A 144,179-nucleotide genomic window follows, 5' to 3' on the forward strand; every position below is an offset into this window, starting at 1 on the left:
AATGACCACGAAAAGGGGCCTTATAGGGGTCAAAACTTGTTGGGAAATATAAGCACGCGTAACAAGCAAATCCCTGGTCAAAATTCAAAATTTTGAGAGTCACGGATTTGGGCGGCACATTCTGTGTCGCCCAAGGCTGGGCAGCACGAATTGTGTTGCCTGGGCGATACGCTTCGTGTTGCACACACCAATTTTTGTCGAAATTGAGATTTTCACTTCTGGTATGTTCCTCAGCTTCTTGTGAAACTCTCAGAGAAATTTTGGGTCAAACGGATTTTTTTACTATTTTTAATGATTTTTTTAGTAAAACAGGGCATTTACAAAAATCTGGGTCAAAACAGGGTTCTGAGCAGGCAAACTTGTTCTGGGTCACAAGGTAGGTTGTGTGAACTACAGATTAGGGTTTACTAGGTTAAGTGTGGTCTTAAGAGTTCAAGAAACTATAGAATTTGCTAGATTTAAAATGGGGTATCTACAATACTACTGCTCAAGTCTAGTTGTAGGCACATCTTAGGTCTAGCAAAATTCTTACGACAAAAGGAAATTAGTTCATTTTCAATGAGAATATTATCAATTAAGCCTTTCCTTAAGAAATGCAGCCTGTCTAGGATCAATCTGACTACCTAGAACCTCTCTCAGTCGTTTTGATATGATCGTGCTTCTTATCTTAAAAAGAACATTACATGATCCAATCCGTCTAAAATCTTTCATGATACTAGGGGGGTTAACCTTAAGATCAAGTAAATGAAAGTAGAGTTAATTTGTTTAAGGAATTTACGTTTTTTTGTAAGAAATCATTCATAACCATAAATAGATCATCCTTAATTACCTCTCAACTGAACTTATAAAGCCCTACAGTAAAACCATCTAGACCCAGTGCACTTTAATCTTCATATCCCAGATACAAGCCTTAATCTCCTCAAGGGTGACATCTTATGTAAGTTGTCTCTGCGAGTTAAATAATGATCGAGGTAAAAATTCGTGAGCCAAATAGTGATCAATAGAACTCCAGTGTGTTAGAAGGTCTTAAGTACGCAACCATATGTTCTTCCATTCCCTTCTCAGTCACAATAATATCCCATTTGAGAACAGTGATTTGCTCATTTCTTCGACTAATAATAGTGGATGGATAGAAGGACTTTGTATTAGAATCGCTATCTCAAAGCCATGTTTGGCATGATTTCTGCCTCCACATACTCTCTTCATATATTAACTGCTGCAAATTAGTGGAGCATTCCTTCCTCGCTATCATGAGATTTTCATTGTATGGATCAAGGCTTAAACTGTCATATAATGTGGATGATTGCCTTCAGATAGAAGAGATCTATTCCCCCATGTGACCAAAAGAGTTTTTGGTCCAGTCTCAAAGATGCCTTAGTCTTTTCAACTTTGATACAAAATGGTACATGGGGGTGCCACCCACCCATCCACTCCGACTCAGATATGACGTCCAAGAAAACCAGAACTTTCTGCCAAGTTGAAAATACTTCAAAAGATTTAGGGCAAACTGGAGCCAAGTCTAATAGTGAGATCATTAAAAGATAAATGATCAGAATTACCCTTTGACACTCTACCTTTGATTTTGTGAGAGTAAACCCAATTCTATATTTGCAAGAGCTCAATCTAGCATTTCCCTTGTGCATATTTTCCTCAGATGACTATTAGACCTGAGAACAATCAACCACCCCCCCCCCCCCCCCCCCTCCCGCACGTTACTGAAAACTCTCCAGAATGGGAATCTGTAGACCCCAGTTATTGTTAACATACTGCCATTACATAGACGGGAAGCCAGAATCATGAGCATCTAATCGTTAATATCCACCACATTTACTGAATAAATGGATGGATTCCATACAAGCATGACACGTCATTTACCATCCACTTCATTAGCCACAAAATTATTACGAAAACCCTGACCCATTTAGAAATTAGCTCGCAACTTAATTTCTTACAAGAAAAGTATTCCAACATTATGATGATGGACGACACATAATATCCACAACTCTCCTAGCACTCCAAAGGCCACGAACGTTCCAAGATACAATTGACATGGCAAATTATGAAGAAGTAGGAGTTACCAGCTTTGTTAGCGTCAGTTGGCAAGGCATCTTTCATTAAATGCTGCACCTTCATCATCGTCTTAGTGCAACTAGTTGGGGCCAAGTGTAGATATGATTGGAGTAGCACAAATTTTTCTTTTGAAGTTGCTGAATTCTGATTACCACGCATAAGAGTTGCACCAGATTCCTTGCCACGTAAAAGGGATGATTCAAGCATTTTGGCCATTACATAATGTAATGGTCAATATATATCCAGACAGATAAACGATGTCTCAATATTGATGTGTTTTTGTAAATAATGAAAGTACATAATGTCTAGTCTTTAATTTTTTTTGGAAACTCAAAAAACATTATTTTTATGTATTTTTGTTTGAATATTTTTTAGGCCGAAACCAGTCGATTCGGTCAATTCTCTAATCTATAAAACCATCTAACGCAAATTAAGGGTGGCCGATCTGGGTCACCCATCTACTTTTTTAAACCTTGGTTGACGCCATCTATAATTTGTTGATTTTGGTTCAAATGAATTTGGAAATCTTAAATTGGACGGTAAATATCCCAAGCCAAAACTAGAACTTAAGGGCCCGTTTGGTTCTTTCAATTCAGATTTCTAGGAGTCACTTTCCCTAAAAAAGTCGGGCCAATCATGTTTTGTTCTTTTAAAACTGCCATTTCGATTGGATATGAGATTTCCATGAGACTCTTGAATGCTCATTTGAAGCTTAGTTTTGGAAATCTCAATTCTATTTCATGAAAACGATCCAATTTACTACAGAAGAACGAAAAGATATTAAAATTTAGAGAGGGAAACTATGTCAATTTTTAGAGAGAGAAAACATATTAAAATTTTAGAGAATAAAACTATATCAAATTTTAGAGAGAGAAAGTATATGAAATTTTGTAGAGAGAAAATGCACAAATTTTTTAGAGAGAGAAACTATCTCAAATTTGTTGAGAGAGAAACTATCTCATTATTAAGTTTGAAAAGAGTATCTTAAACTTTTAGAGAGAGACACTATCTCAAATCTTAAGTTTTAGAGGGAGAAAGTATCTTAAAATTTTAGAGAGAGAAACTACATTAAATTTTAGAGAGAGAAACTACTTTAAAAAATTTAAACAAAATATTTCATAACTTTTAGAGAGAGAAACTATTTCAAATTTAAGTTTTAGAGAGAGGGTATAATAAAATTTTAGGGATTAGAAACTATATCAAATTTTAAAAAGATGAACTACTTGAAAATTTTTACAGAGAGAAAATATTATAAAAATTTATAGAGAAATTTATATCAAAATTTTAGATAGAGAAAATACATAAAATTTTTTGAGAGAGAAACTATCACAAAAATTTTATATAGAGAAACTATATCAAATTTTAAGTTTTAGAGAGAGATAGAGTATATTAAAATTTTAGATGAAGAAATGTAACAATCCTAAAATTTCAAAAAAAAAAAAAAAAAAAAGGAGAAAATATGCTTATAAATAGGTGATGTTCTGTTTGAGTATGATGGTCCTTGGGGACCATCACTGTTTTCAAAAACTTTTGCTTTGAATTAACTTTTGCTTTGCCTTTACTTTTTTCCTTTGCCCACTTTTGCCTCCTGCTGCTTGCAGCTGGCAGCGTCCTTTAGCGGACGTAGTTTTCGTACGATAAAAGTCTGCTTTTAACGCGACACCTCAGGTATGAGGTAGAGCGTAAGAAAACAATATAATAATACGTTATAAGAATTTAAATAGGGGATGTGAGCACTCCCACCCTAAAACAAAATTTTGAGATCTCTCTCTCTGGTCGAAACACAGTGAACTTCTCTCTCGAACCGAAATTTTTTATCGGAAGCTCCCTCTCAAATAATTGTGGGTAAGTGACATCGTCTTCCTGAAAAATAGTCTATTTTTAATAAATAGTGATATTTCCGTCTAGGATCTTTATTTTATCAGTTTTATGTGTAAGTGACCTTATTGTCTCGAAAAATAATCCATTCTTTTTAAAAATAAAATGAAATAATTATTTCTGCTTATTATCATGAATTTTAGGCGCGATAAATTTTATGCGCACGTGACCTCATTATATTGAAAAATAATCTTTTTAATAAAAATTGTGATATTTTATCTATGTTAGAAATTTTGAATGCTGTAAATTAGAAAATTAAATTTATTTATTTTTCTTGTCTATTGTTAGAAATAAATGTGATAATTCTGCTTTTAGTAAAATTGTGATATTTCTTTCTACTGTTTTGAATATTTAGACATTGTAAAATTCATGTGCAAATGACTACTGTATTATTTAAAAATTAACATTTTTGCAATTGATTATAGTATTGTTGTAAAATGTTTATTTGTGAATTGATATTCCATAAATTGTGATAATTCCGTATTCTTTAATTTTTATAAGAGTTTTTCTATACATATTAAATTGGCAATTATGCTAGAATGCCTTTACAAACTGCTACCTTTCTAAATTTGAGCCCAAAATATTTGATTGGTTATTTTTGAAATGTTATAGAGAGTGATTGTTATTAATGGTTTAAGTGAAATTCATATTAATGGTTTCAGTGATATGTTGAGTACATGATATTGCTGCTTTCGAATGTTTAAAAAGATTTAGAAATAATTTAAGTATGCAAGTGGACTCATCCGGTTCGCCGGTGAGGTATAAGTGGACCTATCTGGGACGCCGGTAGGATTTAAGTGGACTCATCTGGTACGCCGGTGAGGTATAAGTGGACCTGCAGAGATTAAGTGGACCTATCTGGGACGCCGATAGAGATTAAGTGGACCCATCAGGACGCTGATGGGGAATATAGGTGACCTACTTGGGACGCCAATAGGGTATTTTGTGAAATCCTTTGAATTATGTACTGCCGTTAAAAGTGTTATAAGCATTTCAATTACTCGGATTATACTTAATTATGCATTTATTGAAAGTAAAACTGTTGATGCATTTCTGTTAATAGATCTCATTTTAGAAAATATTGATATCTTTCAATCATGATTATTTTTAGGATTATGATGATCACTTACTGAGTAGCCAAACTCATCAAACTATGGTAAACATTTTTTCAGGATAACTGCGGATTCATTTTGAGTGATAGTCAAGATCAACCTTGGAAGATACTGTTGTTGTATTAGCTTTTTTTATTTACTTTGTAAGACCTCGCCACTGTAAATTTGTCCTATCAATAGATGTATATATGTTTTGTCTATCACATCTCAAGAATAACAGTACTGTAAATTCTTGGGGTGTGACAATTATGGTATCAGAGCAATAGGTTTAAGATCCTTAGGAAATTTAAAAAGAATATACTTAAAAATCACATTTATTGTGTGTACAAACCAGGATAAAATCAAGATCCAGAATAGCTGAAGCCAATATGGAAGGAATTCACAAAGCCTTGGAAAATATGGTTGCTTTAATGCAACATCAAATGGAAAACAACAATCCACTCAAGCAGTCAGTTACAGGAAATGGTGGGAGCAATATCGAACAATTTAAGAAATTAAACCCACCTTCTTTTAAGGGTGCTGTAAACCCACTGGAAGCCGATGGATAGATTATGCAATTGGAAAAAATATTCGAGGTTATGGAATGTCCTGATGATAGGAAGGTGGCCTTGGCAGATTTTATGTTAGAAGGTGAGGCACAACACTGGTGGCGAATGGCAAAAGGAGTATTGGGACCTTGACTTGGGAAGTATTTCTAGAGGCATTTAATGAAAAGTATTTCCCAAATTTTATTCGAGACCAAAAAGAATTAATCCAAGGAAATAAGACAGTAGCACAGTATGAGGCCAAGTTTACTGAATTGGCCAGGTTTGCACCGCATATGATTAATAATGAGGCAAGAAAGGTGAAGAAATTTGAAAGGGGTCTCAGGCCAGCTATTAGAAGCCGAATATCAGTCTTGAAATTAAGAACTTATGCTGAAATAGTGGATCGTGCCCAAATTGTCGAAAAAGATTTTGAAGATTACCAAAAGACAAAAAATCAGAACAGTCATGTTAGACCTACATCATCTAATCGACAACAGTTTGAAAGGCCAAACAAGAAGCCAAGGCCCTCGCCATTTCAAAACCCAATAGAACCATGTAGAAAATGTGGAAAAAATCATGGATCAAGCCCTTGTTATTGGAATACCGGAGCCTGTTTTAAATGTGGAAAATTGGGACACCAGATTAAACAATGTCCTAGCTTACAGACACAACAGCTTCCAAAGCAGGGAGAGATAGCTCCGAAGCCTCAGATGAAGGGAAGAGTATTTGCGATTACCGAGCAAGACGCTCAGGCCTCAAAATCAGTGATCCAAGGTACTCTTACTATCTTCCAAAAAGTAGCTCATGTTTTGATTGATCCTGGATCTACTCATTCATTTGTGTCACAACACTTCGCATGTCACTTAGAGGTAGAACCAGAACAATTAGAATACATTCTAGAGGTAGCCACACCGATGGGAGATGCAATTAACACCAATATAATGTACAAATCATGTGTAATAAAGATAGAAGAAAAGGAACTGTTGGTTGATTTAATACTCCTGAAAATTCAAGATTTTGATGTAATCTTAGGCATGGATTGGCTCTCTGCATACCATGCAAGTATTGATTGTTATAAGAAAATTGTTACTTTTAGTATTCCGAATCAACCAGTATTTTACTTCAATGGTGTCAAAGAAGACTCCCCATCATATTTAATCTCTTGTATTCGAGCTAATCGCCTCCTTCGAAAAGGGTGTCAGGGCTTTCTTGCCTATATCAAAGAAGATAGGAAGGAAGAAATAAATTTGGATACCACTCCGGTTATCCGAGAATTTCCCGACGTTTTTCCTGAAGAATTGCCAGGATTACCGCCTGACAGGGAAATTGAATTCTCCATTGAATTATTGCCAGGGGTAGCACCAATTTCTAAGGCACCTTACAGAATGGCTCCTGCAGAACTTAAAGAACTGAAACAACAATTGGAAGAATTATTAGATAAAGGTTTTATCAGGCCCAGTGTGTCACCTTGGGGTGCTCCAGTACTGTTTGTCAAAAAGAGAGATGGGACTATGAGATTGTGTATTGATTATAGACAGTTGAACCAAGTGACAGTGAAAAATAAGTATCCATTACCTAGGATTGATGATTTATTTGATCAATTACAAGGATCACAAGTGTTTTCAAAAATTGATCTTAGATCTGGATACCATTAGCTTAAGATTAAAGGTGAAGATATACTCAAGACAGCTTTCAGAACAAGGTATGGCCATTATGAATTTTTAGTTATGCCTTTTGGATTAACTAATGCACCGGCTGCATTTATGGATTTGATGAATCGAATCTTTAGGCCCTTTTTGGATAAATTTATTGTGGTATTCATCGATGATATTTTAATTTATTCCAAGAATCAGAAGGAACATGAGCAGCATGTAAGAATGGTATTGCAAATATTAAGAGAAAATAAATGATATGCCAAACTTAGTAAATGTGAATTTTGGCTTGAACAAGTGACATTTTTAGGACATGTCATATCAAAAGAAGGTCTATCAGTTGATCCTTCAAAGGTTGAAGCCGTTGTTAATTGGAAACAACCAAGTAATGTGACTGAAGTTCGAAGCTTTTTGGGATTGGCAGGATATTACAGAAAATTTGTAGAAGGATTTTCTCGAATCGCAATCCCATTGACTCGATTGACACAAAAAAATGTCAAATTTGAGTGGACTAGTGAATGTGAGGAGAGTTTTCAAGAACTAAAAGTTTGATTAACTTCAGCACCTATTTTAACTATTCCTGAGGGGAGTGGGGGATTTGTGATTTATAGTGATGCTTCACATAAAGGTTTGGGCTGTGTATTAATGCAATATGGGAAAGTAGTGGCATATGCATCCAGACAGTTAAAAGAATATGAGAAAAAATATCCAATTCATGATTTAGAGCTAGCTGCAATAGTATTCGCTTTGAAAATATGGAGGCATTATCTATATGGTGAGCAATTCGTAATATACACGGATCATAAGAGTTTGAAATATCTTTTCTCTCAGAAGGATTTAAATATGCGGCAGATAAGATGGATGGATTTCTTAAAAGATTATGATTGTACAATCCATTATCATTCAGGAAAAGCTAACGTTGTGGCCGACGCTTTAAGTAGAAAATCTACGGGAGTCTTAGCTCATCTAATGATCCAAGAAATGCGATTGTTAGAGGAAATAGTGGATTGGCATCCAACTCCGTCCATTAATGGTGTGGTAAGTATGATTGCCAACATTAAGGCGGAACCCCAATTAATCCAACAGATTCGATTGGCACAAAAGAAAGACCCTCAGCTTATAACAATTATAGAAGAGGTGAAGCAAGGAAAGAGAGATGAATTCTCTATATGTAGTGAGGATTTGCTAAGATTCAAAGGTCGGGTTTGTGTCCCGAATGATGAGAGTGTAAAGAAAGCTATCTTAGAAGAAGCACATCATTCTCGTTATACGATACATCCCGGAAGTATTAAAATGTATCAAGACCTGAAGAAAACCTTTTGGTGGAATAATATGAAAAAATAGGTAGCACTATTTGTGTCTAAATGCCTAACATGCCAGCAAGTAAAAGGTGAACATCAAAGGCCCGCTGGGTTGTTGCAGCCTTTACCGGTGCCAGAATGGAAATGAGAGCACATCTCTATGGATTTTGTCTCTGGCTTGCCTAGAACAAATTCAGGACATGATAGCATTTGGGTCATTGTGGACCGGTTAACCAAAGCTGCCCACTTTCTACCGATTCGCACGACGTACACTTTGGATCGACTGGCTCAGCTGTACATTAAGGAAATAGTGTTGTTGCATGGAGTTCCTGTCAGTATTGTATCGGACAGGGATACCCGGTTTACTTCTAAATTTTGGGCTAGACTACAGTCAGCCATGGGGACGAGACTCACCTTTAGTACTGCCTTTCACCCCCAAACTGATGGACAATCGGAGAGGACCATCCAAACCTTGGAAGATATGCTGAGGGCCTGTGTTATTGACCTTACAGGAAGCTGGGATGACCATTTACCCCTAATTGAGTTTGCTTATAATAATAGCTTCCAAGCCAGTATTCAGATGGCACCATATGAAGCCCTGTATGGAAGGAAATGCAGGTCACCCATATGTTGGGATGAGGTTGGTGAAAGAAAGCTTTTGGGGCCCGAAATTGTCCAGGTAACCACAGATAAAATAACATTAATTCGTGAAAGGCTCAAGACAGCTAAGTGTCGGCAAAAGAGTTATGCCGATAACCGAAAGAGAGATCTTGAATTTGAAGAAGGTGATCGAGTTTTCTTAAAAATCTCACCAATAAAGGGTATTATGAGATTCGGCAAGAAAGGAAAGTTGAGCCCACGTTACATCGGACCATTTGAAATCCTGGAAAGAATCGGAGGTGTCGCTTATAGACTTGCCTTACCACCCGAATTGGCAAATGTCCATAATGTCTTTCATGTATCTTCACTACGAAAATATCAGCCCGACCCGTCCCATATCTTAAAATATGAACCTTTACCGATCAGGAAGGACCTATCCTTCATTGAGCAGCCAATTTTGATACTGGATAGAAGGGTGCAAGTGTTGCGTAACAAGGAGATTCCTTTAGTCCGTGTATTATGGCAGTACCATTCAAGAGAAGAGTCGACTTGGGAACAAGAAAACGAAATCAGAGAAAAATACCCCTATCTTTTTCAATAATCAGGTACACAAATTTAGAGAACTAAATTTATTTAAGGAGGGAAGAATGTAACAATCCTAAAATTTCAAAAAAAAAAAAAAAAGAAGGAGAAAATATGCTTATAAATAGGTGATGTTCTGTTTGAGTATGATGGTCCTTGGGGACCATCACTGTTTTCAAAAACTTTTGCTTTGAATTAACTTTTGCTTTGCCTTTACTTTTTTCCTTTGCCCGCTTTTGCCTCCTGCTGCTTGCAGCTGGCAGCGTCCTTTAGCGGACGTGGTTTTCGTACGATAAAAGTCTGCTTTTAACGCGACACCTCAGGTATGAGGTAGAGCGTAAGAAAACAATATAATAATACGTTATAAGAATTTAAATAGGGGATGTGAGCACTCCCACCCTAAAACAAAATTTTGAGATCTCTCTCTCTGGTCGAAACACAGTGAACTTCTCTCTCGAACCGAAATTTTTTATCGGAAGCTCCCTCTCAAATAATTGTGGGTAAGTGACATCGTCTTCCTAAAAAATAGTCTATTTTTAATAAATAGTGATATTTCCGTCTAGGATCTTTATTTTATCAGTTTTATGTGTAAGTGACCTTATTGTCTCGAAAAATAATCCATTCTTTTTAAAAATAAAATGAAATAATTATTTCTGCTTATTATCATGAATTTTAGGCGCGATAAATTTTATGCGCACGTGACCTCATTATCTTGAAAAATAATCTTTTTAATAAAAATTGTGATATTTTATCTATGTCAGAAATTTTGAATGCTGTAAATTAGAAAAATAAATTTATTTATTTTTCTTGTCTATTGTTAGAAATAAATGTGATAATTCTGCTTTTAGTAAAATTGTGATATTTCTTTCTACTGTTTTGAATATTTAGACATTGTAAAATTCATGTGCAAATGACTGCCGTATTATTTAAAAATTGACATTTTTGCAATTGATTATAGTATTGTTGTAAAATGTTTATTTGTGAATTGATATTCCATAAATTGTGATAATTCCGTATTCTTGAATTTTTATAAGAGTTTTTCTATACATATTAAATTGGCAATTATGCTAGAATGCCTTTACAAACAGCTACCTTTCTAAATTTGAGCCCAAAATATTTGATTGGTTATTTTTGAAATGTTATAGAGAGTGATTGTTATTAATGGTTTAAGTGAAATTCATATTAATGGTTTCAGTGATATGTTGAGTACATGATATTGCTGCTTTCGAATGTTTAAAAAGATTTAGAAATAATTTAAGTATGCAAGTGGACTCATCCGGTTCGCCGGTGAGGTATAAGTGGACCTATCTGGGACGCCGGTAGGATTTAAGTGGACTCATCTGGAGGTATAAGTGGACCTATCTGGGACGCCGATAGGGATTAAGTGGACCCATCAGGACACTGATGGGATATATAGGTGACCTACTTGGGACGCCAATAGGGTATTTTGTGAAATCCTTTGAATTATGTACTGCCGTTAAAAGTGTTATAAGCATTTCAATTACTCGGATTATACTTAATTATGCATTTATTGAAAGTAAAACTGTTGATGCATTTCTGTTAATAGATCTCATTTTGGAAAATATTGATATCTTTCAATCATGATTATTTTTAGGATTATGATGATCACTTACTGAGTAGCCAAACTCATCAAACTATGGTAAACATTTTTTCAGGATAACTGCGGATTCATTTTGAGTGATAATCAAGATCAACCTTGGAAGATATTGTTGTTGTACTAGCTTTCTTTATTTACTTTGTAAGACCTCGCCACTGTAAATTTGTCCTATCAATAGATGTATATATGTTTTGTCTGTCACATCTCAGGAATAACAGTACTGTAAATTCTTGGGGTGTGACAAGAAACTACCTGAAAATTTTAGATAGAGAAACTAACTCAAAATTTAGGTTTTAGATCGAGAAAGCATCTTAAATTTTTAGAGAGAGTAACTATATCAAATTCTAGAGTGAGAAAGTACCTAACATTTCTTAGAGAGAAATTATCTCAAAATTTTTAGATAGAATCTATCTCAAATTTTAAGTTTTAGATAGAGAAAGTACCTTAAGATTTTAGAGAGAGAAAATATATTATATTTTAGAGAGAATAACTGAAACTTTTTAGAGAGAGATTATCTCAATTTTTTTATAGAGAGATTATCTCAAATTTTTTATAAAGAGAAACAATCTCAAACTATAAGTTTTAGAGAGAGAAAGTATCTCAAAATTTTAGAGAAAAAAACTATATCAAATTTTAGAGAGAGAAAGTATCTAAATTATTTAGAGAGAGAAACTATTTCAAAACTTTTAGAAAGATAAACTACTTCAAATTTTAAGTTTTTGAAAGGGAAATTGTATTAAAGTTTTAAAGAGAAATTATATCAAATTTTAAAGAGATAAAGTATCTAAAATTTTAATAGAGAAACTATCTCAAAAAATTTAGAGAGAGAAATAATTTTAAATTTTAAGTTTTTGAAAGAGAGTGTATTAAAATTTTAGAGAAAAAATCGTATCAAATTTTAAAGAAAGAAACTACCTCAAAATTTCAGAGAGAGCGATTATCCCAATTTTGAGTTTAGAGAAATAAAGTATATTAAATTTTGTTACATTTGTTGGGGTTATTTTAGTGAGAGAGAAACGTGCAGGTGGCTTGGTGTTCAAATGGGAGGAAGACCTATTTCTTGACATTACATGGGGAAACGATAGAGAGAGAGGGGGGAGTGGATTTGCATTTCTAAGAAAAAGGATAGGGAAAATATCTATGTACCTCTTATTTTTTGTTTTCATATCTCAATAGACCCAATGATTTAAAATGTATCTCCTGACCCCTGATTAATTTTACTCATTTTTAACTAACTTTTTAGCTCTAACAAATATAAAAAAGACATGCTCATTTGAAACCCTTGATCTCTTTTTTAGCCCTAACAAATATAAAAAACATTCTAAACCCTTGATCTCTAATCGTGATATATTCCCTCAAAAATTTTCTCTCTCTCTCTTCCATGAGATTCTTGCAAACCCTTATCGCTCTGTATTTCCCCTACTTTTTCTCTCTAAGTCTCTCACTCTCTCTCTCTACCCCGTGTTTCCCGAAACCCTCTCACACATTTTGGGTTCTAAAAACAGGCACAATCTACATTAAATTAATCATCCACGCGAATAATATCCAACCAATCAATAGAAAAAATCCACATAAATTAAGCAAATATATGAAGAAAAATAAACCATGGAGAGAGAGTGGGAAAATAGAGAGAGAGGTTTTGGAAAAAGCTATGGAGAGAGAGATTTAGGGGAAAATCATCTGAAGAGAGAGAAATGAGTGTTTAGAAAGAATATGTTTTTATTATAGTTATTTAGAGTAAAAAAATAGGTTAAAATGAGATAAAATTAGCTTAGGGGGTTAGAATATAGAAGACTTAGAATTTCTATAATCAAGGTATATTTTAAAACCTTGAGTCTATTGAGATATAAAACTTAAAAATTTGGAGTATGGAGATATTTTTCCAAAATGATGTTACGGGCAAACCAAACAATAAATTTGCATTTTCTCGATGTCTACAAGATGCAATCTACATAGCATACACCATATTCTAGGAAATACCAATTCCATAAAATACCAATTTCAGGATACACTTTTCCACATGATTGAGAATTCTAGGGAACCAAACGGCTCCTAAAGGTTAATACAGCCTAACTAAAGAAAGATGGACTTATTTGAGAGCCCTAAATTTTGGTAAATACCTAGTGTCGACAAAGAGCAATGGTATTATTGAAAAACTGAACCTTTTTATTTCTAGTCTTAACCATATGAAACCAAAGTCTCAATCCTTGTAGTGGGAAGCCAAAGTCTCGATCCTTCAGTTGGGGCAAAGACAAGAAGTCTCAATCCTTGTAGTGGGAAGCCAAAGTCTTGATCCTTCAGTTGGGGCAAAGACGAGAAGTCTCAATTCTTGTAGTGGGAAGCCAAAGTCTTGATCCTTCAGTTAGGGCAAAGACAAGAAGTCTCGATCCTTGTAGTGGGAAGCCAAATTCTCGATCCTTCAGTTGGGGCAAAGACGAGAAAGAAAAACAGCATGCACACTCCTCACTTCTTTCTCTATAAATTCAGAGGGCAGGACCTCATGCTTAATGCACATTATTCATGGCCACCTACTTTAGCGTGATTAGAGCTTTTGTTGCTCTCTTGTTGCCTCTTCTACCATTATTCTCTATCCTTGCACATTCCTCTTTTTCTGATGCTGCATTTTGTCATGAAAATGAAAGGGTTGCCCTTTCGGAATTCAGAACTTCACTGATCCACCCAAATGAAACATCACAGGGGATCAAATTTTTAGAATCATGGAAAGGGCTCAATTGCTGTAAGTGGGAGGGAATAGAGTGCCACAAGACCACATCTCATGTGAGGAGTATAGAATTGGTCTATGTTAGATGGCCTGCTGAACTGGGGATAGGATATCTGAACGCCACTTCCTTGACTCTACTACCTCAGCTCCAGTACTGGCATTTAACATTCAACAACTTGGGTGATGTTTTGCCATTCAAAGGTCGCCTCTATCATGCTTTTGGTTTATGTACATGAAAGTTCGTTGTTTGAAGCAGTGTTCCAAAAGTCGGCCGGGTCTTTTTTACTCGGCCGAGGAGCTCGGGCTCGGGCCTTTTCCGAGCCCGAGTTATCCCGAATTGGAGGTCCAACTTCTTAAAAAGAAATTTAAAACAATTATGAAAAATTCTAAAAAAATAAGATATATATTTGTAACATGTTCATTTATATTTTCAATCATTTTGGCAAGAGTGGAAAGTATTTTGACCATGAATATTTATTTTTACGTTTTTCCCATCTTTTTTAGAAACTCTTGAAAATACCACCGGTCACAAACTCATTTTTTAAAACTCTATTTTTTTTTTCACTTTTTTAACTGCAATAAGTTGTGATTTGTTGAATTTTACTTTTAATATATTTTTCTTATTTTTTGGGATTTTTTTGTATTTTTATTTTTTTAATAATTTCACTACAGTACTCAGTCCCACTCGGCCCAGAGTTACTTAGACTCGGGTGAGTACTCGGCTGGGGCATAGGCCAAGTAGTCAGCCTGAGCCAACTTTTCGAACACTGGTTTGAAGTACCCATTTATCTCCAACAACAAATTGCTTACTTTGAGTGTTCTTCTTGTTGTGGTTACAGAGCTATCAAAGCTGAGGAATTTGAAGGAGCTAGATTTGTCTAACAATAAATTTGAGGGGAAGATTCCTGAAGAGGTAAGTATGCTTTCTTCCCTTCATGTCCTCGAACTCGGGTACAATTGGCTCCAAGGAAGTATCCCTACAACAATGGGCAAATTGTCCCGTCTCAAGGTACTTAATTTGGTTGGAAACACACTTAATGGGAGTATTCCTCCATCTTTGGGCAATTTATCATTTTTGGAGACTCTTGATCTCTATGGGAATAAACTTGAACGGGCCATACCTTCATCTTTGGGCAAACTTACTCGCCTTCGGATGTTGTATCTGGGGAGCAATCAACTTGTAGGCAGCATACCTCCAACATTGGGGAACCTCTCAGCTCTTCAAGAGCTTTACCTTTGCAACAATCTCCTACGAGGTTTCATCTCTCCTGAACTAGGTAATCTGCGCTCATTAGTAACCCTGTCGCTCTTTCAGAATGACTTATCCGGTGATTTTTCCTTCATCATTCTTGCAAACCTATCCAACCTAAAAGCTGTGGACATTTCCAATAACATTAAGTTGGTCATTTTACCATCAGATGAAGCTCCCTTGTTTCAGCTTTCCACACTAATTTTGTCTTCATGCGACATGAGCAAGTTCGACATTAGCATTCCAACCTTCCTTTCTTCTGAAACCCAATTAGAATTTGTTGATTTTTCAAACAGCAACATTGTTGGGCGTAGCCCCACTTGGTTACTTCAATCCACGAAGATATTGATACTGCATCAGAACCATATTATGGGACCCCTTTTTTTGCCCAAAATCCCCTCTAGACTCGAGTATTTGGACATCTCTAACAATCACATAAGTGGGGAACTACCAATAAACTTTTCAAGTTATTTTCCAAATCTCACAGTATGCCTAATTTCTCAAAATTTCCTACGTGGTAACGTTGCTAATTACATCAACAACCTAAAGCAATTGGTCATGTTAGATTTGTCCACAAATAACATTTCAGGTAGTTTGCCTTCCTCAACCTATAATTTTAAAATCTTGGACTTATCAAACAACAAACTCATTGGAATGCTACCTTCTAATCTAACTGGTGGATATCAACTAAAATATTTGAGTTTGTCCAATAACTACTTGGAGGGACCCTTGGCTTCCAAATACCTCAACCTCTCTAGCTTGGAATCATTGCATCCTAGTGGCAACAGATTTAGTGGAACGATACCAGAAAATCTATTATTGAGCAGTCAATCATTAAAAGTTCTAGACATTGCAGATAATAACATGTTGGGTGCCATTCCTACTGAAATAAATAGGCTCGTAAATTTGCAAGTGTTAAATTTAAGAGGTAATCACTTTAAGAGTGATATTCCATTCAGTTTGTGTCAGTTACAAGTACTGGTTGTCTTGGACCTATCTCAGAATAACCTCCGAGGTCCTATACCTCCTTGTTTTTATAATATCTCTTCGTTGTCCAGTGTGGTCCCTACCCTTGGTGTTAACTCAGTTATTGATGTTGATCTTAGTGATTTAAATGGTCCTGCTTCATTTGCTCAAGAAGAAGAGGTCACTTTTGCCAAAGGCCGGGTGTATAGTTTCACTAGAGATGTTCTCTCACACGACAGGGCTAGATTTGTCTGGAAACGATTTGAGTGGTCCAATTCCATCCGAAATGGGGCGGTTGAACCATGTTAAATCTGTCCAATAACCATGTAACAGGACCAATCCCCGAGTCTTTGGGAGAGTTGTCAAGTCTCACAACTCTAGATCTTTCTCATAATGTGCTTTCTGGTCAAATACCTCCTCAACTTTGAAAACTTAGCTTTTTGTCCATCTTTTCTGTTGCAAATAATAATCTATCAGGTTGGATACCAGAGGGGACCCAATTTTGTACTTTTAATGAGAGTTCTTTCAGTGACAACCCTGGGTTACATTCTCTTCAAGGAGCAGGATGCTCCAGAAATATATCAAAAGAGGCACCAAATGCATCAACAAATGAAGAGGGAGAAGATGGGGACGAAGAAGAGGAAGAATGGCTGGAGAGAACTCCAGCGTTTTATGCTTGTGTTGCATTGGGCTATGCAATCAGCTTGTGGGGAGCTCTTATATTTCTATTTCTCAACAAGAGCGGTTTCATTTGTGTGAGAGCCATGGATAGGACACTTATTCGTATAATTCCTTCATGTTATAAATTAGTATGATATAATTTTTTCTATCTTGGATTATTGAAAACCGGTAGGGGCCTTCTCCCCCACTGATTTACCCGAAAAAAAAATAGTGTGCACTTCATTTGCGGCATGCTTACAAAATTGACGTGTGAGTGCTATGTTCTATGTCCCCCATAAATGTGTAAAATATCTATATTTTATGATGTTGAGATTATCAATAAATCATCAACGCCAATCTCTTGTCAAAATGGTTATTAGCCCTTAAGAATCATGAACATGTTTTTGTTTTATCTTATTACCTTTGTGTTGTTTGTTTTCCTCGAGCACCAGTATTTATGAAAGGCATTTGTAAATTCCAAAAATTTTCTTAAGTGGAAGTATACCATGCATCTACTCCATTGAGCAAAACTTATATTACGAATGTATTTTAGATCCTAAATTTTGTGGATGTGATATCTAGAATCCAGCAACCAAACTCAAAGAAAAATATATTTAACTCTCATAATGTACGCCTAACAAAATGGCATCCCAAGATTGATTGGAACCATCCAACTTTTGGAGGAAATGATCTAAATATTCAAGAACTCAAAATTAAAATTTTATATTAACAAATAATCATGTAGTTATAGTCAGACGGATCCTGAAATTTCAAATCAAATGCAATCTCCCAAATTAGTCGGAGGGACTTACTGTATTGTATTCTCCCGAGGGAGCATAGTATATATGTTATTTGTACCATTTACTTTTGGTACATACAATTGATTTTTTTATTAAGCTCAAAATCCAAAAGAAATTTTTTTGAATTTGTAACATACCCAAGCTATCAGATTTTACATTGAATGGTTATAAATAATTGAAATATATCCAACATTTTTTGTATTAATATATCCAACATTTTTTTATATTCCAAAAATTGAGTGTAGGAATAAAGAAAGGAAAAAGTTTATAAAGGATGTTGGCATATAATGTAGAACTACGGATGCCCCTCAAAAATCTGTCAAAAAAGGTAGCTCTAATGTTGAAAAATCCTTTGATTGATCATCTCAACATCAAGATATATGACTATGAAAAATAAAATGATTTTAAGTCTTAAAAATAATGCATTTTACAACATTATCTACATCATTCATTTTCAAGATTTTTATATATTTATAGATCTACTTGATTTTAATCATTTTTTAAACTTAAAATTTTATAATTAGATATAAAAATAAATTTTAAAATTATCCTAATAACATTTTACATGAAAATTATATACCGTGATAAAATTTGAAGCGCCCCGTACCTCTACACCTATGAAGGCGTCCGTATGCCAACTGCACCATAAAGAAATATGGCAATACCTTTACCGCCATGAGGCCATGAAAGAGAGAGAATGGTCTAAATATAAACAACGCCATTAACATGAATTTCATTAAATTACATTCAATTTTTTGTTCCAATCCCTATTTGTGGTCATTAAATTACATTCAATTTTTTTGTTCCAATCCCTTTTCCACAAGGCATGTCAGCATATCCTGTGTTATGATATGCATCCAAGCATGATAACCGTTTTCCATTGTTCGTAAAATCGCTCGATCTAACAGCTAATCGCTCGGTTAGATCAGTCGGTTTCGGTTTTGGGCGGTTAGAGTGATCAACCGGTATTTTTAAAAAAAATCAAAAAAATGTATATAAATTTTGAAAAATAATAAATTTGATTTATAATGACTTTTTAAAAAAAATTTACAATATGGTAAAGATTAAAAATTGTTTTGGTCATTAGTACTCACTTTTATATCTTCCCATCTTTTTTTAGAAACTTTTAAAAATGGCCATTGAAAAATATAAAATGGGTTAAAATTTATTTTTTCATTAATTTTCAACTTTATTTTAATGTGTTTTGTTTTGATCCTTCATTATATGCTTTTCATATTTTATTTATTGTATTTTTTTATGTTTTTTAACACTTTTTTACCTCCCGAGACTTGTCCGGTTAGAGCGGTTGAATAGGCCGGTTAAACCGCTTTCAGGCCCATATCCGGTTAACCATTCCGCTTCGATTTTGTGAACACTGCCTCTCTCAATGCATGCACGTCCCACTCTCTATCTATCTCTCTCTCATTAGTTAGGGTTTTGATATTATAGAAGTTAGAAAACCCTAAAGGGACCTTTCATTTAGTATTGTGTGCTTAATTGTGGAAAGAGAAAGAAATATTGGTCCTATTTTTCCACATTTAAAGTTTGCTATTGCAATAATTTTCAGGTTCAACAAAACTTAACATAGTTCGCATTAAAGTTAAGTCATAGTAATTCCTTTTATTTTAGTTTTTTTATTATCTTTATTTGTATTCTTTAGGTATTTATATTGAAGGTAAGTCATAATAATTCTTTTTATTTATCTATTGCATTACCTCTGTTTGTAATTTTTTTAGGTGTTCTTTGTATTTTTTAGGTGTTTATACGGAAGGTAAGTTATAATAATTATTTTTATTTATTTTTTGCAGTATCTTTGTTTGTATTTTTTTTAGGTGTTCTTCCCATTTTATGAAGATTGGGAAACACATTAATCTTTAAACGTAAGAAAAACATTGCTCTTCCCAAGGTCTGCAATTATTTTTTAAAAAAAAATGCATAAGTACTTGTTTTGAATTAATTTGTACATGGTATTATTTTATGGATGTTCTATTTGAAGTATATAATAATAAACAAAAATTACAAACAATGAAAATGGCTACAAATTTTTACTCTATTTCGCAACATTAGTGAGTTTCCCCACATAAATATTTTTTTTTTATGGTTGCAGTGGTAAAAAAACAATTATTTTTTATGTTTTTCTATCAAAAAAAATTGTGTTTCCATTAGATAGTCAATGTTTTTCAATCTCAATAGTGACACATAATAGTCTCTGTGGAATATTATTTAATGTAAAATTTCTTATTTTAATCTCTATGAAAATTTGTTTTGACTAACTTTATTCGGCTGTGATTCTGTTACAACATAAGCATGGTGTTTTCTTCCATGGATTGATTCGTAGAACATGTATGGATGGGTTTAGTTTGCATAGTTTCATTATATCTTTTTTAGTTTTTTTAATTTGTACTTACATTATATAGTTTTATCATGCTTTTACTTGATTTTGGATTTCTTTGAGATAATGGTTCCCTGTCATGCTTCATGGTTTTAGTTATATTGGTTCAGTTTCATTAAATTTTGTGCTTTTATTAGATAGTTTTGTCATGCTTTTACTTAATTTTGGATTTCCAATACGCAAAGTCCTTAGATAGAAGTGCTTCTCGAAGTGTTTTGTGTTTGTTTTTTTTTTTTTTTGTTTTAGATAAACTTTATGGTTGGAGAGAGAGGTAGAGAGAGAGAGTACTTAAGAAAACTTTTATATTCCAGAACCCATAGAGAGAGCACATAGGGAAACTTTCATATTCCATAACCCATATTCCATTCATGGCGTTGGGTTTTTTTTTAGAGATATTTTATGGGTTGCAGAGAAAGAGAATACTTGAGGAAACACTCATATTTCAGAACCCATATTTTATTCATCGCAACAACATGTCAACAACATCAAAAAACACACACAAAGATAAAATTTGAGAACAAAAAAAAATTTAAAAACAACGATACCAAATACTAAAAATAAAAAATAAAATATAATAGATTAATTGTTTACCCTACCGCTGCTAAAAAATTGTCTTCTACCACTGTTGTTGTTGCTTCCAAGAAATTGTCTTCTACCACTGTTGTTGTTGCTTTCAAGTATGCAATGGGCTTCTTTTGAGAGAGAGAGAGAGATTGGCAACTTGAAGATTCCTTGAGGGGCTCAGTGGTTATGCAAGGCGCATCTTGCAATCACGGGTCAAACTTGATCCATGATCAGTAATTGTCATCTATCACTATTGTTGTTGCTTTCAATTATGCAAAGAGTTTCTTTTGAGAGAGAGAGAGATTGACAACTCGAAGATTCCTTGAGGGGCTCAATGGTTATGTAAAGTCGAGATGCATCTTGGCAATCACAGGTCAAACTTGATCCATGATCAGTCAATTGTTTCTCTTTGTGTTCATTGTTAAAATTATCAGAGAGAGCTCATAGGGATTTTATTAAAAATTTTGTATGTCTTTTTCCATGCTTTTAATGAACTATGAAAGGATTGGTTGTTAGGTTCACTATCAAGGGATTGTATTTTCTAAAATTGTATGAGGTGCCCACCTTATACTATGAAGGGATTGCTTCCGGATTATGTCATTTTGGTTTGAATATCTTCCTAATTGAAGGAAATCAAGAAGCCCAACATATTCTCTCCAAAGCCCTCGCTCCATAGCTTCTCCATCACAAGAACCAAAAATGGTCATTTCTTTGCTCTCTAAAAGTATGAGCCAGTAATAATACTAATAAAAAAAAAAATTTATATTTTTTCATTGTTTGTCATAATATTCAATAAAACAGTTGATAAAACTACTAACCAATTACTTAATCTATATTTTAAAGTGATATTACATAATAAGAAATAGATCATAACTCTAAAAACCACTTCTGTCTTATTTGTTGTGTGAATTGCTGAATTAGTGTTCAATATATATTCAAAATTTGTAATGACAATGTAATAACAAGAAATGGATCGTATCCCTAGAAACAACTCAATTTGTAAGAGTTCGTTGAACAAAAAGATGAATGTAGAGATTCACGTTCACATGCTCATCTGAGAGTGATGGAAAAGGCTTATCATATGCAATATAAACAGTCTCAAAATTCAGAAACTAATATTTCATAAGGTATTTCTACACCAATGACAAATATTATTCCTTCATCATCAAACCAATTCTCTAATGACCAAAATTTTTTCTACTCTGAGAGAAGAGATCTTCATGTAATATTGACAATGACAATGGTACGTACTCAAAATTATTGTCGTTCTACACAAATTTTCTTCACATATTTTTTAGAGAAAATAATTGTAACAAATTATAAATTTTTGTTACTTTTTCCTTTTAAATTATAACTACTACTCCATATTTTTATAACTAAAAATTTCAATTAAAAATTTCTTATTATCTAAGGGGTGACTCATGATAAATCAATTTTTTGATTAATAGAACTCTTTGATCATTGAATATTTAGTTAATTTGTTACAAGTAATTGCATACGTGTAATTCAACTAATATTAACTAAAGCAGTGAATCATAGGGAGATGTGAAATTTAGGCGAGCTTTCACAATAAATAATGCCAGAACAACTTAGCATAAATAATGCTAGAACAACTTAGCAATGACGCGTGGTGTTAGAAATCCATTGCATAGAAATAATCTCAATTAATTAATTAGGAGCAAAAGTTTGAAAAGGGTTATCTCTAGTTATTGACCTCAGGTCAGATTCTGATTTTCACATTAATGAAGACAAAATTCACACTATAAAGGGTTGGCTCACACCAATTACATATGGAAAAAGTTTATATAAGGTTGACACTTTAAAATGTAGAATCGTGGTGCACATCTAAAATCTTTTGAAAAATATTATTTTGATGCTGGAAAAAATATCTAATTGATCATCTTGACTTCAAGTTGTATGGATATGGAGAAAAAAAAAGATTTCAAGTACTAAAAATTATACATCGTGCAACAAATTATTTGGAGCATCCATTTTCAAGATTTTTATGTGTTTATAGATATATTTGATTTAAACTATATTTCAAATTTCAAATGTTATAATTACGGATAAAAATAGATTCTTGCACCATCTTAAAAAATTTCAATACCAAAATTGCTTGTCATGTGAAGAGGTGCATCTTTGTTTCGTCATCGAAGTTGCAACCTTATGCAAACCACACCCATACATACATACAGGTGATGGTTGGGATAGTGAGATGGTTTAATGTGAGTGGATTGGAGAGGAATTTGAAGAGAGATACATGTAGAAAAAGTCCAAGAAACGTTGAGAGAGTTGTGCGGAAGAAAGGTTGCTAATTAGCTGGAGAGAGAGACAGATTGATGCGGAATATTACGGATTGACGAGTCCCAATAAAAAAGCCACTGTGGCTAAGTTTGTTAGATGCAATTTTTATCAAGTCTTCGTTAATTTGGACATCAAAAGTCTTCATGTTAGCTCTAATATCAATTTCCAACACTGACTATTAAATTTGAAGCTAAAAAAAATGGTACAAGTCTTGTGGATTCGTGAACACTTATTTTTATGGCCAAATCTAGATAACGTTTTACAATATATACTATTTTTAAGACTTGAAAGCCTTTTTTTTTTCACAATCATAATGGTATGATGGATTTGAAGGTTTTCTAACACTAAAACCACAATTTTCGGTGAGTTTTAACATGAGGGTCTACTTATTTTGATAGAGCTCCAGCCTTATCAAAACATTTTCCTTTCCTTTAAAGATACAATGTTTTTGCATATGTTCCTAACCAGGAGAATGTTAGGACAAGGGTCAAGAAAGTTAATTGAAGATATAAGAGCAAAATCTAAAAAAAAAAAAAAAAAAGGAGCATATGAAAGAGAAAAGCAAAGTAGAAATAGGACAAGTGCATAAATAACTCTCCATAAGGCAAAGAGCCAAGAAAGTTAATTGAAGATATAGGAAGAAAATGTTAAGAAAAAGAGAAAGCATAGGGAAGAGAAAAAGCAAAATAGAAGTAGGACAAGTTCATAAATAACTCGCCATAAACTGTATACCAGAAAATGAAAAAACGGGACGCCTTTATTACAACATGGAGCACCTATAAGAGACTTTCAAAGAGATCTACACCCCTCAAAATATGCATAAGAAAAGAAATCAAAAGAATGAGCCTCTCCCTCAGTAATGAAGGACCACCACATTGTACTCAACCACAGCATCTCCAGTGCTCGGATCAAAAGCATGGGTCTTGGCCAATGCATAGCCACGAGCCAGCCTAAATGCGCCACTTCCTCCCACCACGGCCAACTCTCTCACACCACTCATTGCCGCGTTGCGCCCTAGAATGCTAAGGGTGCTCCCGTTGTATTTACCCTCCACAAACATATAATTTAGAGACATTAAAAGGCCAAGTTCTTCTTGCGCAGCTGAAGCGTAGATCCCTTGAGCCCTCCCTATGAGCTTCGAAGTCAGTTCAGGTCCCTTTGTGAGGGGATCGTCGATCATCATGATTAGGCCGAAGCCAGTGTCTGATGTGTTGGTGGAGTGTGCACGTGCTACTTCGATGGCAGTCGGGTTCGGGCCGCTTACAATGTCATGGAAATAGAAGTGGAGGTGGCTCACTTTCTCTTTCCCAAAACCGATCATGGGGTGTTGGTTTTTGGGGAGATGCCCGGGTCTTTTTGCGAAAACGGAAGCGACGAGGAGAGAGAAGATGAGGAGAGAGAGGGCAGAGTGAGAAGAGGTCTTAGAGAGATGTGAGACCATATTGCCAATGCAGAAGAAGAGTGAGGGTGGGAAAGGGTGAAAGTGTTTGAGAATGAGGCGAGGGGCGTATATATATTATATATAGTGAGGGTTAAACCTTGAAAAGTTTATAGGGAGACTCAAAATGAACCGTGTTAGTGATGTTGCTCTTAATTTTCCTTTGTTGACCCACTTAATGTCTTCCATGACTTGTGGGGAGGACTTCATGTGTTTTTTTTAGACTTTTCCAGGATTTCGGATGCTTGTCGAATCGACATAAGAGCTCCTAAACTTTACACTCTTATTGATGAATAATGAAGCCATAAAATTAAAGTTTAAAAAATGGTGATTCGGATCACAGCCGGCAATCAGATCCAGAACCAGTCAGGTCGTCCCTGATCTCTCAAAATATTGGGAACCATCTGCTATCCTTAGTGAATCGGCTGGTTCTGACCAGTTCTATAGAGAATTTGTCTGAACCTGTTTCATTTTTTATTATTTAATTTTTTTAAAAAAATTTATTGGTAGTTCACTCTGCCAAAACGTCGATCTACAAAACCAAACACATTTTTCAAATGAGCAATCCTAATCACCGATCCGTCTTTTTTTAAATCCTGAAAAAAAACATTTTTCTTTTTTTTTTTTTTGAAAAGTTTGAAGCCATAAAACCTTTGCAAAGAGTATTATTTTCATCTAATCAGAACAACCTATACGAGTTGGTCAGGCAAAGCGTGTTTAATTTTCTTGTATATGGACGCATGATAATGGCGCAGTAAGAACGGAGGACACATGTCGAGAAGGGAATGGTTACTTCTGTAGCCCTATTGAATTTGGAAAGTTTGTATGGCCCTTTTGAAAAGTATCATGTCAAAGTGTGGGGTATGGATGTGGAAAAAAACGCAGCGGTTTATACACGCAAGAAACGAGATTCGGAGCTTCCAATAGCACCCATGGTGTCATGTTGGATACAAAAAGAGAGAGAGTTTTGGAAGTATGCAAATAATTTCTTTAATTCAAAATACAGAGAGACATGGAGGGTGTAAAAACAAATAGAGAGAGAAAGAGGGAAAGAGAAGGTTAACTTGTCATAAACATAAAATAAATAAATAAATAAATAAAGAGAGAAAGAAAATGTGCTTGCTAGTTTGTCAAAGTTTTTACTAATTGAGAACCAATGTACCATATTGGATAACATTATTGATGCAACTCTTAGGTGGCCATCTTGTTTCAACTTATAAGACACGGTAGGTATCTGAATGTAGCATAAATGATAACAAAAACAAGGATAGGACGGAGATTACGTACCTTTCATGGATCTAATCCCTCTTTTTCAAATTGAATGACAAATATTATGGGTTTTTATTAATAATATGCTTCAAGAGCATGATATTACAATGGAGTTAGAACATTATAAAAAGAGAGGTAAGACAAACTCCATGTTTGCCTAATCCATCAGCTATATCATTTACTTCACCAAGAGTGTGGCCAAAAGAAATCCTCATATCCGGTAATGCACAAAGGTCTAAAATTTTAATCCAAAGAGGGAAAAGGGACCATGGGACCCTTTACTCTCTCATGCACCATTTGATAACATTAAGTGAATCCCTTTCCACAATAATATCTCCAGTAAAACACTTCTTAGTAACAATTAACAAACCTTGATGGAGAGCAGTCAGTTCAGCTTGATTGGTTGTCATAAGGCCACATGGACCAAAGAAAGAGAATAGGATCCCACATGTACTATCACGCAGTAGACCCCCACTAGCACGCAGTAGACCCCCAACACCTGCAGAACTTTAGTTTCCAAAAGAATTGCCATCAAAGTTAAGCTTGAGGCATGTTTTTGGTGGAGCAATCCAAGTCCTAGTAGGACTTGTAGAAGTAGTAAGGAATTTGCTAGATATTTTAGATTGACATAAATGTCAGTCCGAAGAACTCCCCATCCTACAGACGTTGCTGAAAACTAGTTCCAAAACGACTGTAAAATTGAGTCCTTGAGACGTTCAGCACTTTGAGAAATCTCGACAAACGTTCCTCTGTTACGTTCTAGCCTAATGTGCCATAGGATAGCAATTCTGAAAATTTTCCATAGCAATACACCCTTCTTTGGAAGACCATATGCAGCAAGATGATTATTGATGCCAACGATGTTCCATGGGAGCATAAGGAAGCGACCCATAAACTAGAAGGCCCAAAACCATAAGCTTGAAGCAAAAGGGCAATAGAGGAATAGATGAAAAGATGTGTACAAGATTCTTTATCACTTTTACACATCAAACAAATATTAGGTAGAATTTTACCCTTCTTTTACAAATTGTCTATGATTAGACATTTTCCTTGACAGGCGATCCATAAAAAAGCATGAATTTTAATAGGGATAGGTCACTTCCAGATAAAACCAAGAGAGAGATTTGTGTCATGAATCCCAGATAGAACCAAGAGAGAGATCTATGTTACAAACCTTATCCATAAAAAGAAGCTTGTATGTTGCTTTAACAGAGAAAATGCCATTAGATTCTGATTCCCAAATAATTCCGTCCTCAAAGTTATGAGAAATATAAACAAAATCTAACTGAAGAATGAGGCTTTGAAGCCACGAGATAACCATATCTGGCAACCTATTATAAAGGCAATTGATGTTCCAAACTACACGGTTTGATGACGTGAAAGAAATCAAGTCCAAAATTTTAGCCTCCAGTGTAGCTACTTTAGCAAACAGATATGGAGAAGTACAAGAAAGAGATGCATCTCCCAGCCATTTATTGAATCAGAAATAAGTATTAACTCCATTTCCAACAATCCATCGGATATTACTGAAAACCACATTTTTGTAACTATAGATATCCTTCTAGATCTGAGAAGTGAAGTTACCACATCTTTCTTTCTTAATCAAGTGGGTCAAAGGATCAAAGCCACACTGAGCAATTAGCACATCTTTTGAAAGATGATTTGAGTCTTGAAAAATTCTCTACGATAAGAGTGCTCAATTCATAAGTTTAAGAGTTCTAATACCCAGTCTTTTTAATTTTGAGGGCATACAAATCTAGTCCCAATTTACAATATGAAATTTTCATGAAGTGAGGCTTTACTTATTTTAATAAGACTGCAGCCATATCAAACCATTTTCCAATTATGTTATATCTCTCCTCGTCCAAGGTGGGTGTTCGTGCCAAATCAAGCCATGGAAATCAAAATTGGACACAATTGTTATGAGTCCTAGGACTACATCCTCTCTTCATAACCTATTTTTGAAATGGATCTTTAACAGAACGTATTAGGTATTTAGGTATATATAATCAGTAACGTGGAGAACATGAACGTGTAAAAAGAAACAAATTTTTAAAATTAAAATGATAATTTTTAAAGGAAAATTGTAAACTGTTGATTTTTTTTGAGGGAGAGAGCACAATTCTTTAAGATGGATGTTCCCCCAACACATATTCCAATTTACCATCAGAATTTTCATGGTTTTCAATATTGTATATTTTATCACCTCAACACATGTACGCTTTTTCTTTTACTCTGTTTTTAAGTTATCTTCGAACTTATCATGCACGTTTCACTGAATAATTTTCTAGAACTCATTTCCTCCCTCATTCACTCTTTTTATTCCGTTTCTTAGGACGAAAATTGAATTCTTAATACTGTGCCATACATTTACTATTGTGTATAAAGATGGATGCAATTTCTATAAGGCCCACGCTTTATGAAAACAAAAGAAAAGCCTCATCTCAATCTTTGTTCGGAAAGTAATTTGGGCATAAAAAATTTCCATGTTGGCTCTAAAATCAATTTTCAACAATGATTATGAAATTTGAAATTAAAAAAATGGTACAAATTTTGTAGATCCGTGAACACTTATTTTTAAGGCGAAATAGATAGTCAAGATAACGTTTTACAATATATACTATTTGAAGGGCTTGAAATCTTATTTTTTCACAACCATAATGGTCAAGGCCATGATGATCTATTTGAAGGTTTTCTAACTATTGAAAATTATAGAAACCATATATTGAGTTTCCTATTTTTTATATTACAATATACTAAGTTTTTTACATTAAGTTTCCTACTTTGTGGGATTACTACTATAGTGAGATTTATTTTCTAAAAGACAAGAATTGTAACTCTATAAATATCTGACAAACAAAAGTATTCCCTATGAATGTGATACCGGTTTATCCTCCGTGGATGTAGGTACTATAGTCGAAGCACGTACATGTTGTGTTGATTTATTTTTCTTTTCAATTTTTGTTATTGCAATTTCTACATGGTATCAGAGACCAATTTATCAGTAGCGATCTATTGCTCACCGGTGGTTGCTTCGTCTCTCTTGATCTTGCTTCGTCTCTCTTGATCGTAGTCCATGTCTTGTGGGTTTGTTGAAAATCGTGGAGCGAGTTGAAGCCCTCATTTTTTCTTGCACCTCTTGCGATTTTTATTTTTATTTTCTCCTTGCACCTCTTTCGTGTTTTTTTTTTTTTTTTTTTCTTTGCTCCTCTCTTGTTGAAGCCGGTCCCTTTTTTCATACATGTTTTTGGCTTGCACCTCTTGCAAAACGATGGGCCCATCTCTCGGTTTTTTTTTTTTTACTTTCTCTTATTGCAAAACATTGGTGCACCTATGGTTCTATCTCCAGGCTGCGAGATAGAGAGAAAGAGAGAGAGTCGCTGAATTAAAAAAAAGCCGTCTGTTGAACCTAAAACCTTGCTCTGGTGCCGGCATAAAAAGTAAGAGGCTAGAGAGAGGATAAAGCAGGACGGTTTTTTTTTTTTTAATGAGGTGAAACAAGACGTCTCCTATGTATGTGGTTTCGGACCTTGTTGAAATTTTGTCAACAACTCAGAGAGAGCCCAACTAATCAATTTAGTTTTCTGGCTTTATCTTTCTTCTTGTAATGACAGATCTAGAACCTAACTCTAGCATAAAACTTACTATTGTTCCAAGTTAATTATCTTATTTGGTTGAGAGTTGTTTGTAGTACTTTCTTTAGAAAACCTAAACTTGGACACAGACTAGGAAAAAAAATCATGAATAGCTCCCCATACGACAAGAATCAAGAAAGTTAATTGAAAATATAGGGAGAAAATCTGAATAAAAAAAAGGGAAAGAGAAAAGCAAAGTAGAAATAGGACTAGTGCATAAATAACTCCGCGTAAATTGCCTACCAAAAAAATGAACAAAAAAAAGGGACTCCTTTATTATACACATCAAAAAAAAGAAAAGAAATCAAACGAATGAGCCTCTCCCTCAGTAATGAAGGACCACCACATTGTACTCGACCACAGCATCTCCAGTGCTCGGATCAAAAGCATGGGTCTTGGCCAATGCATAGCCACGAGCCAGCCTAAATGCGCCACTTCCTCCCACCACGGCCAACTCTCTCACACCACTCATCACTGCATTGCGCCCTAGAATGCTAAGGGTGCTCCCATTGTATTTGCCCTCCATAAACATATAATTGAGAGACATTAGGAGGCCAACTTCTTCTTGAGCAGCTGAAGCATAGATCCCTTGAGCCCTCCCTAGGAGCTTCGAGGTCAGCTCGGGCCCCTCTGTGAGGGGATCGTCAATCATCATGATTGCACCGAAGCCGGTCATTGATGAGTTGGTGGAGTGTGCACATGCTACTTCGATGGCAGTCGGGTTCGGCCCACTTAAAATGTCATGGAAATAGAAGTGGAGGTGACTCACTTTCTCTTTCCCAAAACCGATCATCGAGCGTTCGTTTTTTGGTGGATGGCCGGGATTTCTGGCGAAAACAGAAGTGCGGAGGAGAGAGAAGAAGAGGAGAGAGAGGACAGAGGGGGAAGAGGTTTTAGAGAGATATGAGGCCATGTTGCCAATGCAGGAGAGGAGTGAAGGTGGGAAAGGTTGGAAGTGTGTGAGAATGAGGTGAGGGGCTTGCACCAACTTAGTGACTTGTGGGGAGGACTTCATGTGTTTTTGGCTATTTTTGCAGGATTTCGCATGCTTCTAGAATCGGCATGAGTACTCCTAAACGTCACACTCCTATTGATCAATAATGAATCCATAAAACTAAGGTTAAAAAATTGGTGGTCCCAATCGGAACCGGTAATTCTGATCGGGAACCAGTCCGGTCATCCCTGATTTGAGAACCAGTCACTTTCCTCTATGAACCGGTTGGTTCTGGCCCGAACTAATATGACTTGCCTCATTTTTTATTATTAATTTTTTTTTTTTTTTTTCACTTTGCCGAATCGCCGATCCACATAACCGAGCACATTTTCCAAATGAGCAATCTTGGTCACCGATATGTTATTTCTAAATCCTAAAAAAAAAACAAAAAAAACCTTTTCCCTTTTTTTTAAGTTTGAAGCCATAAAACTTGGGGTAGTTTCATCTAATCACAACAAACTATACGAGTTGGTGACGCAAAGCGTGTTTACTTTTCGTGTAAAAAGGACACATGTCAAAGAGGGAATGGTATTGAATTTGGAAACGTTTGGATTTGGCGTCGGCGGAAGATGACCTGACTGAAGAATATGTGCTTTGGGTAGGAAGCATGGTGGAAATTGCAAGTGCCCCACTTTTTCCATTTCTTGGTCCCTTTTGAAAAGTATCAAATCAAAGTGTGGGGTGTTGTATGAGAGTGAGGGAAAGAGGAAGTTAACTAGTAAAAACAAATAGAGAGGGAAAGAGAGTGTTGTAAAAACTAATAAAGAGGGAAAGAGGGCAAGAGAAGGGATCATAAAAAAAACTTGAGAGAGAAAGATAACGTGCTTGCCAGTTCGTCAAAGTTTTTACTATTTGAGAACCAATGTACCATGTTGGACAACATGATTCATACAACTCTTGGGTGGTCATCTTTTTCACCTTGTAATACAACGTAGGTGTCCCAGTGCAGGAGAAATGATAGCAAAAACACCAACACATGAGGATCGGACGCTGCCACTTAAATCTCCCTTTTTGGAGTATTAGAACCCCGGATAATAGATCACAATGCAAATCACAAGCTTCGATCGATGGCCGTAGAGTTCTCATTTTTGCCTGTAAGGGGATCTGATGCAAGGGTTTCTTACAAAGGGAGGACATGTGTATGTTCTCATTTTTCAAAGAGCGAGGTGGAAAGTCCTGGGAGGAATTACATGGAACCAACTGATACACCTCTCTACAACCCTCTTTTTAAAGGGGGTCTCCACTCCCATGATTCTCTCCACAAGTAATTACCCAAATCTAGTTATATATAAAGTTATTTGAATCTTTTGGATAAAGGAAAAGTTTATATAGAGCCTACACTCTAAACAATCAAATTAGAGCCTACCTCAAAAATTTCACTAGAAGAGGTTGCTTTGATGTCCAAATATCCTCAAATTGATCATCTTGACATCAAGATGCATGCACTTGCAAAAAAATGGATTTCAAAATTTGAAAATAGTGCATCTCTTAACGCATTTTTTTTACCGTCAGTTATTAAATTATTCAAGTTTTCATAGATTTGCTCGATCTATACTATTTTTGAAACTTTAAATTTTATAATTAAATATGAAAGTATATTTTAAGGCTAGTCAAAGATTTCCATTATTGAAACCTCATTTCTCGACACTACTTGAAGGTGGACTCTAATTTGATTGTTTAGATCCACGGCTCTATACAAACCTCACCCTTTAGATAATGGTAACCTTGATCCGAAAGAATTACTCATTCTTCCACCCTAAACAATCAAAATATTTTTACGGAGGTCCACCCAACCACAAAGGACAGACTGCCTAAGTCCAACACCTCCTACTCGCTCCTCAGTGGGATATAATAGAATGCAAAAACACAGTCTTACACTATCAAAGAACTGTATCATGAGAAGAAATGTATCATGAGACATTATGGAGCATTGCATCTCTGTAGAGAGAACCACATTAAATTTCCATCAATTCATCTCTCGACACACATAGCCACACTGGATTGAGCATCTTGACCAATCCCACGCGAGCAATTTAATACTTAGGAGGCTACCCAGCCCCTTCATACACACACACATAGGTCATCCAAGAAAAAAAAGGTCTCATACATACCAAGAATTCATTTGCCAAAAATATCATGTCTTATGTTATTTTTTTTACAAAATATTTTGCAAAAGAACACCCTAGATAAAAAAATGATATCAATGAAGAACCAAGACAAGAAACAATCACCTAAAAGGAAAAGGAAGCCAACTACGATAGCATATTCATCAACAACAATCCCAAAGGCGTTTATAACGCGCTGACTCGTTGACGCAAGTAATAATCTCATTGGGCCTCACCGCCTGACATAGGAATACAAAAGTTGATCATCAATACTGAAAAGGATGGTACTCACTTCGTTGACAGGTTTGCCAACCTCGACGCTTTCTAATTGGTCAAGATAACTGCTAACCACATGACCTCGGAATGTGGGAACTGAATCGAATGATTTTACCATTATTAAAAAAAAATATTGGCGTCAACATCATTAGCCTACATGGTAGTCTCTGATTGACCGGAACAACCACCTAAAACCGAATTCCCTAATGGATAGTTGGAGATGTGATGGTTTTATTGAATATCCCAGCATCGTTGGCACTATTGCAAACCTTGTTCAAGCCCTAGTTGGCCCCTTAGCAAAGACCTTAGTGTCGATAACGAAGTCTCCATCTCCATTGCGTCTTCAACCTAGCACCGCCCAAAATCATGTGGGTCGTAACATCAAGGGTAGCGTGTTTCGCAACCTGTAATGATTACAAGTGAATGAGATTGACAGCTTTGTTGACAATGATGACATCAATGATGGCGATCAATAGCCTAGATTCGACTTCAGATTTCAATGGCGATTTGATGTGGCACTTTTCTATAAATTGAAGCCTGCCTCCCCAGAATTTTGGTGCCAAGGTTATGCCACTTTGAGATCATTGAGATTTCCAATTATTACGCCCAAGTTTTGTCCACTTGAATCCCGAATCCAGACCCCGACCCAAATCTAACCTCGCCTAACCCCCTTACCCCCTTTCGAAACTTTAATTCAACTTTTCCACATTCACCTCGATTGAAAACTCTCTAAAGTACCGGCGAAAAGTTGTACTTGTATTGATCTTGAATTGGCTTTGTCTCCAGGTGTCGAGCCTAGGGGCCTAGCCTCAGGGACACCTTCTTTTTGTTTATTCACTTGTCCATTCCAATTTTCGGCTCTACCTTGAACTTCTTTCAAAATCTCTCCCTATTTTAAGCTCGACTTCTAAAATTTATGTCCAGGTTCCAGACTTAGTGATATTAGGAGCCGGCTTGGCCAGTAGTTTGAGTGAAGGAGGGTATGTTGGCCTAACCTTCACCCCTATTGTAATTTGATGGGATCCATCCTTTACCTTTCCCGTAGTTGACGAGTTTGGGCCTGCAAATCAAGAGGGGACAGCAGTCCTAGCCAAAAGAATTTAGTATAAATACTTAGCCAAGATCTTATTCTTCATCTAAGCTCTTTGTAAGAGTACACCATTAAAAGAAGGTTCCCAAATGATAGTGTCCAACCCATGAGATCAATAATAAACTTGGGCTAGTCACTCATAGGCGTCTTCCACTTGGCTTAAAACCACATCAAGCGCTCGATTATTTCTGCACACAATAGACCATAGAGTGTGATATCTTGAACCCTAGACCATCTCCTCAACCTTGGTATATTTGTTTAGAGCGTTCTGAAATAAATTAGGATATTATAATTATATTTTTGCTACCAGAAAATGAAAGAGTCCCCTTTCATAATCTACCATCTAATGTGTACCCTTCCAAAGAAGTGAGGTCCTCAAAATAGAAGAACTCATGGCTATTAACACTAGTTCCTATCTAATGCATACTTTCTGATCAACACATCTTTCTAAAGTTGATCCCCTTAGTATAGTACTTCTCCACCACCATTTAGCATTAGAACCACATTCATATATCAACTTCATGAAACCTAAACCTCAATTTCTTTTAAGAGTGCAAACCTTATCCTATGTAATAGGATGGAATTTGTTCTTAACTTCATTTTCGTCTCAAATAAACCTTCTCATCATAGCCTTTACCATTTTTACAATATCGTTAGGCATGCAAAATAAGGACATGAAGTATGCCTAGAAAATTAGAAAGGGTAGATTTGATTAAAGTAGTTATTACCAAAGATCAAGTTTAACATTTGAATGGCCTTAGGAATTCTCGATTCTGCAAGAGGCAGCCCCAAGTATCTAAGAGGCAATTTATCTACTTCACATTCCAAAATTCTAGCCAACTTTCTTATTTCCTCGTCCCCATTGACAATGGCAACCACCTTAGTCTTTCTTAAATTTACTTTTAGCCTTGAAACTAACTTAAAACATTTATGCAACCCACCTAAAATTTTATATTTTTATTTCAAGAGCGTCGCTAAAATAAGGTTATCATCTGCATATTGTAGGAGTGCGATCTTTAATCCGCCTTGATCTATGATAGTAAATCCAAAGTAATCCCTCATTTCAATACATCTCGATATTACAGTAAGAGCTTTTGATAATGGTAAATAAAAAAAGAATAAAGGATTTCCCTGGTGAACTCCTCAATTAGATTTAAAGAAACCTTTAGAGTTCCCTTTTGATAAAGATAAAAATGTGATGTAGAAAGACAACCAATACCAAATTTCTCCATCTATTGCCAAAACACATAACAACCATCACCTGTTGCAGCAGCTTCTGATCCACTCCATCATACGCATTTTCTATATTTAGTTTATAAATGATCCTCAAGTTTTCCTTTCTAATCCTTTAATAGATGTATTCTTGGTCCATTAGGACACAAATCTAGGATTTGGCTTCGTTAAATTGATGCAAAGAGAAGGAAGAGAAAGAAAATAAAAAAAACAAAAAAATAAAAGATAAAAATAAATGGTGAGAAAGTATACATTTATCAAGGTTTACAAGAGAGTTCATCCCCAAAGACCTTTTCACAAGACTCAAATAAACTCTTACTCTCTTATACTTTTTTTTTTCTTGTCCAAGACTTATATAATTATAAAAGAAACTCCTAAATGTGACTTTCTCCCTAATAAACCATTATCAATATAAAATTCTGACCTTTTATCTTTTAAAAATTAAACTTCCTATTTTACCCCTCAATTCTATATAAAAAAGAACATAAATACCCTAAAAGAACACTTGAAACTCAAATAACCCCAAACCTAAATTTGAATATAAAAAAAATGAATAAATAAAAAAGACAAAAAATCCTAATTGCATCATTTTTTATGGATTGGCAGAAGCTCGACCTCGAGCTTGCTGTGTTTATCATATCCTTCAAAGGTCATTTGGCTAGTTCGTGACGAACGTCCACCATTTTGTATAGGTACTTGGTTTTATTCAATGAACCACTTAATTGAATACTTTAAAGGAAACTTGTAGTGGAATTTTGAGATGTCGAATATTATTTCAATTTCTTTTTTAAGCTCCTCATAAAGCTTAGAAGATTGACCTTGATATGGATATCATGTGGACGTTCTTCAAGTCACATGGCTCTCGCCTTAAAATTTACTCATTGCATATAGGATGCACATCTGGAGTCAACATTGGAGTTTGGTCCATCCCTATGGTGAGATTTGGTACCGGATGTACGGGATTGCAAGTACTCTCTACTTAGCAATTAATAATTTCGAATTGCAACAACCACTGATTAATTTCACCAATCTTACCTCGAAGTTCGTGGATCTCAACTTGAATACCTTCCATGACTTTATTTACATTCTCTTTAATTTTTTGCATCATACCCTGATGCTTTGTGCCAATATATCTTCAACTGTAAGAGTAAGTTTTGGCATTATTGTAATGAATAAATTTTATGAGCTCTAATACTAGTTAATGTAGAAAAATAGGAAAAAATAAATAAATAAACCAAGAAAAATAAAAGTTGAAAATATAGGGTGAGTGAATATATCATCTCTCAAGGTGAGGGAATCCATCCCACAACGATCTTTTTTACAAAACCTTAAGTATAATCTTATTCCCTTCCTTTCTCTTTTTTTGTTTTTTTTTTTTTTTTTTTTTTTTTAAAAAAAAAAAAAATCTAAGACTTACATATTAATATAAAAACCTTAAACCTAAGTTGCTCTTTAAAAAACTATAACCAATATTAAATCCTAGCCTGTCATTTTTTTCAAAAGTAAAATGTCTAATTGTACCTCTCAATTCTCTAGAAAAAAAACATAAATACCCTAAAAGAAGATTAGAAACTAGCATAAATTCAAACATAAATTTCAATATATCAATACTAATAAAAAATGCGAATTGCATCATAAAGGTATATTGGGCTCTAGAAATGACCATAAGAAAAGCCTCTTTAAGTCTCCTCAATTTAACAATAGTCTTGTAAAGGTTAGTAAGGAAACCAATAAGCCTTACATCAGTAGCATCTGTCAAGGAGGCTAGTGGGGATGTTTATACTAATATTGTTTGATCCATTCTTTGCAGGTGTAGGAGAAGTACATACAGATTCATTAAGGAGTATTAAACATTGTTGGAATTATTGAATGATACATATTTGACTCCAAATATGGATGATAGCTTTATTTGGAATCTTACCCATTTGGGAGATTTTTCGGTTAAGTCAACTTACGATCTATTATTTTCTAATCATTGGAGAGAGTTGGATGCTAGTTTATTCAAGATTAAAAAATTGCATGTGTCTCTTAAAGTGCAACTATTCTTATTGATTTTTTCTAATCATTAGAGAGAGTTGGATGCTGGTATATTCAAGATGAAGAAATTAGATGTGCCTCTTAAAGTGCAACTATTATTATTAATCATGTGCCAAGATAAATTAGCAATTGTTGACAACTTGATAAAGAGAGAGTTTATTATCACTAATGTATATATCTTATGTGAAGATAGTGATGAAACTTCGCTACATCTTTTCCTCTCATGCCCTTTTGTTACATATTTTTGGGATTGGGCTCGGTAGTGACATTACGAATGTCACAGCTCTTCTTAACCAATAGATCACACTCGATATTTCAAAGATGAGAACTATTCTTTGGAGATCTATTTGGGTTAGCCTTAATTAAAGTGTGTCGAAGGAAATAAATAGAAGAGTCTTTGATAGTATAAGTACATGTCTATCTACATTAAAATCGAATATTGTAGCAGTTGCAGCTGATTGATTACTTGCACATAAGGATAGTGGCTTTATTCTTAAAAGCCTTATCATTAGCAATCCCTTGGCAGTGGCGACTATGGGTGTTGCCACCAACATTCATAGTGAAGTTGTTTAGATACCACTACTAGTGAATTCTTTTAAACTTAATTTTGATGGAAGTTCACTTGGTAATCCAAACCCAGTTGGCTATGGTGGTTTCATTAGAAATAATTTTGGTCACATTATATTTTCTTATTCGGATCCTTATGGTATCACAACAGCAAATGAAGCAGAACCACAAGGTATTAGAAGGTTGGAAATTGCTATGCACTTAAGAAGAGGCAGGATTATCGAACGAGGCTCGGCGAATGTCATTGCTTGGAGTAAGAGAAATGCCCATATTACTTGGAGATTAAGGACTATTTTTCATCAAATTTGGGATATTTTGTCAACCTCTATGGCAACGATCTAACATTGTTATAGATTGGCGAATGAAGATGTCGATATTCTTGTCAAGGAGGAGTTCATATTCCCTCTCTGTTGGTTACTTTATTTATGTAATCTTGTATCTTTGCTTGAACATCTTCTATTTTACATTTGAATTAATGATAATTCATATGTTACCGTTCAAAAAAAGAGTAAGCCATTTGATGGTCCCTTTTTGGAACTAAAGCAATATAAGTTTCAAAGAAAGCCGTATTAATTTTGTCTCATAATAGAACTCATCAACTATAAGGGAAATATCACGTTTCAATTCATTCCAAAACTGTTTAAATAAAGGGAAAATTTCGCATAGAATCCTAATTCTTCATATTATTTCATGGTAGACCCTCTTTCCGTTTTTCTTTCAAGAGGCATAAGGAAATCCCTAAGGATTTTAAAGTACCCCATCATCTCTTATTGACTTTTGACCATAAAAATTAGCCCCAAAAATGTGTTTAACCCTCTTTTTCCCTTTTCATCCATTAAAAAATTTTTTGGGTTGAAATGATATACAAAGATTTGTTGGGGCTAATTTTTATGATCAAAAGTCAATAAAAGAGAGAGATAAGAGAAGAAAAGGTATGGTGAAATCTTTGGAGGTTTTCTTATGCCACTTAAAAGAAAAACGGAAGGATGATCTACCATAAAATAATAAAAGGAATTAGGGTTCTATACTAAATTTTCCTTTTAAAAAAAAGACAAGTGAAACCCTATCTGGACTGAGGGATCTATCCCCAAAGAAACTCCATTTTCCTATTTAATTTCACTTAGAAAGGTTTCTTTAGTTTGAAAGTTATATTATTTTTTGAATGAAAAGTATTTGTTAAAAACCAGTAGTTATGTCATCAGCACCCTCATGAATTAAGGAAAGGGTTTATGTAAGGTTGGAACCTTAAGAATATTCTATGCATGAAATGTATTTCTTAGAAACTAATAATCATGTCATCAACACCCTCATGAATTAAGGAAAAGGTGTATGTAAAGTTGCTACCTTACTTGTAGATGTAAGGTTGAGGCAATCTACACGATTTATTTTTTTTGAATAATGTAGCTTTATCATTGCTTTAAAAGATATGTAAGTCTTTGACATTGTTTAAAAAGATCCGTCAAACTACCTAGACGATATAGAACGTCGTGACCTTAATTCTACAAGTAAGGTTGAACCTTATATATATCATACCTATTAAATAAATGAAGAAGTTTATATAAGGTGTCAACTTTGCATTGTTGAAGTAAGATACACCTCAAAATAAAAAAGTTTTATGATGTCAGAAAACCATCAGATTTGATCATCTTGACCTCAAGATGCATAGATATGAAAAAACAAATTTAAAGTTTTAAAAATAGTACATTTTATAACAAATTATCTCGATCATCAATTTATAATATTTTCAAGTGTTTATAGATCTACTGGTATGTATTGTTTTTAACTTTAAATCTTATAAATAAAAATCAAATAAATTCTCAAGTCATCATAAAATTTCGAAGATCGAAACTATATCTCGAGACAAAATTTAGGGGCGCATCTCACCACTACAGGTTAAATTGGGGACCTTGAGCACAGCGGGCTCATTGAGGGACCCTAGCCATAAATTGGCACATGTAATGGTAGATTAGCAGGGGCAGCTGAACATGTGCATCGTACATTATGATCCAATTATGACATGCCCGTCCTTTCAAACGGTATGGTAATAAAACGTATACTGTGGTCATATGGATCATAATAGACTTCCTTATTTCACTCGGATTTTTATTATTATTTCTCATTTTCGCGGCTTTTGCTTGCTATCGGAGAAATGGTGGCGGGAGCTGCACAAACCCTAAGTTTCAAAATAGCAATAAGCGGCAATGGATCTTCAAGCAATGGGAAACCCTATTTTTCGTTGAACAACTCATTCACCTCTGCTTTTCCTCTGGTTTTAAACCCTAACTCCCTCCATTTATACTGCTCATATAGACCTTATTCCTTTATCTCCTTCAAACGTATATATAGAGTGGTTGGAAGACCTTCTCAGGTACTTTCTCTGTCTTCATATGTAAGAAATCTCATTTTTTGTTTAAGTTTATGCGTTTGGGCTTCCTGATTACTATGTTTTCTGGAATTTCATGTGTTTTAAGAGTGAGAAATCAAGTAACCACTCAAAGGTTAAAGGAAAGAGTGGGAAATCAAGTATTTATTGACTGATAAATGGTATCAAGAGGCCCTTTGAAGCACTGATTGGTCGACGTGTACTCTCAATGTTGGAGCTTCGCTGCATTTATCCACTAATTTTGTTACTGAGGAGTACGATGTGGGAAACCATTAGGGAGTCAATAATTTGCCTTTTTTCTTCTTTATTAGGTATTATGATAGTTCAATTGTAGTTACATGACTTTCATCTGGGTTATTTTTGTCGATTTGTACTATGAATTTGGTAAAATTCGGACCTAATTGAATTTTAATTGAATATTTTTTTGATGGTTAAAATCAGACTTTTGATGTCCAACTCATTTCTGAGCATGCAAGTGGCTTTCTAAAGTTTCCATTAATTGCTTGTCAATCGTTCATTAAAAGACTTAGAAAGAATTACAAAGTGATAATATTAATTTCTCAGAATGGACGATCTGGAGGAGTTTTTACTTCATGATTGCAACTTATTTTACTTCATGATTGCTACTTATTCAAAATTTTGATCATGATTCTTGTCATTTGCCACTGCGTTGTGTATATACTTTGTGAAATATGTAAAAAATAACAAGTTGCAATTCATTTTAGATAAACATTCTCCTTTGTTCTTATAAATAAAGAGGCAGTTGTGGTGGTGGTCTTGTCATTTTTAAAATAAGACGTGCCTGTTGAATGACAATCAACATTTTATACTTTGTACGCTGTGAAGCACAGGCAGGAGATGGTGACATACCCCATTTATCAAATTCTAAATTGGAAACAATTCTAAGTTGGGGGCGACCAGTTTTGGAGTTTATTACAAGGAATTTCCTACCATTAGGTAATTCCTGTTGTGATTCTTTCACATTATTGATTGAACTCTTACATGCAGCATTGAGGTATTTTCTTTAATTCGTGCTCCTATTGATTATGTTACTTATTAGTTATGATATTGGGAATATAATGGAACTTTATTTCTTGGCTGATGATATGAGAGTTGTGTTAAAATTGTTAAATTTACAGTTTTACACAGTTGTACATAATATATAATATATAGTTATACATAATATATAATATATAGTTGTACATAATATGTAATAACTACTATCATCATTATCATCATAGCTTTTTCCAAATTAATTGATGTTGGCTACATGAATCCTAGCGTGCCATTCTGCTCTATTAAGGACTATACCCTTAGTGAGGTCATAAGTCCCCATATATTTTCGGACTACTTCCAACCACGTCCTTTGGGCCTACTTTTTTCCCTTTTCGAGCCTTCCACTTGAATTAACTCACACCTCCTAACAGGTGTTGTACTGGGTCTGCACCACACATAGCCAGCCCACCTAAGTCTACTATCTCTTATCTTATCGCTTATTGGTGCTACACCTAAATTTTCTCGAATGGATTCATTTCGAATTCTACCCCATCTTGTCTTACCACTCATCCATTTCAACATCCTCATTTATGCTACACTCATTCTATGGGTATATTATTTTTTGTCTGCCCAACATTCCGCCCCATAAGGCAAAGCTGGTCTCATAGCTATCTTATAGAACTTACCCTTCATCTTCATTGGTATGCAGTGATCACTTAAAATTCTAGTTGCACATCTCCACTTTACCCACCAATTGCTAATCCTATGTGCGACATCTTCTTCAATCTCTCTATTTTCTGGATTATCATAAACTTGAATTCTATATACTCTGTTTTAGTTCGGCTAATTTTAAAACCTTTAAGTTCTAAAGCATTCCTCTAAAGTTCTAACTTTATGTTGACGCTGTTTCGGGTCTCATTGATCAAAACTATGTCTTTTGTGAATAACATGCACGACGGTACATCATCCTGTACGTGCCTAGTTAAGTTGTCCACAACTAAGACAAAGAGATATGGGCTCAATTTTGACACCCCTAATGCAGACCTATTGTCACTAAAAACTCAATCGTCTCTCCACTAGTTATTCGTATGCTAATTGGCGCTCCATTGTACATATCTCTCACCAAGTCTATCATAAGCTTTCTCTAGATCAATAAAGATCATGTGGAGATCTTTTCCGTTTGCCCTAAACTCTCAATCAGTTGCCGAAGTAGGAAAATAGCCTTGGTTTTCTATAATAACTACTGTCTACAACAAAAAATAAGTTGCTCGTTTTTCCAATCTTACTACATCCCTCTAATCTCATTATTTAATATTATGTCTCTCTGTTTCATTCTCTTCTATCCTGACCAGTAAACCCCTTTGAACTCTTATTATTGCTCGTGCATGCTCCTTTTGATCATCATCTTTTGCAAAATGATCTAAAATATTGTCCCTTCCTGCTCCTCTCATATCCCAACTACCCTGAATCATGACATCAACCAAATTTGAGACTATTAATTCTGGAAATTGTGATTCTATTCATGTCTCTGTATGTGGTAAGGCCTTGGAGAGATTGTTTCTTGGGCAAGTATCTGCTGCTAATGGAGAAAGTTGGTAGTCATTCTCTTTTACATTAGAAACCGTTAGACAGTTTCTTTTAGTTTATTGATATGTTGACTGAGTTTTTTTCTCTCACTTATAAATCCCAAATTTCCCCCTTTTTTCATTTAATATGTTGACTTCACCCCCCATATATCTTCTGAAATTTTCTCATGGCTCACTTTTGGCATTATTTTCCTTTGAGAGGATGCAATCTTAGCAATCTTCTGTTGTTTCTATTGCAGCTCTTCTTAGTGGAATAAGCTTAGGTCTTGCAAATCCTAGTCTTGGCTGTCTTGCACATAAGTATTCTGTGACAAAATGGAGCACTTTTGGCATTTTTCTTATCTCGGGTAAGATTCTTTGAACTATTATAGTGCCTTTCTTTGTTTCTGTTTGATAAATAATATCTATAGCTGAAACAAGTAGAACGTCATTGTTCTTTGTTTCTTCATCTTTATATCCATGGTGTTTATACTAATGTGGTCCTCTTTCATCATCAGGACTGACATTGCGAACTAGGGATATAACTGCAGCCGTAAAAGCATGGCCTGAAGGAGCCTTTGGGCTAGTATGATCTCAAGTCTCTTAAGATTTTTTTGTTTGGGTTGGGGGTTTCTTTTGTTGGGAGGGGGGGGGGGGGGGGATGTTTGGGGGTTGGGTTGATTCTTTTGTGAATCCTTCTACTTCTTATTTGTATGAGGTGCATGGGCTTCTATACCGGATTTCCACCTAACTGTGGCAAATTGTTATCTAGGCCAGTTCCCACTTCCTTTTTGGATTTGAGGAAGGAGTACTTTTTTTTCCTTTTGCATATGATCACTCTGGGGACGCTATTATTTCATCTAATTACCATAATTTCGAGTGGTATTTTGACACTGGCTATATAACTAGAACTTTGATGCATGAGTTATTAAGGATTTACGTGTTACATGGCTGACTACTAATTTTCACTGCTCTTACCTTCTTGGAAGGAAGAAACTCAAAGGCTTGTAACATGCTTCTTTCTATCAATAATTGTTCTTTTGGCCATTCAATGGTAACCAGCAAGTAGTTGAGTCCTCTTGTTGTAAATGTATAACTGCATACACGAGATTGATGGAGCTGATTTGCTCTAATATGAAGCATTCTGTTATGTAGTTTTTAATGAGTTTGCGATATCTCTTTCTGTTGTTCCCCATGGAACAACAGAAAATATTACATTTCTTGGGAAAGTTTTTATTGCTTTTATGCATTGTTTTTCTAGACTAACTTAAATCCAATTTTGTATTGCTAATCAGTATATGATAAACCTTGGTATTTGGGATGCATTTTATATTCATGGTAAGTCATACTTGCTTCTATTGTCACTATGGAATCTATTTGGTTGCTAATATCCTCTCACTCCTGCAGTGTTCAATTCTGTTTTTCACTCCTTTTTTCTCAAAACTCATTCTGCAACTTGAGTTGATACCTCAAGAGTTTATAAGAGGTTATTTTCTTGAGCATCAACACTATACCTTGCTTTCCTGTAACTTTTGCAATGCTGAACCATTTTTCTTGTCATGGTATTTGCTAGTTGATTAATTTACTAGGCTTCTACTGCATTAGCTTCTGACATTATGCCCTATGTAATAGGCTTGGCTATCTTCTGCTGCATGCCAACAACATTGTCAAGTGGAGTGGCTCTGACCCAGGTATGGTATAACATACTCATCTACACAAGTCAGATAGATCAAATTGGATATATCATGACATTTTGACTGCGTCTTGTTCTTCATTCTATCAGCTTGTTGGGGGCAACTCGGCTCTTGCTCTTGCAGTGACAGTGTCGTCCAATCTTTTAGGCACCTTAACTGTAAGTGAAAAGTTCTTATATTAGCAACTTATTGTCTGAGAAGTTTGTTTAATAGAAATGCTTAAACTGAAAAGTTTAACTTGCAAGCTAGTACAGTTTTCCCTTTTTTCCCTTGGCATTAAGATTCTAACTTTGGATATAAACTTCTGATTGTTAACGCATTAACCAAGGCCCTATTTGGACATCTTAACAATTCTATTAAAGGTATAGAATTATTCATTAGAAAACCAGTTTTTAATTTTTTTTTAGCTTTTAGCAATATGGGTTTTGGGTGGTATTTCTTTAACAGGGTATTCAAGTTCAGTTTTGTTCCTTCTCTAATCTGCAGCACATATAGATCTGAAAGGGAATTTGCTTGATTCTTTCGTCCATAAATATCTTCATATACATCATAGTGAGTTATAGAAATGGGTTTTATTTGTTCAAGTCTTCATATTTGCTTTCCATTATCTTAGAACACGTAAATTGAGCATTGTTGGAAATACTTTATCGTTCATGGTCTTCAAACAGTAAAGGATAACTACCACATTCTATTTATGAATCGTTTATTTATCTTCTGAGATATATTGAACAATTAATAACTGTTTTTGGGTGGAAAACCTAGTTTTCCATTTTTTTTGCTGTAATATAAATCTAAAAACTTGTTTGTTGTCAAATCTCTACATTAGAAAAGATATTGTGGGAGACATGGAAAAATTTATGGAGGTCTGAGAATTTCTTTATTAGAAAGGGCTCTGCCTCTTATTCCTTTTTTCAGTGTTTTCTATCCATGTGAAAGTGAAATGATTTTTATATGTGTTTGCTGTTCAGATATTATCCTATTGTGTTTAGAGGTTTTGTGCTAGATGTTGGTTCTCGTGTGCCATATTTCCCCTGTACTTGGTTTATCTTGGCAGGCAAAGTATGTTTCTTGCATAAATTGATACTAGTGATATGCATGTGCGTTGCACGTGAAATTAATTGTTAATTATAGAAATAAATTTTTTTTCTTGAAATGATATTTTAAAAGAACATTCGATTATGAAGAGAAAGAGAGAGCTTCTGATAGATCCATTTTCACATAATTATATAGAGAGAAGATGACCCTACTTTTCAGGTCTTGTTTGCTAGAAATAATTGAGAAACAATACACAAAAATCTCAATATTTCTTCCATTCCAATTTAATACATTTTGGTCATTTATGGGTCTGAACCAAAGCCCAAGAACTTCCTTATTGTGATTATGTGTTCTTTTCTTTTTCATTTTAATTATATCCTTCACTAAATTAGTCTTACTTATATTAAAATATTATTTACTTATAAATGAGTATTACTTTGAACAATTAAAAAAAGCTAAAGATGCAAAAAAGAAAAACAATGAAAGTATTATCTTTTTCTTTTTTATATTTAGCAATATAGGTATTGACTTTTTACTTCTTTCTTTTCAGTAATATATTATTAGCATTTTTGTTAATTAATTTTCTTTTTATTAATTATATTATTTTTAAAATAATTAAAATTATTTTTAACTACATAAGTACATAATATATATATATATATATATGTATATATATGTATATGTATGTATATGTATGTATATATATATGTATATATATGTATATGTATGTATATGTATGTATATATATGTATATATATACATACATATACATACATATACATACATATACATATATATATATATATATATATATATGTATATGTATATGTATATGTATGTATGTATAGATGTGTATATGTATATACACATGTATATATGTATTGAGTCATATATGTGTATATGCATACATGTATAGTGTATATACATATATGTATACATGTATGCATATATGTACATATATATACGTATGTATATATATATGGACATATGTACATATATATATGTATACATGTATATATGTATACATATGTATATGTATACATCATGCATGTATACATATATACATGTATACATATATATATGTTCATATGTCCATATATATATACATACGTATATATATGTACATATATGCATACATGTATACATATATGTATATATACATATGTATACATGTATATATGTATACATATATATAATTACATATGTACATATATATATACATACGTATATATATGTACATATATGCATACATGTTTACATATATGTATATATACATATGTATATATACACATATATGTATATGTGTATGTCTATATAAATATATATTTATAAATATATATAAATATATATTTATATATATAAATATATATATATATATATATTTATTTATATAAACTAAAATCATAATAATTAGGCATCTATTGCAATCAAAACTAATCATAATGTTATTATTATTTATTTTTCTTCTTTTGTTGGTAGTAACATTTATCCTTTTTTTCTTTTTTGTCAATTTTGTTTTGGATTTTGAAAATTCTAAAAAAGTATAGACAGAAAATGAAAGGAATAGGAAAAAGAAGAAATGAGTAAATTTTCGACCTTTTGTAGTATGGAAAGTTTGATATGGACTTTCGTCCATATTGAGATTGAATTATGGGATTTTGATATTTTTCTCGGTTAAGATGCATCTCAACCATTCAAAGAATTTTACATTCTATTTGTTTTTTACTATAAATTTCATAAATCATATATGCAGAGCATCAAGTAGTTCTTGAGGAAATTCTGCTAGATACCAGTCTCGAATCCTTTTATTTTCATCTGACAGGAAGTCCTGTTGTATCCATTCTTTATCTATTTTAAATCTTTCTTCAGCCTGGAGGGTAATGATATTAAAATCTAAGTCTGACGGTGTTGGTTCTCTATTTGGGGAACTGGGTTCTTAAATTCTATAAACTGGTTGCTGGACTTGACTATTTGTTCTAGTTAGGCTTTCTACTACTGGTCTTCTATTAGTTCGTTCATGCTCAGATTGAGGAGCAGAGGAAGTAGAGCATCTAGCAGGGACTTTCGAAGGATCATCAGCAGTATTGATCCTAGTTCGTCGTGAAGAGCTAAATTGTATTTCAATTTCCCCGTCAGGATATTCTATTATTTGCTCTGGTTCTCTGTTTATAGAAGTTATAGATTGTTGATTTTCACAGTGTAGAGACCATTTCTCAGGGAGTCTAATTTGGGACCAAGATACCGTCTTGGGTATTACAGTATTAGATTTTTCTATGTTAGTTTGAAAGAATACTGTCTGTCCCTTGATATTCATTTGCAATGCATTAGGACATAAAGTATTCATGACTTTATAACATATCCTATAGACTTAGGCAATATTCTGAGATCCTAAATCCATATCAAATCCTTGAGTTTTTAAGTTTAGAGTAAGAACTTTCAAGAGATTAGGATCAGTTAAGGCTACTGAGAAATTGGGAAAACAGTTAAAATATATTGGTCCATTACAAAGACTTGATTCTATTATTCCTAACAGTGTCGTTCATCTGTTAAACGGAGTAGAATTGAGTTATTCAGGCCTATTCTAGTAAGTGGTTTTACAGCGATTTGTACAAGTCCTATATGCAGGTATTTAAAGTTTTTATCTTTATGATCTTGTATCATACGACTAGAAAGTAGTTGAAAGCTATTTTGCTCATTTGTAATAGAAATGCTTTGCTCTACAGTTTTTATAGTAAAACCTGTTTTGAACTCAAACGTCCCTTTTCTGTAGAGATCGGAAGCTGGGACTTTGGGGATATTCCAGTTTTTGATTTGTTTTTCTATATTATTTATGATTACTTCTTCTCTATTCCTTATATGTAGTGTACTAGAAGAAGAAGCTGCCCTACTGGATAGTGTCCTAAGGAAGTTTTTCAGTTTAGGTAATATTTTGATCACTGAGTCAGTCGGAAACAATCCCTGTACCTTTCACGGCTCTCTCTGGCCTATTGGTAGTTCGGGTCACAACGACTTTTAGTGTCAAACTACTATCTTTGTGAAAAACTTACTTAGTCTTACTGGGCTTTAGGACAGATCCGGCTTACAGTTCACCACTGTTCTCGATTGGTTCTGATACCAAATGGGTTGTCATCAACAAGAAAGTAATCACCAAAATACAAATTCAAAGAAAGTTTAGTAATATTGCGGAAACAATTAATATTAGACAACAGATAAATAAACGAGTAGATATATTAACAATAACTGAGTTTATATCAACAGCATGCCAAATTTTCATGCATATTACAATTTAAAATGCATAAAGAATGAACTTACATATAGTACTTGCAGAAACTGGAAAAGAGCTTCCACTCTTCTGGATAGTAGCTGGGTAGAAGATCCCAGTGACAATCACACATATAGCTTTTGAACACTATCAGGCTTATTACAAACACCTAAGCAAACACCCAGGCTTATTACAAACACTTAAGCAAACACTCAAATAAACACTCAAATTCTTAGTCCTCTCCCCTTTCTTCCGATGCCCTTGGATGCTGTCGGGGGGAAAAGACCTAAAGTAGTCTTCACGTGTGAAAAAGGTGTCGGTGTCAAATGCTGTCGGGGGAAAAGACATAAAGCAGTCTTCAATAGTATCTTGAGCTGACAAAAAGTATAAATAGTATTTTGATCTGACAAAAGGTATGAATAGCAGGTTACTATTTTGTCGGTATTTTGTTTTATTCTGAGGACACGTGTGCTATGTAGATTGCAGTCGATCCGTCCTCTCTGTTCTCTTATTGCGAGATTCCATAATCCATGTCTTCATTTTTTTGTTCATAGGTTTCTTCGTTCTGAGTTGATGTTGACATGACTTCTTCATCCTCATCAAATATTTGTAGCACCTTTTTCTCGAGTTCTTCTTTGGTTTCATTTGGATATTGCTGACGAATTTTATTTAGGTAGTCAGTCATATGCATTTTTGTATTGGGGGGTGGAGATGGTACGTTTTTCATTTTTATTTTATCGGGATTTAAAGAGTCATTTTTCATTTTTATTTTATCAGGATTTGTTTTCCTATCTCTGGAAGGTATTCCCAATTATTTGTATAATTATCAGACAGATGATATGACCATTTCATAATCCAAGGGATCTGGTATAAGGCCATAAAGTACATATGGAGATCTATCTTTGAATTATTATTATTATATTCCATAAATTTTTTTTAAGAAGCTTGTATATTGGGTGGTAATATATCCATCCCGGATCCCCATATCTGAAACCAATTTTTGAGCCAGTTTGGAATTCTTCTATTACTTGTATTTTTATTTGTATAAACCATATATGAGAATTCATATCATTTTGAAAGGCGAATACCTCGTGCCATGCTTTAATGTATTCAAAGTATTGGTAATATTTATTAAAAAACCCTTCAGCTTGTATTCTTCTGGGTTTTAGAGGGTCAGAACCCCACTTCTTGTATGAAATTATTTTCGTTTTTGGAATGTAGAATATGCAATTGTATTAGTATTTTTTTTATAAAAATGGACCAGAGTTCTTGATCCTGTTTCAATAAGAATGGTTTCATACTACTCTCTATTCTTCTCTCCATTATTGGGATGTAGATGATTCTTCAGATATATTGAAGTTATTTCAATAGGATCTTTATCCTTATGGTCATCTTCTATTAATACGCCTGGTGAAAAAAGTAAATTTATAGAAACCTCATTTATAACTATTATCATAATAGAAGATGACCATAAGGATAATGATCCTATTGAATAACTTCAATATATCTGAAGAATCATCTACATCCCAATAATGGAGAGAAGAATAAACAGTGGTATGAAACCATTCTTATTGAAACAGGATCAATAACTCTGGTCCATTTTTATAAAAAGAATACTAATACAATTGCATATTCTAAATTCTAAATTCCAAATACAGAAAATAATTTCATACAAGGAGTGGGGTTCTGACCCTCTAAAACCCAGAAGAATACAAGCTAAAGGGTTTAATAATAAATATTACCAATACTTTGAATACATTAAGGCATGGCATGAGGTATTCGCCTTTCAAAAATGATATAAGTTCTCATACATGGTTTATACAAATGAAAATACCAGTAATAGGAGAATTCCCAAATTGGTTCAAAAATTGGTTTCAGTTATGGGGATCTAGGACGGATATTTTACCACCCAATATACAGGCTTCTCAAAGAAAGTTTATGGAATATAATAATAATAATTCAAAGATAGATCTCCATATGTACTTTATGGCCTTATACCAGATCCCTTGGATTATGAAATGGTCATATCATCTGTCTGATAATTATACAAATAATTGGGAATACCTTCCTGAGTTAGGAAAACAAATATATATAAAATGGTGGGATGTTTATGAAAATGACTCTTTAAATCCCGATAAAATAAAAATGAAAAGAGTACCATCTCCACCCCCTAATACAGAAATGAATATGACTGACTACCTAAATAAAATTCGTCAGCAATATCCAAAGGCAACCAAAGAACTCAAGAAAAAGCTGCTACAAATATTTGATGAGGATGAAGAAGCCATGTCAACATCAACTCAGACTGAAGAAACCTATGAACAAGAAAATGAAGACATGGATTATGGAATCTCGCAATAAGATAACAGAGAGGACGGATCGACTGCAGTTTACATAGCACACGTGTCCTCAGAATAAAACAAAATACCGACAAAATATTAACTTACTATTCATACCTTTTGTTAGCTCAACATACTATTTATACTTTTTGTCAGCTCAAGATACTATTGAAGACTGCTTTATGTCTTTTCCCCCGACAGTATCTGACACCGACACCTTTTTCACACGTGTAGATTACTTTAGGTCTTTTCCACCTGACAGCATCCAGCACCGACACCTTTTCAACACGTCAAGACCTGCTTTACGGACTTGAAATATTGTTTTGAGTCTGCCAAGTGCTATAAGAAGGGGTTTAGCTACTCAGTAAGGGGGCATCGGAAGAAAGGGGAGAGGACTAAGAATTTGAGTGTTTGCTTAAGTGTTTGTAATAAGCCTGAGTGTTTGCTTAGGTGTTTGTAATAAGCCTGATAGTGTTCAAAAGCTATATGTGTGATTGTCATTGGGATCTTCTACCCAGCTACTGTCCAGAAGAGTGGAAGCTCTTTTCCAGTTTCTGCAAGTGTTGTATATAAGTTCTTTCCTTATGCAGTTTAAAATTGTTATATGTATGAAAATTTGGCATGTTGTTTATATAAACTGAGTTATTGTTAATATAGCTACTCGTTTATTTATCTGTTGTCTAATATTAATTGTTTCCGCAATATTACTAAACTTTCTTTGAATCTGTATTTTGGTGATTACTTTGTTGATTACTTTCATGTTGATGATAATAGTTTGACACTAAAAGCCGTCGTGACCCGAACTACCAATAGGCCGGAGAGAGCCGTGAAAGGTACATGGACTGTTTCCGACTGACTCAGTGATCAAAATATTACCTAAAATGGAAAACTTCCTTAGGACGCTATCCAGTAGGGCAGCTTCTTCTTTTAGTACACTACGTATCAGGAATAGAGAAGAAGTAATCATAAATAATATAGAAAAACAAATCCAAACCTGGAATATCCCCAAAGTCCCAGCTTCCGATGTCTACAGAAAAGGGATGTTTGAGTTCAAAACAGGTTTTTCTATAAAAACTGTAGAGCAAAGCATTTCTATTACAAATAAGCAAAATAGCTTTCAACTACTTTCTAATCGTATGATACAAGATCATAAAGATAAAAACTATAAATACCTGCATATAGGACTTGTACAAATCGCTATAAAACCATTTACTAGAATAGGCCTGAATAACTCTATTCTACTCTGTTTAAGAGATGAATCACATAATAAATTCTCGGACTCTCTGTTAGGAATAATAGAATCAAGTCTTTGTAATGGACCAATATATTTTAACTGTTTTCCCAATTTCTCAGTAGCCTTAACTGATCCTAATCTCTTGAAAGTTCTTACTCTAAACTTAAATACTCAAGGATTTGATATGGATTTAGGATCTGAGAATATTGCCTTAGTCTATAGGATATGCTATAAAGTCATGAAGAGTTTGTTTTAATGCATTGCAAATGTATACCAAGGGACAGACAATATTCTTTCAAACTAACAGAAAAATCTAATACTGTAATACCCAAGACGGTATCTTGGTCCCAAATTAGACTCCTTGAGAAATGGTCTCTGCACTGTGAAAATTCAACATTCTAGAACTTCTACAAATAGAGAACCAGAGCAAATAATAGAATATCCTGACGGGGAAATTGAAGTACAATTTAACTCTTCAAGATGAACTAGGATCAATACTGCTGATGGTCCTTCAAGAGTCCCTTTTAGATGCTCTACTTCCTCTGCTCCTCAATCTGAGCATGAACGAACTAATAGAAGACCAGTAGTAGAAAGCCTAACTAGAACAAATAGTCAAGTCCAGCAACCAGTTTATAGAATTTATGAACCCAGTTTCCCAGATAGAGAACCAACACCGTCAGACTTAGATTTTAATATCCTTACCCTTCAGGCTGAAGAAAAATTTAAAATAGATAAAGAATGGATACAACAGGACTTCCTGTCTGATGAAAATAAAAGGATTCGAGACTGGTATCTGACATAATTTCCTCAAGAATTACTTGATGCTTTGCATGTAAGATTTAATAAATTTATAGTAAAAAAACAAAAGGAATGTAAAATTCTTTGAATGGTTGAGATGCATCTTAACCGAGAAAAATATCAAAATCCTAGAATTCAGTCTCAATATGGTCGAAAGTCCATATCAAACTTTCCATACTACAAAAGGAGAAGAACTGGAATCCATTCATCCCTCTGAAACTAACATTCAGATAAAAGGAAAGTCTGAAGATAAACCAGAAGCTAAGGCTTCACCTTATAAGATTACCCCAAAAGAAACTGATCACCATACCCATAAAATAGATGCTATCCCACATATAATCGAACAAAATAATTACACCAATCTATTGTTTACAAACGATTGGAAAACAGACAACCAGAATTGAAAACCTAGTTAATAAGTCCCAAGAAAAGGTAGTGGATCATAAAACCCCTACAGAATATAAAGGGAAGCAAGCTTTGCTATTCAAACCCCCTCCAAGTGTTAGTAAAGAACAATTTACTCTGCAAGGTATAAAAAAGAAAGATAATAATAAGGAACTAGTAAATGAACTAGTTAGATAAATTGGCAAGCCTAAATATAAATGAGAAGGTGACAAGTTCTAATAAGAATAGCTCCCATCAAGGGGCAATGGTTCTTCAAGAAGAACCTTTCTATAATAATAATGATCTAGAAAAAATGGAGCAAGCTTTCAAAACAGAAAGTCTTGAAATAAACAGAATAGATTATGGAAAAAAACTTAGGCCTGTTTCTCAAACAAGAATGTATTAGTCAAGGCCTACCCTTGGAGATCTTCAGTTTGAAGAGGATTTAATTACGAGTTCTGTAACTTATTCTGGAAGATCTATAGTAAATTGGAATATTGATGGAATGTCAGAAAATTAATTCTTGACCTAATGAAGCATATGACTATGTATGCAACTGTTTGTAAAATAAGTGGAAACCAAGACCAAGAAATAGCTAAAGCCATCATCTGTGGATTTACTGGATGGTTAAGAGGATGGTGGGACTTCCACATGGAAGAAAATACAAAAAATGAAATATTAAGTGCTACTAAGCAATGGGTAGTCAAAAATGAATTTGGTCAAGACATTATAAATAATGAAAGTGATGCTGTTAATACTCTCATATATACTATTGCTCTCCATTTTGTGGGAAGTACAACCTTGCTTGATGCTAGGTCTGAGGATTTGCTCTCTAATTTAGGATGCCCAACATTATCTCATTATAAGTGGTACAAAGATGTGTTTTTCTCTAGACTCCTTTCTAGAGAAGATAGTAAGTCTGACCATTGAAAATAAAAGTTTATTGCAGGACTACCCCATCTTTTGCCGAAAAGGTCAAGACACGGCTAAAAAATAAACATAATGGAATTATCGCATACTCTTTATGCACATTAGGAGAATTATCTGCAGAAATATGTACAGAAGGTCTTGCTCTCTGTATAGACCTGAAACTAAAAAGACAGTTAGAAAAACAAAGGATGACTAGGAGAAAAGAGTTAGGAGTTTTTTGTGAACAATTCGGATACGATACCCTACCTTCTTCCAAAAATCTTAATAAGAAAAGATATAAAAATAAAAAATATAGAACAGGTCCTAACAAACCTTCTACCAAAGATAAGTTTTCTAAAAAATTCTCCCAAAAAAATATTTCTTTTAGAAATAAAGGAACGGGAAGAATTCCAGTTTGTTATAACTGTGGCAAGGTAGGACATTATAAAAATAAATGTAGAATTAAGAAAAAGATAAATTCCCTACAGCTAGATAATAATATTAAAGAACAATTGCGTGAAATATTACAAATTGATGAAGAGTCTTCTGAAAATTCTTCTGATTCTGAGATGGATATACTGACAGGAGAAATTAAAGATGATGAATTTCAGCAGTTTCGACTCTGATCATAACAGTGATAAACTTGATGATTCATTCTTTTGTTCTACCCTTACTAAAGAAGAGAATCTAATTATAGATTTAATTGATAAAATATCTGATCCTGAGACTAAGCGAGAGGATTTAGTCCAATACATAAATGTAACCAAAACAAATAAAACTTCTACTCCTCTTGTACGTACGAGGGAAGATTATAGTTTCATTGATATCCTTAGAAGAGTAGAAAATAAAAAGGATCATAATAAAGAACCTTCTCTTTCTGAATTAAGACATGAAATAAATGAAGTTTGTAACGAACTAATAAGCCTTAAAAATAGGGTCCAGATTGTGGAAATGGTTTTTGATCCTTTAATTGATAACCCTATAAATGAACCTATTAATGATGAAATAGAATTCAATAATAATATACAAGATTATAAAATCTTCTGCCCCCCGAGGCCGAAACTACTCTTCCAAAAGTAGTAAATGAGCCAGAATCCTCTGATATGAATACAATACAAGATTGTAATTATGTTAGCCTTCTTGATAAAGTAATTACTCAAAAATGGTTTACCGTAATAAAAATAGTTGTCCAAAAGAATACAGTTTCCAAACCACTGCTCTAATAGACTCAGGGGCAGATTTATACTGTATACTGCTCTAATAGACTCAGGCCAAATCTTTATAGAAGTCAAAAATATAATTTAAGTTTTATGTTTTAATTATATGTTTTGATTATATGTTCCGTTTTATGTTATGTTCCTGTTCGATTTATGGTATCAGAGCCAAGTTTACATTTGCAGTAGTTTAACTGTATTTCTAGTAGAAAACTTAACTCTTAAGTAAAATTCTGAAAAATCTGCAGTATTAGCTCAGTCGCTAAGACCCAAAGATCACTAAGGCCAGGAAGAGCCAGAAAAGTGTAGGGACTGTTTCCAGTTGACTCGAACAAAAATGGCAAAGTTTATTAAACATTATCTAGTAGGTCAGCTATTACTAGTAATACACTACGTGTTAATAATAGAGAAGAAGTAATAATTGATAACATAGAAAAGCAGATCCAAAATTGGAATATACCTAAAGTACCTACAACAGATGTTTATAGTAAGGGAACTTTTGATTTCAAAAGTAGTTTTTCTATCAAAACCATTGAAAAAAGTATTTATGTTATGGAAACTCAAGATAAATTTCAATTACTTTCACCAAGGATGATTGACGATTATAAAACGAACGATTACAAGTATTTGCATATTGGTTTGGTACAAATAGCTGTCAAACCATTGAAATGGACGGGATTAAGTAATTCTGTTCTACTCTGTTTAAGAGACAGCAGACACAAGAGATTCACTGATTCCTTGTTAGGAATAGTTGAATCCAGTGTTTAAAAAAACGCCGAGTCGAACCGAAATCGGCGAGTCCCGTAGGATTTTTTTTTTTTTTTTTTTGTAATGTATGATAGATTTTTTTGTAATACTTGATCAATTTTTTTGTAATCCATGATCGAATTGTTTTTTTTTTTTTTTGTATTCCATGATCGAATTTTTTGTAATCTATGATCGAAATGTTTGTTCTTTTTTCTTGTAATCCATGATCGAATTTTTTGTTTTTTTTTTTTTTTTTGTAACCCATGATAGAATTTTTTGTAATCCATGATCAAATGTTTTGTAATTCATGATCGAAATGTTTGTTTTTTTTTTGTAATCCATGATCGAAATGTTTTTTTTTATTTTGTAATCCATGATCAAATTTTTTGTTTTTTGTTTTTTTTGTAACCCATGATAGAGTTTTTCTTAATCCATGATTGAATTTTTTGTAATCCATGATCAAATTGTTTTTTTCTTTTTTTGTAATCCACGATCGAATTTTTTTGTTTTTTTTTGTTTGTTTTTTTTTGTAATCCATGATCGAATTTTATGTAATCCATGATCGAATTTTTTTGTAATACATGATAGAATTTTTTGTAATCCATGATGGAATTTTTTGTAATCCATGATCAAAATGTTTGTTTTTTTTCTTGTAATCCATGATCGAATTTTTTGTTTTTGTTTTTTTTTTTGTAACCCATGATAGAATTTTTTGTAATCCATGATTGAATTTTTTGTAATCCATGATGGAATTGTTTGTTTCTTTTTTTGTAATTCACGATGGAATTTTTTGTTTTTTTATGTTTTTTTTTTTTTTTGTAATCCTATCGAATTTTATGTAATCCATGATCGAATTTTATGTAATCCATGATCGAATTTTTTGTAATCCATGATCGAATTTTTTGTAATCCATGATTGAAGTTTTTGAAAATTTGTGATGTTTTTTTTTTAATCCATGATCAAATTTTTTTTTGTAATCCATGATAGAATTTTTAAAATTTGTGATTTTTTTTTGTAATCCATGATCAAATTTTTTTTTGTAATCCATGAGAGAATTTTTTGAAAATTTGTGATTTTTTTTTTTTGATCCATGATCGCTTTTTTTGAAAATTTGTTAAATTTTTTTTTAATCCATATTATTCAATGAGAAAATGAGAGAGATGATGATTCTGAGGCCACCCTATCTCAGTCATATTATTCACATATCGAGTCCCAACAGCAACAGTGTAGGGATGAGCACGACAGTGCAGGTGAGCATGAAGGATGGACAAGCTTCGGGGATTTTAGATTGGGAATACAACAAAACACTAACACTCAGGGATTTGGGAATAGTCAGACACTTGCTAATATCGATGATTCGTTTTTAGATCGAATCGATGAATTGTTAAACGAATTCAGTCAATGGCACCAGCGTGACCAAGAAGAACAATAACGTCGTCTTATCATTTTATTTTTAGATCATATGTTACTAATTTTATGCTTCATTGTAGTCCATGTATGTTGATATACTTATTCCATGATAATTCTATGTTTATCCTTTTGTGTGATGTAAATTAAATGCTGAATGGAGGTTCATGCAGGGAAAGAACATATCAATATTCGCATATTCATTAAAAAACATGAAAATTCTTAATGGAGTACCCTCATTTCTTATTGAATTCTTGAAAAACAATATTTATAATGAATTTTAATAATTTTTTCGGATTTTTTTGAAGCTTTATTCTGACCGATTCACCCGATTCTCGATCCGGGTCGTCGATTCGTTGATCCGGATCGGTTTTTGGGGTGCCCGATCCGGGTCACCGATCCGTTTTTTAAACCATTGGTTGAATCCAGTCTCTGTAATGGCCCCATCTATTTTAACTGTTTTTCAAACTTCTCGGTGGCCTTAACAGATCCAAATTTATTAAAAGTCTTGACCCTAAACCTTAAAACTCAAGGTTTTGATATGGACCTAGGTTCTCAAAACTTGGCGTTCGTTTACAGAATATGTTACAAAGTAATGAATACTTTGTGTCCAAATGCTAGACAAATGGATCTAAAAGGACAAACCATATTTTTCCAGATAAACATGGAAAAATCAAATCTAGTTGTACCAAAGTCAGTAGCATGGTCTCAGGTAAAACTACCGGAGTGATGGTCTTTACAATCTGAATCCCAGGTTAAAAACCCTGAAAATAGAGATCCTGAACAAATCATAGAATACTCTGATGGAGAAATAGAAATCAGTTTTCCATCTTTCAGAAGAACTACATTAAGGATTGGAGAATCAAGCATTAGGGATCCCCCTAGAAGCTCGACCTCTTCTGTCCCGCAGTCCGAATATGAAAGAATACCCACTCATAGGAGAACTATCATTGAAAGGCTTAACAGGACTCCAAATCAGGTTCAACAACCAGTCTATAGAGTGGACACTCCAGGTTCTTCTGAAATAGAAGAACAAGAACCAACACCCTCAGATCTTGACTTTGAAGTATGTGTTATTCAAAAAGAAGAATTCAAGATTGATAAAGAATGGATCAGAAATGATTTTTACTCTGAAGAAAATAGATTAATAAGAGAATGGTTCTTCAAAGAGTTTAAAGAACCTCTTTGAGATGCCTTTCATTTAAAATTTAATAGGTTTATGATGAAACACAAGGCAACTGTCAAATTTTTTAAATGGTTAAAATATATAGCAAAAGATCATGGAATAAAACTTCCAAAATTTGAGGTAAATATGGTTGAAAAATCTTTTCAAACCTTTCAAACCACTATAGGAGAAACAATTGAGTCCATGCATCCCCCTGAGACTAGTTTACAACCTAAGGGAGAAACGTTTGGGGAGAAAATTGAAATTAAAGCCTCACCTTTCAAAATAGGACCTAAAGAAAGTGACCATAATATGGTTAAGTTTGAAGGAATACCTCACATTATTGAACAAAATAATTATACAAATATTTTTCTCCAAATAATAGGAAAACAAACTACAAGAATAAAAAATGCAGTAAATAAGTTAAATCCAGCTGCAGAAACCAAAATGGTTGGTAAGCAAAAAGAAGCTGTCCTGTTCAAACCTCCTCCAACTATTGAGATAGGAAAATTTAGCTTACAAGGAATAAAGAAAAAAGAGGAAAATAGTGAATTAATAAATGAATTGGTTGAAAGATTAAAGATGTTGAATATCAATGAAAAGGGCCAGCCTTCCAAAACCAAGGAGGAAATGTTCAGGTCCTGCAAAGGGCACATGACAAAGAAATTTCGGATATGGAGAAAGCTTTTAAAACTGAAAGCTTAGAGATTATGGAAGAAAAGTGAGATCAGTGTCTCAAACTCGAATGTACTATCTTAGACTTACCCCAGTAGATCTACAGATAGAAGAAGATCTTATTCAGGAAAATCTATAGTAAATTGGAACATAGATGGCATGGTTGAGAATCAAATATTAGATTTCATGAAACACATGACCATGTATGCCACTGCCTGCAAGGCAAGTGGGAATCAAGACAATGAGATAGCCAAAGCCATAATATGTGGATTTACAAGATGGCTAATAGGCTGGTGGGATTTTCATATGAATGAGGAATCAAAAATCAAATATTAAATGCCTCAAAACAATGGATAGTCAAATGAAAATGGCCAAGATAATATAATAGGAGGAGGAGATGCATGTAATACGCTAATATATACAATCACCCTCCATTTTGTAGGAAGTACTACCTTGTTGGCAGCATGATCAGAAGATTTATTATCAAATCTAAGATGTCCAACGCTCTCATTATAAATGGTACAAAGATGTATTTTTCTCAAGATTATTATCAAGAGAAGATAATAAGTCAGACCATTGAAAAGAAAAATTTATAGCTGGTCTACCACACCTTTTTACAGAAAAGGTGAAAACAAGGCTTAAACATAAGCATGGTGGAATTATTCCTTATTCTCTGTATACCTTAGGTGAATTATCCTTCGAAATCTGTGCTGAAGGCTTGGCTGTATGTATAGATTTAAAACTTCGGAGACGGTTAGAGAAACAGAGAATCACGAGGAGAAAGGAATTAGGGGACTTCTGCGAATAGTTTTGATATAATACCCTACCCCCTTCAAAGCTTTTTCATAAAGAAAAACCTGAAACATTTAGAAAGAGAAAATTTAAACATTCTTCAAAAACAAAAGAAAAGTTTTTCAAAAAATTCTTACAAGATAAACCATCTTTTAAAAATAGGGGAAAAAGGAAAAACCCTGTCTGTTACAATTGTGGCAAAATAGGCCATTATAAAAATAAATGTGGAGTTAAAAGAAAAATTAACTCTTTGGAGATAGATGATAATATTAAAACTCAATTATTTGAAATACTCCAAATAAAAAATGAAACCTCTGATTCTTCTGATTCAGAAGATGAAATATTAATTGGGGAAATAAATGATGAGAATATCATTATCAGCAGTTCTGATTCAGACTCTGGTGATGAAGATAACCCAAAAAAGAAAACTGTCAATATGATTTTTACAAAGCAGTAATCGATATGAATGGGTTAAGTATCAATACCCTTACAAAAGAAGAAGATCTGATCGTAGACCTTATTGATAAAATATCAGATTCAGAGGCTAAAAGAGAAGCCTTAGTCCAATACATCAACATGTCTAAAACCCCATCAGGAAAAACCAAGTCTTCTCTTGTCCCAACAAAAGAAGATTATAGTTTCCATGACATTTTGAAAAGGGTACAAAATAAAACACAAATAGAAAAGGAACCTTCAATATCTGAGCTAAAATATGAAATCAATGAGGTTAGAAATGAGTTGATAGCTCTGACAGCAGGGGTTTAAATCCTAGAATTAACCCAACACCTTATCAATGAAGAATTTGAAGAGGAAAACATAGAAAGTGAATTTGATAATCTGGTAACTGAATATAATATTCCTTGACCACCCGAGATTGAAGATACCCTTCCTAAATCTGAAACCTCCAAAGCTGGTATGAATGTGATAGAAAAGGTTCAGGATTGTAAATACATAACCTAGTGGACGAAATAATAACCCAGAAATGGTTCACTAATATCAAAATTGTAGTTCAAAAGGAATATAGTTTCCAAACTACTGCCCTGATAGATTCAGGAGCTGATCTAAAGTGCATTAATGAACGATTAGTGCCAACTAAATATTTCAGCAAGACTACCCAAGTACTTAATACTGTCGATGGTAGCAAAATGCTTATTAATTATAAATTACCAGATGCTGCAGTATGCAATAATGGTGCTTGTTTCAAGTTCCCCTTCATAATGGTCAAAAGTTTAAGTCAACCAGTTATTCTCGAGACTCCCTTCTTAAACATGCTCTACCCAATTAAAATTAATGATACAGGGATAGAAGCCATTATTGAAGGGCATAAGGTTAAATTCACCTTTATTGATAAGCCTAGAATTCATGAAATCAATAACATTAAAAATAAGATTTCTTTTAAAGAAAAATTTCTTTATTATCTGAAAGAAGAAATAAAATACAAAAATGTGGAAGAAAAACTCTCTTCCTGAGATTCAAAATAAAGTCAAATCTCTGAAAATAGATATGGAAAGAAATATATGTGCTGATATCCCCAATGCTTTTTGGGACAGAAAGCAACATATAGTTGAACTTCCCTATAAACCAGATTTTCAAGAGGGAAAAATTCCTACTAAAGCAAGACCTATTCAAATGAATAATAGGTTACTCAAAATTTGTAAAAAGGAAGTAAAAGGATTATTGGACAAAAGACTTATCAGAAAAGCTCATCACCTTGGAGCTGTTCAGCCTTTTATGTGGAAAAGGCATCAAAAATAGAAAGAGGGGCTCCAAGATTAGTTATAAATTATAAACCACTCAACAAAGTTTTAAGACGGATCAGATACCCGATCTCAAACAAAAGAGACCTCTTAGATAGGCTGGCAAACACTTGTATATTTTCGAAATTTGATCTTAAATCAGGCTACTGGCAAATCCAGATTGTCGAAAAAGATAAATATAAAACTGCTTTTAATGTTCTATTTGGACAATTTGAATGGAACGTTATGCCTTTCGGATTAAAGAATGCACCATCCGAATTTCAAAATATCATGAATGAAATTTTTAATCTTTATACCAAATTCATGATTGTTTATATTGATGATGTACTTGTTTTCTCAGAATCAATTGATCAACATTAGAAACATTTAAGTACATTTGTAAAAGCAATAAAAAAATGCTGGCTTAGTGGTTTCTGCAAGAAATTATATATATATATATATATGCTTTGATACCAAAAGTAGCGGAAGGGAATACAAAGATGGTAGACAATAATAAAAGAGAGTAATAGACAAAAAACAGGGTGGTATGGGCTCCCTTTTATAGAAGAGGGAGGGCGAACTTCAAACGGTTTTAAATCCGCACCGACAAAGTAACGATAAGATTCGCACCGACAAAGTAGAAGTAAAAGTAAAAGCTGCGCTTTACATCAAGAAAAGTAAAAGATTCTTCTACAGTGTTTTGTCTGCAATAATGGTTTTTACTGTAGGGCTTTTTTGGGGACATGTGTCCTGAATAGTCTGGAGTCGTACCGCCCCTGATCTTTTCTTCAATTTATTGGGGAAAATATTCCCGTACAGTCGTCTCTGTTTGGAGGGTCACAGTTTTCTAAATCATTTTTTGATAAAGTGGGTGTTTGAACTTCATCTTCTTCAAGGGCAAAGAGTAGCCTTTTTCTAATCTCAGCTTTTGAAAGAGTTGGATTCTTTTGTTGCATTAGTGAAATGTATTCAGAGAATCCTATGTTAGATTGTGGCCAAAAATTTGGAATGGCTATCATTTAAATTTTCTCTGGCTCTAGAGAATCATTTTTGTAGGCATCCCACCATTTAATTGAAATCTGCCATTGTAGTTTTGGAATATAATCCCGCCGATCCAAATTATCTTCAGAAATTTTTAGGACCGTGTTAAAATCCATGGGACCTGATGTAAGGCCATAAAATATATGTTGTAGTCTCTTTTTAGACTATTCTTATTATAATTAGAGAATTTTCTTTGTGATACTTGCAAATTTTTAGGTAGTATCTGGCTTACTAATCCCCATAATAGGAACCAACTTTTAAAGCAATTTGGAAATTCTGCTGTTTCAGTTCTTTTAAACTGTACGTACCAGCTGTGTATGTTTAGTATTCTGGTAGGCAAATACTTCATCTCATGCCTTAATATATTCGAAATAATGATAGGATTTGATTTTAAATCCTTTGGTATTCAATGCCCTTGGTTTTAAAGGGTCGAGACCCCAGTCTATATAAGAAATGATTTTATGTATCTAAAATTTTTAATATGCTATTTTCAAGTCATTGTTTCTATAATGATGTACTTTTGACACCGACACGGTTTCCATTAATATTGTTTCATACCATTCTCTACATCTATCTCCCATATTTGGATGTAAATGGTGGCGTAAGTATAGAGTTGCTATTTCAATAGGGTCTGTTTCCCTGTGCTCATTTTCTATTATGATCAGCTGTATATATGCTGTTTCGTGAAATGGAGTTCTATTTTTGTTTGGATTATCGGTGCTCAAAGGGGATTGTTGGGGAGATATTTTAATCTCCTGAGCTTGCTTTCTTATTAAAGCATTTGGAGTATATGAGAAAGCCAGGGTTTTTCCTGAGTTGGAACAATTTGGAGTCGGGCATATTCTTGAGCTGAAACCTTTTGAAGCCAGGCATTTTCCTGAGCTTGGGACTATTTGAGGCCAGGATTTTTCCTGGGCTAGGGACTATGTCCATTGGGGAATGTTGGCTTCTCCTTCCCTCCCTGTAAATATTCTCGAGTCAAGAAGTCAAGAAGATAGTTATATTTTCTTTGAATATGTTCAACATCGGAATCAAAAGAAGAAAGAATTCCTGCCATCTGGCAAAAACTTGTTTTGCAACTAGAATTTTTACATCTTTTTCTGAAATGTCTTTGGCGGATTTGCAATCAGTTCGGATAAGAAATTTTTGTTAAGCAAATCACTTTGAAATTTTGTTACACAATGGATTATGCTAAAACTTCTTTTTTGATAGTATAATATTTCTGTTGAGCTGGGTTCCAAGCTTTAGATGTAAAGCGTATAAGTTGGTCATCATCTTGGATTTTTTGTTTAAGAATTCCTCCTAACCCAAGTTCAGAGGCATCTGTCTCAATTATTTTGAAAGCGGTAGGATCAGAAAGGGCTAAACAGGGTAATTCTTTGGCTTTAAGTTTTAATTTTTTAACTGCCATGGTGTGTTCATGAGTCCAATCAGGAAGGTTCCTTTTTAACCTTTGGAATAATGGTTTAGCATCCGAAGCCAAATCTTTATAAAAATTTGAGATGTAATTCAGACATCCTAGAAATTTTGTAATTCTTTTTTATCTTTAATGCTATCAGGAAATTTAGAAGCAAATTCGGTTGCCTTGTCAATAGGGATTATTCTTCCTTGAAAGATATTGTGTCCAAGAAACTTTATTTTAGTTTGAAAAAGGTTTATTCTCTTGGCTGAAACAACTAAACCTGCACTTTTTATGACTTTATAAAAGGTATTCGGATGTTTCCAATGCTGGTCAATATTTTCAGAATAAACAAGAAAATCGTCAATGTAAACAATAATAAATTTGGTATAAGGATTGAAAATTTCGTTCATAATATTATGAAATTCTGAAGGGGCATTTTTTATCCTGAAAGGCATCACATTCCATTCATAATGTCCGAAAGGGACATTAAATGCTGTTTTATACCTATCTTTTTCTATTATTTGGATTTGCCAGTATCCTGATTTCAAATCAAACTTTGAGAAAATACAGGCATTGACAAGTCTGTCTAAAAGATCCTTTTTATTTGGAATAGGATAATGGATCCACCTTAGTGTTTTATTTAAAGGCTTATAATTTATGACAAGTCGAGGTACTCCTCTTTCAATTTCTGAAGCTTTTTCCACATAGAAAGCTACACAGCTCCAAGGTGAAGAACTTTTCCTAATAAGGTTCTTATCAAGAAGTTCTTGTATAGGTCTGGCTTTAGTAGGATTTTTTTGATCATTAAAGCCAAGTTCATTAGGAAGTTCTATGATATGTTGCTTTCTATATCAAAAGGCATTAGGAATGTCAACACAAACTTCTCTTTCTAACATTTTTTTCGAAATTATTGATTTTACTTTGTATTTGAGGTAAAGTTAATTTTTCATTAATAATCTTATGTTTTACTTCTTTTAGATAGAATAGGAATTTCTCTTTAGTAGAGATTTTATTTTTAATGTTATTTATTTCATGGACTTTAGGTTTGTCAATGAAGTCAAATTTACTTCATGTCCTTTAATAACAACTTTTATCCCAGTGTTATCAATTTTGATGGGGTAAAGCATGTTTAGGAAATGAGTTCCAAGAATAACAGGTTGGCTTAAACCTTTGACCATTATCAAAGGAAATTTAAAACATGCACCATTGTTGCATACTGCTACATTAGACAGTTTGTAATTTATTATCATTTTACTACGATCAGCAGTATTTAATACCTGTGTTGTTTTGTTAAAATATTTGGTTGAAACTAAACCTTCATTTATGCAATTTAAATCTGCTCCTGAATCTATAAGAGCAGTGGTTTGAAAAGTGTATTATTTGTGCACCACTATTTTAACAATGGTAAACCATCTTTGGGTTATTACTTTATCAAGGAGGTTTACATATTTATAATCATGTAACTTTCTCAGCAAATTACAGTTATTTGAAGTTTGCGAATCATCTATCACTTTTGGGAGTGTATCTTCAATTTCGGGTGGTAAAAGATTGTGATTATAATCATGTATTAGATCATTAAATTCTTCTTCAGTATTCTCATTACCACTTACTTCTTTAGTGGCTATCATTTCTAGAATTTGTACTCTGCTTTTTAGAGTTATAAGTTCATTTCAAACTTCATTTATTTCATTTTTTAGATCAAGAATTGTAGGTTCTTTGTGGACTTGAATTTTAATTGAACTCTTTTTAGGATATCTGTAAAACTATAATCTTCTCTAGTAGGGACAAGAGAAGGTTTAGAAGAACTGGAGGGTTCTTTTGTCATATTGATATAATGCATTAAGGCTTTTCCTTTAGGCTCGGGATCACTTATTTTATCAATTAAATCAATGATAAGATTTTCTTCTTTTGTGAGTGTATTTAAGAAATCACAATGACACTCTCTATTAGTCTTTTCTTCAGAATTTGTTTTAGAGTCTGAGCTTGAAAAAATTAGATCTTCATCGTTTATTTCTCCGATAAGTAAATCTTCATTAGAGTCAGAAGATTCATCAGACTCATCCCCTTTAATTAATAAAATATCGAACAACTGCTTTTTGATCTCGAGGTCTATTTCATGAGCATTTATTTTCTTTTTTATTCTACATTTATTTTATAATGTCCTACTTTCCCACAGTTGTAATAAACTGGTATCTTTCTTTTCCCCTTTTGTTTAGAAGAGTGATCATGTAGGAATTTTTGGGAAAAATATTTTTCTTTTCTCTCTTATAATTAGTCTTAGATTTTCTAGAGTCTCTATATTTTTGTTTGTGAGTAGGCTTGGAAGTTGGTAAAGTATTAAACCCAAATTGCTCACAAAAGTCTCCTAATTCCTTTCTCCCAGTCATTCTTTGCTTTTCTAATTGTCTCTTCAATTTCATGTCTGTGCATAATGCAAGACCTTCAGCACAGATTTCTTCTGAGAGTTCTCCAAGGGTATATAAGGAATGGGGAATAATTCCTCCATGCTTATTTTTTAATCTTATTTTAACCTTTTTAGCAAATAGATTAGGAAGTCCAGCAATGAATTTTTCTTTCCAATGATCAGCTTTATTGTCTTCTCTGGATAGTAGTCTGGAGTAAAATACACCCTTAGTTACTAAATTTTCCAGGACCTGTCTTGGTCCGACCTCAGTTTTTATATTATATTGTTTAACAACATTTAGAATTGGATCTGTGGCTTCCTCATCCATGTGGAAATCCCACCATCCTCTAAGCCATACGGTAAATCCACATATAATGGCTTTAGAAATTCGTGGTCTTTATTCCCACTTGCTTTACATGCGGTGGCATACATGGTCATATGTTTCATTAGATCAAGAATCTGATTTTTAGACATCTCATCTATATTTCAATTTACTTTGGATCTTCCTGAATAAGAAACTGAACGGGCAATTAGATCTTCCTTTATCTGAAGATCTATAGGAGTTGGTCTAGGATAATACATTCTGGTTGGTGCAACCGATCTAGTTTTCTCCCATAATCAAGTCTATTAATCTTTAAGCTTTCTGGTTTAAAAGCTTTTTCTATTGCAGATATCTCCCGAGTTGAAAAACTTATGTCTTCTTGAAGGACTTGCACATCACTTGTCTTCCCTTTTATATCTAATTTTTAAAGTCGTTTTACCAATTCATTTACTAATTCATTATTATCCTCTATCTTTTTGATTCCTTGCAGGTTGAATTTTCCCGTCGCAATATTAGGCAGTGGTTTGAATAAAACTGCCCCATTTTCTTTTTCTTCTTTCTTCTCATGCTGTTGAGGTTTTATTGTGTTTAAGACATTTTCTATCCTATTAGTTTGTTTTCCTATGGTCTGTAGGAAGAGATTTGTATAATTATTTTGCTCTATTATGTGGAGTATGGTTTCAATTTTAGCCATCTGGTTCTCATAATTTTTTGGTCCAATTTTGAAAGGTGAAGCTTTTATTTCTTGTTTTTCTCCTTTCAACTGTAAGCTAGCTTTTTGGACAAGACCAATATGGAGATAGTTAAAGCCCCTTTTAATATGATATTTAATCATTCTTGTAGATAAGAGTTGGAAGCTATCTTGGTTTTCCATAACAGAAAGAGTTTCTTCAATGGTTTTTATTGAAAAACTACTCTTAAATTCAAAAGTTCCTTCTTTATATATATACTAAAATACATCCTATTTTAGATTGGATTAGCCCTATGAGCCCAACGTCCCAGATTGTCCGTTAGTGTTTGAATTTTAGTTTTTTTTTTTACAAATCCAAATCATTTGAAATTTTAGACGTGTGTTCATAAAAAATAGGTGAATCTTAGAAAAATATCAAAAAAATATTTTATATGAAATAAATTGACCAAAATAGCCCCAAAAAGGGGGGTATTTTGGTAATTTTTTTCACAATTAATTTTTTTTATATTTTTATTAAGTGTGCCTTGATGAGAAGAACACGCACCTAAAATTTTAAGTGATTCGGATTTGTAGAAAAAAAAAAAAATTCAAGCACTACTGGACATTCGTGATTGTCAGATCGGCTCAGATTTAATCTGGGTCGTTGGGCTCATATATTCATATGAGCTAGTGGGCTAATGCCATCTTTTCTCTCTCTCTCTCTCTCTCTCTATATATATATATATATATATATATATATATATATATAGTAATGATCCTATGAGACCCTCCCACACCCATTTGTGTAGGACCCCAAAGGATCACCATCAAATTTGGCACATATCTCTAGAAATGTCAAGTCACGCACCCATGTGATAACTTTTATAGTTATCTGTGCCAAATTTAATGGTGATCCTTTGGGGTCCTACACACATAGGTGTCGGAGGGTCTCATAGGATCATTACTCTCTCTCTCTCTCTCTATATATATATATATATGAAGATGCTAGGGTGAGTCCACTAGCTGATGGAATAGTATAACCGCAATGACCTTGATTGAATCTAGGCTGATCTGACGGTCATGATTGTATATCGGTAATATAATTTTAATATTTTTTATATAAGTCTAAATAGCATGAAATTTGGAGCATAAACTCTTCTCATCAAGGCGTACCTAATAAAAAAATTCAGATAACATAAATTGACCAAAATACCTCAGAACTTTTCAGGCGTATTTTGGTCAATTTAATTTATGCGACTTATTTTTTTGATATTTTTATTAGATTCGATTATTCTTATAGAATAGACTCTCCAAATTTCAAGTAATTTAGATTTGTAGAAAAAAAAGTAAAATTCAATTACGAAATACAATTGTGATCATTGGATCGGTCCAGATTCAATCTGAGCTGTTGGGCTTACACTGTTCCATGAGCCCATGAGCTGACATGTACTTTTTCCATATATATATATATATATGTATATATATATATTTGTGTTTACTAATTATAGTGATACTACAATTTTTGTTTTCTATTACTGATGTGACTTGCATTTTGAGGTAGTTATTTCCACAAAAATAGTATCAATTATGTTATTAGGTCTATAATTTGTATTTATGGGTAATTATTATTCTGTTTTTCCTATTTTTTGTATTTACAATTATATCATCCACTAATATGAATACAATTATATCATTCACTAATATCAATTAAATTTTTTTACATAAAATATAATAATTTTTTTTAAAAATAAAAAACATAGAACATTAATGATTTCCAATATATGAAAGAATTTACATAAGATGGAAAGCTACATTTTTTATGTTACATTCAACCGCTCACTAAATAGGAAAAAGTTTTAATTGAATTATGAAAGAAACTTTATAGTATAATATATGTAAATGGTAATAGGGAAAAAAAAAAAAACTCATGTGGACCTCAAGATAAATCTACGTAATGAAATCTCAAAAATTGAAAAAACAATTAAAAAAACATGAACCAAAAAATTCTCTAGATAGCTTGAATATTACGCTAAATTTTAATTTTAAAATAAGATATATTAAAATAAAATAAAATATTAATACGTGCTACCGTTGAAACTATAAGCGTAGTTCTTAACCGATAACTTTGTATTTTATTGAATTACATAACTAAGCACCAAAATACTACCTAAACATAAAAATCAACAAAATAATTAAAAAAGAAAAAAAATCATTTCAATACTAATAAATAGATCAAGAATAATGGAAGTTCAGTACTAAAAGTAAAACGCTAACATATGAACATATGCCTTGTATGAGTGTTACTTCTTATGAAAAAAGCATAGACATGACAAGCACTTGAAAATAGATGAAATTATTGACTAAAAATAGTTACTCATTAGAGTTCTAGAGGGCCTCAAAGCCAAGGGAATTGATGGATTCAATATTTGTTCACTGTTAGCTTGCATAAACCACCGTGAGAGAGAGAAAGAGAGAGAGAGAGAGAGAGAGAGAGATGAGGGAATAAAAAGATATAGAGAGATATTCAAGGAAACAAAAAGCCGTAAATAGGATTATCTAGTGAGAGTATGGGGAAGAAGAGAGAAGAGAAAATTGTGGGGGGAGTTATTAGGAACGTTTTGAAAAACCGTAGAGAGGAGAGAAATTTAAATGTTTAGAAACGTGCGGGAGTTATTAGAAATGTTTAGAAACGTGCGAGAGATTTATTAGGAAAGAGTAGAGAGGGTAGGGGGTGTAGGAAAGGGAGAGAAATTTATTACGAAAAAGAGTTGGTGATAGTATGGGGGAGGAGAGAGAAGAGAAAATCATGGGTGAAGGGGAGTTATTAGGAAATAGAAGCTATGAAAGAGAGGGAGAGGAAACACGTGGCACAATAATGGGGGGGAAGTTATTTGGAAAGAGAAGTTATGAAAGGGAAAGAAAGGAGCTACATGAGAGTATGGGGAAGATTTTAGGAAAGAGGGTGAGAGAGTTGGAGAAACCGTAGAGAGGGAGAGAGTTTTGAAATTTAAAGTGTTGAGGGGGAGAGATTTTAGGAAAGCGGGAGAGAGAAATAGAGAAACGGTAGGAGGGAGAGAGATTTGGAATATTGATAGATATGAGGGAGAGATTTTTAGAAAGAGGGAGTGAGAGTAACAAAAACTGTAAAGAGGGATAAAGTTTTAAAATTTAAAGTGTTAATAAATATGATGAGAGAGATTTGATAAAAGATATAATATAAGAAATTTTAAATGAGGGAGATATTTTAGGAAAGAGGGAGAGATAGAAATAGAGAAACCATGTAGAGGGAGAGAGTGGGAGAGAGATTTTAGGAATGAGGAAGGGAGAAAAATAGAGAAATCGTAGCAGGGAGAGAGATTATAGGAAAGAAGTAAAACCTATAGAGAGAGGACACGTGTCGAAAAAAATAAAAGGGGTTTGGTAGAAAGATTTGAGGAAAAATATAATATAAGAGATTCTAAACGAGGGAGAGAGATTTTAGGAAAGATTGGGGTGAGAAATAGAGAAACTCTAGAGAGGGAGAGAGTGGGAGAGAGATATTAAGCGAGAGAGTGAACCCATTAATTGTGGGTAGACGTTCCCAAATATATCGAATTTGGATTCCGGCGAGGATTAAATCTTGATTAAAAAATAAATAAATTCAAGGCATAAAAAAAAAAAAAAAACAATTCCAAGTACATAATATCCATTGTCTATGATGGTTGTGCACTTTCTAAAGGAAATTGGAGTAGAAATCTTCCTTCGAATGGTTCTAATAGTTGTAGGTTTTCATTATTTTTATAATTGGTAAATACAATACATACGATTAAAAGTAAAACTATGGCGTAGGCATAATCCTATTTTGTCTTTATAATAATGAAGTCAAAATCACAATTTAGAAATACTTATCTTTTGTATATAATGACCATGAGTTCAATAGTCAACACAATCACTTCGAAATTTGGGAAACTTTCTAATAAGAGACATCCAATATAGGTTCTGAAGTTGATAAGGCTCAAGATGTGCTTGGGGCTTCCTTCTCCATAAAAATGAAATCTCAATTCCTGATAGGGGTTGTCAAACGCATTCTACAGTCCTTATTATTGTAAGTCTCAATCATAAACCGGCATGGATCTCTGATCCATATACTTTAGAAACTTGATTCCAAATATGTTTGAATAACGATTCAAAACAACAACATATCTTTGTTTTACATATGTCAAAAACTCGATTCCATGGATGTCGGAAACTCGATTCTGCATAATAAAGAATCTTTACACCTGGAGTGTCAATTCCAGGGAGATGGGAATCTTGATTCCAAGGAGGATAGAATCTCGATTCTATATGTAGATGAAACTTGAATCTACTTTGGTCGAAACATGATTCTCAAAAGCTAGGAATCTTGTTCCTCGTGATTCTTATTATACGGTCAATGATTCCTAAGACAAGAATCTTCTACCCGGAGGCGATTCTGCGATTTTGGTTCCTAAAACGATTCGGGTTCCCAGGCGTTTCCAACAACTATGATCTTTCCTCTCTCTCCCTGAACTCCTTTATTTTTTTCGCCATGTGTCCTCTCTACAGTTTTTACTTCATTCCTATAATCTCTCTCCTTAATATGATTTCTCTATTTCTCTCTCCCTCTTTTCTAAAAGGAAAAAGTTTATATAGAGCCGAGGCTCTAAACAATCAAATTTGAACCTATCTCAAAAATTTCACTAGAAAAGGTTGTTTTGATGTTCAAATACCTTCAAATTGATCATCTCGACATCAATAAGCATGCACATGAGAAAAAAATGGATTCAAGTTTTGGAAATAGTGTATTTTGTAATGCAATTTTGGACCGTCAATTTTCAAGTTTTTATAGATTTGTCCATCTGCACTATTTTTGAAGCTTTAAGCTTTATAAATAAATATAAAAAGATATTTTAAGGCTATTACAAAGATTCCAATATTGAAACCACATTTTTTGATACTATTTGAAGGTAGGCTCTAATTTGATTGTTTAGAGCCTAGGCTCTATACAAATTGCACCCTTTATAAAATCTCTCTCCCACTCTCCCCTCTCTTAAGTTTCTCTATTTCTCTCTCCCCCTCTTTCCTAAAACCTCTTTCCCTATCTACGGTTTCTCATTTCCTTCGAAAAAAGACTTGTTTTTCAAATATTTAATTGGTTTTCAAAAGTTTTCCGGCTCTCCCTGGTGGCACTAGTTTAAGCTGCCAACCAAAATCTCAATTCAGAAGAACGTGAAACTCATGCGACGTAAAAGAGTCGGGACTGGAAAATGTCAAACCCGTTCGACGGAAAAGAGTCGGGGTAGGTAGAAAACCGTCAATCGTTGCATGACGTTAACTGCTTAGAGGGCTTTATGGTTGCAGGAGCTAAAACGACTAATTAAAAATTTATTTTCAAAATGCCTCTCTTTTCAAATTTTCACTATATGTCTTGTGTTTTAAAAAACGTTAATTTCTTTTTTAAAATCGTAACCTGTCCAAGCTCCAGGTTCTATTTCAAACCCGTCCCTATTTTCAAAATTTCTAAAAATAATTTCTAAGACAAAGGAGTTTCGATACCCGTGCATGATGTAACTGCGTTGCTGCCTCATCTCTCTCTTCAGAATTGACTGAGTGACCATTTCCCAATAGGACAAGCCTTTTGAAAACCTTAGAATGTTTAAAAGAAATCAAGGAAAATGCCAAATTTAAAGATTTAAAATTGAAAACCCTTAAAGTGAAGTGTCATGGCCAGAAAATCCATCTCGAGCTTCAAGCTTGTGTTACTCATTGATATCTCACGTTGAAAACTCTAGGATGAAAATGCCTTTAGTGGGTGAGCGAGGAGCACAATGTCTTGGAGTGTGTGCCATTTGACCACGAAACGTTAGGATAAATTTAAAATGTTTTCAGTATCTTTGCCACTCACCTGTCCCTTGAAGGGCAAGGAGCGTCAAAGAGTGTCTACTTCTTTGCCGCTCACCGGTCCCTCGAAGAACAGGTGGTGCCAAAGAGGGGCAACTGTAGACACCCCATTTTAAAACTGGCAAATTCTGTAGTATTCTTGAACCCTTAGGATCCCACTATTCCATAGAATCGTTAAACCATAGACTGCCATAGTCCATTGGTCCCTGTCCCATAGTCCTAGATCTTGCAGACCACTATTTTTAGTAGAAAATCAATCAAAAATAGCAAAACAACTTATTTTGACTTGATTTTTGGCAAGCAGTATCACATAAGCCCATAGATCACCCGAAAGTGGAATCTGCCAATTCTAAGCAGATTTGGTCTGCCGCACAGCCCCGACTGCCCCAAAAATGGCAGTTTTCGCAGCCAGCTGTTGAACGTCTTCGTGATGTCAACCTGACCTGTTCCAAGTGCTTCAACCATCGACTAGCGGTTAGTCTACCGGACAATTTTTTAATGAATTCATTGAACTTGGACATAATTTTTCTTTGGCCACTAAAACGACAGTTCGGGCTGGCAAATCCATTTGAAATTGGTAGTTATCCATTCCAGCCGATTCTCAACCTTTAAAAGATCATTTCTGGATCATTCCTAGGGTTAGACTTTGAAAACCTTAAGCGTCCTGACAATTTTTATGCCTCAAACTCTTTAGACTTGAGTAATCAGAGAGACATCTTAAGCTCAGGGAGACCTGTCGACACCTTGAGCCTTTGAAATATCAGAGAGAAAACCCTGTGCGCAAACCCTAGATGTAGGCAAGGCTTAGCAAACTTAGTCCATTAAATCTGTAACCTTCAAAGTTTGTATCCAAGATAACCATTGAACCAAGCCAAGGCTTGGTCAACATTGAAGAGAGACACAGAGGATCCACAACAGAAATTACAGCCGCGTTCTTGATACGGGCGAGGTCTCGAAGCCTCGGCTTTACCGGGTCAACTGGCTTGGCCAGGTATTCTTTTATTCTATTTTCCTCTACTTTCAATTATTTTTTGTCAGATCTAGGATTTCATTTGCATTTTGGTTAATATTTTTTTTTTTTGGATTAAAGTTGGATTTGCCACTGATCTAAGAGACGATCTGTTCGTCTTTGAACAGATCTGACCTTAGATTAGCATTCGATTGACCCCCATTCTCTATCACTCTTAAATATCGAGTTTGTGGTTCATATTTGAGAGATCTTCAGTCGAAGATCGCTCTGATTTGCATCGTGAACAGTTTGCAAAGTTTGATGAAGATCTCCATACCACTCATATTAGGTCATAGCCTAGTCTAGTCTCGGTTAAGGTTCTTCAGAATAGGTTCTAGCCTAGTCTAGCTTAAAGTTCTTTTGAATGGTAGTCCTAGTCCTAGCCTAGCCTAGTCTAGTCTAGGTTAACCTTAAGTTTGACTAGGTTAGGTTTGCATTGAGATCTTCAGTTGAAGATCTCTCTTATTTGCCCCACGGTAGGCGCCAAACTGTTCACGATGCAAATCAGAGCGACCTTCGACTGAAGATCTCTTGGATCTGAACCACAGATTCGTTATTTAAGCGTGATAGAGAGTGGGGGTCAATGTAATTCTAATCTGTCAGATCTGTTCAAAGGAGAACGTATATTCTTTTAGATTAGTGGAAGAGCCAGCTTTTTGATCTAAAAGAACGAAATACTAACTGAAATGCGAATAAAATCGTAGATCTAACAAAAATAACTGAAAGTAAAGGAAAAGAGGATAAAATAATACTTGGTCGGACCAGCTGGCCCAGGTCTCGAGTCTTCGATGCCTTGCCCGTATATCCGTGGCTGTAATTTCTACTGTAGATCCTCCGTGTCTCTCTTCAATATTGACCTAGCGTTGGCTTGGTTGAATGGTTATCTTGGATCTAAAGTTTGAAGGTTTTAGGTTTAATGAACTAGATTTGCTAAGGCTTGCTTAGACCTAGGGTTTGCTCACAGGGTTTTCTCTCTGGTCTCTCAAAGGCTTAGGGTTTCTACAGGTCTCTCTTAGCTTAAAATGGTCTATCTGATTTCTCAAGTCTAAAGAGTTTGAGGTATATAGAGTCTCAGGAAGCTTAAGGTTTTCAAAGTCGAACCCTAGGAATGATCCTGAAGTGATCTTTTAAAGACTGAGAATCGGTTGGAATGGGTAACTACCAATTTCAAATGTATTTGCCAACCTAAACTGCCGTTTTAGTGGCCAAAGGATGGTGCTGCCCAGACAAATTATGTCCAGGTTTAGTGAGTTCATTAAAAAATGGTCCACGATGGGTTGGCATGTGGAAACTGCCATTTTTGGGCAATCGGGGCCCAAACCAAATTTGCTCAGAATTGGCGGATACCACTTTCAGGGTGATCTATGGGCTTATGTGATATTGCCTGCCAAAAATCGGGTCAAAATAAGTTTTGCTATTTTCGGTTGATTTTCTACTAAAAATAGAGGTTCTGCGGGATCCTGGACTATGGGACAGGGACCTATGGACTATGGTGGTCTATGGTTCAGGGGTTCTACAGAATAGTGTTATCTTAAGGGTTCAAGAATACCACAGAATTTACCAGTTTTAAAATGGAGTGTCTATAATTTTATGTAAAAAAAATAATTGATATTAGTGGATGATATAATTGTATTTATATTAGTCCGTGATATAATTGTAGTTACAAAAAATAGGAAAAACAGAATAATAATTAACTATAATTGAATGTTCTTTTAAAATATCATTTCAAGATAAAAATTTATTTCCATAATTAACAATTAATTTCACATGCAACACACATGCATATCACTAGTATAATTGATATACGACTTTTTCAAAAAGACAACCTTTTGAGTTTGACACCTAAATTTTGACCAGTTTCTGGTATAGGTTTCTTGAAAAGAGTAATTTGAACTATTGAATGTTACGGGACCAGTTGAATGTTTTGGTCAGTGTCTCTGATTATTTGTACATATGAAAATGTTTGTTGTTCCATGAAAATAATATTTAGCAAATTCCCTCTTACTTAATTGTGTGGGGCAAAATTCAAATGACATACTTGTAGCCATTGAGACAATTTTCTTCAACTATGCAGTAGAGACATTGGATTTATCATCGATCAATTCTAAAAATCATGGATAGTGATGCTTGTTTTATTAAAGCATGTCATTATATAGTACAACATCTAATGTGTTGAAAATTTTGTTTAGCCGATGCCTTTTGAAATATAAATCCTATATATAATTTAAAAAGTGGTAATGCTTTGATAATATAAAAGAATCAAATCCAACCTCTCTAAATTTCATTTGATGGTTTCCTCACTTGTGCATCAAAAACTTTGTAGGATTGGAAAAAATCATTCCATATATACAAATTTTATTTTGATATTCTTTGTTTTGATGGATTTCTTCTCTTTTCCCTGAGAAGAATTTTCATTTTTGGAAACTATACTAAAACTATGTTATACATTTTAGGTTCCTTTATTTCTCTCAAGATTGGTTGCTAAAGGAGTTGGAATTTCGGTTCCTATTAAAGAACTGCTGATGAGCCTTGTTGTTACTCTTTTGGGTCCTTTAATTTTGGGGCAGGTATAATAATCTACTTCATTTGTCATAGAAGTATCTATTGTTTCTTTGACACATTTATGATTTTTTCTTAGATACGGCATGATAAAGATTCCATAATTATGTATTTTTTTATTTTTTCTTATTCTAACATAGAACTTAAATCTAACTAATTATAAAAATAATGTTCAAGGAGTAAATGGATTTTATTATTAAAAGTTTCTTTATTGGGAGGTGGAATGGTCAAAAAATTAGTTTTGTTTTGGTTGAGTCACATAATATTATCATAGAGCAATATGTCACATATTGCATAAGTGGACAGGCATTCATCTGTAACACATCTATGCCTGATCCTGCACAGGCAGATCATGCATTATATCTATTTGTACTGTATTTTCATAATCATATAATTTTTTTTTGACAATATAATTTTGGAGGAAATTCATCAAAATATTTGAAATTTGTTTTTTCTCAACAATGTTTTTCCTTGTAATACAATTTATGTGGACATCGATGCAGAGAGTTTGTTTGACAAAGTCGAATTGGAGACCTAAAAATCATTTTACCTCTGCTTTTTTATCTATTTAAAATATGTAGTTTGTAGTTATTTCTTTCTTGACTCATACATATTTTTTCTTTTTGGCAGGGTTTGCGATTTGCGTTCCGTAGTGAGTGCATATTACTTGATTATATTATGTTCTAATTGTTCTTCTGGATGCGTGATTCCTAGCTTTTGATTCTTATTTAAAAAGTAAGGTGTGATGCAATCTTTGTTAAAAAAAAATACTATGGTGTATCTTTGTTTTTATTTATCATTCAATTAAGAGGTGTGAATTCAGGAGTTACAAATGCGCTTATCAAGCAGAGTATGTGTTTAATGTTATGTCCCTTATGATCTTTTTCTTCTAGGTGCTTCTGGCCATTTTTCCAGAGCTAATATTTAGTTGTTTTAGTTATCTGCTTCAAGATTGTTGTCAGTTACATGAGGCCGTTTTGGCAGAGTGACTATCATCCAAATTTATATCATACTATAACTGATGTTAACACTAAGGCCTGTCACACGTAACACCTTTTTTTAATCCAAACTTGCTTGGTATCATTGTTAGAATTATGATAATGTTTTTGACCTGTGGTATTATGACGCTTAAGGAATTCGACAAATTCTGGGGGCCATGAATAGTTTGATCACATATACTGATTATTCTTAGAAGAATCAAGGATGGTAAACGAAGAGGCATGACCTACTTTTTTCGGGATGCTTGTTACAGATTGCAGCTCTCGCATCTGCAGTTTTACCCCGACTAAACTTTAGTCCATACTTATGGGCTTGTGACTTCAGATTATAGTCAATTAAAGACTTTATAACATTCGAGAGTATATTGATGCATCAAAATGTTGAATGCAGGGCCTAATGATGTTTGAGAGTATATTGATGCATCAAAAATTTGAATGCAGGACCTATTGGATCATTAGGTTTTTAACACGTGTTTGTGAAAAGGTTATTGGGATAATTTTTTGAACATGAGAAGGGATATCTCTATCAAGGACAGTTACGTCTTGCTTTGGCTTAGTTGCTTCTCGGGTTATACTCTTGCTTGCATATGCAACTTCATGTGGAGATAAATGACATTCTGTTTCTGAGTGAATATCATATCTTGATGTCTTAGAACTTCTTCACTATTGCTTTTAATCACTAAATATCTTCAACACCTTTTTTATAGCATAATCAAAAGGGTTTACATGTATTGTTTCCAAAAGATAGTGAGAGTAAACCTTTTTATATATCATTGTAGAAAAGCTCAATTCATACCCTATGTTTTAAAGATTTTAAGAATGGTTTTTGAAACTTATCTCTATCTAATAGGGGATTGTTTGTGAGGTTCTTCCATTTATGTGAATCTAAAATGTGGGACTACCATACACTTGCTTGTAATTGAGGGTTTTGTACTTTCAGGTGCATTATTTATTGGTAAGTGATAACATTCATTTTGTGTTTTATGACATTACATATTTTTTGTGATATCGTAGTATGATTATTTCATTTAAAATAGTTGGCACTTGCACTTTTCACTTATGGTGGTGCTATATTCATTGTTAATTGAAAGCAAGAAACCTTTTTGGTTTAGGAATCTTTTTCTTCTGATTATAATACAAAGCTAGTTTTAGGCTAATTCTCAATGAGTTTGGTTATGCTAGTACTGTAATTGAGATTTGCTATTTCCGGTTCTTATTGATGTTGGTTTTCTTGTTGGATCTGTTCTCTTATAGTGGATATTTAAGATGGCTATAAGAAACCATCAGCAAACCATTTACCCATTAAAAATTTGCATTCATTTGTGTTTCTTTAAGCTCAAATAAAAAACACACAAATGGTTTTTATATCATTAAAAGAGGATGCATTTGTTGATCCTGATGCATTAGTTCTGACACACTTGGTGTTGCTTGTCTGTCTATGGAAGTTGTGGTCTTGTACTGCTATATTGGAAAGCAATATTATGTTTGTGCAAAAGAATGTTTGTCATCTGTTTGATGTCTATGGGCTTGAAGTTTTTAATGCTTTTTATCTAGAAAGTGATGTCTATTTCTTGCTATTCCTTCGATCCATTGGGCATATAATTCATATATATATGAGTGATGCTGGCCTTCCAGGTGTTGCAGAGTACGTGGATAATAATCGTCGATTTTTCTCCATGATGAATTCTGTCATCCTTAGCCTGGTGTGTTTTGCACGACTTTCACTTTTAACTTTGGTTCCTAAACGGTTGAACTAAAGTAATGCATTGACTGCATTGTGTTTCTCCAGTGCCTACTTTGGCTTTACATGCATATCATTTCTACATCACTGCATCGACTTTATCAAGCTTTAGCATGATAGGTATTGCAGAGAGCTTTGATGTACTGTTTTTTGATCAATGTATTCAAACTTTTTTCAAACTTTCGACTTTTGATGATATAGAGTTTACGCATTTTTTCAAACTTTCAACTTCTCTTTCTAGGTTTTTCTTTTTTGCCCTTTTCAAGTCGTCATTTTTGTAGTGGAGTTCAGGTACCCTGGATTCAAGTAAGCAGATCAAGGTCGCTGCTGTTGCTGGTTAGACCTGCAGTTTTCCTTATAGCCATAGGGCTGGCAACGTGAGTATTATAACCTTTACTGAGAGCCTCTCCAATTTGATGACTTAGTCTTTTTGGGGAAATATCAAAACAGTGTCTGATTAAATTATTGAACTATCTTCATATGTTACAGGTTTCTTCATGTCGCCTTTTTGACCTGGAATAGCGTTGCAATACAGTGCCTAAAGGTTGTCTCTGGGGGCAGAGCATCAGTTTTTGAGAAGAAAGAGAATGCTCGTGCTGTCACACTTGTTGCCAGTCAGGTAAATTGGTAACTAATTTTGTACAAGACTGAAACATTGAATAACTTGTTTGGAAACGTCTTATTGTGTACTGATTGAATGGTCATTTTGGCGGATGCCTATCCCCAATTTGAGCATGATGAGAAGGTTCTGTGGCTTGGCATATTACTGTATTCTTGTTGTTTGCATAAAACATTAGAGATTGACTGCTTGACTTCAATGTTTTTCTTACATGGCTAAAATGAACCCTAGAATAATTATGAACTGGACACGTAATAATTGCCTAGATATGTGCGAAGATTTGCCTCTTAAGAACAACTACTTTCTATATTTAGGACATGACTGGTGTCTATTTCTCATCACCCCAGATTTCTGAGTTTCTACTTTGGTTTTTCAGAATTTAATAGAAATGGATTTCATGTTCTGGATAGAAAACTCTGAAAACCCTGCAATCTTAGAAAATACAAGCTTGGGCTTGGCTATCTACTGTGTAGATCATTTTGATCGACACGTATTCAGGCTTGGACACACTAGGCTCCTGAGTGCAAGTCAGCTGTTCGACACTTCTACTTGGACAAGTCTCTGTGGAAAAATACACTAGGACCGGCGAGACTTACCCAACTCTCATGGTTTCTTATCTGAACCCTACCACGCCAGAGTGACTCAGGCGAACCTGAGTCAGACAAGGTTTTTTACTGTCTAAAGCTATGAATGTCTTTTGGCATATCTCAAAAGACTGCAGGATCACTTATAATCTTGCTAGAATATTTTTGTTGATAATAATTCCATATTTGGATAACGAAATCTACGGCTGAAGAGCAGCCCCAGCGTGAGAAAGGGAAAGATCAACACAAGCTCGGCTCATGACCAAATGGCTCCAACCCTGGTGAAGGTCCAGCCCAAATTTGGCCAACCAATCTCGGCCATGGAAGATAAGAATGACAGAACGATTTACAAATTCCAAATGAATTGGGTAATAAAGATTTTGAAATTGAATTTCATGCCAACTTAGAAGGAAATATAGAAGGGATAATATAAATATCAAATCAAATTGAATATCTAACTATAAATAAATAAAGAAGAGATTAGATGATTAGAATCTTATATAGAAGATAAAAATGTCAGAAAGAAAGAGTGATAACCTCTAAATGAATTAGGTAACAAATGAGAGAGAGAGAGAGAGAGAGAGAGAGAGAGAGTGAGAGTAATCTGCTGGGTCAGAGTTTGGCCCGTTAGGTTATATAAAGGCTCCTTGGGTGTTGAGACTTGGGTCTGACCTGCTACATCTGCGGGCCCTAGACATCATGCTCAGCCTGGACTGGTCCAAGCACCCAGACCCAGCTGGTGTCTGGCCAGGCTTGCTAAGCCTGTGCACTAGTCCAGCACAGTTGCATCCTTAAGGAAATCCAATTTGTAATTCTACTGTTCAATCAGTTTACAAATGCGTAATTTTGAACTGCATTATGACTAAATGAACCATGTGCACTAAGATATGGATGACCAATGAATTATGATGAAATAGAGTTCATATACGAATTACTTGTATGTACATATTTTACACAAATATGCCAAAAGAAATCTGATATGAAGCATATGTTTAATATATGAGAGCTGACAGAAATACGGTTCTGTAGAAAACTCTCCCAGTTATGGTAGCAGTTGTGGAGCAACTCGGAGGAGCGCTTGGTGAACCAGGATTGCTGGTTTTGCCTTGTGTTGCTGCACATATTAACCAGGTAGCACAACCCTGTGTGTGTGTGTGTGTACTGTGTGTATGTGCATCTGCCTGTGGAAAGCCCTTTAATTAGTGTATTTCTCTTGTATGTTTTGAGAATATACAACATTGGCGCAGATAATTTTTGACTCCTTTCTGGTAAACTACTGGCTTCAAAAGGATGAAAACATCAAGACAGCCTAGGGGAACATGCTCTACTAAGTCCTTTGTAATAGGTTTTACGTTATGTAGGTAGTCTTGGTAAGTCCTTCCCCTCATTTACTGTCTTAATATTCATGTCCTTTATGTTAATGTCATATAGCTTCCTGTACAAATTTACACCCTAAATGTACATCGAAGGGTAATTTTACCATATGCTACCAATGAATAGTACATCAGCAAAGCATAGGGACATCAACCATCTGTTCCTGTTGACGAAAAATGGAGATCAACCATAGTTCTTGATGATGGAGAGTCTCCCGGCTATTGGTCAATGTTCACTGTTCATTACCTGTGATACAATGCATTGTTGTTGCATTGTTCACCATTCATGAATTCATACAATGTGTAATGGAAATGTTAGTGTTTCATAGGGGGTTCATGGGCACCTGGTTCGCACGAGGAAAGAAGGAAAAAGAAACAAAAGAGAAAGAAAACAATAAAGGTTGTGCAAGATGTTTATAATTAGTTTGCTTATAAGATGTGGGTTTTATTGTGTTCAATGAATGCTTTCTTGATGTATGACATTATTGGAATTGTTTTCTCTGACAAGTTTTGTTTGCTTTCTTTCTTTGAATCTTTCAGCAAGATGCTTGCAAATGAACAAGGACTCTCTCTCTCTCTCGTGTGTGTGTGCACGTGCTTGCAGTGTCACATCGTATAAAGAGCACCACCAGTATTTGTGATTTGTGTTTTGTGTGGATATAGATACTAAGAAGTATTCAGGTCTCCAAATATGATGTGTATCATATATGGGTACAAAAACAGAATCCGTTTACAAGAAAAACAAGTTTAAGACAGTATTCTCGAACTTTGTAATATACCTAAGCTATCAGATTTCACATTAGATGGTTATAAGTAATTATAACTATCTCATGTCAAAGGTAAATGGTCTCATTGTATACAATCCTTAAAAGAAAAAAAAAAAGGTTAGAAAAAGATGCTCTTGAAACTGCCATTAATCAATGCAAGAACTTCCATTTTGATGAAACCGGTTTCGACCCCTAGCAAAAATGTCATGCCCATAAATCTCCGGAAATAATGCAGTGGGTTTATGCCCTTGATTGTTGACATTCTACGAGCCCCTTGATTGTTGACATCATGGTTTATTCCCCTTTCTGGTTTCTACGCCTAAAATAAATGCCTGGCTTTTCATTATAAAATCAATGAGAAGTCCACCTCAAAATCAAGCAAAACTGGGGTCAATTTTTTGCGTGGTGCCATGAAAGGAGCAGTTTGTTTCAAGATTATAACCAAGTAAAGTACATCTGATATATTTTTTTATTTTTTATTTTTAATTTTTATCTAAGACCCCGTTGGTTTGAAATTTATAACCAACTGAATTGCAACGTTCATTTTATGAAGAAGTGTTTTTTGAGTCAGCTAGCCCGCACAATCACAAACGTCCAGCTTTAAGATCAACATCCACAACTAAAGACTCCTATCCAATGGATAGGTAAATATTCTAATAAAAATATTTTAAAACTTTATTTTATTATATTTTATATTTTTACATTCATGATCATCATAGTGTAGGTCATGGATCACTACAAATTTGGATCTAATATCGATACAAATAATGAGTGTTCAAGGGAGCCCACATGAAAATAGTATGAGTCGGGGGACTCATAAAAACCAGGTCATTATTTTATTATTTTTATTTTTTATTACTATTTTTTAGAAGGAAAATTGTTTCATGCGGCTTGGATTGCATTTCTACATATGTGGTCTAGGAGTGTAAAGCATCTATTTTAAAGATGGATGCAAGTAGATGGTCCATCTAAAAACAAAGGAAAATAACAATTCAAATGTTTTCTTAATGGAATTATTATTTTTAGTTTTTAAAATTTATTTATTTATTCATATTCATGATCTCCATGTTAGAGATTATGTCTTTAAAAATTAAGTCCAAAAATCCATCTAAAAAATAGATTATTAAGAAACGCTGCATTTCTACATGTGCGGGCTTGGCCCCCTTGCTAACCGCGTCCTTTTTAGAAAAAGGACACCCTTCCATGAAATGGTTCAAGATTTAGGTTTGTGAAACGTACGTAAATATCCTCTCTATTATTTGAATGGGGAAATATCTCCATATCTCATATTTTTAGACTTCATTTCTTGATAAACCCATAATTTTAAAAGATATATTCTAATCCCTTGGCTACTTTAAACCTATTTTTTAACCTAAACAAATATGAGAAAGACGTACTTTTTTTAAATCCAATCATTTCTCTTTCTTCACTTATATACCCCAAACTTCTCTCTTTCTCTCTCTTCTTGTGTCTTTCACTCTCTCTCTCCTCCTGTCAAACTTAAAAAATGTAACTTTTTTTAGACCCCCCTCTCTCTTCCCATTCTCTCTCTCCCCATCTCCCCAAACCCCCTCTCTCTCTCTCTCTCCGTATTCCCTTATTTTTTCTCTCCCGGTTATTTCTTTCTTTCTGTATTCCACTATTTTTTCTCTCCCAGTCCGCTCTCTTTTCGTATTCCCCATTTTTTTTCTCTCCCCTTGTCTCTCACTCTCTCTTCTCGTGCTAGCTTCCCAATTTGTCTCTCACTCTCCCTCTTCCCAATCTCTCTCCCAAACCCCCTCCTGCTCTTATACTTCCCCTTATTTTTTCTCTCCATGTCCTCTCTCTCTTTATGTGTTTCCAATTCCTTTTCTCTCCCCCTATCTCCCACTCCCTCCTCACACCTAACTCTTTCTCTGCAACATAAACATTTAAAATTAGGAAAAATTACAAAAACCCCCCTCAAATGAACTATTTATGTAACTTACCCCCAGCCCAAACTTTTCTCACACTTTTTTTCCCTAGACAACCTTTCCTCACAAAAACCCCCCCGAGGTAAAAAGTTAACAATTTTTTGACAGAAATGCCTTTCTCGTACAAGCCAATTCAGTATGCGGATCCCAAGTAAAGCAGTGCCGAAGTGCAGTACAATACTGTCGTAGTGAAATGTCAAGAATCACTGCCGGAGCACGGTGGTATATTACCGGAGCGCTGCGGCTCCAGAGACTCCGTTGTCTGAGCAGACTGCTGGAGCGTGTAGTCCCACTATCAGAGCGTTGTTCTACTTATGCCAGAGCGCACAGGGTCATAACCTATTGCCAGAGCACACATATTAAATGTCGGAGCGAGCATCCTTAGCGCCGGAGTGCAGTCTTCCATCATCTGAGTGCCATGGCTCTAGGAGCTTCATTGCCGGAGTGTTGTCATTAATCACCGGAGCGCTGCGGCTCCAGAAGCTACATTGCCAAAGCGTGGTCCTACATCGTTGGAGCGCTGTGGTTCCAGAAGCTTCATTGCCGGAGCGTGGTCCTACATCGCCGGAGCGTTGTGGCTCCAGAATCTTCATTGCCGGAGCTTGGTCCTACATTGTCGAAGCGCTGTGGCTCCAGAAGCTTTATTGCCGGAGCACGGTCCTACATCGCCGGAGTGTGTTGTCAGAGCGCTTAGTCAGACTGTCGGAGCGCCTAGTGAGATTGCCAGAGTACCATGGTATAACAACACATTGCCGGAGCATGTGGTGACGCTGCTGGAGCGCGTTGTGACAATGCCGAAGCGGGTGGTGACGCTGCCGGAGCGTGTTGTACTCCACCAGATTTATGTACAGCTGCCTTAACAACATTACGTTTTGGTGTTTTCCAATCTTTTATCTGCCTACCCAATTCTACAATCCAATTTGTGGGGTGTAAACTGACCTTTTCTCTCCTATCCCACTTGGGTGGCATAACATGAATACCTTGCAACTCCCCAAATTGTCGCAACATGCAATCTCGTATATAGTACTTTGCAATGTTGAAACTGATGATGTATGATTGACAGATGAAGTACTCTGCAATTTCATGTGACTCCTCATATGGTTGTCAAGTCACCTACAAAATAAGCATGAGACATTATCAAATAACTTACCACAGATTGATTATCTACTAGATTATAATCACATAAGCCAATAACTAACCATATCAAACGAGATGTTATCAAATGAGATGTTTTTGTGGCATGCTTGTTTCTTCCACATGCAAGCCTTAGGCATTCCTAGGCTTATGACCAATGTAGGCATGCTGACTAAAGCTCGAAAATGCTCATAGATTCAACACTGTAGAAGAAGTAAAAAGTAAGAAGCCAAAGATAGTGAAAAATTGTAATATTCTGAAATTAAATAATAAAGAGAGTGAGAAATACCTGTAGGAATGTTGCTGACCCATTAAAATGATTATTTTCCCCACCGGTGACCTTAGACAACGAACAATATAAAAAATCAAGCGCCGCAGCACCCCATGCATACTTCCCTGCCTCATAAAATTCTCAAAACAATTGTAAGTATATTGAAAGCGTCGATCTTTTAGATGAGTCGGAAAATATAGTTGTGCTGAGTAAATAAAGGAGATATGCTCGTGTGTGTTGCGTGAGTTGTAATTTGGTCGGCTTTTTTGGTAGTTGGGCAAATTGACTCCTCAACCATATATGTTTGAGACGCATCAGGGTGACATCTTTAGGGCAATCTCCCAGATACTCATTGACCAACGCAACATAGTCTTCAGGCCTGATGTCTGTTACATGCTCACCTGTCACGGGTATCCTTAATATTTGCCACACATCGTATAGTGTTGGAGCCATTTCACCAATGCTTAGAAATGAAATTCTCCGTTAAATGACGCTCACAGAAGGCATGATGGGCATTCTCAAAAACTCGATTAACAATATCAACTTGACCGAGGTGTCTATCAGACAAAAAATAATTTTAGGATCTATTCCAATAGCAATATTTAGAGATTCCATAAACCATACCCAGTTGTCGATACTTTCGACATCCACAATAGCGAATACAACATGAAAATTTGTTCTTTCCCATCGAGTGAGTTGACAGTAAGTAAAGTTTCAAGTTATTGTGCCTTTAGTGATGTCCCATCGAGAAATATAGTGGACGACATCCACTTTTGAAGCCATGTATTGAGCCATAAAAGCTTATGAACATTCGATGAAATCTACCATCTTGCCATACTTGTCATGTCGCATAACTATCAGGATTCGTCTCCATCACACGGTCGACATATGTAGGTAACTGGTTGTATGCCTCATTTTGCGAACCATATATGTCTTTGATGACCATTTCTTTCCCTCGCCAATCCTTGTAATAGGGTATTTGTAGCCTATAATCTCGAGATAAATCATTCATGATTTTTTTAGCCTTGTAATGCGCAGTGTCACTTAATTTATCCTTGATTAAAAAATAAATAAATTTTTGTGACACTCTTCTCTATACATCATTGCTTGTTCCTATATTACATGAGCGTTCTCTTTTTCATGTTTTGATGTTAAAAACATTCATCCTGCCTAATTTTGAAGCATATATTTCCTATTTGCATCCATCACCCTTGCATTTTGCCCTTAAGCGGTACTCCTTGTTTTTAACAAGACGGCAAGTAAAATGATGTGTTATAGCAAACTTGTTAAGGGCTTCTCGGAAGTCATCTAGATACTCAAATTGTTGCCCTATACCAATAAGTACATCCTCCCATGAACTAAGCAACCTTGGTGCATTGCTTTGTTTAGAACCAGAGAGCAACAAATTAAATTTAAGAGCGGGTCTGATCTCTTCGAATGCCTTATTATTATGTGTTGTACTTCCACCCCTTTGTTCACTCCCATTAAATACATAAACGAAGATATTATTCTCTCTTTCATGTGCGTTCAACATCCTCTCAATGTCATCGTCAATTAATACATTCAGAAAAAATCTTTTATTTCCTAGGGCAAAATACCCCAATGATACCAACTGTATATCTAGCGAGAAACATTCTGCTACGTATTTTCGTAGGTCATCTAACTTAGTTCTACTTTCAATCATAAATGTACATGCATCACCACTAATATAATCAAAAGTCCCATCAACATTTGATTGGACTTCTCCACCAAAAATAGAATAAATCAATCTGCTATCACTCTTTTTTTTCTTTTCAGCACAAGATTTGTAATAATTTACACTCTATAGATAAACAAACCCAATTATCAGCTGAATACAAAACTAATGACTTTTTGACAAAACTAGAATATATCATGAAGATAAAGGAAACTGAGAAAGATTACAACATTTGAGGTTACAATTTTATGGATCTCCATCCCCAAATAAGTATGGCGATGCAAATTGCTCAGATAAATGGTTAACATGATAAGGGACCAATTGTGGAATATAGAAACCAACAAAGAACAAGTGGGTTATCATTAAATTAGATATTTTTTACTACCTAATTGTTTCTTTAACCATTTCTTGACTGTTAACATCCCAATATAAACACAATGCACACCAAGCATGAACATGATATATCAAACAAAAGAACTTGAATAAAGGATAAATATCCAAAGGTAGTAGGTAATAATAAACCAAAAAATATAGCAGGTTTAAGTATAAGAAACACAACAATAAAATTTACAAATAAATGAACAATGCTACCTTACAATAAATCAATAACATGATGATTTGGGCATAACATGTATAATAGAAATAAATGTTCATTTCCAAATGGATGAAGATTTTAGGTTCCAACATTGACATGCCTTTGCAGAATTCAGATTTCAAGCCCTCCATTTAAATAACATAAAATTTGTAGATATATCAATTTGCAACTATAAAATAGCCCAAAAAATGTAAGTAATTTGACCTAAAGCATTTTGATGAAGTATAAAATGCTAGAACATATAATAATAGAACGCCAAACCCATTAAAAAATGCTTAGATTGGTGAACATGAAGAAAATGAAATCAATCAAAATAATACATCAACAAACGAGATAAATAAACAGTGTATGAAGAATTCGAAGCCCAGAACATGCTGTAATTTCAGATGTACAATGCAGTAAAGCATTGAGATAATACTTAATTGTACTTGACAAATCCCAATAAAAAAAAAAAAATTAAACAAATTCATGAAAATATCCACAACGATATGTTAATGTTTAGATAGAAAGGCCGAACTGAGCTACATTCATCATACAAGAAATCATTCTGATTTTTAATTTCTTTTTAGAAGATGTTGAGCTAATACTGATATGGGATTGCACAAAATAATAAGGTCAAAAAAAAAAAAAAAAATTAAGAGAAAGAACGAGGAACAGTCATGTACCCGAAAGAGGCAAAACCCCCATAGATCGGGCCTTTATAGAGAACCCAGAGTTTCGTGGTCTCTTTTGTAGAGTGAGGTAGAGAGCTAGGGCCTTCTCTGCGTGGTAGAGAGGTTGCTCCAATGTTCCTTCAAAGAGAGAGAGAGAGGGACAGAGAGATGGAGAGGGAACGTGAGAGGTGGGAGATCGGGTCGGAGAGAGACCGAGAGATGGGCTGTGGGTGAGAACAAACCCTGGGTAAAAAACCATTTTTTCCTGCTTGGGTAAAAACATAGGGAAACAAGAGGTAGAGAGAAACGGGGTAAATAGAAAATGGGAATTAGGAGAGAGAAGTCGTGTGAGAGGAAATGAGGGTATTTTAGTCTTATTTGACAGTATTTTGGGTTCGTGGGGTTTTTAAGAGAAAAGCTTACTTGGAAGAAAAAAGTGAGAAAAAATTGGTGTAGGGGTAATTTACATAGATAGTTCATTTGAGGGGGGTTTCTGTAATTTTCCTTTAAATTTATATGGGGAATAGAGATGGAGTACAAAGCTTCAATGGACATCAGTAAATATTTTCAAGAACTAGTATAAATATGGTTTTCAAAAGAGATTCTCTGAGCTTTCAAAGGTTCCCAAAATACATCATGTTCTTCTAGATGGGTTGGCAGTCAAATTGGAGCTTTCAGATGCGTTGGCAATCAAATTGGGTTATGCAATTTATCTATCAAATTGATTATTAGTTGGGTTAGGCAATTTGTCTATCACATAGGGGAGAGAAAGAGTTGGGGGAGCACGGGAAGAGGGCGAGAGTGAGAGACATGGGAGAGAAAAAGGGGGAAATACAGAAAGGGGTTGGCAAATGGGGAGAGAGAAAACGTGGGTTTGGCAGACCGGGACAGAGAAAACATGAACGGAGAGAGGTTTAGAAAGGGAGGATGGTTTTAGAAAAGGCATGTATTTTTAGATTTGTTTGGCCTAAAAAACCAGGTTTAAATTAGTTCAGGGGGTTAGGAGAAATAAAATCTACAATTTTTATGCCTCAAGAGATTTTGATTTGAACTAGGGGTACCAAACAAAAACAAAAACTTTGGGAACATTTTTTGAATATCTTTGAAAATAAGGAATATTTTTGTTAGTATCTTTATTTATATTTTATGTACTTTGCGAACATTTTTTGAATATCTTTGAAAATAAGGAATATTTTTGTTAATTTTTTTATTTATATTTTATGCTCATATCTATTTTTTGTACATCTAATATTTCAATTTTATCTCTTATTTTTTAAACCTCAGATTGAGCTCAAATTTTGGATATCCACATTTCTCATGAAATGTTAATAAGAACATATAAAATTTGAGCTCAATCTTATATGGAAAAGTGTTAGATGAGTCGACTGACTCATACTATTTTTGTGCGGTCCCCAACAAAAAATATTTCAAAGATATATTTTCAATTAAAAATTTTAGGGTATGATAATCTCAACCATGAGAATGATCTAAATTTGGAATTTTTCTTTTTCAAAAAATATAAATGTTTTTTTTTTTTTTTTTAATTCCTTTCTTCACCATCCATTTAACATTTGGTGGATGTACCATTTTTTGACATCCATCTTAGAGATGGTCATTTGAGAGACTAGGGACCACACGGTAATAGATGAGTCGGCTGACTCTCCAAACTATATATATATATATATATATATATATATATATATATATATATATATATATATATATATATATATATATAATAAGAAGATACGATAAAACGGCTATAGGCGAAAATGAACAGTGATTTCGCATACTCTTATCACCGTCCAAAGTTCATCACATGGTTACGATTGCCTGGTAGTGTTCATTTTTCATTTTTTTTTCTACAAATCAAAATGAAAAAAAATAGGTGAATCTACAAAAAAAATAAAAAGAATATTTTACATGAAATAAATTAACCAAAATAACCCCGAAATGTTTCAAGGGTATTTTGGGCAATATTTTTTACGAATTAATTTTTTATATTTTTATCACCTCACTAAGATGTACATACGCTCTAAATTTCAGATCATTCCGATTTATATAAAAAAAAAATGAAAAATGAAACACTATCAGACAATCGTAACTGTGCAATAAGCTTTGGACGGTGATGAGGGCAGGCAAAATCACTGTTTATTTTCACCTATAAGCGTTGAGAAGACTTTTCATATATATATATATATATATATATATATATATATATATATATATATATATATATATATATATATATATATATATATGAGAAAGGTTTTATGCTTTCCCTACAGCATAGAAGTTTCTATCCTCCTTTTACCATCCAACTGTCCAATTTTGATAAAGAGAGCCACTTACTGTGTTCTATCCTCCCTTTACCATCCAACTGTCCAATTTTGATAAAGAGAGCCACTTACTGTTTGATCTTAGATCCGACGTATCAAAGAATTTTATTTTTAGTTATTTTTTTTATACAAATTGTATGAATATGAAATTTACTACGTTCCATATTCTCATTGGGGCGCACCTATAAAAAATATTGAAAATAATGTTTCGATAAAATATAATGACCAAAATACCCTTGAAACTTTCAAGGGTATTTTTGTCATTTTATTTTATTGAAATTTTTTTTTTTATATTTTTCACTAGTGTGAGTTAATAGAGGAATGGATGTCCAAAATTTGATGTCAAAATAGTTTATAGAAAAAAAATTTAAAAATAAAATAGTGTACAGACGTGACATTGTGATTAGGGCAATCTTAGCCCTCCATTCAGAATTGATAAAGGGGAGGATAGAACTTCTATGCTGTAGGGAAAACATAGAAAGCTTGCCCTATATGTGTGTGTGTGTGTGTGTAAGATACTACAAAACGCTTGTAGGCAAAAATGAACAGTGATTTCGCTTATCCTCATCACCATCCAAAGTTCATCGCATAGTCATTGTCTGGTATTGTTTTATTTTTCATATTGTTTTTACAAATCATAATAAGCTGAAATTTGGAGCGTGTATTTATAAAAAATAGGCAAATCTACGAAAAATATAAAAAAAATATTTTACATGAAAAATGATCAAAATACCCCCTAAAACTTTCGGGGGGTATTTTGGTTAATATGTTTTTTACGAATTATTTTTTTTATATTTTTATTAGGTGCACCTCACTAAGATGTAGATACACTCCAAATTTCAGTTCATGCAGATTTGTAGAAAAAAAAAAGAAAAATAAAGCATTACAAGACAATCATGACCGTACGATGAAGTTTGGACGGTGATGAAGGTAGGCGAAATCACTGTTCATTTTCGCCTATAGGCGTTGGGAAGAGTTTTCCTTTATTAATATATATATATATATATATATATATATAGGGAAAATTTTATATAGAGCCAATGCTCTAAACAATCAAGTTAAAGCCTACCACAAAAATGTCGATGAGGTTGTTTTGATGCTCAAATATCCTCAAATTGATCATCTCGACATCATGATGCATTGATATGAGAAAAAAATGAATTTCAAATTTTGAAAATATTGTATTTGTGGAGCATTTTGGAACTGTTGATTTTCAAGGTTTTCATAAATCAGTGATCTACACTATTTTTTAAGCTTTAAACCTTATAAAAATTGTTATTAAAAATAAAATATCTGAAATACCCTAATTTCAGTTTAATTTGGTTTATTAAACCTTATTAAAATTCAAACTATATAAAACACTTAAAGAATACCAATGAGTGACCTTCTACAATATTTGTACTTACGGCTCAGCACATCCAAAGTCCATAAGATGGTCATGATTATTTAATAGTATCTAAATTTTAATGTTTTCATAAATCACATTAGCTTCAAAGTTTGTGGGTTTGTGTGCCTCAGTGACACACAAAATAAAATATTAAAAATTTAAATAATAAAATGATCAAATTACCCATATGAATTGGACTATGGACTTGGCCCCAACTGAATAACTTAGCCTCAACCAAGTAACATACATGGCTGAAAAAGCCCGAAATTTTTTAAAAATGTTACAAATAAAATAAAATTTTTAAAAGTAAAATAAAACTAAAAATTAACACAGTGAATCTAAATTAGCCAAAAAAATTATTAAAAAGTGAATTTAAAAAATTGATTTATAGTTTGTGACATTTCAAAAAATCCAAGAAAAAGAAAATACAAAAATATAGCATTAGACGATGAATACTCACAAATCAATGTACAACGCATTCAAATTGCACATATAATTTCCATACATCGATCTTACAAGTATATATATGTTTTGTGATTCTCCTTTGTTCTTTTAATATACCCATCTGTTCGCCCATTGTAGCTTTATTGAGGTTATTTGGAGGTGGGCTTTACTGTCCATTGGTTGCCCTTTACCACTCCCTGGAAAGCATACGTCACGTCTCTCCATTCTTTCAATTCGCAAGTTAGGGACCATAATTAGGGAGATTTCCAAGGCTTCGATTATGTGGGAGGTGTGGCTAGAGAGGAATAGACGTACTTTTAAAAAGCGATATTTAAAAGTAGCCCGTATACAACAGAGGGTGGTCAATAATGTCTAGCTTTGGCTATCCAACACTAAAGAAGGCTTGGGGGGTGTCAGGATTGACGTTCACCTTAACCTTCGTAACTTGATGCATAGTCAGGTTCATTGGCCTCTTATGTGTAGAGTTTGGTCTCCTCCTGGTGTTGGATGCATTGAGCTGGTTAAGCTTAATTTTGATGTTAGTTCTTTTGAGAATTCAAGATCGGTAAGATTTGGTAAGGTTGTGAGAGACTATATGGGTCTTGAGTTATTTTTTTTCTGTGCTCCTTGGGGGATAGTCACAACCAATCAAGTTAAGATGATGGCATTTTTGCAAGGCATACAGCTATTGAAAGAGAGGTGTCCACACTATCGATGGATGGTGAAAAGGGATTCTCTTAATACTATAAATTGGTGCTTTGGATTAAGTAAGCCGCATTGGAACTTAAAAAAATTTTGGCTACAAGTTAAGGATTTATGCCAAAGCTAGGTGGTATCTTTCAACCATGTCCATAGGGAGGCGAATTAGATTCTTTAGCAAAAGGAGGTGTACAGGCTGAAGGTGTTTTTATTTCTTCTATTTTGTAACTCTGTAATTTTCCTCTTTAATCAATAAAGGTTCGTATGTTCGTTAAAAAAAAAAAAACCTATGTTGTACTAAGGAGCCCGGTTCGATAAGGGGCCAAGTCGGAGTGGACTACGACGAGCCATTCTTCAATGATAAAAGAAAATCTGATGTACTAATCTATAGGTCCTTAAATTCCTATTAACGCACCCAAATTGTATATTCCACATGGTCTTACCACATACGTGGGAGATGTGTTTTGGGCAGTGTTAAAAAAATTCTTGATTCGATCCAAAACTGGGAGATTTGGATCGGGTATAGACTGGGCCGTTTCGGATCCATCCATAAAACGGGATCTGGCCGTGTCTGCACAGTAAATCGGTAGCATGACATACTTCATCACATTTGTTTTTAAAGTCGGGAGGAAGTTTTTGTTAAAATTGGGGCAATTACGTAGCCACCCTCTGTTGAGTCTATTGATTATGACATCATCAAACTAAATATTGACTTCATCACTCTTTTTTTTTTTTAAAAATCAAGACTGTATTTTTGTTAAAAATGGGGGCAAACCATGATCCCTTAGCACCACATACCCCTATCAACCATAGTCACGTTCGATCATGGCCCCCTACTAACAACCACGTGCCCCTATCAACCATAGGCAACCCTACTAGCAACCACGTGCCCCTATCAACCATAGGCACGCTCCATCATGGCTCCCAAGAACCACGTGCCCTTATCAACCACATACATGCTCTCCATCATGGATAGATGATCCATTAAAGCGTCACGTGCCCCATGCTCCATCATGCTTTTCAAACACACATTTGAGGATGGTATTGATGAGGCTTTTATTCATGTCAAACTTATTCTATTTTTTGGATGTGAGCCATTTCATCCTATTCAATGGTCTAATCATATTTTAGGAAATGACCTTGTGAGACCCTCCCACACTCATGTGTGTAGGACCCCAAAAGATCACCATTAATTTGACACTGATCTCTAGAAAAGTTATCACATGGGAGACTTGACCTTTTTAGAGATCTGTACCAAATTTAATGACGATCCTTTGGGGTCCTACACACATGGGTGTGGGAGGGTTTCTTAGGATCATTACTATTATATTTTCTACATAATAATTGGATATTTTATCCCATTCAATGGTCTAATTAAGATGGAGCATGGGCATGTCATTGGACCGTTGGACATTTCATCTCATTCAATAATCTACTTTTTGGATGTGGGACACTTCATCCAATTCTTTTATTTTACCTAAAAATGAATGGTCTAATTATATTTTTTATTTTTATAACATGATGGTTTTTAACATAAATTTAAGAATATTAATTTAAAGATAGGGTTCATACAAGGCCATTTGAAATCTCTCTCTCTCTCTCTCTACTATCAATCACTTCCACTAAATTTATTCTAGAAACCTAAAAATTACATTTTTGAAAAATTAAAATGTTATTTCGAAAATAGGTACGCATTCTAATAATTTCTACATTAATAACCAAATCTTGTATTTTATTTTTATTTGCATTATAAATTACGTAATGTACTATTTTTTCTTACAGTTGTCAATAATATATTTTAAATTAGATGATATTGTAAAATACTTCATCCATGATAATTCTATGATTCTTCTTTTGTGTCATGTAAATTTAATGGTTAACATAAGTTCATACAAGGAAAAAACATCTCAACATTCACATATTGATGAAAAGAAATGAAAATTAATAATATAATACCCCCATTTTTTTTTGGATTCTAAAAAACGACATTTATCATGATTTTAAATACTATTTTTGGATTTTTTTTATTGCCGAATCCAATCGATTCGGCCGATTCCCGATCCAAACCGTCGATTTATCGATCCAAGGCACCGATCCATTTTTTAAACCACTGGTTTTGAGTACCAAGTACTATTTCAACTTCACAGTCTAACACCCAAATTTCATCCCTTAAAAAAGCCACGTTCAAACCTATTATTACCTTTTTCAAAAGGACCCAATTTTGATGCGGCCAAGCCCGCATATGTAAAAATGTGGGCCTTTTAATAAATCTATTTTTGAGATGGGTTTTAATACTTAATTTTTAAGGACATGTAATCTCTAACATGGAGATCATGAATATAAAAAAATAAATAAATTTTTAAAACTATAAATAATAATTCTAATAAGAAAATATTTGGACCGTTATTTTCCGTTGTTTTTAGATGGAACACCTACTTGCATCCATCTTTAAGATGGATGCTTTACACTTTCTGAACCGCATATGCAGAAATGCGGTCCAGCCCGCATGAAACAATTTTCCTTTTCATAATCCTCACTCTTCCATTTTCTCAAGCCCCTGACAAGGAGAATTTTACTTTTGCTCTGAAATGCATGTTTAGTCCTAAAAAAAAATAAAGAAAAATAAATAAAAAACAACTGGAATCTCTCTTTGCATGGAAGCTCTTGTTATCTGCGTGTTGTTTTAGCTAATCCCTCAATGCAGATGGGTGTGGGAATTAGACAAGCCACTCTCTACAACTCCACAACACTGCTTAAGGTATTCAATCAATCACGACAGTAGTATAACCAAAGCCCCAAATTCAAACAAATCATCAAGATAACTTGTTTCAATTGTTGTAAAATAATGCATACAAAAAAGTTGAAACTAACATAAGCTCTAGAAGGGCACCCATCAAGGTATTGTACAAGCTCAAAGAAGGCCACTGTCAAGATAATATAAGATCATCAACGTTCTTGTTACGCCACCTTTGGAGCTCTGGGTTTAAATTCAGCTAACCTACACACACACACACAAATGGCCATGAGGAGTGAGCACCATTTTAAAAAAAAGCTATGCTACTGTGCGCCGCATATTTTTTTAACCCACTTCATACGTCGTTCACCCTTGAGTGTCATAAATATAGAAGCATTTTTCTCATCCTTCAACTTTTCACAAGCTTCCAAAAAGAGGTCATCATCCAAGTCCTCCATTGCCTCTAGCTCTTCCACGATGTCTTTCATTATATCATGCCTGCTCTCATTTCCTGCACTCGCTATGTCTTTCATCATATCAGGCTTAGCTCCATTTCTCGTACTCATACTTGCTCTATACCTCGCACAGGCCACCATATTTTGCAAGGCTTCTGCTATAACATCACCAACACCCTTTCTCACTCTTTTAGAGTGGCCTAATGTTAATGATGTCACAGATTGACGTTTTTTACTTTGAATTGGTGCATTCTCTTCATCTCTTGAACCAAATGATTCCTCATGCAAAACATCGGGGGAATCAGCAACTGTAGTTGGAGAAGGTAGCGCCAATGCCAGCATACTCACACCATCTACAGGTGAATCGCCAAAAATTACCCCCAATGGCTCGTATAGAGGCAAGCTCTTTTTTTGATATGGTTTAGCCTCAGGGTGCTCCTGCATTTAATGTGTAAGGTCCTTGGAAGCAATCAAGGTTCAGAAAACCATCATCATATAATGCTCAAGGTCCTTGAAGGTTCAAAAAACCATCACCACATGATGTTTAAGCTCCTCAGAAGCAATCAAGTTCTAGGAAACGATCATCATACTACATATTGGCTTTTTTGTAGAACGTTACCACTTTCAAAAAAAAGAAAACCATCATCATATTGTGTAAGGTCCATAGAAGCAATCAAGGCTCAAAACCTTTATCAAACCAAATACCTCTGCTGATATATCATAATCAGCCTATCTCGTTATCATATGGTGATGGTGAAGGTACTTGATCAAGGTTTGTTCGATAAAAGGTTTTAAAACTCAACCAGGTTGACTCGGACTTGGCACATTGCTGAGCCGAGTTCTTAGGTACATGCTTGGTAATATAAATATTTTATACATTGATTTTATGATGTTTGTGAGATTTTCTATGCATATGCTATATTTTTGTATTTTCCCCTCTTTTAGCATTTTTCTGGATGTTTCCAGCTATAAATCAATTTTTTCCAAATTATTTCATCATTTATATATTTTTTTCCATCATTTTGGACTTCTAATCGTTTATAGTTCTGTTTGCTTTTGATTTTTTTTTTTTAACACTTCATTGATTTTTTATTTTTTCATTTTTTAGCCCCGTTTGAGCTGGTACACTTGTTGGGCGGGGCGTGTCCACTTGGAGTCAACCAAGTTACTATGCTCGGGCAGGGTTCAAGTCCGAGTCCCAAGCCTAAGCTGAGTAATTGAACCTTGATTCGATCTGCTCAAATAATTTGATTTTTTAAAAAAATATACTGGTCGATACATCATGGCGTGAACACTGATATATCGTGTTTCAGATATCAAATGGAAAAGTTACCATTTTAATTTTCACAAAAAAAAAGTGTTAGATTTTTTATTTTTACGACAATAAACCCACTAATAACTATTCAGCAGATAAAGTACATCACATACTTCTATTTTCCCTATATCCCATCCACTATACGAGTCGATACCATTGTATGTCAGTATTAACCCCTCCCTGATATAGATATCTATACTAGTTTTTGAAACCTTGGATTTTAATTCAGTTAAGCATTATTCAGGTTTTCTTTTATTTTCCAACTTACCGAGATGCACTGATTCCAAGCATCAGCATCGGCAGCCACAATCTTCCTAGTCTCATCCCAACTAAATCCACTCTGATCAAGGATCATCTTCACAAGTTTGTACTCTCTCTTGTAGTACCCATAACGATGCTTTAACTGGTCTTTGTTCAGGTTTTGGTTGAATCTCTTGTTGAATTCATTGGTCATATAACGCCAAGATTCTTTACTGAATCCTTTCTCTCCTTTTTTACCTTTTGTTACTTGGTCAACCAAGAGGCGCACAAAGAACTCATCCCAATATGGCTTCCACTCAATCCTTTTTGGCACTGCTGTTTCACTTTCCATAATTCACAAACCCTGCATTTGCCTAGCGTAAATTCCATTTGTCCTATGGTAAATTTGATCAATAAATAAAAAGATGCTATAACCATAAATGAGTACACATTTTCCTTATGATAAATTTGGTCAATCAAGGAGGAGAATATCTAATTAAAAATAATAATTAGTTTGTTCTTCCACAAAATGTAAATAGGATACTTGAAATCCTAAAACATTATGCATATGAACTCAATCTCATTGAACCTAGATAGCAAGTGGCTACTCATTTGCCTTATGATAAATTTGATCAATCAATAAGGAGAATACTAAAAATAAGAACCAGTTATTTCTTTCACAAAATGCAAATAGGATACTTGAAATCCTAAAACATTATACACATGAAGTCAATCTCATTGAACCTAGATAGAAAGTGGTATTTCCCCAAGGCTTTAATCCCCAAACCAGAACACCACGAACTAATAAATCCAGGCATTAGATTCACAGCATGGAGGTAACCATAACAGAATGAAAATCAACATTTGTCCCAAAAAGGATCTCTAATAAAAAACAGCCAGTTTGTTTGATGATATGCGAATGAGAAATTACTTTAAAAAGACATAATCGTTACATGTGAAATCATCCCATTAACAACAATTTGGATCGACCCAAGGCTAGAATCCACAAATCCCAAAGACTATGAACAGATAAGCGAGGATATATATTCACAATGGAAATATAAATAACCATAATAGAGCACAGCAATAACTATGAACACTCCATATTGCCTTAATAAATGGAGAGGTTCTCCAATTACACAGAGTAACCAGTTCATGTTTTCGTTAAGAGTAAATTGAGAATTACTTTACAACACACAATCCCATACATATAAACTTATTTTGTATTAAACTTAGATAGCAATGTGGATTTACCCAAGGCTAGAATCCCAAAAATCAGATACTCTAGGCTATATATTCACACCAAGGAATTATCAAATGACCATAATAGAGCACATGAAATGTATGAAACAATAAAGGCATACACAGAATACTGCATTTTTACTTTGATGTTGCTTGAACCATAGCTTTAACCCAACAAAAATAGGGAAAAAAAAAAAAAAAACTGTATGCAAAGCATCCGTAATCATAACCTACAAATTAAATAAGCATAAATTGAAAATCAATTGAGGGAATCAAACAAAACCAGGACTCAATGGAAAGAACAAATTAGAAAATTAAGCCCTAGATTAAGAATTCTTTCACCGAAAAGGATATAGGACATATAAGCAAAATCATATGCTAAGAAAGAATAGAACAATAATGAAGAGATACTCAAATGTAAGAAACCCTAGATTATTGCATACCTGACGTTTTTCGCGTTAGAGAGAGAGATTTCCCCCAATTGCTTGTTTCCGTAGAGAGAGCATCCCAGTGGCGGAGAGAGAGATTAGTCAGTTTTAGGTCCGTTTGGATGGAACATTTATTTTGAAGATTTTTAACAAGGAGCTCGATTTTCTCCCCGGCCATTCAGGAGTGTTAAAAGGAATGGCTTGATAATCGCCACTATTCCAGATTGCGAGGGGCCCTTTCATCCCTTCAATCGGGAAAACACCCCATAAAGTCTAAAACGCTTTTTAGGTCGTTCAGAAACAAACCTGAACTTGATCAAGGAATTTGTGGACGCCAAATCAACTTGGGTCAAAGCACCTTTAGAGAAATTACACGCACATCCTCTATAATTCACTTGATTTTTGGGTTTTTACATTTGTACCCTTTTTTCTCAAATTTTTAAAATGGAAAATTTCGTATAGGCCCCTAATTCTTGCAGTTATATCATGGTAGACATTTCTTAATTCTTGTAGTTATATCATGGTAGGCATTTTCTTTCAAGCAGCATAAAGAAATCTTTAAGAATGTCACCATATCCCTTCATTTCTTATTTCTCTCTTTTAATAACTTTTGACTATAAAAATTAGCCATAACAAATCTTTTTTATACTATTTTAACTCAAATTTTTTTTTAATGGGTGGAAAGAGAAAAAGATGGTTAAAAAGTTTTTGAGCTGAAATGGTATAAAAAGATTTGTTGGTGCTAATTTTTATAATCAAAAGTCAATAAAAGAGGGAGATAAGAGATGAGGGGCTACGGTGAAATCTTTAATGGTTTCCTTATGCTACTTGAAAGAAAAACGGAAGGAGGGTTTACCATGGAATAATATGAGGAATTAGGGGTCTATACGAAGTTTTCCCTTTTTAAATGATTAAGTGGCCTCTGTTTTGGATCTTTAAAATCCGAAGCTACATATTTTTGAAATGTAGTTATATTTCTTCTTTCAAGAGTTTTGATTTATTGCTCAAGGGGATTTGAAAGCCTTCTTTGATGATTTTTACCCAAAAGCTATGGTTAATAAAGCCCTAAATTCGACCTTCATAGCCCTCATTCCAAAGAAGCAATAGGTGGAGACTCTTCAAGACGTCTGACCAATTAGCATCTTGACTTCAGTATATAAGATTCTCGTGAAGGTACTAGCTAATAGACTGAAGAAAGTCAACTCCCTAGTTACAGAGGGGCCACAATCAACTTTTATTGAAGTTATTCATTCTACTAGAATTCAGGCAACCAAACGACTTCTCTGCAACTTGGATTTTGAAAAGGCGTATGATCAGGTCGAGTAGGAATTCCTAAATGACATTTCTTGGTTCCTGGGATTTAGAATGAATTGGAAGAGGTGGATAGAAAGATTCTCGGTCTCTTCCTATTTCTCCGTTACGATCAATGTTAAGGATCGTGGTTACTTCAGAGCGACAAGGGGATCCCTTGTCTCTTTTTCTACTTACTTGGGTTGGAGAATCATTCAGCCTAATGATGAGATCGGCTATGAGAGCTAACTTTATTGATGGCCTTAAGATCCAGGGCTATGATAAACCCATGTCCCACTTGCAAAACACTAGCGATACTGTTCTTCTAACCACTACCTCCCTTGCTCAAGTTCAGAATATATGGCTCTTCCTCAAATGCTACGAACAGATTTTAGGGGCTAAGGTTAACCTCTCTAAGTCTAGAAATCAACTGTGAATAAGAAGATATGATTGTTTGGGCTTCTTGGTTAGGCTGTAGGGTAGAAGAATTGCCATTTTCATACCTCAGGGTTTCACTCACTGATAGTAGACTGCCCAAGTCTGCTTGGGACCCCATTATATAAAGATTTGAATATAAGCTTGACAGATGGAAATGCATGTTTCTTTCCTTTGGGGGCATGAATAACTCTTATTAACTCTATGCTGGCTAACAACGCGGTTCCTATCCCTTTTTCGAGTACCTGCATCGGCGCTTAAGAGGTTAGAGATCTTGATGAGGAACTTCCTATGGAGAGGTTCTACGAAAGCTCGTAAGTATTGCTTGGTCAGGTGGACGAAAGTTTGCCATCCAAAAGTGAAGGGGGACTGGAGATTCGCAGATTGAAGCATTTGAACGATGCTTTACTAAGTGGTGGTGGAGAGTTTGTTAAGAGCCCCGCTTGGAGTGGCGTAGAGTCATTTTCTCCAAGTATGGTGTAGACCAATCGGGCCTCATCCCTAAAAAGCTACCTTAAGGTCAATCCTGCTCGTTGATATGGAAAGCATTAACTCAGTGAGGATCCCTCTTCCCGATGTATGCAAGAATGAAAGTGGGAGATGGGAGTAGAACAAAATTCTAGTTGACGAAATGGGCTGGAAATGAATCTCTTATGCACAGTTTCCTGGAAGTGTTCAAACTTGCAGTGTCCAAGTAATCAACTATCTCTGATTTGGTGGAAGGGCAGGGACCTAATTGCTTATGGAAAATTGATCTAAGGGTTAGAAAAATGAACTCGACCACAAAACAACAATTTCTCTCCCCACTGTAGCTCTTTAACAATTTTGTTTATTTCCTTTGGAGCAGGGATGCTTTGATTTGGACACTTACCCCTAGTGGTTCTTTCTCTATTAAATCTCTTTATAGAGAGGTTAGCAATGACAATATATTTGATACCAGAAATAGAAACACTAAGGTGTGGTCAGTCAAAGAGCCGAAGTGAATTAGAGCATTCTTGTGGCTTTTAGAACATGAAAGAGTTTAACATGGGACCAATTAAGGAAGAGAGGTAAACTCTTTGCAATGTTTATATTTTTTGCAAAGAGGATGCTGAGGATTGTAGCCACTTATTTCTCCATTGCCCCTTTGGGTCTCCTTATGGAATTGGGCTGCTACCATTTCCAAGTGGAGGTGGATTATATTCAAGAGCATTTTGCATTGATTCTTCATCCCTCGTTCCTTTCGATTGGTATCCATTTGTGGTGTATTTTGGTAGCAGCTTTTCTGTGACTCCTTTGAAAGGAGCGAAACTCGAGAGTCTTTGACAGGAAGTCCCATGACTTGGAACACATCCAACAAGTAGTTTTACGGGGGTTTGTTCAATGGGCTCAGTTTTTTTGACCCTCAAGTGCTACCCCAAAGAGCTTTCTTCTTCGAATTTCTCAGACTTGCTGCAGCACCCCAAGAAGGTCCTGAAGTCCTCTCGTTGGTCTCCACCCCTGGCTAGTTGGCTCAAACTAAATTTTGATGGTAGTGTGAGACCAGATGTTCTTGAACCAGGCTTTGGTGGCATCCTCAGGAATGATCACAGTAAAGTCATCCTAACCTACAATGGACATTTAAACTATTGTGTTATTAATGAAGTCGAGCTTAGAGCTATTAAGGAAGGTGTTCTTAGACTTCATCACAACCAACCTTAAACTTATCATTGAAGGTGACTTAGCCAATGTGATTAATTGGTGAACCCACCTTTACTTGACCCCTTAGCAATGGACTTCAATAATGGATGAGATTTAGCTTGCCCTCATTAGCAAAAAGATCTTGTTTTGCCACGTCAACCGAGAGAAAAATTGCGATGCAGACGCTCCCCGGCTTCCTCCATAGCCTTCCCCTTCCCCCTTCTCTTCTCTCCCTATCCTCTTTCTCTTTCTTTCTTCCTTTTCTCTTTCTTCTTTTATTACTTCCTTTGTAGTACTCTATTGTACTTTTGAGCTTTCGCTCCTAGTTAATGAGAATCTATGTTAAGAATAAAAAAAAAAGAATGTTATATTTTATAATTTTTGAATTTTAAATATCCAATTATTTTTTTAGCCCAAAAATATATTATCTCTTCACAATTTTCAGATTTTAAATAACCAAAAATTCATTTGGCCAGAAAATATGACTTTTATTTTTTACAATTTTTTTATTTTTGAATATCCAAAATCTATGTAGCATTAATTTTATTTTTCTTACAATTTTCAGAATTTTGAATATCTGAAAAACTTTGTAGCCCCAAAATTTCTTTTTCTTTTTACTAATTTTGGACTTTTAAAATTAAGAAATTGTAAAAAAAAAAAGAAAGAAATTTTGAGCCAAAACAATTTTCGGATATTCAAAAGCCAAAAGTCATAAAAAAATAACTAAATTATAAAATTGAATATTTTTAAAAATTTGAGAAACTTGTTAGAACATAAAAAAAAGGAGGGCAATGATCTCATGCAACGGTTGTATCATAGTATGATAGGCTATGATTTCATGCAACTGTTGTATAGTAATGTTGTACAACAACATTAAAAAACTATGTTATGGTTATTCGTTTGATCTAAAATTTGAAATATACACTCTTTGCATTCGAATGAACAATCCCAAAAAAGGAAAATTTGAAAACAAAACCTAGAAAGTATTTTTTTAGCCCAATTAACATAGGCCGTTTATTTTTGTGAGATACTTAGATCTAGGCCTTAGAAGGATTTTTTCATTTCCATTTTTTTTGGATGGATTTATTATCATTAGATAAACAATGTTAACAATTAAAAAATAATAATTTTGAGTTTATAAAGGCTAAGATCTTGAAATTCACCAAATGAATGGTCTAGATTCATTTTTGAAGGGGACTCATTTTGATCCTATCTAGGGTTCAAATCCAATTTTTTTTTTGGAATTGATTATTGAGATGAAGAGAGTGTGTGTGCAAAATTTTGGTTCATACAAATACCACAAACATGGGTTTCTAGAAGTGTCGTTGCGTTATACTATGATACAACTGTTGCATGAGATCATTGCCCTATAGAGAATGCTCAACCACATGTGGCATCCTCATAATCAGGGGCAGGTCTTCCCCCTATACCACCATCTGATGAAGAAGATACAAGCCTCAACCGCCCTTGAAGGTCCGAACTCCACCTCCTCCAGCAATGCAAAACCCGCCTTTCCCAGATGCTCAGGCATATACGGCTTCAAATGCTGCTTCACCTCCAATAACAAATGAAGATATTCAAAGAATGACTCAAAAAGCTATCCAAGGGTTGCAGGTCTAAGGTTTACAATAAATAGCCCATTATAAGAAGCTGTAGCCTCCATATATTGTCCCCCTCAGTCTTTTTCACTCATTCTCTCTCTCTCTCTCTCTCTCTCCTTTGTCTCTCTCCCTCTCTTTCTCTCACACTCTTCTCTCTCCCATTCTCTCTCTTTGGTGTCTCTCTCATATATATTCCCTTCTCTCTCTCTTACTCTCTCTCCCATTCTCTCTTCATTCTCTTTCTTTCTCCCTCATCTCTCTCCCTACTCTCTCGCTCTCTCTCTCTCTCTCTCATTCTCTCTTTTCTCTTCATCTCAAGCCTATAGCCATAGGCCCACTCTCATCTCTCTTCCCACCTCCCCTCTCTCTCTCTCTATCTCCTCTCTCTTGAGCCTACGGCCTAGGCCGCAGGTGCACCCTCTTTTTCTCTCTCCTTCCCTCTCGGTCTTTCTCCCTCACTCTTCTCTCCCAATGTCTCTTCTCTCTTTCCCTCTTTCTCTCCCTTCTCTCTCTCCCATTCTCTCTCTTTCTCTCTATCTCTCTCTCCTCGATCTTTCTCTTTCTCTCCTTCTCCCTCTCTCTCTTTCTCTTTCTCTCTCTTCTCTGATTAGACAATGAAGACTGAATCCTTACTTCTCGATGTTCAAATTGCCAATTTTTAATGATTAATTGCACTCCAGAAAAGAGATGGATGCTTAAGAATTCTACATCAAGGGGTTTTTATGATTGAAAAGGGTCTGTTTTGATTTCTGAATTTGCTGGATTAGGGTTCCTACGGTTTTGATGGCCTAAAGTTAGGGCTAGGGTTTGATGAACTAGAAATTAGGGTCTGGATATGGGAGTAGGGTTTCGTGTTAAGGCCCGCAAGTTGGATGAAAATGGCTCTACTTATAGGCAAAAACCACCACAAAATGGGAATGTGGCAATCTGCATCAATCAGTAGGCGATACGTGGTAACGCCACACTGTGTGGCACATAAGTTCTCTCTCTTGCACTACGCTCTGTGGCGTTGAACGCCGTTCGATTATGGATTATGTGGATTTTTTTAGGGATTTTCAAATCTTGATATATTTACATGCAAATTTTGATAAGAAAATCTTGGTTTAATAGATGTTGAAATATTTTCTCACTAATTTTCATAGGAACCTAACTATTTTGAGTGATTTGGTTTCCTAAAGTGAGATATTTGGGATATTTAAGGATGTTTGGGATTATTTTGTTTCCTAAAATATGATATTTGGGTTCTATTAGGATATTCAAGGAATATTGGGCAGAACTATAGTTTAGGTATGGATTATGGCTGAGAGTATCCTATGGTGTACTGGGATAGAATGATCTAGGTTTTTAGAATTCATAAATGAAACTAAATATTTGTTGTTGTTTTTTTTTTCTGGGAGGGGGAAGATTGGGTGCGCAGGGTGTTGTGGGGTGTCTACACCAACCGTTGGGCCTTCTAGCTCAACACCGGTAGTAGGAAGCCTTGGTCTGAGCAAATTTGAATGAATGAATCCCTTCCTTTCCTTTAGAATTCCTTCTTTGAATCTTGAATGAATGAATCCCTTCATTTCCTTTAGAATTTCTTCTTTGAATCTTGAATGAATAGAAATGGGGTCCCTAAAGATTTAGGGTTTTAAGGCATAAACAATGAGATAGGTTAATGATTTCCTATGATTAAGGACTATGGATGATCATGGTTGCAGCGAAAAGTTAGGATTTGAAGGCTCCTAAGTAAACTAAGGATTATGTTTTTGAGGGTTAGGGTTTTTTATCTTTGTCTATTGTTCGATCATTAGGTTTTCATTCTTTTACTAACTAACCAACCCCCAAAGAGTAAAAAATGAAGTTATTTATTGGTAAAATGGGTCTAAAGTTTAGAAGGCGGTTAACATAGACGAATCTAGGCACATTACGTTGCGTTGGATTTCCCAATCTTGAGCCACATTTTGTGGCATAGACAACTAATCAAAATCCAAATGACACAGATTTTACTGGGATTTTGATTTTGAAGATATTTAAATTGGCAGTTTTGATCAAAATCATGTTGTTCGGCAGTTTTCTTAATATTTTCTTTCTAGCTAACCATAAAACCTGTATTTTTTGAGTGATCAGGTTTTCTAAGGCTCTAAGATTTAGGGAATTTTGAAGATAGTTTGCGTGGACTATGGTTTCAGATGACTGTGGTTTATTGTGGTCTCTAATATATTGGCTTCTTGTGGTCATTAGGGATTAAATAGGTCATTTTAAAGCCATTTTCTGTGGTTGAAGGGTCAATTTTTATGCCTTAAGTTTCAGAAATTCAGAGAAAATTTCAAATTTAAACTGAGTGTCTACACACCCCTAGTATCACAAGTGCTAATCGTCACTTAGCCAAATTATGTGGCACCAAACCTAAGTCAAACAAAGACCAAGGCAAAGTTAGCCTTCCATAATCTACAAAAGAGGAATAGACCAAATAATGATATAAGGCAAGTAAAAGCTACAAACAAAGAGTTGTAGCTCATATTGCCCTGTACTTTGGTTGTATATAGCCATACCGCCCTTCAAGAATTGGAGCAAGAGTTTATATATCCTTGAGCGTGCATGTACACACTCACCTCAATCACATTAGCCATTAAGGCTTGAATCAATTTTATTGCCTAGCATCAAGTGCACTAGTTACTCCAACTCATTTTCCTTCCTTTAATGACTTCCCACATGACTCATTAAGTGGTTTTAAGGCTCTGGTCAACCCACTCCTTAGGTTGTTACTGCCCATGTCAATCTAAACATGCGTGCTCATTATACAACTTCTAAAGGCCACTCAACCCACTACATGTGTGGTCGGGGCATGATTATCTCTGGCTCCTTCTGGTGGGGGCGCAGGGAGAAGATCCTCTCTCAAACAACCGCCGAAAGCTTTGCGCGCGTGACGAGTCGGGCGACGCGGGCGTGTTAGCTTTCTAATGGCGAATAGGCTACCAACAAAGAGAGAGATTTTACGACGGAGAAGGGTTGATTCACTTATTTCGTCGTTGCGGGCTCGTGGGATATGTCCAGGCCGCTTGCCCTCTTAGATCAGTTGCGAAAGCCCTTGGTTGTTCAGCAGTGCGGTTTGGTTAGGACTCTCTTTAGACGCCACAACCCTCTTCTCTTCTCTCGAGTCTAAGTTCAGATGGATGTCTTGATTCCTCGTCCCGAGTTGACTTCTTTTTCATTGATCGAAAAAAAGAGTGGGTAGTTTTGCCGTTCACGTCGGGATGTCGAAGCGAGGAAGGAGGATTAGACGCGGACGCATGTCTGTTCTGACCTCTTTTGGCTTGCTCGAACCCGCGCAGTCTCGGACGTGTGGGAGATTACGCGGGTGGTTGAAGAGGAGAGAAAACTTCAGAGGCGATAAATGTTTTTCAAGAAGAGGAAAGTGTGTGCCTACCCGGTCAAGGGTATTTTCTTCTTCTGGAAAAATTTTATCTCTCCTCTCCTTGGGATGCTAGGGTTAGGAGAAAAGACAAGTAGAATCAAGCGTAATGCCTCTTCTTTATTGAATTGTCCTCTTTTTTACAATTGATTTAAGCTTGGGTGGATACTAAAAAACTAAGCCTAAATACATTTAAAAGTAATTAAAATAAATCCCCGAAATTGGGTATAATGATCGAAATGCCCTTGAAGCTCTTTTGCACATATGACAAACTCGTCATTCTCTGAGGAGCCCACCGCCATTGTCAAGACTTCAAGAGTTTCTTCCTGGGTACTTGCAATATGAGTTTGGTTGATCTTTTGTTGTATTCTTGTCATTTGTTTTCTTGTGATTGTTTTGATGTCTTTTGATCGTTTTGTAGCAATCTCCTTTGTGGATGGAGGTACTCGGTTGGTGTATTGTGAACTATTTTTTGATCTATGTGGCGCTTTTGAGTTGATTACGAGCCTAGAGAAGAATTCTTTCGAGTGTTTTTCTTTGCAAAAGGTTTTCAATTTGTTTTTAGCGTTGCTTCTTGGACTTCTAGTGAATCGTCAGCAAAGGGATATTCGGCGATGGAGATATTTTTGCTTTTATTGTCGTGACCTTGGGTTTCGTGCCTTTTCTTTGTTTTGCTTTGAATGCTGCTCGTCGCTTTTTGCCTTGAATTTTTCTTCCTCGAAGTGTTTCTTCTTTAGTTTTTTGCGCAACTAAGTTTCTCTTATGCGAGGGTCGAGATATCCTTTTGAAGATTCCGGCGTTCATGGATTCAGGCCGTTTTTCCTTCCTTTCGCTAAGGAGACTTGTCTTCTTTACGTTGTTCGCCTAGAGAGAAACGTCGTTGAAGCTCTGTGGGCGTCTGAGGCCTTGGCTACTCTCCTGTTGCAGGGAAGGAGTCGTGAGCTGGTCGAGGAGTGGTCAGAAATCACCACGGCTGTCGATTGGCTCGATGAGGACGTACGGCGGAAGGCGTGCTTCTACCCTACTTCGCGATGGTCCGGGCATAGGGCTGTTAGGTCGGTCCGTTTGAGCATGAGCCAACTCCTTTTATTTCTTGGAAGATGACGATGGTCGTTTGGCATGCCTATCAGACTCTTATGCATGCGGTCGTGGGGAAAAGGCTTCAACTTCTTGTTCACGTAGGCATCTTTTTCTTTGGTCATCTTTATTTGAGGCTTATTTCTTCCGCGACTACTGTATTCCACGCAGCTATGTTTTGTACACTACAGTGGCTAGGCTGTAGCCGGCTTTCTTCCTTTATTTGATTGAGGGGCTGAGGTGCGTCAAAAATGACATATAACAACTTGTCCCGACGAATGTTATTGTAACAATCCTAAAATTAAAAAAAAAAAAAAAAAAAGGAGAAAAAATGCTTTTAAATAGGTGATGGTCTGTTTGAGTATGATGGTCCTTGGGGACCATCACTATTTTCAAAAACTTTTACTTCGTTTAACTTTTGCTTGCTTGTTTTGCTTGCCTGCTTTTGCCTCCTGCTGCTTGCAGCTGGCAATGTCCTTTAGCGGACGTGGTTTTCGTACGATAAAAGTCTGCTTTTAACGTGACACTTCAGGTATGAGGTAGAGCGTAAGAAAATAATATAATAATACGTTATAAGAATTTAAATAGGGGATGTGAGCACTCCCACCCTAAAACAAAATTTTGAGATCTCTCTCTCTGGTCGAAACACAGTGAACTTCTCTCTCGAACCGAAATTTTTATCGGAAGCTCCCTCTCAAATAATTGTGGGTAAGTGACATCGTCTTTCTGAAAAATAGTCTATTTTTAATAAATAGTGATATTTCCGTTTAGATCTTTATTTTATCAGTTTTATGTGTAAGTGACCTCATTGTCTCGAAAAATAATCCATTCTTTTTAAAAATGAAATGAAATAATTATTTCTGCTTATTATCATGAATTTTAGGCGCGATAAATTTTATGCGCACGTGACCTCATTATCATGAAAAATAATCTTTTTAATAAAAATTGTGATATTTTATCTATGTTAGAAATTTTGAATGCTGTAAATTAGAAAAATAAATTTATTTATTTTTCTTGTTTATTGTTAGAAATAAATGTGATATTTCTGCTTTTAGTAAAATTGTGATATTTCTTTCTACTGTTTTGAATATTTAGACATTGTAAAATTCGTGTGCAAATAACTGCCGTATTATTTAAAAATTGTTATTTTTGCAATTGATTATAGTATTGTTGTGAAATGTTTATTTACAAATTAACATCCCATAAATTGTGATAATTCTGTATTCTTGAATTTTTATAAGAGTTTTTCTATACATATTAAATTGGCAATTATGCTAGAATGCCTTTACAAACTGCTACCTTTCTAAATTTGAGCCCAAGATATTTGATTGGTTATTTTTGAAATGTTATATAGAGTGATTGTTATTAATGGTTTAAGTGAAATTCATATTAATGATTTTAGTGATATGTTGAGTACATGATATTGCTGCTTTCGAATGTTTAAAGAGATTTAGAAATAATTTAAGTATGCAAGTGGACTCATCCGGTTCGCCGGTGAGGTATAAGTGGACCTATCTGGGACGCCGGTAGGGATTAAGTGGACTCATCCGGTACGCCGGTGAGGTATAAGTGGACCTGCAAGGATTAAGTGGACCTATCTGGGACGCCGATAGGGATTAAGTGGACCCATCAGGACGCTGATGGGGTATATAGGTGACCTACTTGGGACGCCAGTAGGGTATTTTGTGAAATCCTTTGAATTATGTACTGTCGTTAAAAGTGTTATAAGCATTTCAATTACTCGGATTATACTTAATTATGCAATTATTGAAAGTGAAATTGTTGATGCATTTCTATTAATAGATCTCATTTTGGAAAATATTGATATCTTTCAATCATGATTATTTTTAGGATTATGATGATCACTTACTGAGTAGCCAAACTCATCAAACTATGGTAAACATTTTTTCAGGATAACTACGGATTCATTTTGAGTGCTAGTCAAGATCAACCTTGGAAGATACTGTTGTTGTGCTAGCTTTCTTTACTTACTATGTAAGACCTCGCCATTGTAAATTTGTCCTATCAATAGATGTATATATGTTTTGTCTGTCACATCTCAGGAATAACAGTACTGTAAATTCTTGGGGTGTGACAGTTATACTTTGAAAGAGGTGAGCAGTGCAACATTCGGAAAGAAGTGGTTTTTGACGTCAAAGCTCATCATTTTAGAATCCTTGCCAAGACATTTTTGGAGGGCTGTGCCTTTGGATAGACAATAGAAGAGCCCTTGGCAGGCGCATAAGCTGCTGCATCAGAGTTTTGGAGATGGTTTTTGGTTGGTTAGGGGTACCTCTTATGTTTCCCACCCTATAGAGTCCAGTCGGGGGGCTTTTGTGTGACCTGTCTCGAATAGTCTAAACCAGTCGATAGGGAGGGTTTCCGAGGTGGTCTATTTAGCAAGACTTCAACTTGAGTTGTTATTCCTCATGGCTTGGCGATCTTGTGCCTTTGAGGTCGTCTTCAACCTGTCGACGTGACTTCTTTTCTTTTTGGTTTTCTTCTTTCTTCTTTTTGACCTTTTTGGAGTGGCACTGGGTTGCAGGTCTTCTTATGGGGGCTCAGAGGCCGGTTTTTGTTTGTTTTGTGAGGGGTGGCGCTGTGACCAAAATTTTGTTTTGAAGGGGTGGTGCTGAAGCTAGAATTTTGTTTGGAGCGTGGCGCTATGGCCAGAATTTGTTTGGAGGGTGGTGCTGTGGCCGAAATTTTGTTGTGAGGGGTGGCGCAGTGGCCAAAATTTGTTTGGAGGGTGGCGCTGTGGCAAAACTTTGTTTGGAGGGTAGTGCTATGGCCTAAATTTTGTTGTGTGGGGTGGCGCTATGGTTGAAATGTGTTTTGAGGGTGGCATTGTGGTCTAAATTTTGTATTAAGGGTGGCGTTGTGGTCGAAATTTATTTAGAGGGTGGCACTGTGGGCGAAATTTTGTTTGGAGGGTGGTGCTGTGGCAAAAATTTTGTTTTGAAGGGGTGGCATTGAGGCCGGAATTTATTTTGGAGGGTGGCGCTGTGGCAGAAATTTTGTTTGACGGGTGACGCTGGCTGAAATTTTATTTGGAGGGTGGCGCTGTGGCCAAAATTTTTGTTTTGAGGGGTGGCGTTGTGGTTGGAATTTTGTTTTGAGGGTGGCGCTGTGGCCAAAATTTTGTTTGGAGGGTGGCGCTGTGGCCGAAATTTGTTTTGAGGGTGGCTTAATGGCCATAATTTTGTTTTGAGGGGTGGCGCTGTGGCCGAAATTTGTTTGGAGGGTGGCGTTGTGGCCGGAATTTTGTTTTGAGGGTAGCTTTGTGGCCGAAAGTTTTTGGAGGGTAGCGCTGTGGCCGAAATTTGTTTGGAGGGTGGCGATGTGACCGGAATTTTGTTTTGAAGGGGTGGTACTGAGGCTGGAATTTTGTTTAGAGGGTGGCACTGTGGCTGAAATTTGTTTGGAGGGTGGCGATGTGCCTGGAAGTTTATTTGGAGGATGGCGCTGTGGCTGAAATTTTTGTTTTGAGGGGTGGGGTTGTGGCTGGAATTTTGTTTTGAGGGTGACGCTGTGGCCGAATTTTGTTTAGAGGGTGGCGCTGTGGCCAGAATTTTGTTTTGAGAGTGGCATTGAGGCCGAAATATTTTGTTTGGAGGGTTTGGCGCTGTGGCCGGAATTTGGTTTTGGCTCCAAGTGTCCCTTTTTTTTTTTTTTTTTTTTTTTTTGAGGGTTTTCACTTGGATCAAGAGTGGTGCCACGATGGTGGTTTTCACCGTCCTCCCTTTTTTTGAGGTACTTTTGCCCATGATTTCGAGGTCACACCCACCTTATTTGATACCTTCCCATTTTTACTCATGGTGCCCTTTTCTTTTAGGGTCTTCGCCATGCCCCGGGTTTTTTTTTTTTTTTACTCACCTTCGTACATTACAGCGAGGGTTATTGAGGGGAGCCAGGACAGGAGTCTTGGGTCTGGTCATTTTGGAGGACTTGCTGCCCGTTGGTGACACGTAGTCGAAGGAGTAGTTTGGAAAGGCGCAGTAGGCCTTCCTTGGGTGAGGTGACATTTCTAGTAAGTGAAGGTCGGTGAAGAATCTGCCTCGTGATCTGATGATAATGAAGCCTAGAAGGCATGGTGGCGAAGATGCTGACGATTGAGGGATTGAAACATCGTTTTGATGGCACATGTCGATGTAGTCGTACGAGGCGTTTCTTTTGGAAAAGGATGAGCTTTAATGGCGAGTCTGCAGTTTCCTCTATAAAAGGGGGCATTCGGGCTGATGTGCAGCGCAAGGAAGTTTCCTTTTCTTGTTTAGAGTTGAGCTTGCCCCAAGAAGCTTTGTTAATGGGTCATCTTTCTGATGGAGAGCTTGAGCGCTCTAGTTGTTTTCATGCTCTGGGGAGCTAGAGAAGGGTGCTTGTTATTGTTTTCGCAACATCAATTGTCGTCAAACTTAAATCCAGGTCTCGTTCATATGGGGATGGATCGTGAAGCACTTGACTCGGTCATCCCTTTGGTGGTGAAGATCGACAAATGGGGAGTTTGGTTGTGGTCGTTGTCTGGTACTTGGATGAGTCATCTGTTATAACAAGAGGGGTGTCATGTTGCAGCCTTATTTGGATGGTGCTCCTTTTTCACCTTCACTTTATTGTGAAAAAGAATAAGGAGTCTTCTTTTGTTTTTCTAAGGCCCTATTGAGGGAGAACTAAGGCATTGTTAAGGGAGAACGGGGTTGCTCCTTGGAGAAGGCTACCTGCATAGGCAGGAGGCGCTTCATCATTCGTGCAAGAGAGGTCATTCTTCTAGGTATTCCAAGCTGTCTATAGCGCGAGGGATCCTGCATCTTGTGGAGTGATGTCTTTGACTTTTTTGGCGTTCGATTCCTTTACAACGGGGTCAATCGATTGCTTGTGCCTTGAGGAAATCGAAGTAGCTTTTCATAGTCGTTCTTGTAGAAGCAGTATTTTTCTCCCTTGTAATAGAGGCTTGTATTCCCCTTTTTTTTTTTTTTTTTTGGAGGATGTCCTCATTGTAATAGAGACTTGTATTTTCCTTTATTTATGAATAAGAATCTTCTTTTCTGCTTGGGTGGCTTTCGCCTTCTCTTCATTTCTTTCAACGTTTTTCTTTTTTGCCTTGTTTGGATGGCTCAGATGCCTCCTTTTTGAGTGTGTGGGGAGCACGGGGAATGAAGTCCGTTTTGCTTTGTGGATGTGTGACTGTGTGTCGGGCTACGCAGAGGAGCGATATGTCCCTTAGGGTAGCCTGGAGTTTTTATTGGAGAACAGGAAAAAGGGGGCTCCATACCTGGGTGGTGTTCGGCCCGGTGTGCCTGCGCTGTTCTCGCGACGTATATGTGTTAGTCTTTCGGATGTGTCGTGGGAGAAGGGGGGGACCACGACTTGGTTTTGACGACGAGCTTTGATTACTGCATGGCTGCTCCCATCGGGATGAGCGCCATCATCCTCGTTCATGAGGCGCTTTTATTGTGCGTGCATTTCAGCACTGTTGTAATCCTGAATCGTGTGACGTTTCGCATGTGTGATGCTTCATGGGCTTCCTTTCGCAGGCGTCTCGCCTTCCTTGTCGCTCAGTGTTCTCCTTGCAATTGGGACACATGTCCGGCCGCCAGTTTCTATGCGGTTCTTCTTCATCGTTCGCTTGTTTATAAGCGGGATGGGGGAGACCCTTCTTAGTTTCAGAAAAGGGCTCACTTGTCTTTTGTGGTAAAAGAGGAAGGGTTGCAGCCTTAGTCGTTTTTCTTTCTCTTTGTGCATCTTTATTTCTTCTTATAGATAGCCCATTTTAAATATGGAAAATTCTACGGTTTCCTAAACTTTAGGATCACATTGACCGAGTAAACCCAAAATCCATCGTTCACACAGCCTACTCTATGATCCAGAACCAATCTACCTACCCGGAACCCTGCAGAAACTCTGTTTCGACCTAGAATCCTACAGACGCCCTGTTTTACAAAAAAAATCATTAAAAAAGTAAACAAAGTCCCTTTTGACCCAAAATTTCTCTGAGATCTTCACAAAAGGATGAACTACACACTGGAATAAAAAAATTTCAGTTTTGGATAGATTGGGTTTGGGCGACACTTCCAGTGTCGCCCAAGTCTGGGCGACATTGCCACTGTCGCCCAACCAATTTCGGCCTAAAACTGAAATTTATCTTTTGGAATGGATTTGTTGCCTTTTTTGATGTTTTTTAGCAAAATGTTTTGGGCGACACTAGGCGTGTTGCCCAGACCTGTACCCTGAAAATTTGTTTTTTTGAACGGAGAGCTGTAGGTTATGGAAAGTTATCCTTTCCAATAGATCCTTGGCCCTATAAAGTCTCTTTTTCATGGTCATTCAATGGGATCTCTTGATTAAAAAAAACCCTAGACAGACTTCTGCTGAGAAAACCCTAACCCTAACCTTAAGCCTGAAAAACCTAGGCCTAAGGTATAGCAACCTTAGGTCTAAACTATCTTAGGGCACTACCACCCTTAAAAACCAGAGATCTGCTGGTCAACATTCAAATCAGAGAGGCAAATAGGACATTGGTACTGATACGAGCGAGCCCTCAAAGGCTTGAGAGTCTCGAACCATCCGACCCAGTTTGGTATCGTTCTTTAATCATTTCTTTCTTTTCTTTCTTACTATTTGGTTCAATTTTATTTTATTTTGATCTGTTCATTTTCTTTAAAATCGTTTTTTTAGTGTCTTGGATCATGCTGGCTCTGCCACAGATTTGAGAGTAGATTTGCTCATTTTCGAGCAGATCTGGCCTTAAATCTGAATTCGATTTGTCTCACGTTCTCTACCACCTCATTTTCATCAGTTTAAGGTGTTAAGATTCGAGAAATGTTCATTGGAGGATCTGTCAGATTTTGCATCGTAAACAGTTTGGCGCCCACTGTAGAGCATTTCGAGCTTGATCCAAGTGCCAAAATACGATTTTTATTCACTGAGTTCAGTTACAAATTGTCCCAAAAGTCAGCTTTGACCAGGACCTAAGGTTTTAGTTATGCAAAACCCTGGTTTTTCTGGGCGACTCCACCAGTGCTGCCCAGATCCAGGGCAACACTCCCTGTGTCGCCCAAATTTAAAAGTTTCAAAATATTCTAGAACTTTACGAAGGTCTCTCTTGTGACTATTAAAAAGTTTTTATGTCGAAATAAAATTTTTAAAAATACCAAAAAAATATTTTACTTGATACAGATCTGTTTTGTCTACACTATTATGCTTTACTCTGTTTTAATTTATTTCATTAAAAATATTGTTCTCCTTGCTTCTGAAAGTTTACAGTAGCCTTATTTCATCAATATTAACAAAATAAAAATAAAATAAAAATAAATTTGTTTTTTTGTACGATTCCCGCAGTGTCAAGGGTGACACCGGGTAGTGCCACCCGGGCGACCCGGCGAGCACTACTCATGTCGCCCAACTGCAGTAGTCCCAGAAAAATTATGGGACCCCACAGGCCTATTCTAGAGCATTGTGGCTTCTTGTCGACCAAATTTTGGCTCAAAATAAAATTTTTAAAAAATAAAAAAAATACTTTTCTTTAGATAGGTCTGTGTTGTTTCTGCCTTTCCAATTTTATTCTAGTTTATTAATTTTGACTGAAATCATGTTTTCCATGCTTTCAACAAGCCTAGTTAACTGTGTTTCATCAACATTAAAAAGATAAAAAAAAAATAAAAAATAAAAAATACATTGAGGGTTGCTTGCACCCTCCTTGAACCGTGTCTCGTTCAAGTCATCGTTGACTCAGGCCATGCTCGACATAGTACGGATTGTGCGTGGTCTCACTGTTATGACTGTACTTTCTTAGGGGTTGCTTATCCCTCCATCTATACTGTTCTTCGAGCGAGTTTCACCTCGAAGCATGCATCGCTAGGAGCGATCAGTGCCAAGTGCTCGATTTATTTCTTCATTGCATTGTGTGTCTACCTACTTGCCACTTTATTTTTGATTGTGTGCTTCTTTACATACTCCAACACACACAGGACCGGGAATGCCCGTGAAACCAGCAAACAAATATTTCGAAAACCCTCAAAATCTGTGTTAACGGCATGAGGGGAACCTAGCTTTGAGAGTCGAGGCGGTTGGGATTCGCGTAACTTTACCTGCGATAGCCCTTCCGTAATCCTTTACCTCAAAGCAACTCCGTGTATAGTAGGACCTGGTGAACATCCTATAACAGGAGGTCAGGACCTATGTGGGGACCTATATCAACCTAGCCACAGTTCAATAGTTAGCCCACTCTCAAACCAAGCCTACCCATAATCTAGGTCAAAAGTTTTCGTGTGTTGTGCTTGTTAATCTTAGATCTCAGTCCGGACCTACTTTTGGTCTGAGGTGAACTCTCTGGGTCCAAGTCCAGGCTTGTACCCAGCTTAGTCCAGGTTCTAACTAGGTTTCGCCTTGGTCCAAACTTAGGCCTCCTCTCGGTTCGAGCCGAAGGCTCGTTCCTAGTTCATCTTTGATCCAGTCCAGGTCCACACCTGGTCTGATCATAAAAATTCTCTAGGTCCAAGTTCAGGCTCATACCTAGCTTAGCCTAGGTCCGAACCAGGTTCACACCCAGGTCCGAACCTAGGCCTCCTTTTGGTCAGAGCCAAGGGCTCATGCCTAAACCAATATTGATCCAGTCCGGGTCCACATCCGGTCTGATCTTCAAAGCCCTCTTGGTCCAAGACTAGGCTTGCACCCAGCTCAGTCCATGTCCGAACCAGGTTCACACCCAGTCTGAACCTAGACCCACTCTCGGTCCGAGCCGACATCCGTACCTATCTAATCTAGATTTTAATTTAGGTTCTAGCATAGGTCTAAGTATAGAGTTGCCTCTAGAGCTAGACTAGGCTTATCCTAGTTCAAGGTCTAAACCAAAGCCCATTGAGTTTAGTAAGTTTAGGTTCCAGTCCAATATTAACCTAGGTCGTTGTTAAGGTTGTGCCCCTTGAGACCTAGAGACCAGTATGCCGCCGTCCCTTGGGATTATCGATAGAACTCAGGCCAATCCATTATCCAACTCTTGGGTCTCCAATTAGAGGCAAAATATCAAGTGTCTACTCCTAATCCTGAGATCTGTGTGGTCCGAAAAGCTAGTTCAACTCGAAAGACTTTGAATAGTTAGGGGGTTCGACCTGAGGTCGTCCTGCAAGGGCTCTTAGGCAATCAAAGTAGGAGTCGAGTGAGTGAAGATGTTCATGCAGTATCAAATGCCAATTCCCATAACTCAAACCAAGATAACCCCAAGTTACAACGATCTCAAAACCAAGACCCACCTCGGTCTAGGGGATCCAACCCAACCTCCAGTTACCATAGTATTGCTCATGACGTCTTGAACATTGTACAAAGCATAGGTATCAATCTAGACTACCCTTAGGCGAAATAGGTGTCCAAGCTGCCTTTAAAAGTCTAGTTGACCTAGGTTACACTGTTCATGCCTCAGCTTACGGGTTGATCCCAAACCAACTTAGTGGTATAGGTCAACCCCTAGCACAATCGAGTCAGCCGATTCATCAATCTGTCCCTCTATTTCACCCTGTCCAACAAACCATGAAATTTTCGCAACCAGTGGGGACAATTATGGGTCAGTATGCCCCTCGGGCTCAAATGTATCAAATTGCCCCAGTGGTTGCACCCCATCAATCTCAGGCCCATGCAGGCCAACATGTACCCCAAGTCTCTACTCATCAGTTTACGCTTGGGAACCCACTGATCGGTGGGCCTTCTGTCATGCTAAATACCCAACAAGAAAGAACCATAAAAGCAATGCAGGATATGCTGGTAAGTTTGATCATGCATGAAATCCTACCCTCGAAAGCCTATGTTCATGAGACCCTTGGAGGCATGGAAGACCTTCCCCTGGGATTTGTCGTCCCAGAATATAGAAAGAAGTTCAACGGGAAGAGTGATCCACACACTCACGGCAACGTGTACCTCCTCTCCGTTCGAGCTTTTTGAGACAGGCCTAACTAACTAAAGGCCATATTTTCACAAACATTGACCGGCGAGGCCTTGAACTGGCATCGAAAAACAATGTCTGCTCGACCACACATAACTTCAGACAAAATGTTCAACCTATTCATCTCTCACTACCATGGGTCGCCATTAAGACCTCTCTCCCTAGGGGAACTTAGTGCAACGAAACAAAACCTAGGAGAATCCTTAAAAGATTTTATTGGTTGATTATGCGAGGTGGCGATGTGGGCCATAGAATGTCCACTTACCGATCCAGCCAAGATTTTCATAGCCTTAGAGAACGCTGTTCCCGAATACATGACCTTCTTCAGCCAAGGTCTTATTCCCCACTCTTATGACTCCATGATCGATTGGGTGGCATAGCATGAAAGGGCTAGAGGGACACCCCTCGGCACCAGGCCCGATAATAAATCGATAATAAATCCCCAAAATAAGAACAAAAACAATAACAAGGGAAATGCGTCCGGTCAAGTTAATGAGATTGTCGTTAATGGACTGGCTCAAGGTTCAGCTGCTTAACGCAACAATCAGAACCAAAATCAAAGGGGTCAGCCTAGAGCCAATGCTCAAAATAATAACCAAAGACGAGAGGATAATTTCACCCCTCTCAAAGAAACATGGTTTATCTCCCGCCACCGTCTGAACCACCATTTCAAGTCACGGATAAGAGCATGTGGTGCAAATGGCATCAAAACCATGCTCATGATAGCCAAAACTGCTTGTATTTGAAACGGTTGATTCAAGGGTTAATCAATAGGGGGGACATCACTGTTGCACGTAGAAATCAACCTGTTGAAGAACCTAATCAAAAGATGGATATCTTCATAAATCCTCTCCCTAAAAATATGGTCACAATGATCGAAAAGCCGGGAGCTCAAGAAAACTCAAAAGAGAATGTCGTCATTCACATGGTTGAGAGTGGAGACGAAGAAGATGATCCTAGTCAATTCATATTTGCTTGTGATCATCACTTTCAAGAGTCCGAAGAAGATGTTTTGAGCCTTCTAAGAGGAAACCCTTCATCTCCGAACCTCGATAACCTTCCCAAGTGGGACCGATATGACGAAGATGATACATTAGAGATCGATATGGTCAAGATCAACGAAAAATGGATCATCTTCCAAACAAGGGGCCAGCACCCCAAAGTCTCCCATTACTCTCGCTCGGGCTGACCCTATCGAGTTTCAGGCTGGCGAGGTTGATTCCCTAAACCGTAGAGGCCGAGTGTTCAATCCCATTCAATTGATGACCGATACTCTCGACAAAAGAATGAGAAACACCTCAAAAGCTAGACAACTAGCAGGGGTCACAGATCATGAGCCGAATAAAGAAATTCAAGCATTCGCAACCACTTATGATCAACCAGCTCATCTCAGGAAGATCCAGGCTCAAATCTCCATCTTGGAGCTTCTCGCCAATTCACCAGGGCATAGAGCCCAGATCGAAAAGGTCCTCGCCAAGAAGCACATCCAGAGCAGCACACAACCCGATTAGTTATGCGGAATGACCAACCAGCTGATGGTACCAACGCCAATCGTGTTCACAGACGATGACATCCCAACCAGCTTCAACCGCGTTCATGTCCAACCTCTGCACATCACCTTTTTTATGAAGGATATGAGATACGGAGAGTGCTTGTTGATACTGGGGCATCCTTAAACATATACCCTATGAAAACAATGAAGCATATAGGCCAAAGCCCAAATGACTTCGAGCCATGTCAACTAACTATCGCTGCATACGACGGGACCAAGAGACAAGCTGAAGGCATACTGCCCCTCACACGCAAGATCAACCCTATCGCCCAAGTGATAACGTTTTATGTTTTGGACATAAAACCTTCATTCAACATGCTGTTAGGAAGACCGTGGCTGTATGAAAACCTCGCGGTCGCCTCTACACTCCATAAATGCCTCAAATTTCCAGCAAAAAATGGCGTCGCAAAGGTATGTGCTGAATCCCCTTCTTTTCTCAAGCCTAGTATACATAATGGGAAGGTAGCCGTAGGGGGTCGAGCTTGGAAAATCCCACTCACTTCCTTCGAGCAAGCCGATTGTTCCACCTTACCCCTAGAGGCCGCTGACCCTGTTCCTCAAATTTGTTAAACTTCTGCATCGATGGAGGACAACATCGATACCCCTTGAAGCTTGGCACATGCTCTTCTCCGAAGGCTTCCAACTAGGCCAAGGCTTGGGGAGTTAAGGGCAAGGCGTAACGGAGGCGATTTTTGAATCACTGCAAGCCAAAACTGAAAATGGGGATCGAAGAGGTCACAAATATTCTCTCACCTTATTTCAAAGCCTGATGAGGCATTTATGCTATCCGAGATTTGTATCTGGAGGCATTCAAAGCCTCGATCCTATCGATGCATGTCCTTCAAAATGGCCAAAGTGATCATTGATTCCCCAATGGTCGGGAATTCTTCTTCCACATCTCAGCACACAAAAGTATTAGGGATTGAAGACCTTTGTACTGACCTGTATTTGAAGGTATGGACAATTGGCTCTAACACAGCTAAGGGTGGTAATCCACCGATACAAACCCAGGAATGAAATTGGTTGATCACTCCTCTATCTCGAGAATCGCTGGAAGCATACCAGCAATACCTTCATGTCCCGGTTCCAAAAAATCGATAGGCGCAGGGTGGCCATCTAACCACCGGGCACGTCCAGTCCCCCAACATTTCTCTCGCAAGTCCCGTAAGGGACACCTCCTATGTTATTTCAAAATCCATTGAAAATTCAAAACATAATAAAATTGATAATAATGAAAAATAATTTTCAAAAACGACGAACACTCAAGATAGCCCAATAACAGTGCACAATACCCAAGATGACGAATTGGACGACCAAGACAAAGATCAAGAGAGCAAGAGTCTGAAGAAATCTATCAACCTGAGGAACTCACTTCCCATGTTGAGCAATTCAAGAAGAGGTTCGATGGTGACCCAAAAGCTATCATCGAAGAGACGATCGATGTAAACCTAGGAACTGAGAAGGACCCAAGGTTAACCAAGATTGGAACCTCCCTATCTCCTGAGGAGTGGGAAAATATGATTTTCTTTATCAAATAATATCACGATGTCTTCGCCTGGTCATACGATGATATGCCAGGGCTAGATCCCACATTGATGCAGCATCACCTAATATTCAAAGAAGGACTGAGGCCTGTTAAGCAGAAACTTCGACGTCAAAAGACCCACCTTGAGCACAAAATCAAAGAAGAAAGCGACAAACTGCTCAAGGCGAAATTCATTACCCCCGTCGATTACTCAGAATGGTTGGCCAACATAGTGGTCGTACCCAAGAAAGACAGGAGGATCCGAGTGTGTGTCGACTACTGAGACCTCAATAAAGCATGTCTCAAAGACAATTTTCCATTACCAAATATAGATGCCTTGATAGACAACACTACGGGACATGAGATATTATCATTCATAGACAACTTCTCAAGCTACAACCAAATCCTCATGGCAGAAGAAGACCAGACCGAGACTTCATTCATAACGCAATGGGGAACTTACTGTTACTATGTCATGCTCTTTGGCCTAAAAAATGCAGGGGCAACTTATCAACGGGCAATTTCTAGTATCTTCCACGAATTAATGCACACCATCATGGAAGACTATATCGACGACATTCTGGTCAAGTCGAAGACTAGGTCTGATCATCTCACCAGCCTAAGAACCATTTTAGAAAGACTCAGGAAACATCAACTCAATCTCAATCCACAAAAATGTGCCTTTGGAGTTGAATCTGGAAAATTATTATGCTTTAAAGTGAGCTAAAGGGGCATTGAGGTGGACCCATCGAAAATACGAGCCATCACTGAAATTCCCCCTCCCTGGAACATTAGAGAAATTCGCGGGCTTCAAGGTCGCATACAAGCCATAAGGCATTTTATTTCACAACTGGCAGATAAGTGCACACCATTCAATATGCTCTTTAAGAAAGATATCCTATTCATATGGGATAATGAATGTCAAGAAGCGTTCGATCAAATCAAGGAGTACCTCACAAAACCTCCCATTCTTAGTCCTCCTAATCTAAATAAACCCCTATTCCTATACATATTTGTGAAAGACAAGACCATGGGGGACCATGTTAGGACAATACGTGACCATAAAGAAGAACAAATGATATACTACATTAGCAAAACCATGGTCGACTATGAGACGAGATACACTAACTGGAGAAGCATTGCTTAACACTTGTGTGGGCTATGCAGAAATTAAGACACTATGTCTTATCTCATACAGTCATGCTCATCTCAAGAATTGACCCACTCAAGTATGTATTGGAAAGATCAGGAAAGATCAGTCCTTAGGATGTTTGGTGAAGTGGAGAATGTTATTGAGCGAGTTCGATATCAAATATGTCACTAAAACATCGGTCAAAGGACAATCCATTGCTGACCACTTAGCTGAAAATGCACTGCCAGATAACACTCCCATCAACACAGATTCTCCCTGTTGAAACCTCTTCACAATTGAGGACTCAATTTGGGAGCTATACTTTGATGGTGCAAGGAATGAATACGGGTCAGGTATAGGAATCATATTATGCTCACCCAAGAATATTTTAATGCCAACAGCCATCAGATTGAATTTCCCATGTACCAATAACATTGCTGAATATGGAGCCTTGATAGCCAAGCTCGAGAATACTATGGAAATGAAAATCCAGCAAATACAAGTGATTGGTGACTCCTTACTCGTCATAAACCATGTTCAAGGGATTTAGAAGGTGAAAGAGGAAAATCTCAAACCCTATCAAGAAAAGGTGGAAAGGATGATCCCATCTTTAAAGAAAATCACCTTTCAGCATGTAACTAGGGAAAATAATTGGTTTTTCGACACCCTTGTGACCCTTGCTTCAATGGTTGATATTCCTCCAGAAATCACCACGCTGCCATTTTACATCAGGAACAAACATAATCCTTCCCCCCCAAGGATCGAAAAAGAAATAGAACAAGAAAATGAAAACGATGGGGAAGTGTCTCTCGTGGATTTAGATGCGCTAGTTAAGGCAAAACCATGGTTCCACGATGTTCTATCCCTCCTGAAAGGTGGGTTATACCCTGAAGGAGCCACCAAAAAAGATAAAGAGGCTCTTCGATAGTTTTTTATGGGATTCTTAGTAGGAGGTGATCTCCTGTTCAAGAAATCCTTCGATGTCATCATTTTATGGTGTCTTGATCAGTCAGAAATTGACCCACTACTGATAGAGTTACACAATGAAGGAGGTCATTCTTGGGCAGCCACCTTAGATTAGAAAATCAGGTGCCAAGGCTATTACTGGACTACCATGCTCGAAGATTGTTGGATGTTCATTAAGAGGTGTCCCAAATGTCAACTTTATGGAGACCTCATCCATGCATCATCCATGCTACTCAACTCAACACCGCTCGTATGGCCCTTTACCATGTGGGGTCTTGATATCATCGGAATGATCTCACCAAATGGCCACCGTTTTATATTAACGGCTATAGAGTACTTCACCAAATGGGTAGAGGCCGTATTATTTGTCAAAATGTAAGGACAACATGTTAATCGGTTCATAAAAAACAACATTGTATTCAGATTTGGTGTTCCTGGGTCATTATTGACAACGGATCCAACTTCAAAAATGAAAGGGTCACTATGGTGTGAAAAAATTTTGGGATAACGCAAAAATTTTCCACACCTTACTACCCTCAAGGAAATGGATAAGTAGAGGCCACAAACAAAGGACTTATCAGAATTATAAATAGAATAATAGAAGATGGCAAAGATTGACATGAAAAGCTAAACGACGCACTATGGGCCTACCAGACAACTGAGAAGACTCCTACTGACATGACCCTATACTCATTGGTGTACGGTTCTACCCATTGAAGTTGAGATACCATCTCTCCGAGTGTTTATTTATAAAAATTTAGATGAGGAACAAAAGATTGAAGCACGAATCGTTGCCCTCGTTACTTTGGATGAAAGATGACCATTAACAACACAAAATATTGTTGCTTATCAGTGTAGAATCGAGAGGGCATATCAAAGAAAATTTGTTCCTCGACAATTCAGAGAAGGGGACATGGTACTCATGAAAATCTTCCACACTCCTGCAAATCCACACCCTTTAGGCAAGTTCAAACCTAATTGGGTGGGGCCATTGGTGGTTACCAGAGTGCACATACGAACTCAACGACCTCATTAATGCGATGTATCTCAAAAGATATTACCCGTAACGGGCTCAAAAGCGTGGTGAAAACCTGAAAGGGCATCACACAAAAAAAAAAAAAAAAAAAAAATGGACAAGGCATCACTGGTAAAAATAAAAAATAAAAAAAATCTCCAAGAAGGAGCTTTCGATTCAAAAAATTCAAGTACAAACAAGTACTTGCAAGTTCCAACAATACTGCACAAGCAGACCCTGATGACGAAAACTCCTCCTAAACCCTACAGATTCCCAACAGGACGAACTCAAAAAGATGTGGGAGGATAACATGACTGGAAAATACTTCGACGAACCCTGGAAGAATGTCGAGACTTCTCAAAGATTGAAGCCCAGTAAGAATCAAGAAAACTCTTCATGGACCGGAAAAGCATATGATGAAAGCTCCAAAGGTAAAAAGATAACTCTGAGACCTTTAAGTTCTCACGATCCCACAAGGAAATCCTTTCATCATCTTTGGGTAAAACATAATAAAGAAACCACCAAAGGGACCACAGGTGGAAAAACTATAAGGCCCGTCCCTTTTGAAAATGCATTTCAAATGGACTTTTAAGTCATCTATTTTAAAAAACAAAACCCTTTTAGAAAGGACTTCCTCCATCACTACAAGAGGTTAAACTGTTAGTTGATCTGACCTTGTTCTCGAATACAACTTCCTACGCCAGTTATGAAGGGTTGAAACTAGTCAGGAACTCCATGGTTGTATGAATATAACTGCCTACTACCACATATCGGAGATGGATGAATCTCGCCAATGACGATACTGGCTAGTCTGGGAGCGTTCTTCTCTCAACTGGATCCCTTGAGGAAAAATAAGGCAAGCTCATCCTTGTGTGTGCGTACGATGACCTAATAGTCAGAAATTCGAGACAAAAACCCTACAATTAGGGGGTGAGTTTTGTAAAAATTTAGTTTAAAAAGTGTGTGCAAAGAAGTGCTATATTATGCTTCGATGAATCAAATGCACAAGTAGAGATGAACAAGATCTCCCAACAGAGGCAGCAACTAAGATAAAATAAAAAATAGAAGGGATTTCACAATCCCAAAAAATCAATCAGAACAAAAAATAAAATTTTGGGTATCTCAAAAATCTAACTTTATTCATCCATTGAAAATGGGCTTATTACATGTATTTACGCAAATTAAACTTGGTCCTACCACTGAAGTTTCTACTGTCCTAACAGACGTAAATAAAAATAGAACTACTGAAAAGTAATGGTGACATAGGATCAACTTATTCATGTCAATAAAAAAAATAAAGAAAAAGAAAATATTTGGCTATGCAGTCTTCGGCTTCGGATCAACAGCCTTCTCCTTGAGTTCCCCCACGAAGGCCACCCATCGAGCCAATTCGACTTCAGCCTCTTCCAAGCTGATGTCAAACACGTCCACATTGGATTTGATTCGTTTATTTGAACAAGAGGCACCATCTTCTTGAGGAGGCATGAGATCCTACGTAGGAGTAGACGGTTCGCCACGAGGTCTTGATGCCTTGGGACATAACGGAAGAGGGCAAACATGTTCCCTCCAACCCCTCACTAGAAGAAGACTTCTTTCCCTTCCACGACAAACCCGCCTTGTCCAGAAGGGTGGAAGGGTGCCGTCAAAGAGGAAAAATAGGATGACGATCAATCGTTTCTCCTGGAGAAGTGTAATTTTGAGTATGACGAAACTGGAGAAGCACCCTTTGAGGGAAATACCCCTCTGAGAAGTACTGGCATGCCAGAATGAGACATGAAAGCCCCATAGCAGGCAGAAACAGGGGCACATTCTTAAAACCCTTGATCACCCAATCAAAGGACGACAACTCGTCCAAAAGCTGTCGATAATAATTGACATCTCAAGGTCGAGTGGAGTCATTGACATATGCTAGTCCCAGAGCAGCAGATACAACCATCATTGATCGAGGAGGATGGACAACGACGATGTGTTCATGGGCCCAAATCTGTAAAAACCAGGAACCAAAAGCGCCCCAACAGGTCACAAAACAACAATAAGGAACCCTAGAACCATCCGGGGAAAATTGACCAGGGCGACACTAGTGGTGTTGCACAGCTTATGTGGGTGACACCACCAGTGTCGCCTAATTGAGACCCTCCCTGATCGAGCTGGGCTTTTTCTAGGAAATTTCTATTACAAAAATATGAGATCCAAGGGCCAAAACCAGAAGAAAAACTGAGCTGCAGGGGACAAAATAAAATAAAATTGAGTTTGAAAATATACTTGCAAAATCAGGATACTGCCTCGATGAATCGGTCGCCTCTAGTGACCCAGTCGTGAAGACCCCGATAAATGCCTGCCAACACGGCCGGAACAATGGTGTAACCCGCTCGCTCCTAGAAGGCATGGGCTAAAGGAATAACAGAACTTTGAACCGTCTTATGACCACTTGGAAAAAGGATGGATCCTAACAACACAAAAAGAAAAATACAGATCCATTTGGCGGCTCGAGAGCGCTCTTGATTCTGGACCAGCAACTCCATATCAACCCGCTGACCGTGTGAAGAGTAGGCAGCTCCCAACAGTCAAACACCCATGATGGAATGATCGTTGGTGGCAGTAGAAGGTTGATACGCAATCTTGGCCAAGATCAAGCCAGAAATCATAGTAGTTTCCTCCAAAGTTGGTGTTGTCTCGCCTGTAGGAAGGAAGAAGGTGTTTGTTTGATAGTTTAACCTATCAGCAAGAGCCTCAAGGAGTGGAAAGGTCACATGGCAAGAGGCCATGTTCAAGATGCTTGTCATTGAAATTAAGCCAAAAAGGCCACGACCTCGGGCCATTGTCAAGTAGAAAGAAACCAATCCCTGAACTAGGGCCCAATGACAGGGAAGCCATTGACACGCTGAGGGATTTCACCTGATCAAAGGCCCTATGAGATTTGGGAGGGCAGACCCTCAGGAAATTGCCTAACCTTAGAAAACAAAGGAAAAACCTCATCCTCTCTTCCATTGTCAGCCCGCTCATTAACGTTCCCCTTGCCCTTGGAGATCGCGTTGTCCTTCCTAGGAGCCATGAAAGTCTAAGGATGACTACAAGAAAAAACCAGTAAGATCAGAGGGAAGATGGTGAAGAAGGAAGAAGATGGAGATGGGAAGAAGAAAGATGAGCTTGAAGGATGAAGGGAGAATGGGAAGAGGATGATTTTTATAGAAAACAAGAAATTCGACCCAAAACTCGTCCTGTAGATTTCAACTTCGGCCAACATAGGATTTGGATAACCTTAAGACCTTCCAAAATGATAAACTTTGATTTTGGAGGTCAGAGGTCTAGGTGACACGGCTGGTGTCGCCCAATTCCGTACTCAGGCTGGTGTAGCCCACAAAATTTTGAAAAAAAACGCCTTTCTCATCCCCATGTTAAAAAAAGAAAAAGAAAAATTGTATGGGTGACACGCCTATTGTCGCCTAGCCTGTGAGGGTGACACTACTCATGTCACCTGGGCGACACCACAATTCTTTTTTTACAAAATTTTTTCTTTTAATTTCCCAACTTTTTGCATAAAAAAAAAAAAAAAAAAAAAAAAAAAAATGCAAAAATAAAAAAATTTACATGGGAGACATGCCTAGTGTCGCCCAAATCTTTCCTTCCCTTTTTCAATTTCTAACAAAACAAACAGAAAACAATATTCATGGGTAATGCTATGCGTGCCGCCCGGGCGACACTGGTCGTGTCGCCCACCCCTAATGACAATAACAAAAAAAAAATAAAAAAATAAAGAGCGGTGGGAGACGTCAAACTCGCGCGACGTAAAAGAGCTGAGATAGGAAAAATGTCGAACTCCTGTGACGTAAACGAGCCGAGAGAGGTACCATTTAGCCCCGTATGACGTGAAAGGTCGGGTGTATCCAGTTCAACGTCAAACTCATCCACCATAAAATAGCCGAGACAGGTACTGTCTAGCCCTGTATGATGTAAAAGGTCGTGTGTATCCAGTTCAATGTCAAACTTGTGCAACATAAAAGAGCCGAGATTGGTACTGTCTAGCCCCGTATGACGTAAAAGTTTGGGTGCATCCAATTTAACGTCAAACTCGTGTATAGTAAAAGAGCCGAGATAGGTAACGTCTAGCTCTATATAACGTGAAAGGTCGAGTGTATTCCGTCTAGCCCCGTATGACGTGAAAGGTCCTGTGTATTCCGTCTATCCTCGTATGATGTCCTAGGGTCGGGTGTATTCCGTCTATCCCTGTATGACGTAAAAGGGTCAGCTGTATTCCATCTATTCCCGGTTGACGTAAAAGGGTCGGGTGTATGGTCCATCTTGCATGTTGCTAAACTGCTTAGAGGGCTCCATGGTTGCAGGAGTTAAAACTCCTAACCAACCTTGTTTTTCGAAATATCTTTCTCTTTTCAAAATTTTTACAATATGTTTTGTGTTTTTCAAAAACTTTAATTTCTTTGTTAAAATCTTAACCTATCCTTGCTCCGGGTTCTATTTCAAATCTCCCTCTATCTTCAAAATTTCTTATAAGATTTTAAAAGCAAAGGAGCTTGGACACCCGTACATGATGATTACCGCATTGCCGCGATTGCCGCTTTGCTACCTCGTCTCTCTCTTCAGAATCGGCTAGACAAGTCTCTTCCTATTGAAAGGCTTTAGCCTTAGGAAACCCTAAGGAGATCAAAGAAAATGGCAGGGTTAAAAATTTTTAAAATGCAAAACCTTTGAATTTAAGTGGCATGGCTAGAAAATCCAGCTTGAGTTTCAAGCTTGTGTAACTCATCGACATCTTACGCCGAAAACCCTAGGAGGAAAAATGCCCTAGGTGGGAGAGCTCGGTGAGTGCAATGACTTGGAGGGATTAGTTGGTGTGCCCGCTAACCACGTGACCTCAAGAAGAAATTTAAAATGTCTGCCATATCTTTGACGTTCACCTGCCCCTCGAAGGACATGGAACGCCAAAGTGTCTATTTCTTTGCTACTCACCTGTCCTTCGAAGGTCAGGGAGTGCAAAGAGGGGTAACTGGCAAATTTTATGATTTCTTCAACCTTTAAGATCACACTGACCTAGTAAATCCAAAATCCATAATTCACACAGCCTGTCATGTGATACAGAATCAATTTACCTATCTGGAACCCTGCAGAAATCCTGTTTTGCCTAGAATCCTATAGACACCCTGTAGTACCAAAAAAATCATTAACAATAGTAAAAAAATCCTTTTTGACCCAAGTTTCTCTGAGAGCTTCATAAAATGCTGAACTACACATTAGAATAAATTTTTTTTAGTTTTAGTTAGATTGGGTTTAGGCGACTCTGGCAGTGTCTCCCAACCCAGACTAGGTGACACCACTAGTGTCGCCCGACCACTTTTGGCCTAAAACTGAAATTTTTATTTTGGAATGGATTTCCTGCCTTTTTTGACATTTATTACCAAAAGTTTTTGGGCGACACTAGGAGTGTCGCTCGGACAACATCACCAATGTCACTCAGATTCATACCCCGAAAATTGGTTTTTTTGGATGGAGATCTGTTGATTATGGAAAGTTATCCTTCACAATGAATCCTTGGCCCTATAAGTGTCTTTTTTGTGGCTATTCAAAGGGATCTCTTGATTGAAAAAAACCCTAACCCTAGACAGACTTTTACTGAGAAAACCCCAATCTTAACCTTAAGCCTGAAAAACCTAAACACAACAACCTTAGATCTAAACTATCTTAGGGCACAACCACCCTTTGATACTAGAGATTTGCTGGCCGACATCCGAATCAAAGAGACAAAGAGGATGCTGGTGCTGATATGAGCGTGCCCTCGAAGGCCAGAGAGTCTCGAGCCATCCGGCCCTGTTTGGTATCAGTCTGTAATCATTTATTGCTTTTCTTTCTAACTGTTTGGTTTAGTTTTATTTTAATTTGATATGTTCATTTGCTTTAGAATTGTTTTTCTTAGTGTCTTGGACCATGCTGGCTTTGCCATAGATCTGAGTATAGATCTTCTCGTTTTCGGGCAGATCTGGCCTCTGATCTGAATTCGATTTGTTCCACGTTCTCTACCACCTCATTTTCATCAGTTTAAGGTGTCAAGATGCAAGAGATCTTCATCGGAGGATCTGTCAGATTTTGCATCGTAAACACTTCTGTTTGCTTGGTCTTCTTGGGGAGGACACGTTTTTTGGTGTCTAGAGGTTTTACGGCGATAATGGCTGATACGAGTTCGGCCCCTCCTCCTGGTAGGGTTTTTAGATGCTTCTGTCTTTCTTGCACCTTTTTTTTTTTTCTTCTTGTGCTCTGGTGGACGCGTTTGTTTTTACCCCTCCCCACTTTTTTTTGTTTTTGCAGTGCAAGTTCTCAATGTGAGCCAAATTCCTCGTGCATACGAGTTAGGGTCCAATCTCTACACTAGGGTGTCTTTGGAGAGGGCAACTTCATTGGGAGAGCTTGAGCCTAGCCAGGAGATTACCTGGCCTTCTCGCATCACCTTTGCAGGAGAAAGCGTGTAGCTTTGTCTGCATGGGGGTGCCTATTGAGAGGGATGACGTTCCCCTTTATCAAGCTTTGCATAGGCATTCTCCTTCTAATGAGAGTATGCCTACATTGGGGAAGAGGATGCTGGCAAAGCCTGGTCTTCAATGGGCTGCGGGAACCCTTTGTTTTGAATGAGCACCAGTACCTGGCTGGATACAACACTTGGACATCGGACGCGTTGGATTCTTTCACCGGTACCTTGAAGGAGTGTGGTCTAGCTACGACATGTCAATGCTCGGCTGGCTACTACGATCGGTGTTCGAAAATCATGAGTGGTTTGTTGGAGACGTAGTGTTTTCGTACCAACAGTTGGCTTTTGCAGTAGGGTGAGGCGGGCATTACCCTTCTAGATTTGTATTTTGTAGGCGACCACCCTTTGCCAGGGGAGGGAGTTGTCCGAGGTCATTTTCGAGGGTGTGCCCATCAAGGACAGGCGTGCTCCTGTGAATCTTAGTGATCTGTTCGAGATCTATCAGCTCTTGTACTCAGAGTCGCTGCCCTCGACCGGTGGCGTGCATTTTGAAGTGTGGCGAAATTACTTTCTCGGTAACCGCTAAGAGGGTGAGGATGTGGGCTCGAGCACTTCATGGGCAGACGAGTCTCAGCGGGCGGAGGCGATCACGGATTCAAAGAAGTCGGTGGCCCTATGAGCCGAAATATGAGGGACCGGGTGTACTTGGCCGCCTACTTGACCATCTTCTTGTGCAAGTTCACTCTTTCTGGGGTGAAGGTTATGTCATCCGGTTCAGTTGTTTTTATGTGGCCTGTATGATGGCCAAGGGCACTTACTTTGCGTTGGCTCAGCCAGTCTTGTGCAGAATTTTCCACTGTTTAGGGTCCATTGCTTGTGGGAAGGTCCCTTCAAGGAATAGCAGAGAGGAGGTGTCCCTGGGCACGAGGTTCCAGGGGTGTTTCACCACGAGCATCCTTCTGCACTATATTTTTGGGTGACTTTTTACATATTTTCCCGGCTCGTACGAGCTTAACGGGAATCTTGAGGCGGCGACGCCGTGCGCTTTACAAGAAGTTATCGCCATGTGTTGTACAAGAAGCTATCACTGTGTGCTTCACTAGAAGCTATCGTCATGCACTTCACAAGAAGCTATTGCCGTGTGCCTTACAAGAAGCTATCGCCTTGTGCACTATCTAAACTACATGGTCCAAACTATAGGACCTTAAACTGTAGCAGCGGTCTAGTTGCACAACCTTAAACTGCATAGTCTCTGCTGCATGACTTTAAACTGCACAGCTGTGGTCCAAACTATATGACCTTAAAACTGTATCGGAGGTCTAGTTGCATGACCTTAAACTGCATGGTCCTAGCCACATGACTTTAAACTTCATAGCCATGGTCTGAGCTACAAGACCTTAAACCTGTAATGCACGTCCCTGTAGCAAGACGTTAAAACGGCGTGATAAATAGTCCATGCACATTACTTTAAACTATGAAATGGATGCACCTCTCCACCGGATGTATTCTACCACTATCCCTAGTGGGGTTACACTTGTGCTTCGGACTATCATTCTCAGTGGAGCTACATGCAGGCCACTGTCCCTCATCCCCAGTAGGAGTCACATCCACATTGCAACCCATTATCCCCAGTGGAGTTAGGGTCATTCTTATCTCTTCAATCCCCAGTGGGGTTACATCTGTGCTCCAGTTTTCCATTCTCAATGGAGTTACATGCATACCATTGCTCATTATACCCATGAAGTCATACTTACAACATTAATCCTCATTGGGTCCGCTTCTCACCAAACCACTCTATCCCCCCATGGAGCTTCAACTATACGGCAACCCACAGCGGTCTAGATGCGCAACCTTAAACCGCATGGTCCAAACTATACGACCTTAAACTGTAGCGAAGGTCTAATTGCATGACCTTAAACTGCATAGTCTTAGCTGCATGACTCTAAACTGCACAGTCATGGTTTGAGCTATATGACCTTAAACTATAGGGCACATCCTGACCGCACGACATTAAAAGGCTTAGCATCATAATCTAAACTATATGACCTTAAACTATAGCAGAGGTCTAGCTGCACGACCTTAAACTGCATGGTCCAAGTTGCATGACTCTAAATTGCGTAACCATGGTCCGAGCTATATGATTTTAAACTATAGTGCACGTCCTGGGCGCATGACGATAAACTGCTTTACACAGGTCCCGGAGGCATGACCTTAAAATAAGCCAGCACCGACAATAGGAACACACGCCCTTTACATGCATTTTCACACACGCCTTCGCCAAGCAACCCGTTCGTGTGCACGCACCACCTTCATTACTTCCCCAATGAGTCCATTCACTTCATTACTAACATCCATCATTTCTCAGTGAGTTTCATCCATGCTCACATAACGGCAAACCATCTCGCCATCCATATTCACCATTAGTTAGTGGGTCACCACAGTTCACCCACCATTCTTAGATCATCCATTTTTAACAGAGTTAAAACCACCACCTTACTCACTTCATGTCCTCAACAGACTGCCATCCATCACCACCATGGTCCAGCTGTATGACCTTAAACTGTAGTACACGTCCTGACCACATGATGATAAAAGGCTTCGCATAGGTCTTGAAGGAATGACCTTAAACATGCCTTTACAAAAAAGAAAATAACGGGCATGGTGTATTCCGAGATGGGGGAACACAATGACTAAAAATGACGGTGGGGCATGGTCACGAAACCATGAGTAAAAGAGTTTCATAAAAATAAAAGTCTGGTCACGACGAAAACCCCAACAGGGCACCGTGAGTAAAAACGGATGAAAAGGGCTGGACATGGCCTCAAGATCATCGGTAAAACAGCCCATAAATAAAGGAGGTTGGTGAAAACCGTCTTTACGGTGGGCACTTGGACCAATAAAGCAGGTTGACGAAGCATCACAACCTCAGCCAGCACCCAATTGCCAAACAGGTGTAATTTTGACTAACGAGGTCCACACAAAATCCTCAGCTGTCAGGATCCAATAAAAAACACAAGATGGCTCACCCGGGAGTGAGAGGCTCACTAGATCTCCCAAACACCAAAAAAACAAAAAGAGTCCTTGAGGGTGAGGACGTTGACCGAAAGATCCCTCCAAAAACAAAAAGAGTCCTTGAGGATGAGGACATTGACCGAAAGATCCTTCCAAAAAAAATAAAGAGTTCTTGAGGGTGGGGATGTTGACCGAAAGATCCCTCCAAAAAACAAAAGAGAGTCCTTGAGGGTGAGGACGATGGCCGAAAGATCCCTCCAAAAATAAAGAGCGTCCTTGAGGGTGAGGACGATGACTGAAAGATCCCTGTAAACACAAGAAGAGTCATTGAGGGTGAGGACGATGACCGAAAGATCCCTAAAAAATACAAAATGGATCTACAAGGTACTATCTGATAGGATGAGGACTATAAATACTAATCTCTCCATGTCGCAAACTCGTCTGATAGGGTGAAGACATTAAAAACTAACCCCTACGGTCTCATGAATGTAAGGATCGCGACAAGATTCCTCAAAGTCTCTTCTCCCCCTAAAGTCTTTGTGGATGGACCTGTACATTTCATCCAAACATCCGAGCAACCAAGTTTCAACATTGCGTTAATCTCCTCGGCGTTCACGTGGTCCTGTGGCTAGAAAGAAAAAACAAAGAAATCTAGAGAAAAATTTCAGAATGTTGTCCTTCTCGATTCTCTTGAAGCACAACATTCAGTGGGGCATGCTGTTTGAAGACATTTTTCAACACCATGTGTCGTCGATGTGGAATAAAAGAGAGAAGCCAGTCAATAAAGCTTAACAAATAGTGGAAATTTTGACAGTCTCAAAATGACCTCAAAATTGATCAAGATCTTCATAAGGACTCCTAAAAGCATCCTGCCAAGTTTTATCACATTCCGACATCTCTAAGGCATTGCAGACTAGAAATAGTTTAAGTAGAATCAACCTCTTGCACTCTAAAATGGACTTCTATAATTGAAACCCTACTCTCTAAGCATCAAATTACTGTGGGGCCACTGTTATTCGATCCAGCATGGTTGAAAACCCTTAGGGGTCAAATTTCAGCTTAAACAGACACTCCAGACCGAAACAGAAGGAGTCGCACACCTTTTTTTGTTCGGCCACCCTCCATTAAAGGGACAATCATGAATATTGACTTTCGGGGTCCATATTTCATTCGTTCCGAGTCGAAACATGCTCAAATTTTGTGAGCATGTTTGTCTCATTAAGACGAACGTTTTGATATTTGGCATGCCCATGACTACATCTGAACAAGGAGAAAAGCTAGAGAGAATTTTCGGATTCATGAAGAAAGTTGTAGGAAAATCAGCAGCGACACGCCTTGCTCGAGCGGCCAAATCACGACTCTCACACATCGGATTGAAACGAGACTAGTTCCATGATATGCATAGGGTATAGGGTTGTCTCTGGTCCGAATCTCGTACATGATGAATGATCAGATTTTGGACACGAAGCCAATAAAGGGACTGTAAATTTCGGTGTCAAAATTCCAGATTTCGGCCAAAACTCCAAATTGTGAAATCTTCTCCCGAACATAAAATTGAGCTGTATTTGTTGCCACACGATCGTGACGTCATGCTGAGTGTGATCCAGTGAAGAAATCACTAAAAAACATCAAGAAGCAAGCACATTATTGATCCAAAGTTTTCAAGATTCATCCAAACTTCAAGTCGCATGATCGTGGCGTAAAAACACGATCCATGGCTCAAAGTTGTTATCAAATCGATCGCCATGCCGAGCCCTACAAGAAAACAATCATCTTTCGGACAAACGGACGCTAAAGCAACCCCGAATCATCCATGAAAGATCACGCACGTTCTAGGGCAGCAATAGGGACTATTTTGAAATTCTATGAATTGTTAGGAAGGGGCAAATAAGTCATTTTACACCCTATTTTCTTATTGCTTTTAATTTAAATAAACGTTAATTATCATTAATTAGGATTAGTTTTGGGTGATCCATCCATGTTTTAGCCCTAGACTATAAATAGATGCTACCTCTCATTGAGAAGAGGCTGGAAAAGTCATTGTAAAGGACCCCCCCCCTTTCATTCTCTAGGTTGAGCAAAAAAATTGGAGATTCTTCTTTGAATTCGTGAGTGTGTCTTGGAGAGAAAGAGAGGTGAGAGAAGTTTAAAGTAGTACCCCTCCTACCTTCAAGGTATTTTCTCTCTTTTCCCTTCTTCTTTCTCTGGTTTGCTTTTACTCTCTTCTTCTCTTTCGTCTTCAGCTCTTTTGCTGAGTCGTTCTGAGAGGCCATGCACGGCAGTGGTAGTTCCGTGCATGCCTCTTTCTTTCTTCCACCTCCTGTGAATTCGCAGGTCGTGTATGGCTATGGTAGCGCCATGCGCAATCTGCTCTTTCTCTCTCTCTTCATTCATTTCTTTCTTCACCATGGTTCATGCACGACAATGTGTATTGCCGACCGCATACTATCTTTCTTCCTCTTATGGGTCATAGACGGCGATGCCTGTTGCCACCTGCTGGGGTGTCACCCATGCATCTCGTCCATCACAGATGGCGATGCCTATCGTCACCTGCGAAGGGTCGTGACGATGTGTAACACCTTCCGCAGGCTTCTCCTGCGCCCTACGCCTGTCGTAGACGGCAATGCTTATCGTTGCCTGTGAATGCGTAACGCCGTCCACAGGCTTCTCCTACACCCTACGCCTTTCACAGACGACGATCCGTATCGCTGTTGGTGAAGGGTCGTGGCGTTGCGTAACGCCGTCTGCAGGCTTCTCTTGCACCCTGCGCCTATCCCAGACGGCGATGCCCATCGCCGCCTGTAAGGGGTCACTGTGATGTGTAACTTCGTCTGCAAGCTTCTCTTGCACCCTGTGCCTATCACTGCCCACGAAGGGTCGCGACGATGCGCTATGCCGTCTGCAAGCTTCTCTTGTTCCTTGCGCCTATCGCAGACAGTGATGCCTTTCACCATCTGTGAAGGTTCGCGGTGATGCATAACGCTGTCCATAAGCTTCTTTCGTAAGCTCTATACCTATCGTCGCGTGCTGCCTTCTTGTGTTGTCGACGGCGATGGTTAACTCGGTCTTGCATTCACTACTCGACCACTCACCGTGAGCAGCAGTGCCCAATGCCGCCCAGGGGCCACGACACTGTCACTCCATGACTATGGACGGCGATGACTAAGGATTGTTTGAACGTATTTTTCATCACCTTGGTCCTTGGTAGGAAGCAGGCCCATAAAGCCTACAAAACAGTGGAAAATTCCCAAAAGTCTCAGAGTGGCCCTAGAATTGCTCAAGATCGTCATCAACACTTCAAAAGACCACCTACCAAGTTTCATCATGATCAGACACTTCTAAGGCAGTGAACACAACAAAATAATTTTCAGAAAATTGATCTCTAGCACCCTGAAATAGACCCTACAACTGGAGCGACATCTTTGGTGTTTCAAATCATTGTGGGACTACAACCATTGGGTCCGGCACGGTCCAAAACCTATATGGGCTACGTTTCATCTTGATCAGACACTCTAAGATAAAGATATGAGCAAAACATTGAAACATGAGATGTCTCATACTTTTCCCGTAAGGCCTCACTGCCCCAAAACACCATTAAAGGTGGCTGTTTTTACAGTCACAGGCAGTCACTTTTGGGGCCCGTAACTCACTCGTTTCCAAATCAGATCTCTCTCGAACCTGGTGAACACATTCGTCTCATCAAGACGAACAATTCAATGTATGACACGCCTTGAGATGATATCCGAGTAGGGAGAAAAGCTAGAGAGAAGTTTTCTTTCTGTGAAGAAATTGCAAAAAATTCAGCAGCAATGCGCCTCGCTTGATGAACCAAATCACGATGCTCATGCAACAGATTGATGCAAAACCAATTCCATTGTGTGCGTAAGGTTCAGGGCTATCATTAGACAGAACCACGTATATGATGGATGGTCAGATTTTATGAATGAAGCCAACGAAGTTACTAAAATTTCGGCCGATGGATTCTAGATTCCTGTCAAAACTCAAAAGTTGTGACTTCTTCGTTTGGGCTCCAAATCCCTTTTCGATTGTTGCCACATGATCGTGATGACATGCTTAGTGCGCTACGATGAATAAATCACAGCAAAACATTAAGGAAAGAACGCACTATTGATATGAAGTTTTCAAGATTCAAACAAATTTCAAGTCTCATGAGCATGATTCAAAAACATGATTCATGGCTCGAAGTTGGTATCAAAACAATCGCCATGTCGATCCCTACAAGAAAACAATAATCTTTCGATCAAACGGGCATCAAAACAACCCCGGGTCAACCACGGAAGATCACGAAAGTTTTCGGGAAGCCACATGGACTGTTTTGAAATTCCACCCATTGTTAGGCAAGGGCAAAACAGTTTTTGTGCACCCATTTTTAGAATTTCTTTTAATTCAATTAAGTCTTAATTTTCAGTAATTAAGTTTAATTTTGATCAATCCACCCATATTTGGGCACAACTCTTTATAAACAGGCACTGCCTCATTGTAAATCGGGAACACGCAAACCCTCACAACCTCTCTGTCTTGAGTGGATTCTTTGAAAATTCAATAAAATTTTGATTCCTTACTTGAGCCTGTGAGTACGTCTTGGAAAGAGAGAGAGGAGAGAGAAGAAAAGGGTTGGTACCCTTCGAGCAGACAACTTTTCCTCTCCTCCCCTCTCTCTCTTTCTCTCTCTTCTCTCCCTTTCAACTGGCAAGACCTAGCACATGTTGGCTTTCTCTCTCTTCTTCTGTCAACTAGAGAGACCTAGTATCGGTTGTCTTTCTCTCTCTTCATCTATTAGTTGGGGAGACCTAACGCCAATTGGTCTTTGCTCTCTTCTTCTACCAGTCGGTGAGACCTAGTGCCGGTTGGTCTCCTCTCTCTTCGTTTATCAGTCGGTAAGACCTAACACCAGTTGGTCTCCTCTCTCTTTTTCTATCAGTTGGTGAGACCTAACACCGGTTGCCCTTTTGTCTCTTCATCTATTAGTCTCCTTTCTCTTCTTCTACCAGTTGGTGAGATCTAACACCGGTTGTCTTTTCTCTGTCTACTAATCGGTGAGGCCTAGCACCTGTTGGTATTCTCTCTCTTCTTCTACCAGTCGGCAAGGCCTAGCGTCGGTTGTCTGTTTCTCTACCAGTTGATGGGGCCTAGTGCTGGTTGGTCTTCTCCCTCTTCTTCTATCAATCGGTAAGACCTAACGCCAACTGTTTTTTCCCTCTCTTCTTCTGTCAGTTGGTGAGACTAAGCGCCAGTTGGCGAGACTTCCTCTCTTCTCATCTGACACAGTTGGTGAAGCCTAGCGCCGACTGCTCCCTCTCTTTCCCATCTCTTGAAACAATTGGCAATGTCTAGCGATGACTGTATCTCTTCTTCCTTCTTCTCTCTTCTTATCTCTCCTTCCGTCTATACCCTTGTTCTCTTTAACCATTCCTCTACTGCTCTCGCGTTCGACCAAGAGGGATTGAGGTTAGCATCTCATTGTAGTCTTGTCGTCTAGTCATAATGTTGTTGTGTCAGGTTCGCTTTGCCTGCTTTACTACCACAAAAGACCGACCATCGTCCTAGCTAGTCGATATCGGCAATAACGTCTAGTAGCGATCCCGTGAGCTAGTCTCAGTTGCCGAGCCGATTTTGCCACCACGTTATGTCAATTATTCACCAGTCTAGTCACTGCCTTGACCTTCTCGCTTGGTCGAATCCTTCCTTCTCCCTGTCTTTCTTTCTTCTCGTTGAATATGCATGCTTGTATATGTTCATAAAAGAGGAAAAGGGTGAGGTCTGACCTACCTGTCTCATAACCTTTGCCATATATGTGTGTGATTGCAGAAAGCAGAAAATAAGAAGAATACGAGCCAAGGGAGGCGATTTCGAACCAGTTTCAGTACTAGGGTTTTTTCTTCATGATCTAAGGGGGCGCCCATGTGAGTCAGCCCGTGTAAGTCCCGAACCCACCTTTTAACTTCCTCTCTCATAGATTGGTAACACTTGCCCCCATTTTTGAGTGAGGTTCTCGAGAAAGCGATCTCACAAACATCCCGGATCGTTCCCAAAAATCGAGACGCGAGCCGCCTGATTCTTCAGGGATCCGGAGGGCGAGATCTAGGCACCTAACGAACTTGGCGACTCCACTGGGGACTTACTACCCCTTAATCGAATCGTTCTTGTTTGGCTAGTTTCTTCTTTTTCTTCTTTCATCATCTTTTCACATTTACTTATGGCTGCTAGGTTCTATAACCCATTCATCCGGATCAAGCATTTTCTTATCCCCTTATTCGAGAGTGTCCCTACGGAACAAGGTCCTTCGACATTCCTGACCATCGTCTTAAGAAAAGACCCCTTGTCTAGCTCTCAGGTCTTAACCTGGACTGGTGTGAGGAAGGACTTGAAGGTCTCTCACTCCCCATCTCTTCACTCTAATGGAAATTCCGCCAATTGCATGGGCGGCACTTATGGTTCCCCACATAGCATGCACCCAGCCACTGGTAAGTCACTTACCGTTCATGTTTCTGAGGTACACTGGAAGGCTGCTCAGTCCCTTTCTGTAAAAGGCAAGAGAGATGCCATTTCTTCTGCGGTTCGCTATAAGGCTACCCCCCACATTCCTACACCAGGGGTCTCTATCCTTAGAGGCCCAACATAGAGAGGCGGAAACCCCACGGTCTCCACCCCTTACACACATCACAAGACTCGTGGGTCACCCACTTGAGTCACACTTCGGGGCAACCCTTCTGTTACCTTGAGTCCGTGTCTAGGATCGAACCTTCTGAGGCTAGATCCTCCACATGCCACTCATGTGCATCTCACTCCTCGGGGTAACGCCATTACTGTGCCAACCTGCGTACATAGTAGACGACCTCCTCGTCCTCCTCCCATGCACACACAAGCGCACCCTGTAAGGGGCAGGCCTGCACCTGTTCTCTTACAAACACCTGCTCATAGTTCTTGGCATCTTAAGGCCAGCTCACTTGCACGAGCCCGGGTGGACACTCAGGTCCCTCAAGATCCTTCTTCAAGGGGCACGCACACGTAGCCCTTTCAGGCCTTCCATCGTCCTCAACTCAGGCCTCCTCCTGAGTTAACCCTGCTCTCGCTCACTCCTTCTTCATCGAGTAAGCACCTTCAAATGGACTTCACTCTCTTCTGAGGGTCGGATCTTTGATTCTTCTTTTTTATGACACTTTTCTCATTTTCTGGATCCTGGGACAGTTTTACCTTGCCCTTTTTTTTTTAGTCTTTTTCTTCTTTTTTCCTTTCTTTTCTCCATTTTTTTTATTTCTCTTCTTCGTCTTTTATTTTTTAGATCTGGGCTTAGGAGCATGTGGTTGTCCCACATCCTTAATCAGGCGAGGTCATTGAGCAGTTCCCACATATCCACATATGGTCTTTGGATTTATGAGAGACCAACTCTATTTATCCCCGGTGCTTCTTCTCACTACTCTTCAACACTCTTTCTAGGCGAGAGGTTAGTGGATATTCTTTTGATTTTCCTTTTCTTTTCTTCATTGAAAAGTTCTCCTGGGTCACTTTACCACATGTTTCTATTCTCTTAGATTATTTGGGTTGTGCTTGTAGAGGATAGAGTCGATGTTTATGAGCATTCAGAGCTTGTTTTCCTTACGCACGCTCATTTGATTTTTATGGATGCGGTAGAGAGGCTTATAACCCCAATCGTGTATTGTGATAGTTTGGGCCTCTTACTGGCTTTTTTCACTCTCAGATGGGTGCCTCCTGTGATTAGAGTCGATTATGAGGTGGAGTATTTGTCATATATGGCTCCCTTGTCAGCAGAGTGGGAGGAGAGGCATGTTGTCATATATGAGTTGAGTGAGGAGGATGCTATGGTGCCTCTGATGGTCTATGGAGAGAGATACCAAGCTTTTACATGGGAGATCATGTACATATCTATGCTTGCTCTAGAGATCATGGAGAGGGTGGGCATGGGGGGCCCAGGTGAGCAGGTCAGTCTTGAGGCAGTGCATCTGAGAGGTTGATTGTAGGAGATCACTCGCTCTAGGGATTAGGCATTGAGGCAGTAATAAGAGGTGTGGGCTCAGCTTGAGGCCATGACCGCTACACTTCAGAGAGTAGAGGCAGAGGGAAAGCATCAGCGTTCCTTATTGAGATCTCAAAGAGATTGGGCTCAGCTTGAGCTAGAACTGCTATGAGTTACCTAG

At 36.7% G+C, this 144,179-nt stretch overlaps 5 protein-coding genes and 1 long non-coding RNA gene across 26 annotated transcripts; 2 read left to right on the forward strand and 4 right to left on the reverse strand.

Moving 5' to 3' along the window:
- The first annotated feature begins 13,209 nt into the window (after positions 1 to 13,209).
- On the forward strand, positions 13,210 to 17,307 carry LOC18426942 (uncharacterized). The gene is made up of 2 exons (XM_020662749.2): positions 13,210 to 14,263; positions 14,902 to 17,307. Exons 1-2 carry the CDS (start codon positions 13,861 to 13,863, stop codon positions 16,584 to 16,586), a joined length of 2,088 nt encoding a protein of 695 aa, XP_020518408.1. The 5' UTR covers positions 13,210 to 13,860; the 3' UTR covers positions 16,587 to 17,307.
- A 6,374-nt stretch (positions 17,308 to 23,681) lies between these two features.
- LOC18426941 (dirigent protein 22) lies at positions 23,682 to 24,500 on the reverse strand. Its single transcript, XM_006836001.4, has one exon. The coding sequence runs from the start codon at positions 24,436 to 24,438 to the stop codon at positions 23,851 to 23,853; it is 588 nt and encodes a 195-aa protein (XP_006836064.2). The 5' UTR covers positions 24,439 to 24,500; the 3' UTR covers positions 23,682 to 23,850.
- Positions 24,501 to 29,530: 5,030 nt separating this feature from the next.
- Positions 29,531 to 30,434, reverse strand: LOC18426940 (dirigent protein 22). Its single transcript, XM_006836000.4, has one exon. The coding sequence runs from the start codon at positions 30,352 to 30,354 to the stop codon at positions 29,665 to 29,667; it is 690 nt and encodes a 229-aa protein (XP_006836063.4). The 5' UTR covers positions 30,355 to 30,434; the 3' UTR covers positions 29,531 to 29,664.
- A 9,178-nt stretch (positions 30,435 to 39,612) lies between these two features.
- On the forward strand, positions 39,613 to 83,490 carry LOC18426939 (Sodium Bile acid symporter family). 21 transcript variants are annotated; one of them, XR_016044326.1, is made up of 16 exons: positions 39,684 to 40,009; positions 40,876 to 40,981; positions 42,846 to 42,953; positions 43,104 to 43,171; positions 43,993 to 44,071; positions 44,218 to 44,276; positions 44,369 to 44,437; positions 77,176 to 77,289; positions 77,912 to 77,933; positions 79,915 to 79,982; positions 80,069 to 80,140; positions 80,302 to 80,397; positions 80,510 to 80,639; positions 82,253 to 82,354; positions 82,471 to 82,593; positions 83,137 to 83,490. XR_016044326.1 is itself a non-coding variant. In XM_020662761.2 (14 exons), exons 1-14 carry the CDS (start codon positions 39,791 to 39,793, stop codon positions 83,152 to 83,154), a joined length of 1,248 nt encoding a protein of 415 aa, XP_020518420.1. In that variant the 5' UTR covers positions 39,684 to 39,790; the 3' UTR covers positions 83,155 to 83,490. The 21 variants fall into 21 exon arrangements, 9 of the variants coding, with proteins under 9 accessions (XP_088707917.1, XP_020518420.1, XP_011620662.2 ...); XR_016044328.1 differs by having other exon boundaries at positions 80,312 to 80,397; XR_016044323.1 differs by lacking the exon at positions 80,069 to 80,140 and adding an exon at positions 82,724 to 82,996 and having other exon boundaries at positions 80,312 to 80,397; positions 83,137 to 83,362.
- A 1,906-nt stretch (positions 83,491 to 85,396) lies between these two features.
- LOC110006637 (uncharacterized) lies at positions 85,397 to 86,846 on the reverse strand. Its single transcript, XR_002279724.2, has 3 exons — positions 86,739 to 86,846; positions 86,515 to 86,652; positions 85,397 to 86,428 (listed from the first exon to the last, which is right to left on the reverse strand). It is a non-coding gene; the product is annotated as an uncharacterized LOC110006637 (long non-coding RNA).
- A 10,487-nt stretch (positions 86,847 to 97,333) lies between these two features.
- Positions 97,334 to 101,107, reverse strand: LOC18426937 (uncharacterized). Its single transcript, XM_006835997.4, has 3 exons — positions 100,963 to 101,107; positions 99,306 to 99,641; positions 97,334 to 98,160 (listed from the first exon to the last, which is right to left on the reverse strand). Exons 2-3 carry the CDS (start codon positions 99,627 to 99,629, stop codon positions 97,591 to 97,593), a joined length of 894 nt encoding a protein of 297 aa, XP_006836060.1. The 5' UTR covers positions 99,630 to 99,641; positions 100,963 to 101,107; the 3' UTR covers positions 97,334 to 97,590.
- Between the last annotated feature and the right edge of the window lie 43,072 nt (positions 101,108 to 144,179).

The sequence above is a fragment of the Amborella trichopoda genome, chromosome 11, assembly GCF_054954075.1.
Source record: "Amborella trichopoda isolate Santa Cruz 75 chromosome 11, AtrichopodaSantaCruz75HAP2 v2.0, whole genome shotgun sequence".
Lineage (NCBI taxonomy): Eukaryota > Viridiplantae > Streptophyta > Magnoliopsida > Amborellales > Amborellaceae > Amborella > Amborella trichopoda.

Coding starts and splice junctions, on each gene's coding strand:
- LOC18426942 (XM_020662749.2), top strand. CDS start 13,861: ATGGCCACCTACTTTAGCGTGATTAGAGCTTTTGTTGCTCTCTTGTTG. Junction 14,264..14,901: donor TGATGTTTTGCCATTCAAAG/GTCGCCTCTATC, acceptor TTGTGGTTACAG/AGCTATCAAAGCTGAGGAAT.
- LOC18426941 (XM_006836001.4), bottom strand. CDS start 24,438: ATGGTCTCACATCTCTCTAAGACCTCTTCTCACTCTGCCCTCTCTCTC.
- LOC18426940 (XM_006836000.4), bottom strand. CDS start 30,354: ATGAAGTCCTCCCCACAAGTCACTAAGTTGGTGCAAGCCCCTCACCTC.
- LOC18426939 (XM_011622360.3), top strand. CDS start 39,791: ATGGTGGCGGGAGCTGCACAAACCCTAAGTTTCAAAATAGCAATAAGC. Junction 42,954..43,103: donor TGGCATTTTTCTTATCTCGG/GTAAGATTCTTT, acceptor TTTCATCATCAG/GACTGACATTGCGAACTAGG. Junction 79,983..80,311: donor ATTCTGTCATCCTTAGCCTG/GTGTGTTTTGCA, acceptor AGTGGAGTTCAG/GTACCCTGGATTCAAGTAAG.
- LOC18426937 (XM_006835997.4), bottom strand. CDS start 99,629: ATGGAAAGTGAAACAGCAGTGCCAAAAAGGATTGAGTGGAAGCCATAT. Junction 98,161..99,305: donor CTTGGAATCAGTGCATCTCG/GTAAGTTGGAAA, acceptor CATTAAATGCAG/GAGCACCCTGAGGCTAAACC.